Source organism: Orcinus orca, chromosome 6, assembly GCF_937001465.1.
Source record: "Orcinus orca chromosome 6, mOrcOrc1.1, whole genome shotgun sequence".
In the NCBI taxonomy this organism is placed as follows: domain Eukaryota; kingdom Metazoa; phylum Chordata; class Mammalia; order Artiodactyla; family Delphinidae; genus Orcinus; species Orcinus orca.
In genome coordinates, this window is record NC_064564.1 from 98,141,358 (window position 1) to 98,247,737 (window position 106,380).

General features: G+C 38.2%; 1 protein-coding gene across 1 annotated transcript; it reads left to right on the forward strand.

Moving 5' to 3' along the window:
* Positions 1-9,709: 9,709 nt before the first annotated feature.
* MUSK (muscle associated receptor tyrosine kinase) lies at positions 9,710-104,320 on the forward strand. Its single transcript, XM_012532820.3, has 15 exons — positions 9,710-10,086; positions 21,089-21,215; positions 32,815-32,966; positions 37,508-37,635; positions 38,968-39,109; positions 58,243-58,272; positions 65,985-66,109; positions 72,852-73,011; positions 82,843-82,849; positions 88,968-89,231; positions 93,148-93,323; positions 97,637-97,838; positions 98,349-98,540; positions 99,717-99,865; positions 101,062-104,320. Exons 1-15 carry the CDS (start codon positions 10,008-10,010, stop codon positions 101,742-101,744), a joined length of 2,616 nt encoding a protein of 871 aa, XP_012388274.1. The 5' UTR covers positions 9,710-10,007; the 3' UTR covers positions 101,745-104,320.
* The last annotated feature ends 2,060 nt before the right edge of the window (positions 104,321-106,380 follow it).

The following is a 106,380-nucleotide window of genomic DNA, read 5'->3' on the forward strand; positions in this document are numbered from 1 at the left end:
CAAGGACTTAATGTTGGGAAAAAATAATTTTAATTCTACATGGGAAAGAAACGGTTTTATGAGGGTGACCACAAAAAATAACAAGAAAGAGCACATGCAGAAAAGCCAAGTGAAAAAGAACTTCGAGTAAAAACAACTGGCCAATATTGTCATATGCTGAGGAAAATTCAAGTAAGATACATACTGAGGTATCTATTATCTTAGGAAGGTTTTTTTTTCCTTTTTGATAGTTGCCTTTTGGCAATATGTTTTCCAAGGTAGATGTGAAAACTTTATGTAGTCAAATGTATTCATCCTTATATGACTTGTAGGTTTTGTATCATATGACTTTTCCCACAAGAATATACACATGTATTTTTTTCATGCGTTCTTCTACTACTTTCAATTGTTTTAGAATTTTACTTCGGTGTAATACATGAGGAACATACATAATTTTTTACTTTGGTATAATCTATGAGGTACATAGATAATTAATTTTTTAGATGGCTACCCAGTTGATAGAAGTTATCTTTTCCCACTGATTTAAAATGTCATCTATCATTTATTCAATTTCCATCGATCTATTTATAGCCTATTTTAATTATTATAGCTTTTACAATGTGTTTCAACATTTGCTAGGCAAATTACCCCCTTGTTAGTCTATTTTTTCAATAACTTTCCTTGGTCATTTTTGCTTATTTAGTTTCCATATATGCATCCTAAAAATCAGTTCTCCTACTTCCAAAAATACTACTGGAATTTCATTGGGTTTTCCTTAAATGTAGAGGCCACACATTATCTCGGGGGGCAATAGTTCTGCTAAAGCTGTGCCTTGCTCTTTTTCTTCTTCACAAACTGCCATTAGGAGTAAATGAAACACTATTACAAGTAGTTCTCCTTTAGGGTCTAGATCTCTAGCTCTAAGCAAGATTACCTGAACTAAGGGTACATACATAGGACTGATGTAAAACTGAGGTCCCGGTGGAGGAGGAAATACAGGCTTCTATACACTAAGAAGAAAACAAACCCCCCAAACCTCTCCACCGTTTGTATACTTGCCTGACATCTTAGGTGTTAATATCACCGAACCAGGTTCACTCACCGGGGGTGCAGCAAGCCAGACCCTGAGACGCCGAAGTTTGAAGCAGAGAAAGGGTTTATCCACGAGGCAGCCAAACGAGGAAATGGGTGAACGAATCTCAAATCCGCGTTGGCAAGGTTGAAGGGCTCGGGATGTTTATGGGATAAAGCTGGGACGTGGGGAAAGTGGGGAAAGGTGATTGGAGATAATAAACAGCTGAGGCACTCCTAGTTCTGCACAGGAGCAACTACGCTACCGGCTTCTTCACCGGCCGCACCTCCAGAAGAGTGGCACCAGCATGTTCTGAGGGTGGAGCTCCTGGCCCTCTGACGTCAAAAGGTCACTGAGCGGACACTCGCGCATGCCCAGTTGGAGGGTCAGCGGTCCCAACCAGTCTTTTCAGGATTAAGCGCAAACGGGACACAGCTGACTCCAAGTTTCCAAAAAAACAACTTGGGCAAACATCTCGTTGATTAGGCTACGTGACGCTTGGAGGAAATGTGAGTTTTTATAAAAAACCAAGTTAAAGCAAGCTTGATCCAGTGAAGGCAGGTCACAGTTTATTATTTATTAATGGCTAACTAACTGATAATTGCCCTTGGTTTCTTTCAAACACCAAGACAGGTAGACGCACAAGAAATTCATAGTCAATATTGATGACGGTAGGCTAAGTAGTTAAAATCCAATAATTAAGTCTCCCATTCACAATCCTGTGAGTGGCAAAAGCAATGGGTGAACACAAATGACAGTAATTCGGTGGAGAAACTCTAGGTTTCTAGGGCCAGTAATTCCTGATGTTATCATCTCCGGCTCTTACAGGTAAGTCATTACCTCCTACATATATATAGAAAACTGGAATACTTTGCAGGATGAGATTAAGTTTGAAGGCAGTAAGTACTGAGGTTTTGGGGTTTGTTGGTTGGTTGGTTTGGTTTGGTTTGCATAGGCACCAGGAAGTAGAAGGGAAACAGTGACTTGGAGGAAAGCCCTGCATGAACTGTCTAGTCTCCTAGAAGTTCAGGAATATTTAAGTTTTGCCTGCTGAGGAAGTTAGTTTTGGTCCCAGAGGGGAGGAGGCATGTACTTCCCTGCCTCCCAAGTTTATTGGCTAAGTCCCACCAAAAACCTGACTGATCTCATCTGCAGTCATGTATACATCTTGGGTCACCTTCTAAGCCAGCCTGCTTACTATGACTGTTCACACCAATTTGTAAAGAACCCCAGATGACTCACCTTCATACGGCAGGACATGTCCCATGTGATCTTGGGACAGCATGTACCATCCCCATCCTTCTTCCAGAGTCACTGTATAACCATGTTTGCCGTTTCCCTGATTTCTCAGTTTGTATTCATCAGAGAAGATAAAATCACCACTTACCTTGACTAGTTCAACCTCTACGCTTGTTTAGCCATTAAAACACCCACCTGTCATATGAAGCGTATACTGTATCCACATTGTAGATGCAGCGGTTTGGGGGCTGGGATGGGCGGGAATCATATTTAGAAGCCAGACAGACCTGTGTTAGAATTCTGCCTCCACTTCCTAGTTACAAAACTTTGGACACATTTTCAACCTTTCAAAGCTTTAATTTTCTTTTCTGCAAAATAGACATTTATTGTTACAATCAACAACAAATGACTGGTTTATTTAGGAGAAAGGGAACTTGGGGGAAGGATATTGGGTAGCTTGTGGAATCCTGGGGAACACTGAAGAGCTAGGCAGTCAGGTGGCAAAGCGCTTGGACGACGATCTCAGCAGAGGAACAGCCTGGTCAGGATGACACAGCTCTGCAGCTGAATGCTGGGCACTGGCACTGCCATCGCTAGACACTGGATACTGCTAAGGCACTGCCATGGCCGCATGCTGCCCTTGGCACCACTGCCACTGAACACTTGATGCCACACCACTGGCGTGAATTCTAACTACCTCTTTCTTTGTGACACTTGCTCCAGATTCACAGTCCCAGCAAAGGCGTCTGATTGTCTGAGCTTAGGTCACTTACCATACCCAGCTAGCAGGTTCACAAGAGTAAGTATTCACTTTTCTTAGCTTTTGTAGGGACAGCATAGACTTTCCTCCTACCAAAACTCACAGAAACATGGGAAGAATTTCAAATACTGAATTAAAACAAAACAAAACAACTTCACTATAGAGTATAATGCCTTCCTTGCAAAGATGTTTTTAGGACTAGTTCTTGGTCATAAAAGGACATCTGTAGTTGTCATAATTTTTCAATATTTATAATAAAACTTTTATAAAAACATGAATACTATCATTGTATTGACTTTACATAAACTGTTTTTAAAACAAGACTTTATATTTTTAGAGCAGTTTTAGGTTTACAACAAAATTGAGAAGGAGGTACAGAGATTTCCCATATACCCCCTGCCCCACACATGCATACCTGTCTCAATATCAACATCACTCACCAGAATGGTATGTATTTTAGCAAGGGTGCTTACATTGACACATCATAATGATCATAGTTCATAGTTTACCTTAGGGTTCAATCTTGGTGTCATACATTATATGGGCTTGGACAGATGTATAATGACATATATCCATCATGATTCTATCATACAGAGTATTTTCACTGCCCTGAAATTCCTCTGTGCTCTGCCTACTCATCTTTTCCCTTCTTTCCCTGCCCCTCAAAACCACTGATCTTTTTACCATCTCTATAGCTGGGCCTTTTCTAGAATGTCATATAGTTGGATCATACAGTAGGTAGCCTTTTCAGATTGACTTCTTTCTCTTAGTAATATGCATTTATGTTTCCTCCATGTCTTTTCATGGCTTGATAGCTCATTTCTTTTTAGCACTGAATAATATTTCATTGTTTGGATGTACCACGGTTTATTTATCCACTCACCTACTGAAGAACAACTTGGTTGCTTCCAAGTTTTGACAATTATGAATAGAGCTGCTATAAACATCTGTGTGCAAATTTTTGTGTGGACATAAGTTTTCAACTCCTTTGGGTAAATACCAAGGAGTGCAATTGCTGGATCAGATGGTAATCTGTTATGAGTATATTTAGTTTTTTTTTTTTTTTTTTTTGCGGTACGCGGGCCTCTCACTGTCGTGGCCCCTCCCGCTGTGGAGCACAGGCTCCGGACGCGCAGGTTCAGCAGCCATGGCTCACGGGCCCAGCTGCTCCACGGCATGTGGGATCTTCCCGGACCGGGGCACGAACCATCTATTTTGGACTGGGGCCATCTATTTTGTTTTGGGACCCAAACAGCATCCTGAGATATATAAGATATACATTTACCTGTTGGAAATTCCTGCTAGCATACAATAGTCCATTTTCTATATTCACTCAATTTTTCCAGTTGGAAATCTGTCTTTATGAACAAATCCTTCTGATTCACCTTTCCATACTTGTCTAAATCTATCCTTTTCTCTCCATCTACACTGTTACAACCTCATTGCCCCTCGTGTGAATGGCAACAGCTACAGAGCTGGTCTCCACTCTGAGAAATGAGCTTAACTACACATAAGCAAAATGGCCCCGGGTCGTGGGCTGTGTTCCCAATATGAACTCCTAAACTGGCTTAAACCTACCCCCATCCCTGAATCCACGCTTTTCATTGCTTCCTCCCATTGTCCATTTCCTACCTTCTTTGTCCTGCCAGTATCATCACTGGTTTATTGACTATCTCTAACGCAATACATCCACTTTGCTTCCTATCATTACACTTCATTGTCTCTTCTGGAATGCTGCTTCCTTGGGTTAATATATCACTGACAAATACCCTTTCCTTCCCTCCTCCCCCAAATAAACCTAACAATTCAACATCTGTTATGTGGAAAGCTGAGAATTGGTAGAGAAAAAAATTACACCAGGGTATATGAGAATCAGTATGACTCTATACTGAACAATCTCAGCAGTGTGTTCTCTTCTTCTCCAGAGTAACTGTTTTAAATCTTCTCCGACCTCATCTTCTACTTGATAGAGATGATAGAAGTCATCAGATGAGGGCTCAGTAAACTCTTTGCCGTTCCTGCCAAAAATTCCCCTACTTATCCTCATCATCTTCTATTACAAGATCCTCTCCACCTGGTTTCCTTGAGACCGTGAAGTGTCTATTATCTCTTTTTTCTCCTGTGTCTTTAACCTCTTTTCTTTCTACAGGATCCTTCACAGCACACCTTCAAAATAAATGAAAAATCAATTCTGTCTTCCTCCAGCCTCTCCCTCCAGCTGCTTAACTTTCTCTATCCCTTCAAAGTCACTCTTCTTGAGAGAATCATATTTCCATACTGTCTCCATTTTCACACCTCTTATTCACTCTTCCATCTCTCTATACCACTCTGATTTCTCACCTCATTCTCCACTGTTTCCTGAGACTGCCCTTTATCAACGTCATTAATTACTTCTATGTTGCTAAATTCAATGGAAACCTTTCCGTTCCTTCTTACTTGACCTCTCAGTAGCATTCAGAACAGTCCTGGAAAGTAGACTCTCCTTCTGGAAACGCTCTCTTCCCTTCCCTTCCCCTTTGTGACACTCTATCAGTTTTTTTCTATCTCGCTAGCTGTTCCTTATCAATCTCTTTCTCTAGCTCTTTATGTTCTACTGAATTTTAAAGGGTGGGATGTTTCATGGCTCAGTTCTAGGGCTTCCTGTCCTTCTACACTCTCCCCTTAGCATAGCTGATTCACTTTTATAGCTTTATTTGTGATCTACATTCCCATGAGTTATTCCTGCTCTTAGAATGAAGTTCTTACTGAAATAATCAAGATCCTGAATGACCTCCTCTACCTGCCTCTGTAGGTTTTACCCTCACTTTCTATACTCCAAGCACACTGACCCTTTTTCTTTCCATCACATCACATCCTTCATGTTCTGGGTCATTTCCACATTCTTCTCCCACTACCTGTTATGGTCCACTCCCAGACGTCCCTAGTTTAGTTGTCTGACTTTTACTTATCCTGCAGGGTTTAAGCCTCACTAGCATCTTCTCAGAGAAGCATTTCTTGAGCCCTCAGACTAGGTCAGGCTCAGTTCTTATATAATTTCACAGTACAATGTATCTCTCCAGATTATAACTTAATTATTAATGTTATTGTATAATATTCACTCTATCACCAGACATTGTTTTCCTGCTCCATTGATTCCTGCTGAATGTTCAGCATACAGTAGGTAGTTAATATAATTCATTCACTCATTGAATAAACATTTTAAGAGTCCCTCCCAATTTTACAAGGTATATGTTCCCAGAATATTGATGTATCTCTAATTGCCATCCTAATATTTAATCAGACATTAAATCCATTTGTAAAAAATAGAACTCTAGAATATCCCTTTGACTTCCCAGGAATTTTCTGGAGAGGGCAATCCATGTGGCATTTCTGAACCACTGTCTGCCGACCAGTGAGGCAGAGAACCAGGTCATTGCCCTTTGTGATAATTAGAAGGGGCTCCCTGCCAAGCCCCAGCAGATGTATGAGAGCAGGGTGCAGACCAGCGGCACTAACTGGGGGATGTGCTGACTCCAGCAGGAATGGGGCCGGTCTCATCAGCCGCTGTATGGTTGAATTCTAGCATATAGTTCAAGATATGGCTCGGCATGGTGCTGCTTGCTCTCGTGGCCAGCTCTTGAGATGAAGAAGCAGAGATACCAGAGGTGGCAAGACAAGCTTACCTGGTGACTGAGTGCATTTTACTGAAGGGAAGACTGGCCGTCAGCCCCATTTACTCCCCACGTGCGCAAGAAAGAAGCCAAATAACTGGCTGGCACCCAGCCTCCACTCTCTGTGGCTGAATGAGCCTGCTTTACAAGGAATAGGTTTGCTTGTATTATAGGATGGAAGGCCATTTTCTATCCAGGTTCCAAGAAACTGCTGCAAGGACCATGATTGGCTGACGACCTCCAGCTGCTACACTTTGGGAGCTGCTGCAGCGTCCATGCCTAAGCCACACTCTCCAGGGGCTTCTCTTAGCCAACAGTTGATTCATTTTATTTATTTATTTCAATTGAAGTATAATTGATTTACAATGTTGTGTTAGTTTCAGATATACAGAAAAGTGATTCAGTTATACATACATACATATATATTTTTTTCAGATTCTTTTTCCTTATAGGTTATTTCAAAATATTGAGTATATTTCCCTGTGCTATACAGTAGGTCCTTGTTGTTTATCCATTGTATATATAATAGTTTGCATCTGTTAATCCCAAACTCCTATATTTATTCCTCCCCCACTTCCCCTTTGGTAACCATAAGTTTGTTTTCTGTGTCTGTTGGTCTATTTCTGTTTTGCATGTAAGTTCATGTGTATCATTTTTTAAATGTGGTTTATTTATACAATGGAATATTACTCAGCCGTCAAAAAGAATGAAATCATGCCATTTGCAGCAACATGGATGGACCTAGAGATGATCATACTAAGTAAGGCAGACAAAGAAAAATATCGTAGGATATCGCTTATATGTGGAATCTAAAAAAAATGATACAAATGAACTTATATGCAAAACAGAAATAGAGTGATTCATTTTAAACCAGCCCTCAGCCACACATTCTGGATTTCCCTCAACAGAGTTTTGTTTCCCCTTAGCTTCGCACAGTACCGTTGCCACCTTCAGGCTCAGGTTGTGGTAGAATTTGAAGTAGGGGATAATTTCCAGGGGTCACTGGTCTAGAGGGTACAATTCCTATTGGATTCAAAATGGGCACCATCAGTGCTTGTTCTATACTTTAGGGGAAAGGGGAAGAGGATGGAGAGTGGTCACTCCCAAATCCTCCTCCTGGACATTTGAATAGAGGCCCCTTGAAGCACTCACCTTGGACTTCCCTTTATTAACAGCTGGTGGTGATCCTGAGCTTAACTTTAGCTCATAAATCTATAGTCACCCAAATCTCTGAAACCCTGTGCTTTCCCTAGTGTTGCTTATGGGAACCACAGCCGCTCTGTTCATCCTGCTGATTCCTAAATTTCACATAAAAAAAAAAAGTGCTCATCCTGCTAATGTCAAAGTTTCCCACGAAGTACGTTGCATCCGCAGGGTATTCTCACAGCAGAAACCACACCAAATTTATATCTCTTCTATTAAAATTACATCAGGACTATTTGGATTGAAATTTAAGGAATCAAATTCATATTAGCCAAGCAAAAAAAATAAAAAGGAATTTATTAATTTCAAAAACAAGGAAATCCAATGGATCGTTCTGGCTTTGCACACTATTTCTTGTTAATGAAGCATGAAACCTCCAACAACCTTGGCTTTCCTGGTCCTCACAGGCGGTGATCTAAGAAAGAGGAGCTTATTTTGTATTAGGTCCAGTAAAATACCATGGAGACCTTGAGCCGTAAACCAGCTTGAGCCCTAAGCCCATTTCTGAAGCAATCACTATGGCTAGGTAGTAGAGCTGTTCTACACAGAAAATATTTGCAAAATATACAATGGACCAATGATATAAATTATTTACAACCAGAGTAGTTTTTAAAACTCCTATAAATTAATAAGAAAAAGAAAAATGACCTAAGAGGAAAATAGACAAAAGCCACAGAAGAGGAAAATGAATAAGAAACACCTGAAAAATTCTCATTACCAATAGTAAGAGTGGAATACATGTAACTTAAAACAACGACATACCCTTTTTATTCTACTTAAATGTAAACATTCAAAGGTAAGTGTCGACGAGAGTATGGGGAAATGGATTCTCTCATACATTGTTGGGGCATGGTTAAATATACCATCATACCTCCACGATTTAGAAATCGATGTAGCCAATAGAAATAATGAGGTAGTGCTGTACATTAACATGGAAAAGTCTCCAAGACACATTGCTGCAGTGGGAAAAGGCAATTCGCGTAAGAGAACACTTTGGAAGAATCTGCTGCAATTGACAGTCCATGGCTGCTGACCCTGTGGACTCATGAAGCCAAAGAATGAGGGAGACACCAACACAAGCGGAAAAAAATCTTAAAACCATGTGGTAAGTGCAATGACAGAGAATCCCAGAGGAGGTAAACCTAATGCAACTTTGGGAAGATGTGGGAGTTTTGGTCCAGGATGGCTCCCAGGAGGAGATGATGATCAAGCTGAGATAGGTATTAACTGGGTGGAGAGGAGGGGAAAGCATTCCAAGAAGGGAGAACAGTAGGAACAATTCATGGAGGCAGGAAGGCTGTATACAGGGAACCAGGTTGCTAAATACTAAACTAGAGGCATGGATTGTAGCAGATGGGGCTAAACAGGTAGGCAGAGTCCAGCGAGCCTTCCTACGTCATACTAGGTTTGAATATTTTTTTCTATGATGAAGAGCCACTGAAGACTTTTGAGTAGGGCAGGCGATCTGAAAAGAGATTAGAGGACAGTAGGACACAAGGCAGAGAGAACAGACAGGAGGTTACCACTGTCATTCCAAGAAGATGAATGTCTGAAAGGGAGGTTGGGATAGGGTGAGACTAGCTGGAATCAAAGGAGGGGAGGAAATCAAGGAATATCGAGTTGGTGCAATCTGTAGGAATTGTTAACGGGATGGATGTGGGAGGGGGAAGTGAGAAATGGGGAGGAGTCATGATTAGATATGCCCAGGGCTCTGGGGTGAGTGCGGGAGGGATGGTGAGCTGACTCAGAAGACCAGGAAAACTATACCTCGGGGAATCCAGTGATGGTTGCGAAAGGCATCTGGTATTGTCCTTCTACCACTGTCTTAAAAGGGATTCTAAAGGGATTTTCTTTCCCTTGTTCCTCCAGCCCTACACTTGCATTACTGGCCTAAGTGGATACTCACCAGCTGGCCGTGTCCATCATTACAGCCAAGTCTGAGAATTCCTGATTATACTTAGAGTCAGTGGAGCTGCTGACACAAACAGTCATTAGCAGACGACCCTTTTGGAACAAACTATGCTTTAAAATGTAAACTGGGGGGGGGGGCATTTTCCTTGTGTTGTCCAGAAAGAACTTTCTGCTGCCTGAGCCTGGATTAATCATGAGAGAGCTTGTCAACATTCCACTGGTACATATTCTTACTTTGGTTGCCTTCAGCGGGACTGAGAAACTTCCAAAAGGTTGGTTTGAGCAATCTTGTCTTCTCTTGCCTTATCATAGTTCTGAGGTGCATGCGTGTGTTCCGATCATGACTGATTCATATTATGGCATGCTTGGGTTTTACTTGGTGAAGTAGGGGTGCAGTATATGCAGAGGGAGAAAACTGTATAAATAAGCAATTGATTGATGGTCTCCATTCTACTGCTATCCCTCCTCTGCTTAGGTTCTGCAATAAAAAGTTCAGCCATTCAGTGAATGTGGAGCCCTCACTTATAGGGGAAACATTAGTAGGTAGACTGCAAGTTATCGAGGTCGGTTTGTTTATGTGTATGTCAAACTTCAGGGTGGTCTAAATGGATGATGAAAACCTTTTCACATCAGGTTTGCCGGGAATATAATCAACCGCACTCCCAGACATCCAGAGTGTTTGCTTCTGGACAAAAATCATTTCCATTTTCAGTTTCAGCTTTGCAAAACTCTTAATCAATATTTTAGTTCCTCCCACATTGGAATTAGAGAAAGATGCACACAAGTGCCTATAAGATAAAAGCCTGAAGAACAATGGGTTCTCAATAACTTAGAGGCTGGAGCCATGATTTGGTTTGGCAAGAGACTGTGAAAGGTTTTTTTCAGAGCCTTTGGAATGTACCGGAAATAACACCACCTCAGGGGAAAGGAAAGCAACTTAAGAAACTGACAAACACCTGTTGCAGTAACAAGAATGTCCACAGTTTCTGGCCAGCGTATTATGAAACTGAGACTAGGGTATTTCAAATCAGGAAGAAAGATAGGAAAATAGGTGACTTGTGAAGTGACTGGGGGCTTCATTGAAATCTTTTTACAAAGACACGAGAAAGCAGATTGAATGATACTACAGAGTTTTCAAATTAAATGTATTACAGTAGAGTAAAAAAGGTTCTGTGATTTATGACACACTCAAATGCATTATTTTCCCTTCATATTACTTTACCAAAGAACTGAAAAGGTTTGTATTGTATAGATAAGTGAAGGTACTAAAATATATTGTATGTAGATGGGAAACATAGCTTAGATTTTGTGGTTCATTAGAATTTCTGGAACCACAAGGTCAAAATTCACATGCTAACAAGATAACAGCTTTCTTCACAAACAGTCGGATTTCATAGACTTATGTTGTTTTGTTGCTTTCTTTTTCTATTTTACATGAGTAGAACAGTATCTTCAAATGTATTTAAATGTCTAATTGTCAACTAATACTTTAAGGTAGCTCCAGATAAAAGAGAATCTAGATCTTTCCAAATAGCTAATAATAGCCAGAAAGACTTAACATTGGCTTCAGATTATTTTAATACTTCCTGATCATACAACGGATGTCCGGAAAGGCAGCACCTGGACGTCTGGACTTATGGATTGTTATAAATTTATTTGTGCTATTCTAAACCATAAAGTTACATTAAAATGACATGGTTAAATACTAAAATTTACTGAAATCCAGTCTTACAAGGAGCAGGACAATTGATTTTCTGGTCCAAATTAGAATCTCGTGCACAAAGAAAAACCAAACCCAACCTCCTAATTTACATTCTAGAAAGAGAAGATTTGTAGCTTCCAAACTTTACAGATGAAGCACACTGTTTATTTTGAAAACTTCAAAAATGGTGGCATAAATGTCACAAAGCCAAGACCCTGACTTCTAAATAAAATAGCCAGATTGTTACCCCAACCTTGTTTATTTGTTCATAATTTATTTACTGCTTTAATTAGACTGTAAAATCAAAAAAATATTTTTGCCTACCTACTCAAAGAGAGTATTTGAGTATTATTAAAAAATGTAAATTAATATGGGTTTAACATCAGCCTTAGCCAAAACACCAGGCCTGGAAGAGCAAACATTCATTAACTACACTTACCAGTTCTGAGAATAAACATTATCATGAAAACACAATCCTTAAAATTTTAAATGTTGAAGTACATGGGATATATTGGTACAAAAAAACACATTAATATGTGATTATTTTAATACTATTGAAAGTAATGAAATTGTTCTACACAAAATATCTCTAGTTGTTTTCTCTATTCTTGGCAGAAGGCAACAATGGGAAGAGGCTTTTTAGATGGTATACCTTTTTCCTAAGTCCTTTAGCATGAATGAATCAAGGCGTCTGCAGCATAATATATCACAAAATAAACCGACACAATTAAAATACTGCAAGAGTATTCCATGGGTTCTTTTCCAACCATCGGCATAGGATTTCCTCCATAAAATTAATAACCAACTTTGTAAAATTAATAGTGTATCGTTATAGTTTTAATTTAATTGATATTCCTAATGTTCAAAGACAAAGGGAAAAGTCACTATCTTTCTGAATCATTTCAACTAGTAATACTTTCAATCATGAGCTCAGTATCAAACCATAAGGAGGAAAGTTTTATAAACTGTCATGTATGAAAATAGTCACCATTTCACTGAACATTCGCCTTAACCACATTCTTCAATAATATTTAACGCTTTATCAGGGAGTATGAAGTGTATAGTGGGATTTTCTGTAGGAGTATAGTAGTTCATGTAAGCAGCCCTGAATTTGTTAACATGCTATGCACAAAGAACTCCTGTCCAAATTCCAGCTTTAAAATTACCCCATAACTACCATACCTAGAAGCTCTTGAGTCGCAAGTGATTTAACCTGAGGTATATTTTAGTAACTTCTTCTTCTAAATCGTATGTCTACAGGGATAGAATTCACAAATTCGACACATGACTAAGTCAGATAGGCACAGCTGTCACTGAAATCTAGGATACCAAGTCCTGGATGAATGTTTTATACTAACGTATATTGAAAGAGTAACTCATTCCACATTTGCGGAAACACAGTTGCTTTAAATATTATTGACCTTAAAGAACAGAAAAAGAGAAGAAATGGCAAGATTTCTACCATATTTCAAAAGGTGAAGTAGGCAACTTCTCAGTGAAATAGGACGTGAGATTATTGGGGGAAAGTGACAAGTAAGGGATGCCTAGAGGACCTCAAGGAAATGGTCCCATTCAGGAAGATGAGAGAAGTGTATCCGATAATGTAGAAGGACCATATGTCCATGCTGAGGACCCGCTGGGACTGGAGACTGCATGCCCATCATGGTCCTGATCTGCACTGTTGTTTCACTTTATCCAACAATACTTTATGAACATATGAGCAGTGAAGACAGCTGGTTGGATTAGTTCAAGATTGGTACTTTCCAGGGTCAGTGCAGCTAAAGGACTAGAGAGTAAGGGAGCTGAGATTATCTGGCAACATACCATGTCGTCTAGGTCAAATAATGAAGAAAGTGAAACAAGGATATTGCAGGTCTGAAAGAGAATGTTACAATCGAGTTCCTTTTCTAGTCCCCAATGCCTTTCTGTGTGTCTTTAGGGAAAGCATGTAGTCACTGTAAGCCTCAGTTTTCTCCTAAAATGAAGGACCTACCAGTGCTCAATTTACAATGTTATGTACTATGCTAAGGATTGTCAATGATTGGTGGCGTGATCACTTCTGGGGAACAAGCACATTTTAGATGAGTCCCTATGAAATCATCTCTTAATCCCAAAGGAATGCCCCCCAGGAGAGGTCATTTCAGAAATTCTAACAGGCTGACCCAGAATTCCTACCTGCCTGTCCCCAGTGTCATTCCTGAAGGCAAGGACCAACAGTGTGTTCTGTGACAAAGAATTAATGATACGGTATTAATAAGTGAGATAACAATAATTATTGAGATGATCAATGAACCTTACAAGTTCCAAAGACATCATAATAAAAAATAACTTATGTTTAATTACATCACCAGCAGAATAAATGTGTCAGTTTCTAAGATATGCCAAATGATGAGCAATACTGAACATCCTCTTTCTTTGGGGGATTTGAAAAATTTCCGACACCAAAGTGTTTTGTCATACCGAAAAAACAATACTGTATTCATGATGTTAGAAAAGCATGAATATGTTCCAAGTCTGAGCCCTAATTATACCAGAACAGAAAGGAGCAAATACACCTGACTTCTTTGTTTATTCAGTCATTTGGTTATGTCAGTCAGCAGCTGGTCAATCAGAAGTTGGTATGTCAATGGCCATGTGCTACAGCCCATAAAAGGGTAATATCATATCCTTCTCAGCAGCTAGTATCCAAGTTAAGTTACTCTTTGGGTACAGAAAAGCATTGTGTTTATTTTCATGTATTTGTTGTTCATGTGGTCCTTGGATTGAGGGAAGAAATAGTGTCCTAGTTTAAACAGGCCCTGGCTGAGATGAAAGCTGGATAGTAGAATGAAAGCAAACAGGAGACGGTCTGCTGAGTCAACAAATGTCATTAAATACAACTATGTGATTGTGCCAGTAAAAATCTGAAAGCAGATTTGTTTGGGTAATTTTGGAATATGGGCAAAGTGGACTTAACTGACTATACTCTGCCTATAGGTATTGATATTGATATTGGTGTCAATCATGTTTTTCCCCTTTCTGTAACTAGTACCACACTGAAGACATGGTATAGCTTAGAGTTAAAAGATAGGTACTTTAAATCAAACTTAACTTTGAAGTTCAGTTCTATCACTTCCTGCTTTTGTTTTGTTTAGACAAGTTGTTGAACAATTCGTCGCCCTCATTCCTCATCTGCCAATGGGAATAATAAAAGTATCTGCCTTTACGTTTGTTGTGATACATAAATGAGAGCATGAATGAAAAGTATAATGCATGGCTGATAGCAGGTTTTTAATCAGTTTTAGATGCTAAAATTATTAAAAACAGAATCAAATCTCACATGAAACTGTCATGCCACTGAACATAAGGGAAGCTGTTCTTAGTAAGAGCTCATGTATTTCTCCATGTCTAAGTTTATCAAGACATTCTAAGATTTACTTCTTTGATCTTAACTGATCTCAACAGAGTTTGTGTTGCCTCGTTGGAAAGATAATATGTCTGTTAACTCTGTCACTTCTGCATCTGCATGTTGAATGAGAAGAAACTAATGAATAAAGTTTGGAGCTTTGGGTAAAAATAATTCACGGCCATTAAGAATGATATTAAAAACACAAAATATACAAAAGTTTAAAAGAGAAAATCACCTACACTTCCAGGACTGTAAAGATATTGATATATTTTCTTCCATTTTTTTCTACATATCCTAAAAAAAGATATCATAATAAGATTGTTTATGCAATTCTGCTCCCTGCCACTAAAGCATGAGCATATTTTATATCATCAATATCTCCAAAGTACCATTTACAGTGACTGTGTAAATAGTATCCTGTTTAGATAACAGTTGCTAATGTATGTTGAACATTTGCCTCTCTGAGGAAAAAAAGGCCCTGATATGTTACATTTGTTGACTGCTGTATAAATGCTCCAGTCACAGCCAATTTCCAGGTACCAACAAACACTGAGTTGGGAGGAGATGTATAGTAGCACACCTACAATTTCTACAGACATTAGATGTAAATAACCACAAGAACATAGATAATAGTAAAATATAGAAAAATAATTAGAAAGTGATAAATGTTGAGTATTATTACTTTGTTTTTAACACAATTTAATCAAATTTATATAATTCAGTTTCTAATAATGGCTCTATTCCATTATCTTGTTAAATTTCTGAGAAATTAACACGTGACTCTTGCAAGCCAGTACAAGCCAGCTCCAGCAGACCACAGCTAGAAGACAAAGCTGTGTGCCTAACTCTTCTTCCACTTTCACACAATTAGTACAATTTAGTACAATTAATCTATTTTTGTGCAGTGAAATTCATCTATATGCCTTTCCATTTGGGGATTATTTCCTTGGGATAGACTCCTAGAAGTATTATTGGTAATTTGCAGGTAATACAGCAACCAGGAGAACAACTGAATAGTTCAGGTTTCTGTCTCTAAATTATAGGAATCAAATAACACAGAGTGTTCCATATGGACCAAGGACAATGTTAAATGCATTATGTATATTCACTTACTTAATCCTCATGACAAGCCTATGCGGTGGTTTTATTATCTCCGTCTACAGCTGAAGATGCCAAGGCAACTAGTTAAGTGAGTGGGAAGTAAGTGACGGAGCAGGGACTTGAATTCAAGTCCTGTGCTAGAACCTCTTACCGTCTAGTTCCTCAACAGGCTCTCTTTTTAAACAATGAAAGCATTCAATACTATCAGTTAACCATCATTACTTGCATCCCATGACCTTACTATAATATTTTTTGTTTTTTAATCTCTCAATATCTATGTGATTATGCAATTGATTGCTTATTTCATTCATTAGTTGTTTAGAAAAATCTGCTTTCTTTCTTAAGAGACTGACTTTCTCAAACTGTGTTATCCATTACAAATTTGCTTCCACTGCATTGGAAAATTAACATTTCTGTGGCCTTCTGATTTATGTCCTATAATTTTTTATTACAAAGATAATATATATTAATTTTATATATTTTTAAATATTATATAGTATTTTCCTGTAATACTTTGCTGTAAGGTACGGCAAAACAAAATACAAAGTTACACATAATGCCCACAACTAGGAGGTAAATGATTATAACATTTTGCTCCTCATTCATTTTTCCACTCTTGTGTGTGTGTGTGTGTGTGTGTGTAATCTTCTTTAAAAATTTAGTAGCCTATTACTTCATTGTAATATCTTCTGGTAATATTAATTTTAGTTTGGGCTTTGTTTGAGTCTATATTTTTAAATAATTAAGCTTCATGATTGTTGTATCTTCCTGATGGATTGCTCCTTTTATCATTAAGTAGTATTTCTCTTCATTCTTCAAAGGCTTACTTATCACCTCATATTCCATTTTTTCTTATATTAGTACTACTTTATTGCTTTATCACTTTGTTTTGTTTACTTCGTATATATTTTCCATTCTCTTTATATCCAATGTTTCTGTTTTAATTTATTTAGGCATGTCTTTTGTGTTTTTTAATCCTGTATGATAGTGTCTGCCTTTCCATAGATCAGTTTATACCATGGGTGTTTACTGTGATTTCTGATATATTTGGCCATGTTTCTTCCACATTAATTTGTGTCTTCTGTTAACTATACCTTTTCTTGGCTTATTTATCCTTTTCTGCTTCTTCATCATTTTTTTTTAATTGATACAGTTCTAGTCTCTTTTTTCTTCTGCTACTCTGGAAGTTTGGGGTTTTAATCTATTATTTTAGTGGTAAGCATTAATGAAATTTTAACAATATGTCTCTAACCATATATTTTCTCCCCATGTTTAGAGTTATTCAGTGTTTCTGTCATCTTCCTGCTTACGGTAAAGAACTTAGAATGTTTTAACAATCTGCTGAACTTCTTCCCTAAACTTTCATCTTATAATTGTTTGTCTAGAATTCTAGTTCCACTCTTTTTTTAAACACAAAAATTATTGAGTTTAAAAAATATATATTCCACAGTGTCGAAAATTGCAATTATTTTTTACCACCATCTATGCTAACTACAGTTTCTCATCACTGGCCCCTTTCTTTGGGGTACAAGTTATTTCTTATGGAGTTTATATACTTTCAGTAACTGTTTCAGAGAAGGTCTCAGTGGTAAATACTCTCAGCATTTGTCTGTGTATTTACTTTGTCTTCATTTTAAAAAAAAATGATTATCTAAGCTGGCTATAGAATTCCAGACTAACAGTTATTTTTTTCTCAGCCTTTTAAAAATACTGGTCCATTGCCTTTTGGTATCAACTGTTGCCAAGTAATATCAGGTTAGCCTAATTGGCATTCTTCTTAAGGTGACTGATCTTTTCTTTCTAGTAAGGTTTAAGATTTTCTTGATCTTAAATTTTCTACAGTTTTAATCCAGTGTATCTAAGGATGAATTTATTTTTCTTTATCTGGCTTGATGCTTAGTGGAAACTTTCAATGTGAATATTTCTGCTTTTTGTTTCACTTTTGAAAAATGATCAGTGATTTATCCCTTTACATATTACTTCTGTGCCATTTCTTCTATTTTATTTTTTTTGGAACTTCTGTTAGAAGTTTATTAGTGCCTGTCTTTATGTCTCTTAACTATTCTTTAATACTTTTAATTTCTTTATTTCTTTGTACAGCATTCTGTATATTAATGGCCATTTTAGTGCAAAGTTGGGAAAAGGGGGGCCTTGCTGCCTAGATATAAAAGATGTCATTTCACCTAAAAATTCTGCCCTCTTCTTTCACCTACTTTCTCTCAACCTTTTAAAAAATTTATGCCTTTTATAAAGGCCTCAGTAATAGAGTTTAGTTCATTTAAACAATACATTAGTCAGTGTGCTAGCCCTCCAGATAGAGAGAGGTCTGAGACATGGTCCCTGACCCAAAGCTTAAGGTTTTTATAACTGAGTGTGGGACAAAGACATAAATCATTCTAATAGCATCTGTGTGGCAAGTGCTATGAGTGACATATATAGGATGACCCAAGGTTAAAGAAAAGGGCATTTGGTTCTATCTAGGAAGTCAGGGAGATTGGGAGGAGATGATGCTTAAACTGGACCTTAAGAAAAGAATAACACTTACGAAAGAGATATGGGCTAAGTGGACACTCCCAACCACCATTTCCCTTACTCTCAGCCAATGAGTTTGCCTCTGAGTTTACTGAAAAAAATAAGTTTCATTTAGACACTGTAGGCATTTTTTTTAATTTCTTTTTTTTGCGGTGCGCGGGCCTTTCACTGTTGTGGCCTCTCCCGTTGCGGAGCACAGGCTCCGGACGCGCAGGCTCAGTGGCCATGGCTCACGGGCCTAGCCGCTCTGCGGCATGTGGGATCTTCCCGGACCGGGGCACGAACCTGTGTCCCCTGCATCGGCAGGCGGACTCTCAACCACTGTGCCACCAGGGAAGTCCTGGATGCATTTTTAAATGGCCAATGTGCCAGTTTTTTCTTGTTTTATGGGGCTGTCACCCCCTACCCTGCATCTAAAATATTGCTCACACTACTTACTTGGCTTTCCTAGGCACCTTGCATTTTAACTAAAATGACCACATAATTTACTGTCCAAACTCAGGTATTTTTGGAGTATGGGGGTACTATTAATAATTATGCCAGGATAGCAGGCATAACTGATTATTATAGCTGATCATTTTATGTATCTATCCTACCTTATCATCTATATTGTGGACTCTTACCAGGCAGAGATGTGCTTTACACATCTTTTTGCTTCTAGTCAACCCAGTGCCTGCTCCATGAAAAATCGTAAATAAATCTTTGATAAATAATAACAAAGCAGTGATGATAATTATTTTAAATCAGATTATACAATGGGGTAGATTTTCAGACTCACCCAAATACAGGGGCCGGCACTTTCTCACACCATCAAACCCTTGAGGTGACCAGGACCTCACCCCTTTGTTTTGGTGGGATTCACAGATTTGTAAATTGAAGTGGGGTGCATCCCTTTACCAACACATTCTCATCCTTCTTAACTTCTCTTTCCTCCCCAATTCTTCTAAGCCAGGTGACCCTCATTTCATGGAGGTGGGAGGAGAGAGGGACCATGTTTATGGCCTCTCTTCCTTTTGTCTTTTTGTAACACACACACACACACACACACACACACACACACACACACACCCCAAGCAAAAACAAACAAACAAAACCCCCAGCTTTACTGAGATATAATTCACATACCATACCAGTCTCTTTGGGTAAAGTATACGGTTCACAGAGCTGTGCATTCATCATCATAATCGATTTTAGAACATTCTTATTACACCTATTTGAAATCCTGCATCCTTAGCCATAGATTACTCCCTAAGCCCTCCATCCTCTTCCCAATTCCTAGACAATCACTCATGTATTTTCTGTCTCTACAGATAATGACTATTCTGGATATTTTATATAAATGAAATTGTACAGTATGTCGTTCTTGTGACTGGCTTCTTTCACTTAGTTTATTGTTTCCAAGTTTCACCCGTGTTGTAGCATGTATCAATACTTTGTTTCTTCTTATTGTCAAATAAGATTTCGTTGAATGGATATACCACATCTTGTTTATCCATTAATCTGTTGGCAGACACTTGGGTTGCTCCACCTTTTGGCTACTATGAGTAATGTTGCTTTGAACGTGGATGGACAAATATCTGAGTCTCTGCTTTCAGTTCTTTTGGGCATATATCCAGAAGTGGAATTGCTGGATCATATATTAATTCTATGCTTATCTGAGGAACCACCATCCTGTTTTCCACAGTGGCTGTGCCATTTTACATTCCCACCAACAATGCACAAAGGTTCTAATTTTTCCACATCCTTGCCAGTATTTGTTGTTATATTTCTTTTTTATTATAACCATTCCAGTGTGTGTAAACTAGTATCTTACTGAGGTTTTGGTTTGCATTTCCTTAATAGCTAATGATGTTGAGCATCTTTTTACATGCTTGTTGTCCATCTGTACACATTCTTTGGAGACAGGTCAGTTCATATCCTTTGCTCATTTGTTGTTTGGGTTGTCTTTTCATTATTGAGTCTTTTTCTAATCTACTCATAATTCAGATGTGAATTCTTTATAAATCTGATGAACCTTCACCTTCAAAGCCTCTCATTTACAGGAGCCCCCTTCTAAGACCTCTGGTGGTTTCTAGCAATGTGTTCATATAAACATACGTTTTAACAAAATTTGGGAAAAATTGTTTTTAAACAGGAATTGTTAAGATTGCTTTCTCTTTTCACTTTGACTTCCCTTCAGTGACACTTCCCTTCAAGTTGATTGGTGTTAGGGAGGCAACAGACATTTTGTATTAATAATTTTATACATTTTTTCTTAAAAAGAACACCTAAATTATATAACTTTGAACTTCACAAAACCTGGATCTGCCTCTACCCATATATAATAAATCTAAGTCCGACTCTCCTGAAAGCCTTCTCTTTTGATTCTCAAATGCCTACTTTAGAAGTAGCAACAAAATCCTCTGCACAAAATTTTTCCTTCCTTTTGGCAAATTTCTACTATGGGGAAATGTCATTCTCATTCAGGTATGTGGTGGCCTCTGACTACTTACAGAAGAGTTAGTAAGCAGTACTGTAGAATGCTCTCATCTGATTTCTCCTCTCCTTTCAGCCCCTGTCATCACCACTCCTCTTGAAACAGTGGATGCCTTAGTTGAAGAAGTGGCTACTTTCATGTGTGCAGTGGAATCCTATCCTCAGCCTGAAATTTCCTGGACCAGAAATAAAATTCTCATTAAGTAAGTATTCTGCCTTTTTCCAGCAAGAATGCCCAAGGCTGCCTTGAGATTTATCTTTGTTATAAATGTAATCACAGCTCTGGCAGTACTAAAGTTCACCTTCTAGAATACGTAAAATGCAAATTTCCTCATTTTATAAATGTAAGATCTGAACTTCAGTGAGGTTGAGAGAATTGCCCAACATAAAGTGATTTAACTGATATGGGGAAGTCAGGGTTATTTCATGGATCCCAGGTTAGGACCTAGAAGAAGTTTCACAGTAATTAGGAAACACCATGATATCCTAATTCTGGGGGTACATGTTCCAGGACACTCTGGGGAGTTAATAGGGACAAGCCTCATTTCCTGTACTTCTAATATCCCAATCAAGTGATGCATGTGGTCTATGAATCTGACCTCTAGGTGACCATGACTTTTTCTTTTGAAAGTCAGAAAGGACTCCTGATGTATATAGTGAGGTAGCCTCTCAAACAGATAAAATTTCTACTTGGCACATAAAGGTTAGGCTATCCTTTCCCCATTACAATAGCTATCTGATCAAAAATACTCTAAAAATCTGTAACAAATGTAACCACTGGCTTTCTAGCAGGCCACATAGCTTGCCTTAGGACTAGAGCATTTAACTCCTCCACAAACTGGAACTTGAACTCCACATCCATGAACTTGGATGGGGAAAAATTACATCTTTGTTTTCACTAAGCTCCAATTGAAATTTATCATTTCCTTCTACTATATATGTTGTAATGTGGAAAACTACCCTGGGCTGCAGAAGCCTTCAAGTACTCTACCAGGCAAGCTATCCCAGAAGTCCTGGAATACGAAAGCTCACAGACCAAATTAAGATGCCTAAAATACAGTTTATTAAATAAATTTAAAATACATAGATAGAGAAAGGAATGGAAACTACCAGAGGGTTTCTATAGGTGTGCGCTCTGTTCACGATGTTTCTGTTTGGCTGAAGGCTTCCCTAAGCCGTGTGGCTGACAGGGTCTTGGTGCTCTGGCCTGTTGTGCTGAGTTCAGGACACTGGACCACCAGAGACCTCCAGGCCCCATGTAATATCAATTGGTGAGAGGTCTCCCAGAGATCTCTGTCTCAATGCTAAGACCCAGCTCCACCCAACGGCCAGCAAGCTCCAGTCTGGATACCCCATGCCAAACAACTAGCAAGACAGGAACACAAGCACACCCATTAGCAGGGAGGCTGCCTAAAATCACACTAAGTTAACGACACCCCAAAACTCACCACTGGATGCAACCCTGCCCAACAGAAAGACAAGATCGAGCCCCATCCATCAGAACACAGGCACCAGTCCCCTCCACCAGGAAGCCTACACAAGTCACTGAACCAACCTTACCGACTGGGGGCAGACACCAAAAGCAACGGGAGCTACGAAACTGCAGCCTGTGAAAAGGAAACCCCAAACACAGTAAGTTAAGCAAAATGAGAAGACAGAGAAATATGCAGCAGATGAAGGAGCAAGGTAGAAACCCACCAGACCAAACAAATGAAGAGGAAATAGGCAGTCTGCCTGAAAAAGAATTCAGAGTAATGATAGTAAAGATGATCCAAAATCTTGGAAATAGAATGGAGAAAATACAAGAAACGTTTAACAAGGAACTAGAAGTACTAAAGAGCAAACAAACACTGATGAACAACACAATAAATGAAATGAAAAATTCTCTAGAAGGAATCAATAGCAGAATAACTGAGGCAGAAGAACGGATAAGTGACCTGGAAGATAAAATAGTGGAAATAACTACTGCAGAGCAAAATAAAGAAAAAACGAATAAAAAGAACTGAGGATAGTCTCAGAGACCTCTGGGACAACATTAAATGCTCCAACATTCAAATGATAGGGTCCCAGAAGAAGAAGAGAAAAAGAAAGGGTCTGAGAAAATATTTTAAGAGATTATAGTTGAAAACTTCCCTAACATGGGAAAGGAAATAGTCAATCAAGTCCAGGAAGCACAGAGAGTCCCATACAGGGTAAATCCAAGGAGAAACACGCCAAGACACATATTAATCAAACTATCAAAAATTAAATACAAAGAAAACATATTAAAAGCAGCAAGGGAAAAGCAACAAATAACATAAAGGGAATATGCATAACATTAACAGCTGACCTTTCAGCAGAAACTCTGCAAGCCAGAAGGGAGTGGCAGGACGTATTTAAAGTGATGACAGGGAAAAACCTACAACCAAGATTACTCTACCCATCAAGGATCTCATTCAGATTCGATGGAGAAATTAAAACCTTTACAGACAAGTAAAAGCTAAGAGAATTCAGCACCAGCAAACCAGCTTTACAGCACATGCTAAAGGAACTTCTCTAGGCAGGAAACACCAGAGAAGGAAAAGGCCTAGAAAAACAAACCCAAAACAGTTAAGAAAATGGTAATAGGAACATATACATTGATAATTACCTTAAATATAAATGGATTAAATGCTCCAACCAAAAGACAAAGACTGGCTGAATGGATACAGAAACAAGACCCATTATGTGCTATCTACAAGAGACCCACTTCATACCTAGGGGCACATACAGACTGAAAGTGAGGGGATGGAAAAAGATATTCCATGCAAATGCCAATCAAAAGAAAGCTGGAGTAGCAATTCTCATATCAGACAATATAGACTTTAAAACAAAGACTTTTACAAGAGAAAAGAAGGACACTACAGAATGATCAAGGCATCAATCCAAGAAGAAGATATAACAATGGTAAATATTTATGCACCCAACATAGGAGCACCTCAATACATAAGGCTAATGCTAACAGCCATAAAAGGGGAAATCAACAGTAACACAATCATAGTAGGGGACTTTAACACCCCACTTTCACCAATGGACAGATCATCCAAAATGAAAATGAATAAGAAAACACAAGCTTTAAATGACACATTAAATAAGAGAGACTTAATTGATTTTTATAGGACATTCCATCCAAAAACAACAGAAAAGACTTTCTTCTCAAGTGCTCATGGAACATTCTCCAGAATAGACCATATCTTGGGTCACAAATCAAGCCTTGGTAAATTTAAGAAAATTGAAATCGTATCAAGTATCTTTTCTGACCACAATGCTATGAGACTAGATATCATTCACAGGAAAAAAACTGTAAAAAATACAAACACATGGAGGCTAAACAATACACTACTTAATAACGAAGTGATAACTGAAGAAATCAAAGAGGAAATCAAAAAATACCTAGAAACAGATGACAATGAAAACATGACAATCCAAAACCTATGGGATGCAGCAAAAGCAGTTCTAAGAGGGAAGTTTATAGCAATACAATCCTACCTCAAGAAACTAGAAACATATCAAACAAACAACCTCACCTTACACCTAAAGCAATTAGAGAAAGAAGAACAAAAAATCCCCAAAGTTAACAGAAGGAAAGAAATCATAAAGATAAGATCAGAAATAAATGAAAAAGAAATGAAGGAAACAACAGCAAAGATCAATAAAACTAAAAGCTGGTTCTTTGAAAAGATAAACAAAATTGATAAACCACTAGCCAGATTCATCAAGAAAAAAAAGGGAGAAGACTCAAATCAACACAATTAGAAATGAAAAAGGAGAAGTAACAACTGACACTGCAGAAATACAAAGGATCATGAGAGATTACTACAAGCAACTATATGTCAATAAAATGGAAAACCTAGAAGAAATGGACAAATTCTTAGCAAAGCACAACCTTCCAATACTGAACCAGGAAGAAACAGAAAATATAAACAGACCAATCACAAGCACTGAAATTGAAACTGTGATTACAAATCTTCCAACACACAAAAGCCCAGGACCAGATGGCTTCAGAGGCGAATTCTGTCAAACATTTAGAGAAGAGATAACAACTATCCTTCTCAAACTATTCCAAAATATAGCAGAGGGAGGAACACTCCCAAACTCATTCTAAGAGGCCACCCTCACCCTAATACCAAAACCAGACAAAGATGTCACATAAAAAGAAAACTACAGGCCAATATCACTGATGAACATAGATGCAAAAAATCCTCAACAAAATACTAGCAAACAGAATCCAACAGCACATTAAAAGGATCATACACCATGATCAAGTGGGGTTTATCCCAGGAATGCAAGGATTCTTCAATATACGCAAATCAAGCAATGTGATACACCATATTAACAAACTGAAGGATAAAAACCATATGATCATCTCAATAGATGCAGAAGAAGCTTTTGACAAAACTCAACACAAATTTATGATAAAAAACCCTCCAGAACGTAGGCATAGAGGGAACTTACCTCAACCTAATAAAGGCCATATATGACAAGCCCACAGCCAACATTGTTCTCAATGGTGAAAAAGTGAAACCATTTCCTCTAAGATCAGGAACAAGACAAGGTTGCCCACTCTCACCACTGTTATTCAACATAGTTTTGGAAGTTTTAGCCACAGCAATCAGAAGAAAAAGAAATATAAGGAATCCACATCAGAAAAGAAGTAGAGCTGTCACTGTTTACAGATGACATGATACTATACAGAAAGAATCCTAAAGATGCTACCAGAAAACTACTAGAGCTAATCAATGAATTTAGTGAAGTAGCAGGATACAAATTAATGCACAGAAATCCCTTGCATTCCTATACACTAATGATGAAAATATGAAAGAGAATAAACCTAAGGAGACAAAATACCTGTATGCAGAAAACTATAAAACACTGATGAAAGAAATTAAAGATGATACAAACAGATGGAGAGATATACCATGTTCTTGGATTGGAGGAATCAGCATTGTGAAAATGACTATGCTACCCAAAGCAATCTACAGATCCAATGCAATCTGTGTCAAACTACCAATGGCATTTTTCACAGAACTAGAACAAAAACTTTCACAATTTGTATGGAAACAAAAAAGACCCCGAATAGTCAAAGCAATCTTGAGAAAGAAAAATGGAGCTGGAGGAATCAGGCTCCCTGACTTCAGACTATACTACAGAGCTACAGTAATCAAGACAGTATGGTACTGGCACAAAAACAGAAATATAGATCAATGGAACAGGATAGAAAGCCCAGAGATAAACCCACACACATATGGTCACCTTATCTTTGATAAAGGAGGCAAGAATATACAGTGGAGAAAAGACAGCCTCTTCAATAAGTGGTGCTGGGAAAACTGGACAGCTACATGTAAAAGAATGAAATTAGAACACTCCCTAACACCATGCACAAAAATAAACTCAAAATGGATTGAAGACCTAAATGTAAGGCCAGACACTATCAAACTCTTAGAGGAAAACATAGGAAGAACACTCTTTGACATAAATCACAGCAAGAACATTTTTACCCACCTCCTTGAGAAATGGAAATAAAAACAAAAATAAACAAATGGGACCTAATAAACTTAAAAGCTTTTGCACAGCAAAGGAAACCATAAACAAGATGAAAAGACAACCTTCAGAATGGTAGAAAATATTTGCAAACGAAGCAACTGACAAAGGATTAATCTCCAAAATATACAAGTAGCTCATGCAATTCAGTATCAATAAAACAAACAACCCTATCCAAAAATGGGCAGAAGACCTAAATAGACATTTCTCCAAAGATGATATACAGATTTCCAACAAACACATGAAAGGATGCTCAACATCACTAATCATTAGAGAAATGCAAACCAAAACTACAGTGAGGGGCTTCCCTGGTGGCACAGTGGTTGAGAGTCCGCCTGCCGTTGCAGGGTACACGGGTTCGTGCCCCAGTCCGGGAAGATCCCACATGCCGCGGAGCGGCTAGGCCCGTGAGCCATGGCCGCTGAGCCTGCGCGTCCAGAGCCTGTGCTCCGCAAGGGGAGAGGCCACAACAGTGAGAGGCCCGCGTACCGCAAAAAAAACAAAAAAAACAAAAAAAACCACTACAGTGAGGTATCACCTCACACTAGTCAGAATGGCCATCATCAAAAATCTACAAACAATAAATGCTGGAGAGGGTGTGGAGAAAAGGCAACCCTCTTGCACTGTTGGTGGGAATGTAAATTGATACAGACACTATGGAGAACAGTATGGAGGTTCCTTATAAAACTAAAAATAGAACTACCATATGACCCAGCAATCCCACTTCTGGGTATATACCCTGAGAAAACCATAATTCAAAAAGAGTCATGTACCACAATGTTCATTGCAGCACTATTTACAATAGCCAGGACATGGAAGCAACCTAGGTGTCCATCGACAGATGAATGGATAAAGAAGATGTGGCACATATATACAATGGAATATTACTCAGACATAAAAAGAAATGAAATTGAGTTATTTGTAGTGAGGTGGATGGACCTAGCGTCTCTCATACAGAGTGAAGTAAGTCAGAAAGAGAAAAACAAATACCATATGCTAACATATATATATGGAATCTAAGAAAAAAAAAAAGAAAAATGGTTTTTATGAACCTAAGGAAAGGACAGGAATAAAGACACAGATGTAGAGAATGGACATGAGGACATGGGGAGGGGGAAGGGTAAGCTGGGACGAAGTGAGAGAGTAGTATTGACCTATATACACCACCAAATGTTAAATAGGTAGCTAGTGGGAAGCAACTGCATCACACGGGGAGATCAGCTCGCTGCTTTGTGACCACCTAGAGGGGTGGGATAGGGAGGGTGGGAGGGAGATGCAAGAGGGAGGGGATATGGGGATATATGTATACATATAGCTGATTCACTTTGTTATACAGCAGAAACTAACAAAACATTGGAAAGCAATTTTACTCCAATAACAATGTTAATAAAATACATAGATAGAAACAAGGGGAAAGAAATAGGGCAAGTTAATATACTTAGGAATCTTGGTTTACTTAATGTTTATATGTCCAGTCTCTCTTCCCTGTGCCTCAGATGTCCCCACTGTGGTGTTCTTACAAGAAACAGAGTTGAGGTTGAGCAAGGGCCCACAGGTGGAGGGTTCCTGAAGCCAATGATATATATTTGCCCTGTTGGAGGGATGCAGGGATAAATATACCTGGCCAGAGCTTGTCAATTAACCTGCTCAACAGCCATGGATTTTAACTGTGTTTCCTGGATACAGCTCATGGGACCATAATGGGGCCATACTGCATATCACCAGTGGGTGGTTGTTTTCAAGGTGACAAAGTTGTCAGTCTAGAGGTGGCAGAATTATGAACTTGTCTTTCCATCTCTTCCTACCATAAATAATGCTCTTCTTTGTTCCATCATATTTTTAATTTATTCCATCTATGTTTAGTAGGTGGCAATTTTATTTACTACCTATATTCAACACAATTTATCAATTCTGCCTATATTTCATAAGTCAGTAGCTTACTTTTTATCTCTACTTACAAGTCATTTTACCAATATCTCATAAGTTATTAGCCTTACAATTTATATGCTTAACACTTTTTATGAGTTTTATCCATCTTATGTCTTTGTCTTCTATAATAAAATTGACTATTCCTAAACAATACAGGAAAACCTCATTTAATATACATCATGAATAACAGTGGTAATAAAGTACCTGTGACACTATTACAGTAGAAGTTATAAATAGTTTTATATTACAACATGATGTAATATATTACTGTTGCTTATATACTGGGATATTATTTATATTCTTCTCTACTTTGAAATTATAATAGGTGTTAGATAGCAGTCAGTACTCAAAAGTCAATATTCAAAGACTACTCTCCCCATCATCATCTTTTACCTTGTCCAAGAAGGAAGTTTGTTGCCTACATTGTCAAATAACTTTGAAAAATATTGCCCTATAATCCTCTCATGTGTTTATCTTCCAATATTGTAAGTAGATGAAGAAATGGACAACCAATGAGTTTTTTTCAAATCATGCAAAGAAAATCAACATTATAAGTCTGGTTCAGGAAACCATAAATATTCTAACTTGGCTTATAATACTATGAATAAAATTACTTTTAATAAATTTAAACCTTCCCTTTATTGTATGGCAAAAATATGTTACAAATAAATAAGAAATAAACGGAGCAACAGGTTCAGATAGTTGTTAGTCAAAGGATATGTGAAATAGGAAGAAATTACGTTTTGAAAATACAATTGAGTGCTTCTTGAGGAATAATGAATAACTTTACACAGGAGATACTTGACAAGCATTACCTCAGCCAGGTGATAAATGTCAATGTCAATAGTGAGAAATTATATTGATAGTAGTACCCTTGTTATGATGTGATGAAATGGCACTCTACCTGTGGTCTTCCTCCCAAAAGCTATAAACCCAATTTAATCATGATAAAAGCATATGACAAATTCCAATAGAGGAGCATCCTACAAAATATTTGACCAGTACTCTTCAAAACTGTCAAGTCATCCAAAGCAAGGAAAGTCATAGAAAATGTCAAAGCTAGAAGGAGCCTAAGGAAATGAGACAAATAAATTAAATGTAGTAGCCTGGAAGAGATTATGCAACAGAAGAAGACATTAGGTAAAAACAAAACAAATCTGAATAAACTATGACTTTAGTTAATAATGTATCAATGGTGATTCATTACCTGTAACAAATGTACCATACTTACCTAAGATGTGGGAAACTGGATGTAGGGGGTATATGTGAATTCTCTATACTACCTTTCCAATTTTTCTATAAATCTAAAACAGTTCTGAAAAATTTCCCTTTGATGTAAATCATAGCAATATGTTTTTGAATCTGTCTCCTAAGGCAAAAGAAATAAAAGCAAAAATAAACAAATAGGACCTAATTAAACTTGAAAGCTTTTGCACAGCAAGGGAAAACACCAACAAAACAAAAAGACAAGCTACAGAATGGGAGAAAATATTTGCGAATAATATGACCAGTAAGGGGTTAATATCCAAAATATATAAACAGCTCATACAACTCAGTATCAAAAAAAAAAACCAAACAACCCAATCAAAAAATGGGCAAAAGGCCTGAATAGACATCCTTCCAAAGAAGACATACAGATGGCCAACAGGCACACAAAAAGATGCTCAACATCACTAATTATTAGAAAAAACAACAATAAGATATCACCTCTCACCAGTCAGCTATCATAAGTCTACAAATAACAAATGTTGGAGAGGGTGTGCAGAAAATGAAACCCTTGTACAGTACTGATGGGAATGTAAGTGGTGTGGCCTCTATGTAAAACAGTATGGAGGCTCCTCAAAAGGCTAAAAATAAAGTATTATATGATCCAGCAATTCCACTCTGGGGTATATATCCAGAAAAAATGACAACACTAATTTGAAAAGATATATGCACCCCAAATTCATAGCAGTAGTATTTACAATAGCCAAGACATGGAAGCAACCCATGTGTCCGTAACAGATGAATGGGTAAAGAAGATGTGGTATATATTTAGAATGGAATCTTAGCCATAAAAAAGAATGAAATTCTGCCATTTGCAGCAACATGTATGGACTTCGAGAATATTATGCTTAGTGAAGTAAGTCAGATGGGGAACAACGAATACTGTATGATACCACCTACATATGAAATCTAAAAAGTACTACAAACGAATGTATATGCAAAACAGAAACAGATTCACATAGAAAACAAACTAGTGGTTACCAAAGGGGAGAGGGATGGGGGAGAGGGATGGGGGAGGGGCAAATTAGGCATATGGGATCAAGAGATACATACTATTATGTAGAAAATAGATGAGCAACAAGGATATATTGTATAGCACAGGGAATCATAGCCATTATCTTGTAATAACCTTTAATGGAGTATAATCTAAAAATACTGAATCACTGTGCTATGTACACCTGAAACTAATATAATATTGTAAATCAAGTATACTTCAATAAAAAAGAACAATTTATATTTTGAAAATTATAAATACTTGTGTCCCTCACAATCTAAAAGCAATTTATGTACTTGAATTAAGCAGCAGTGATACCACAGATTATAAATCTTGGAAGTTTATATTTCACCGAGTGGCTGGACTCTTGGTCCACAAGCACATCTGTAAGATATTCCAATATTCATATTTTCCATGAAAACTTATACAAAGCAAAAACTACATGAGAGTGAATATCATCAGTTATTTGATGTGATTTAATGAACTACCCAGTGATTATATTATCCTTAGTCACATTAGACCAAAAATTACTCCATCCCTTTTTTCCTCTTTAAGATCAGTGTGTGATGGGAGCCACCCATTGAATTAGAAAAATCAAAATTCCATTCCCTTTACAGTTTTTGTTTTCATGTCGTGTTAGTTTTTCCCATTTCTACCGTAACAAATTACCGCACATTTCATGGCTTGAAACAACACAAATTTACTATCTCCCAGTTTCGGAGTTCAGAAGTCTGAAATAGGGCTCTTTGGGCGAAAATCCAGGTGTTGGCGGGGCTGCATGCTTTCTGGAGGCTCCAGAGGAAAGTCTGATTTCTTGCCTTCCCTAGCTTCTCGGAGCTGCCTGCGCTTCTTGGCCCCTTCCTGCATTTTCAAAGCCAGCAGCTGTGTCACTCCATACTCTGCCTCCACCATCACCGCTCATCCTCTGATCCTCCTGCTTCCCTCTTCCATCTTTTAAGGACCCTAATGATTACATTGGGTCCCTCTGGATAATCCAGGATACTCTATTTTAAGATCCTTGACATCTGCAAAATCCCTTTTGCCCTGTAAGGTAACATATTCACAGGTTCTGGGGATTCAGACATGGATCTTTGCTGGGGGTGGGGTGCTTTACTCTGCCTAATATACGGATTTAGCGTAAAGGATATTTGGTCATAAAACTCACTTTTAGGTTGACGCTTCCTCTCAAATTTCTTTCTTTTGTCCTAATTTCCTTCTCAACATTCACACTGCATGTCATTTAGTGAGATAATATATGTAAAACCTGTATTTTTACAGTTTGGACCTTTTTTGCTTCCTTATATGTCCCAAGGAACTAGCACTGTACCTGGCACTTGTTAGGCACTCAACAAACATTTGATTAATGAATGAACAAATAGTTAAGTGGTAGTTACTTCTATAAATATTTAACTCTTTCTTTTTTTTTCCATTTTTTAAAATTGAGGTATAGTTGATTTACGATGTATTAGTTTCAGGTGTACAGCAAAGAGATTCGGTTCATATATACATACACACACACACATACACACACATGCTCTTTTTCAGATTCTTTTCCCTTATAGGTTATTATAAGATATTGAATATATTTCCCTGTGCTATACAGCAGGTCCTTGCTGTTTATCTGTTTTATATACAGTAGTGAGTATCTGTTTATCCCTTTCTGCTAATCGTACTTATGTGTGTGTGTGTGTGTGTGTTTTCATTATCTAGCTGCTACTTCCCAGTAAATATGGGGCAGAACTCATATCTTGGGTAATGATATATACTTTCCTAAATAAATAACTTTATGTTTGGTCTCATCAACAGACATCACCTTTTGAAGTTATTTTTGAAGGACTCAACACTGCTCTGATTATTGGAGCCTAGGAAAGATTAGAATATAATGTTAGCTTTCAATTCCCAAATAAGCTTATTCTGTTATTCAGAACTCAATCGAATTTCCTCTTACCTTTAGTCTACTTCCTCCATTGGTAAGCCATCTGTGTGATCATTTAATCATAGCCAAAACATCACAGATGGGGCCCTAACCTGCCATAATCCTCTGCGACCCACAGGCTCTTTGACACCCGGTACAGCATTCGGGAGAACGGTCAGCTCTTCACCATCCTGAGCGTGGAAGACAGCGATGATGGCATTTACTGCTGCATAGCCAACAATGGCGTGGGAGGAGCTGCCGAGAGCTGTGGAGCTCTGCAAGTGAAGATGAGTGAGTAGGAAAGAGAATCATCCATTGATTTCAAAGCTGACTTGGTACATTTTGGAGCAGGCAGTAAATAGAGCCTCCCGCATACCTGTATGTTCAGGCAGCCAGACAAGTTCAAGTTCAAATCACAACCTTGAGACAGTCCCACACCTCTTATTCCTGCCATCAACCACCATCCTACAGGCAAGCCTCATTGTTCTCTACCGTCTCCCATTTTCATGCCTTTATATGTCTCTTTATTTGTGCCACCCTGACATCTTTCACCAGGAGCTTCCCTTTAGAATCTTCAAAACAGTTTCATGACAACCAAACACCCTTTTAATCTAAAACCTCTTTGCAGACACTTCTCCTACCCTTTTGCCTTGTTTCAAACTTGATTTTCTTGAGCGACTTTTCAAACTTGAGTGACTTTTCTGCTTAAAGGGAGGCTATTTCTTCCCCACTTCATGTCAACAAGGCTAGCATGTACTGATGTTTCATGGTGGCTTTTAAGCCATTATATTTTGTATTCCTGTGCAAAACCTTTCCTCTCATGAGGACTTTTGCCATTTTGACATTCTCTCTAACTCTATTCATCAAGTCAGCTACTCACTTCTAGGTCCTCTCCCATATTTCTCAAAGATTTTGATTCCAGATTTATTAAATTTCTATCCATTCCTACTCCTGCCATTATCCTAAGCGATTTCAACAGCCATGATTCAGAGCCACTGTCCACTTCATCCTATAGCTCCTTGACCTTCACAAGTCCAGTGATGTTTGCCTTAACTCTTTATCAGTCTACCCAATCTATGACCTTGTCACCCCCAGGAAATGGACTGTATTTCAAATCTTAAACCCCAGTAGGTCACATCCTGAACATGGACATTTCTATTTCCAGCTCTGTCCGATGAGGAAACTAGTTTCCCACACTCATGATTTGCCTCCAAACTGAAGGCACAAACTCCATCTGTCTCCTTCTCAGCTAAGAACAGAGTCTAGCTCTCTCACACCCTTCCTCCCATTCCATACGATCACAATCATGGTCATGTTCTCCTGCCCTTAACTCCATTGGGGGGGTCTCTGTTACATCGACCCCCAATGGGCACTTCATTCAATTCTCTCTTCACTTTGTTCTCTGTCCTACCTAGTGTGGCATCATCTCGCAGCCCTTACCAGCATCCTCAAATCTCATGACGCCCTGTGCTATAGCACCTGCTGCTTGCAAACTCTCAACCTTGTAATGAAGTAACCTTTATTTTCTCCTCTCTGATGTCACAGTACTGATGAGAAAAATCACAGAAACATGCATATTGGCACCATACAAAGCACAGTGGAATCCAGTTCCACCCGGAACGTTTATTATGAGGTTTTGTTGTTGACTTTATCACTATTTCTTACATCTTTTATCTTTCGGTTTTATTGTTATTGTTTTGCTGGAGGAAGTGGTTTGCTGCTTCTTTTCAGTGTGAGCACGTGAGATGCATTTTCTGAATGCTTGTGTGGCTGAAAGTCTTTATTTTGCACTCCAGTTGTTTCACCTCATATTTCCTACATATCTATCTTGATATTCTACTTCCTAGGAGATTTATTTGGCTTTTCCTTCTATATCATGGATTTGGTCTTCAGTATGACCATTCTGCTATTCTGACCTGATATTCTGTACTTTGATCTTAAAAGCCCGTATTTTTAATTTCTAGGTATTATTTTTTCCCTGACTGCTCCTTTTCTTCATAGCCAACTTTATGTGTATGATGCAACATTCACTCATCTAAGGATACTATTAATGCACTTTTTTAAAGCATTTTCTCCTTTCACCTGCTTTATTTCTGTTTTCTTCAGGCGAAATTTTGATTTTATTTTGCTTCTCTTTCTTCGTGTTCATGGTCGTTCTCACATGTCTGTTAATCTTTTATGTTTGGTCACCCCTATAAATGCTGTCCGAGATTAACTATAATAGGTATGTAGTGGGGCTAGTGGGACATCGTGGGGAAGCTGATCTGGGGGTTCTGAGGGTAAAGAGGTTGGGATGTACCCACAAGCAGGCTTTCTTTCAGCATGTGGGGCAGTAAGAACACCAAGTAAGGAAGTTGGGATGTTCTCTTTTGCTGAAGAATGAAGGTGTGATTCCAAAGAGTACATTTAAGTACTTCACTACTTTGTGGTACTACTTTTCCTTTGAATACTGCTTATATTTTTCTGACACTAAATGTTCTTGATTTTGGTTCTATCCTAAATCCTCTTTTTTTCTTCTCTCCTCTTCTTTTCTCCACTCTCTCCTTAGGAAAGCTTACCCATTCAGGTGGCTATACACTGGTGTGGCCGTCCCAACTGTTAAAATTTTGGAATGCTTCCACACTGCTTGCTAAAGAGCTGTTTCCTGAGACCCTCGAGGTCCCCACCCCCATGGCTACTCCAACTACCCTCAGACCTCCTTCGGGAGTTCCCTCCCCCAGATTCCTTATGGTCCAACAACTAAGGGTTCAGTCTTGGCGTAGCAGGACACTTCCAGCATCCCACTTCAGCAAGATGACCAGTTCTGATTAGTCAGTGCTCATGGCTCCCCCTGAATCATGCTCCCTTAGGGTGGGGAATCCATGACTCCACATCAATACTCAGTTCATTCCTAGTTTTCTTAATGTTCAATTGCCCGCAAAGGTTCTCCTGAGCTCTCACCAACAGATGACAAAGACATCTATTTCATTGAGAAGACAGGAGTTATTTGCTTTAAGCAAAGGTTTTCTGCCTAAGACATTATCTGCGACTCAGGTTTGCCATAGGGATCAGTTCAGGGAGCCCAATGGAAGGAATGAATAATACTCTCTTTGACTATATCACAGGTGTATCAACTCCTAAGCTAAGCTTTTGCCAATAGCTGTATGACAACTCAGCTCACAGTTGAGGCGCCTAGTCATTGTCTAAGCATAGGTATTCACTGTCATTGATGAGAATGAGCATTGTATGCTTTAGATCGCAGACAAAGTGACAACGTTGATAGTTTTCTATAACATGTTTAAAGCCTATCTTGTATCTTTGCCACACTTCAGGGTCATACCACCTCTAAATGGCAATAAATAGCTAGATTAAAAATCAATAGACAGGGCTTCCCTGGTGGCGCAGTGGTTGAGAGTCCGCCTGCCGATGTGGGGGACACGGGTTCGTGCCCCGGTCCGGGAAGATCCCACGTGCCGCAGAGCGGCTGGGCCCGTGAGCCATGGCCGCTGAGCCTGCGTGTCCGGAGCCTGTGCTCCGCAATGGGAGAGGCCGCAGTGGTGAGAGGCCCGCGTACCGCAAAAAAAAAAAAAAAAAAAAATCAATAAACCATGCGGTCTTTGCAAATATCACTTATAACCACCACCAAACCATGTCCCTCCAACACACACACACACACACACACACACACACACACAATTGAAGTAGAAGGGCAAAAATCCTTATTTCCTGCTCTTCTATGTCAAAGTAACAAATTGATTATGGCACATGACCTGAAAAAAATAAAATGCATCTATTTCTCAGTAGTCTCTCCTGCAAAGATAGTCTTCTGCTTTGTAACTGTAACATAAGATTCCTTAGGAAATAAATGTAGTTTTCATTATTTTATGAGTGTTTCAAATAGTAAAATCACTGGCATCCTGAACTTGTCAGTACTTCTATGCAATAGATTTAATAACGTCTTCCTCTGAAAGCTCCATGTTGGAGAATAAAAATTAACTGACATAAACTATTTCTTCTGAACAAATGAATTTAGGAGTGTTTCACAGAACAGTATACACAAGTTGGCTTTGCAGAGTGGAGTTACTCTGAATTATATTACAGAATTTCTCTGATTACAAGTATAGTAACATTTGATTTATTTTCTAGAGGATAAATGTATCTAATTTTTAATCATCAAACTTAATAGTCAAATTAAGATGGAAACCAAAGGGAAAGTAGACATAACTCAGAATTATACAAATAAAACTTATATCAAAACTTTACTTTCATATGTTTTCATGTCTGTTGCTATGAATTACGTGATGTTGAATTGTTATCAGTTTATTTTTATTTATTTATTTATTTATTTTTTTTGCGATACGCGGGCCTCTCACCGTTGTGGCCTCTCCTGCTGCGGAGCAGAGGCTCCGGACACGCAGGCTCAGCGGCCATGGCTCACGGGCCCAGCCGCTCCGCGGCATGTGGGATTCTCCTGGACCGGGGCATGAACCCGTGTCCCCTGCGTCAGCAGGCGGACTCTCAACCACTGCGCCACCAGGGAAGCCCTTATCAGTTTATTTTAATCAACTTTTTATTAACTATTTTAAAAGTGCAGAATACTATGATAATTATAAACTCCTAACATGTTTTATGAACTGATTTTTCAAATAAGATAAAACAGAGATAACCTAAATTTTCAAAAATGATTTCTGTTTGATAGCCACTAAAAACATGTCTTAGCATTTGGTGAATTCTGGATTATAATAAGCCTAAGAATATTTTTAATGTATATTTATAATTAAACATAAACTTAGAAACTCTAAGTTTAATAAAGCCATATTGCTTTTTAATTTTTAACCTTCATTTCCCTTTAGAACCTAAAATAACTCGTCCTCCCATAAACATAAAAATAATAGAAGGATTAAAGGCAGTTCTACCATGTACTACAATGGGCAATCCCAAACCATCAGTGTCGTGGATCAAGGGGGACAGTGCTCTCAGGGTAAGTGATTGTTATGTTAAAACATGTATATACAACACATTGTCAAATACAACAATCCTTTGCAAGCTCAGTCGCACACTTATAAACTTAGTATAAACTTTTTTCCATGTACAACATTTAACCAAACTTTAATATTTCTGTTCCCATATATGCAAATTGTAAGGCATTCCAGTTGGGGCTGAGTAGGGGAAAAAAGAGATAGGAACCAGTAGTGTTAAGGATGATAAAGGAGGCAAAGCAGAGCAAAGCTACAGTCTTTTTTGTTGGTTGGTATTTGAATCATTTATTTTTCAACATTGAATCTTTGAGACTCATGAGATTTAAAAAATGGAACTAAGCTCCAAGCTTTAGACCTGACAAATCGTTTCTGGGAGGAGAGAGAGAAATAAGGTTTGGAAGAAAAGGAATGAGAACATTCTGGAGTGAAGTTAGAGCATAAAGACTGGTGAACAAACCACCTTGACAACAACCTCAATCACATACAGTAGTCAAACTTGAAATGCAGTATTCACACGCTTATTTTGTACTGCTTTGTATCTTATACCTACATTTATTGATAAATTACTATACTGCATCACCATCGTCTCTTTCCATCCTTGTATAACCTACCAACTGTGAACTCAGTGAGGTCAAAGACATTATGTTTTTCATATTACTGTACTCAGAGTATTCCATGGGGAATACATAGGTGTTGATATATGTCAATTAATTGAAATAAAACATAATATCAATTAGCTTTGTTTTATTTAAAATAAAACAAATAATTTTCATTTTTTATGGTAATCTATATAATTCTCTGGCTTTCCTTTTGTTATATTTTCTACAATAAAAGCAGGGGGTGGCTCTATATGAATTTAGAGTCCCCAGAGAGAAGATAGATGTAACATTTTAACTATAAAGACCAATTTTTGTATTATCTGTAGAATTTTCGAACTTTTCAAAGGACATATATTCCCCTAAGGATACCATATAGGCAGTAAGCATGGCTGTTAAAAGCAATGCTTTTAATCAAACAGACCTGGATGTGACATTTTTAGATATCAAAGAAACTCCTAAAATAAGGCTTGTTGATGTAGGACATCCAATAAGCCTTGGGGTCCTCATATAATGAAAGAAAATAAAAATAACTATATCTTATGGCATTGTTATTAAAATTAATTTTGGTAATCTTATACTATCTCATTTATTATTGTACGTTACCCATAATAAATGCCAAATAAATGTTAAAATAATATTTTTGATAAGAATGATAGTGATGACTAGATGAAATATAGCAAATGTGTCCTTGACAGACCTATGGCCATTTTTAATTCATGTCCCTGTCCCTGGCAGGAAAACTCCCGCACTGCGGTTCTTGAATCCGGGAGTTTAAGGATTCATAATGTGCAAAAGGAAGATGCAGGACATTATCGATGTGTGGCAAAAAACAGCCTCGGGACGGCATATTCCAAGTTGGCGAAGCTGGAAGTTGAGGGTAAGGAGCTGCGTTCCTTCCCATTACAGTGCTAGCTGAGGGCCTCACGCTCTACTGTGAATCATTTCAGCTTGCAAAACAGAGAGGCAGTAGGTAGTTCATTTCCCTCATTTATTCCAGATATTAGACCGTTAGGTCAACACTCAAAAATCTGAAACGAGAAAAAAATCGTTCCTTTGTATAACAGGTCATATTCCATCTATAGCCCATCAATTAACCAAAACCGACTAAAGTCACTATAATACTAAAACAATAGGATATCATTTTAGAACGTCTTCTTGGCTTGGACAATTCTCCCTTGTTTATAAATTTGAAGATATTCATTTTATCTTTTTTCAGCATAAAAGACGTGTCTTAAAAATGTATCAAAAAGAAAAGAAAAAAAGTAACTTCTTTCCAATTGTATTGTCACAAAGGGTTGAGAAAAATATAATACTGGCTCAAAATGTATAACCCCCAATGGTCCTACTTCTATGAGTTACATTGTCAAAATATTTTCCGTTTTTTAAAGTGTTCCTTTAAAGTCAATTAATCCAACAACTGGTTGTGAAATATCTTCACTGAGAAATCAGAATCCAGGTCGAGCTAGGGATTCTATCCATTTGGTCCTCAGCTCCTTCTCGACCTAAAATTATAACATATTTTGCTTAAAAATAGAAACTACCAGCATGCCTATACGAGGTGAGTAAACTGAGTACAAAACTCTTCCCAGCTCCTCCTGTTACAGGCCTTAGAATTAACCTCTCTGGCTCTCAGTTTTCTTATCTGCAAAGTGGGGTTTGTTGTGAGTATTCAATGAGATAAGTTACTGGTAGTATTTAGCAGAGTGTCTGACGCTTTGTAAAACTCAGTAAATGTTGACTATCAGAGTTATCACTTCCTTTTCTGTTATCTGATTGATAAAGTGATTATCACACACTGGCACAAATTATAGTTCAGCTGGGGAAGACTTCACAGCTTCCCCATAGCTTACTTTGATGTCACCCTTCTCTTAGGCCAAAATCGAGCCTTTCCTACATTTCTTCCTTCTCAATCATACAGTTTTCTATTAGCTTCTTTAAGATTATCTTTATTTCCTAGCTAGACCTTCTTCTCACAGCTTTGATGATCTCATTTCAATTAACTGTTCATGGAAAGGAATGAGGTTGGAGGGAATAGTGGTTGTCAGATGTAAAAAGAATATATTTTTCCCACAGCTGCTAGAATTTAATATCTTTTAAATTATCAGTGCTATTTAAAGCTCAGAATGCAAAAACCAGCTGATGTAACTTATGGAGTGAAAATTAAATAAACATACAAACACACTCAGTCCCACTTTCAGACACAGTGAATGTCTGCCTAGATCCAGTGTTTCCTTGAACTATATGTGGAGGGATACAGAACCAATGTTATCCATTTGTGTACAATATCATAAATATTTCCCTCTTCAAGGTATGAAATATGAGCCCACTGCATTATAACATCAAATACTGATTGTTTAGGTTACTGTCTTCAAAGATATTGAAACCATTTGGTTTAGCTTTGGCCTAGAGAAAATTATCACAGATCTCATTAGTTGGAGTTCAATTACACAGTTTGGTCTTGCCTTGCCATTTAGTTTTGTATCATGCCTATCAGTAAAACTGAACACTCTCCTTTCTTCCAAACACTGAAACGATCATGTTCATTGTGTTAGTAATTAATATATGCTAGAGATTTTATTAAACTTGCTAGTACTGAGAGCTCATAATATCATTTAAAATTACTCTACCAGTAGGTTAAGATGCTCATTTTAGCACACATGCCTATTTCTACTCCATTTTAATCCTTATTAGTCAATAGACACGAAAATATGTGACATGCTTAGCACAGCTGCCGGTATATAATATGCATTTAGTAAATGGTATCAACTATAATTATTACTATTAGAAGATAAATTTTGCAGAAAATCTGCTTTGGCTATTGAAGCTCTGAAAAATTGGCTTCCACCTAAAGAAATAGTGGAGGCATGTCCACAAGATATAATGCAAACATGACCTATTTTAAAGGAAGGGCCAATTCAACCAACAACTCAGAGCATGTGAAAAAGCAACTAAGAAGTCACTGGAAGAATCCCAACGTGCCTTCAAATGCCTGCTGTCTTGGCAATGGTGAGGGCTAAAGATGAAGCTGGCCATGGTCAGTTAGGACAGATGAGCATTTGCTATGTATTATATCGGTAACTCTGCAAATTAGTTTGAGCATATCAGAATGAGAGCCCTGTAAGTGCTAGTTGATGTGGGGCTACATTGAGGGCAAATAGATATGTCAGGGAAAGATATGGTTTGTCTGCCATTGTGAGCTTCTAATGAGGTTAAGCATGCCAGGTTATGGATTTAGTACAGTGTGTTTGCTAAATCCTAGCAGCCATAACAAACATGAAAGAAACACCCTTGGACACAGAAGTAAAGCTAGCTCCCTTTCTAGATTGCCATCCTCAGGCCGCCGGGTCTCTGGAATGGCAATGTAAAGATATTCTACCCTGACGCCTTGCCTTAAAAGATTCAAACAGTGGCATGCAAAATTACTGATGGGACCGTCTAACTCAACCATGACCAAACATGGATGTTTTTCGAAAAGGACGAGCAACGGGATGGCTAACATTTTAAAATCCTAAATGCTTTACATGTATTATTTTATTTTAATTTTCACGAACAGTCACTGAGGAACGGCCTATAATTGTACCATTTTAGGAAACCGAGGAACACAGAGGATAACTAATTCACTCAAGGCTGCACAGATGGAGGCACCTAAGAAATGGGGTAACACTGAATACTGTCTGTTCTATTAAAAAATGAGAGAATCATGTGTGACATTGTCAAGAGTGATGTCAGAATGGGGATGGGGAAGAAGCCAGAATTCTGTGAATGAAGGAGAACAGGAACTGAAAAAAAGAGAGACAGTGTATGCTGACAATTTTTTTCAATAAATTTGGCAGAGAAAAGGGATGAGTCAAAAAAGTTAGCAGTAGTTGGAGGCATCTTTGGCACATAGGAAGCGTGGTTTTGCATGATTTCTCTTTTTAAAAGATTGAAATGTTTAAGAAAAAACATGGACAGTGTTAAAATATTAACGAGAAGGAACCCAGAGAGAAGGAAAATTTGAATATACAGGAGAGAGGTGGAATGTTCAAGGGACTGTGGTGCTTGGGAAGGCAAAACAGATGTATTCAGCAATAAACTTTATATAGGGGGTGACCGCATGTCCCAGTTTGCCCAGGACAGTTCTGGTTTACACCTGTTGTCCTGGAATAATTATTAATAGAGTCCTTCTTTTACTTTCAAAAATATCTCAGCTTCAGTGGTCAATTATATGATTACTCAGACAGGAAGAAGAAACTTCCTTCCTCATAATAGGAAGAAGGAGAAAAGAGGTGTATGCCAGTGTGAATGAGTTCATAAGTTGGGCAGATGGAATTTGAGAAAGCTCTGTTCTGATGGGCTCTATTTCCTCTCGGAAGTAGGAAGTAAGGTTATCTTCTGAAAATACTTCTGTAAAGGGGGGCAGCGGGATGAGGAGAGTGGAAAGGTTTTAAAATAGCTGTGGGGAATGGGGGAGATGACTCACAGGGCAACTAGGCTTGCTGGGGAACATTCAGATTTTAGCAGAGAACAGGACTATGAATACAGAGTGGCATCAATTTGCTTCATTGCAGGTTTTCCTGCAGGGTTGCTCAGCAGTACAGGTGTAAGTTGGAATAAGTAGAAAGCCAAATCCAAAGGCCAGATATAAGCATTGGAGTTTTGCCAGGAAAGAAAAGAGGGCAAAGGATTTGTGAATATTGGAAGAGAATGCTTGAAATGATGACTCATGGAATCTTTAGGTACTAAATACACAAACCCGGGATTACACACTTAGAACTCCAGCAACACGGCCAACACGATAATATGAAAATCTTCCTACTACAAACAGCCAGAAATGCCGGGTTAGTTGTACAACTCATACGGAAAAAATGGAAATATTCAGAAGTCAGGAATGAATAGGAATTGGAAAAGCAGAGCGGTGAGATCATGAGCTGGTTGGGCACTGTCCTCCATGTAATGAGACAAGTGCCCACTTCTATAATGTAGAAGATTGGTTTTAAGGCTCTTAAAGGGAAAAAGTCAAGGTCTTGGGTCCCTGTGAAGTGGAAGTTAGCGCTGATACCCTTGTATAAAGCTGAGAACCACTGAAGTGAAAAGATAGGCCAGAAAAATGCTACCCGTTGGCATAGAAACACAGAGGCTTGTCTTTCTCTTCATAAGAATAGCCAATATTCATTCTTCATATGAATGAATAGCCAACACTCAGGACAGTATCTCAATTAGATTTGCTTTTGAATTCATGCTGCCAGCCGGCCAGTCTGGGAATCCCCAGTTGGAGAAATTAACATAAAAGTTAGTCCCAGGTCTTCCAAAAAAGAAATAGAGATGGCCAACAGGCACATGAAAAGATGCTCAATATTGCTAATTAATAGAGAAATGCAAATCAAAACCAAAATGAGGTATCACTTCATACTGGTCAGAATGTATATTATCAGAAAGTCTACAAATAATAAATTAGAGAGGGTGTGGAGAAAAGGGAGCCCTCCTACACTGTTGGTGGGAATGTAAATTGATACAGCCACTATGGAAGACAGTATGAAGGTTCCTTAAAAAACTAAAAATAGAGCTACCATATGATCCAGCAATCCCATTCCTGGGCATATATCCAGAAAAAATGAAAACTCGAATTCAAAAAGATGCATGCACCCCAATGCAGCACTATTTACAATAGCCAAGACATGGAAACAACCCAAGTGCCCACAAACAAATGACTGGCTTAAGAAGATGTGGTATATATAAAACGGAACATTACCTGGCTGTAAAAAAAGTGAAATATTGTCATTTGCAGCAACATGCATGGGCCTGGATGATATTATACTTAGTGAAGTAAATCATTCAGAGAAAGACAAATATGTGGAAAGACATATGTGGAATCTAAAAAATAATACAAATCAATTTACATACACAACAGAAACAGATTCACAGACACAGAAAACAAACTTATGGTTACCAAAAAGGAGAGGGAGAGAGGGAGGGACAAATTAGGAATATGGGATTAACAGATACAAAAAAATACCTAAAATAGATAAGCAACAAGGATTCACTGTATAGCACAGGGAATTATATTCAATATCTTGTAATAACCTGTAATGAAATATAATCTGAAAAAAACCTGAATCACTTTGCTGTACACCTGAAACTGATACAATATTGTAAATAAACCATACTTTAAAAGAAAAATTTTAAAAATTAGTCCCTGGTCAAAAATTTAACAACAAAAACGCTGAAAAAAGAAACACCTTACACAGGTTACATAGGGTTTTCATAGGTAAAGCCACACTGAGGATGAGTTCACAATACAAAATTATCGCATCCACAGGAAACAACCCGCCTTGAGTGAGAATTAGCTGACACAATATACAAAGTGATTTAAACCCCAGGAAATTCGATTAACAACACAATATAATAGATACTCTAAAATAAATATGTTTAAACTAAAGACACAAAAGGAGGAACAACAAAAAAGTAAGATACATTAGGAAGAAGAAAAACAGTTCCGATAAAGAATTAAATATAATTTTAACAAATGAAAAAGATAATGGTTAAACTTAAAATTCAGTGGTTGAGTAATGGCATATTAGAGATAAAGAGATAATTCACACATTAGAAGTCAGCTCTTCAGAATTAAGAATTCAGTGCAGAGAGATGGGAAAGATGAAATTGAATTTAAGAAATAATTAAGGATAAAAAAAGAAACAATTAAGGATATAAATTATAGAAAGAGAGAATAGAGAAATATAAGAGAAGCTATACTCAAAAGCATGATGCCTGAGAACTTGCCAAAATTGATGAAAACTTAAATCATCAAGTACGAGATGTACACCAAGTCCCAATAGTAAAAATAAAGAGCAGATACAGAAATATTTGCACACCCAGACACATTATAATGAACCAAACACATAATGAACCAAAGACAAAAAGGTGATGTTAATTATTAAAGAAAAGACAGATTGCTTACAAAGAACATCAATTAGAATAACAACAATTGACAGGGTGTAGGAAACCAGCACTTGCAATTATTCTTATAATTTGGTGTAGCCTAGTAGATATGTTTTTTGTTTTTAATAACCATCAAACTTTAAAATGTGTATAGATTTGTCTCAATAATTTAACTTCTAAAAATTTATCTAAGGGAATTCTTTACAGAAGTATATACTCAAGATTATCACAAAGTTGTTTATAATAGTAAAGTTTTTTAAATAATTTAAATTTGCATCAATAGGAGACTGACATAATATGTGATGAAATTCTGTGTGACCATTAAAAAGGATGAGATCGATCTATATGTATTAATTTCTAAGACTTTCCACCATATATGTGACTTGGGTCTGTTTCCTGTCTCTGAATCTCATTTTCCTCATCTCTAAAACAGGGGTAAAAATAGGACCTACCTCTTAGGTTTCTGCAATGATTACATGAATTAATACTGGCACACAGTAAGCATGATATATTTGCTGTTTTTATTAGTAGTGATTTAATTAATACTTACATAGTTCTTACCATGTGCAAGGCAATATCCTATTTCTTTAGAAATATTAACCCATTAGAAATATTAATGTGTTCATAAGTGAAAAAGTAAGTTAAAGAACAGTATGTTATATATTATACACTGGAGTATAAATGCCAAATTGTTAATAGTCATCATCTCTGCATATAGAATTACATGGGGGGGTTGGTAACCTTCCATCATATACTTTATATAGCTTTATACTTTCTGAACTTTTATAAAGAGACCTTTATAATGAGGAAGAATTAATGCTTGTATTTATGCTTTGGAAAAAATGACTTCTTCCAAATATTATACTATTTTAATCAAGTGACATCAACCTTTCTGTTCATTGGTTTTACATATTATTTTTGTAGCTCTGTTGCTCCATTCTGCTCTAGAACAAACTCAGGGATGGGAAAAGTTTTGTCAAAGGCAATCGATCCCTACGTTGATTAGATATTCACAACTCTTGCCTATTGGCTGAAGAACGTCTGCAGTGGGATCATGATAAACAGAACACGGAAGCTGCCATTTCCTTAGGGAGGGAATTAACCCGTAAATACAGTAAGTTGAGGAAGTAAGGGAGTGGGAAGTGAAAAGGTTCAGAGAGTGGCAGCTACTGGTGAATTCTCTCCTCGTTTGACTCTTCTTTCTTGATTATGGGCAGAAACCTGGAATTTATGATTCTGTAGTAGCTTGGAGGATCCAAAGTAAAATTCCATACGGGTTCTGATTTCTCAATGAATATTTTCTACACTTGGTTAGGTGTTATTGACTCATAAAGTAAATTAACAGAAAGTTCACATAGAAAAGTGAAGCACTCCGGGGTGAGAACTATATAGCTATACTGATTTGCCATTGGCAGGGAAGTCTCTGGTTGCCCAAATTCCATAGTCACCTGGGATGCAGAAAAGAGCTGTCAGTCTCACAACGATGGAGGCTCTCCCTCTGGAAATGTTAACCCCCCTCTCGGGTACCTCTGCGACAGTGGGCTTTAGGATAGCCCTCATGGCAGGATAAATGAGGGCCAGAGAAATCTGTACGTCATGTTGCATAGAAAATTTCATTTTCTAAATGTTCGTTTTAAAATATTTTACCATATTTGGAGTGAATCTCACAGTCATTGGTTTCTTACAACAAGCATTGGCTAACTTTTTGTTTCTTTATTATGCATTTTCATATATCTGAAATTGAGATTTGTCTTACCCAGCTTAATGGCAATCATACCTTGTTTGTGGCTTCTGCCCCCTAGCTAAGATGGTTCTTAGCTGTCTCCAGATATGAGAATGAATATACAGTTATAAAACAAAGATAAATCAATCATATTGGCTCAGAAAGATTTCCTTATATTTAACTAGAAATGTTCCTTCTGTTTGAGATCATTTCTTTTAATTAGTTCCTCACAGAGGTAAAAACATCATTTTCAGCAGCATAATTCTATGTAGTCTCCCCTCCCCCCGCCGGCCCTGACCAATGATACTTGCTGCATTAGTTTTGGTTGAAAAGAGACAAAGTGACTTCTCAGGGACCTATGGAAAGAATTCTCTTCTAAGTCAAGGGACAGCGTTGTCTCTTTCTCCAATCTACTTCATGTTCTACCTTAGGCATGTGCGCATCCAAAGAATGATCCCTACTGTTTCTCTTATGTGTCTTTAATTGAAAAAGTTTTCTCCTGAGTACTCCGAAGTACTCAGTACTCCAGAGTACTCAGTGGCAGGGCGATACCACCATGGAGTGTGATGATCTGACTGGTAGAGCTGAAGTTTTCAAGGAGAGGCTGCCGTCAGGGGAGGCTTTGAATGACCTCTGAAGTACCAGATTCTTATTTTACTTTTCCAATTTTGACGAGAGGGATATTCTCCCTTAAAAAGTGTTTCATAAACACTACACCACAGAAATTAAACACTTCTAATACGATAATGTAATTATTCTTTTTATAGCCAGAAAGAACATGGTTCTGAGTTTTTTAATCATTGGAAAGGATCCATTAAAAAAAACTACAAATCTCTAATTTTCTTATATTTCTCTTCTATTCTTACATATCCTTTGCCTTAATTATTAATGAAATGATTTATTTATTTGGAGCTGAGGGCGGATCTTATACATTCTGTGAATATCACATTCAGACGAATCCTGCTTTGTGTATAGAAACTGGTGGAGTGTAGAATACTTGAGACCCAAATTAAAACAGATGGATGTTGGAATGGATCGGGCTCCCTGCTAATTGCATTTTCTATTATTGCCTTGTTTCCTCTTGGAGCTTTAAGCCATTAAGGAAAAGGTTAGGCAGAAGGGAAGCTAGAACCAAGGGTTCTCAGTCAGTGATCACCAGTGGAAAGAGGTGGCTGGGCATAGTATAAAGTTGCAAACGAGAGCCCTAGAAGCAGACCAAGAAGAGAACAGAACCCTTCTACACAGAGGGCTATAGAGGGTTACATAGAGGCTCCTCTAACGTTTAAACAACTCCTTATTTGCAGGGGGCCTCAAACAGAGACCCATGTCTCCACACTTGGGAGAGGCATTTTGGGGAGTGAGGAGGAGGGAAGGTGAGCCATTTGGCAAACTTGATCGGCTCCAGGGCAAGAGTTTCCCAACACTGAACAGGGCACTTTATTGCTGTCAGCCCCTTTCTCTGCAATCTGAAAAGCTTCACCATGTATCCTTAGGGATGACCTGGTCTATTGGAGGCTTTTGTTGTTGTTGTTGAAGACTTTTGGCAAACATACGCAGTATATAAGATAAGTAGAACTCTAAAAGACCCAAACAAATACACACATAGGATGTCCCGGAGGCAAATGGCAAGAGATCTAACTCTAAGAGATCGGGACTGTTTTCAAAAATGTTAGACCCCTGGCTGTCTTCTTTCCTAGAGATCGGACTTCCTTACTGCATCTAGAAATGTTTACATACATTTGATTTGCTTTTTCCTTTGTTTATGCTGCAGCTCTTAATATGACAAATGCCACAGAGAGAGGTATTTAAACCCCCAACGTGTGCTGTGCTCTCAGTGATTGCAGTCTTAATAAAATTTGCAGTGGCCCTGTTCCCGGCATCAATTCTACCTGCCTGATGCCACTAACAGCTTTGATTTGCTGTCATGAGTACACTGTGCATTTAAAAACCAAAGAAAAGAAACAGGCATAAACCTTCGATAACCCGGGGGGCTATCATGGGGAAAATTAAATCTGCATGATCAACAGGGTGCATGCTCTAAAAGAAGGGTTTGACCCATTGATTTCAACTTTAGGGGAGATTATGCTGCATTCTCATCTAGAAAGTTCTGTAGTGCTTTTGAGAAACAATGGTAAAGTGGTCCTTTAGTTGAAGAGTTGTCAGTAAAGTTCTCTAAGGACAAAAAAGTGTTATATAATGATTATGCACTGAACATATAATACTTCAAGGTGAAGAACAGTTAGGCCCTCTTTAATCGCTTTTAAGAAAAGAAAATGTGGGCTTCCCTGGTGGCGCAGTGGTTGAGAGTCCGCCTGCCGATGCAGGGGACACGGGTTCATGCCCCAGTCCGGGAGGATCCCACATGCCGCAGGAGCGGCTGGGCCCGTGAGCCATGGCCGCTGAGCCTGCGCGTCCGGAGCCTGTGCTCCGCAATGGGAGAGGCCACAGCAGTGAGATGCCCGCGTACCGCAAAAAAAAAAAAAAAGAAAAAAAGAAAGAAAATGTGCTTCAAAGATTTGTCTTCAATTATTTAAGATAATCAAATTGATACAATGTTGACATTATATCGTTTGAAATGAAAAGTTCTTGGGACCTAAAATATGCATCCTCTAATTGGAGTAAGCTTTTATTTTCATTGTTTAGGTATTAAAATGAGATGTACAAGTTCAAACATACATTCACCAAAAAAAAGGAAAACTTCTTTCTCTTTAATGCATTAATTCGTCCAACAAAGACTCCTTGAGCAATACACCAGGTGCTGTATGAGACAGAGAAGACCATGCCATCAGTGGGCTTAATTTCAAAATGTAGCTATTTTGAATTATGCAAAGGTATCACAGAAAGCTGTCAGGACTCTATGGCAATATGGAATTCAAATAATACGTTCACCTGTTTCCTTCAGAGATCCAATATGTGACTTTCAAATTTTAATTAGTATATTTATTTCCACCAATGATAAACTATACAAGGCATGATTTTTGGAAGGAACTTAATGTACTGGCTAATAACATGGGCTCTAGATTTTTGAGAAAACTGCCTGGGCTGCAGAGACTAGAGTCAACCGCTTAAGTTCAAACCGTGGCTCCACCACTTACTACTTATGTTAACTTCAGGTGGGTTACTTCGTTTCTTAGTGCCTCAGTTTCCCTACCTGTAAAATAAGGTGAATAATACTTCCTATCTCATAAGTTGAAAAGAATAAACCACAATACCATGTTTAAAGCTCTTAGAAGAGTGCTTGGAACAGAGAAATCACTCAAATAATAGTTATCAATATTAGTTCTAGAACTAAAGTAACTTCAGTACAACGAAAGCAACGACTTAAGCGACTGGAAAGACGTTTACAGCTCTTTACTCCACGTGTCATCTTTATCCTTGAGGTAGAAGCAATAAAGTTCAATGCAAAAACTAAATTTTTATTTAGAATAGAGTTGATGTTTTATTAACTTTGGTTCTATCAGAAGAGTAACCATCGACTTTAAAATCTGAAATGAGCCCTAGAAGTTATAGCTCAATCCCTTAGTCTTCAGATAAGGAAACTTGAGACCAGAAAAATGATTACTTTGCCTAAGTTATCCAAGAGCTTGGATGTCTTAACCCCTAGACCAGGACATCTTTCATTACCCCATTCTTGAGTCTTTTCTTTTTCTATGTTTATGTTACATAGATCAGTACTCTGCCACTTACTAGTTACGTGAGATTGGATAATTTACTTAACCTCTGCAAGTCTATTTCCCCTTTGTAAAATGGGGGCAATATGACTTGGAACATAAAGTTCTTAAAAGGGGCTGAGATAGCATATATACAGTGTCTACATGGTAGCTCTTCGATTAATACTGGCTGTTGTTGGTATTGCTGTCTGTTTTTTACATTGTTACGAAGCTGGATGACTTATATCCAGAGAATATTGCTGGTTAGGCTTCTCAAATTTCATAAATAGAATGTCAACATTACCAACTGCTTCTCTTGCTTCCAAAGAACATAGATCTACCCTCAACCAGCAATGCTTTGTCCCTGCATTCTTGGTACTTGTTAGAGATTATAACTTTGGTTTGGCCCCATTGTGACAAGTGATATAAGGATGCCTATCTAAGGAGCTGTATGAAGATGTGACTTTACCAGCAAACTAGAAATGGGCTGTTTAGAATCAAACTGTCCCCCACAAAAAAGTATAAAATCAGGAAAGTCGAGGCAACCTTAGTGCGTACCCCAAGCTTACATCATATTTTATTCACTACAGAAATAGCTGTTTGCCAAAAATCTTGTTGAAAATATTGATCATTCCATCACTCACTGCTCTGCAAAACATCTTAAGTGAGAAATTGCTTTAAAAATTTAGTGCCGGGCTTTCCTGGTGGCGCAGTGGTTGAGAGTCTGCCTGCCGATGCAGGGGACACGGGTTCGTGTCCCGGTCCGGGAAGATCCCACATGCCGCGGAGCAGCTGGGCCCGTGAGCCATGGCCGCTGAGCCCGCGCGTCCGGAGCCTGTGCTCCGCAACGGCAGAGGCCACGACAGTGAGAGGCCCGCGTACCGCAAAAAAAAAAAAAAAAAAAAAAAAATTAGTGCGTGGGAAGAAAACAATGGTCTCTCTTGAGACCATTTTGCACTCCTTCCTGTAGCGAGAGCTATGCACTTTATTTTCTTTTTTGCTCTAGCTTGCATGTATCTCAGAATTCAGTTTGAAGCTTTGTCATAGTATCCGTTACACTAAACCAACAAGAGGTCTCCTTTTCTTGAAACGAATGTGTTGTTATTTCATTTAATTTACTGTCACACCATTGATTAGACTCACTTCAAAATTCTCTATGAAAAGAGATGGAAATAACAAAGCTGATGGACTAATGGAACTCTTCCTCCAAGGTAGTGGTTTCCAAGCATCAGTGCACATCAGATCTTATTTAAAGGCATAGCTCTAGGTTGCATTCCCCAGGGATTCAGATCTGCTGCGTCTCTGTTAAGGCCTTTTAACAATCTCCCAAATGATCCTTACATAGGTAGTCTATGAACTACACTTTGAGAAACACTGATTTAAAGATTTCTACCTGGAATGTCTTCATTCCAGATGAAGCTTAAAAATTTAAGAAGAAACTTAGCTTATTCACCATTAGTATTAGGATAACTTCAAATTTATTCATTTGTTGAGTGCCTACTATATACCATGTAGTGAGGTAAATCCAAGGTTACAGAGATAAATAAGACATGGTTCATTTCTTGAAAAGTTTTCAAATTTAGTGAGGAAGGTGAACATGCAAGCAAGTAATTAAAGTTCAATATATTTGCAATGATAGAAGTTTGGGCAGGATACATACACAGGACAGGGGAGACAGTGAAAGGTCAGGGAAAGCTTCAGAGAGGTGAGGTCTCACAGGGCTTTGAAGGGTGAACGGCAGCTCACGGTACAGATCACATCTCAGTGAGGAAGGGGAAAAGGCAGACTTATCATGCTAGCACAGGCACACTGACCCCTAACCAGGGAGTCAAAGATGGACTAAAGAGTTTGGGATAGTATCTATTGGAGGCGCTATGAAGACCGGAAGGAGCTGCAATTTGACTCACAAGCTATTTGAGTTTATAGTCTATGCTCTCTTTCTTGGACATCATTTTAAAATGGGTGTATATCTACCATCTCATCAGCATGGGACCCTACAGTTTGGAGGCCTATATATAGTCCTACTGGAACATCCAGAATCCCATCTCAAAGGCTACAGACATGTTCCCAAGCCAAGCCACTTTAGACAACCGGGATATTACCGTGTCACTTAAGATTAAGGTTGTGACTCCTGTTTCTTTTCCCAGATAAAATTTCTGGTCAGCTAAAAAATAAATAAATAATTTGAAAATGCTGGTTCTTATTAAACTTCAGTTTCTTTGACTACTGTCAGAGCTCAGGTATCTTCCTTTTCATGCGATTAGGTCAAAATGTCATTTAAAAGTAAACGAAGATTTTGATAAATATACTGTAGTTATATACAGTGTTAACATTGGAGGAAACTGAGTGAAGAGTACCTGGGAACTTTCGTATGCTTCCTTTACAGCTCTTCTGTAAATCTAAAATTAGTCCCAAATAAAAACCTTTTGAAAGGGTAAACTAATAACGACTTCTGTCCTCCTCATCAAGCTGTTTAGCATCTCCTCCCATTAAAACCAGCAGATAATTTTTTTTTAGAATGAAAAAAGTGAATCAGAACCGAAATTCAACTTTTGACTTACAGTTAAACTTGTAATGTACTTTCAGAACCATTTTAACAAAAATATTCCTAATAGTTGCTCTAGCTACGTGGAGGACTGAAATCAAAACAAGTTAACTCTGTGTGGCTCTTGTCTGATTTCCTTGGTAAACATGTCTTACTCACAGTCATTATTCACCATCCATATTTACAAGCTAGGAAAATGTTATTATCTCCAAGGCCACAGAAATGTTCCCAGCCCAAGCCACTTTAGAGAATTGAAATGTCACAGAGGCAGGCCAGCCTGACTTGGAGGAGAGAGTCACAGTTTGTGAGGGTACCATGTATGTTTTTCTAAAGGAACTTGCGCTCCCATCCCTTCAGAGGTGGAGCCACAGTGGATAAACCTCTTTATGCATTGCTCTGCTTCAAAGGGGACAGAAATGTAAACAGTGGCAGCACACCAGGATCGGGTTTCTTTGCTTTAGCCACCAAGAAGTCAGGAAAGGAAAACCAGGTATTTACTTAGGTTTATCATTACTATTGTCAGGTTTTCTTTTAATGATTGGAAAACAAAAGAAGGATCTGTTCAGAAACAAAGTACCACAGAGCCTCACTGTGATTTCTTTTCAACCACCCCTGAGCCATTTTTTTAAAGTATAAAATTAAAAATTAAAATGACCTTTTTTGTTCTTTGTGATGGTTGTCTACTAACAGGCATCTCTGACTCAATAATTCTTAAAATACAGTGCTGTATGAGACAAATGTAGCCTATTTAAGAATGGATTCAAATAATCTAATATTGATTAGCATCTATGTTTTGATAATAGGGCCTGAAGAATGGATTTCTCTTTCTAGAGTGATTCTTCTCGGATAATTGAGGAATGGATTTAAGCACAGGCTTTTAACACCTACAGAAAGGCTGTTCAACATGATCAATATCTGGGATGCAGCCAGCTAAGGCAGACTGAAATTTAAAGACAAGATAAAATAAAATAACCTTCTACCTCTGAAGTCAGTTGGAAGAACAGCTTTCATCAGTCAGGAAGATACCATAGAGATAGAAATAGCAAGCAAGAAAGAGCTAGAAGACATGGCTTCAAAATTAGCCCTCAGTACCTTAGTTGCATTTAAATGTTAAGCACCTCTTAAACGTTGAAGGCGAAGGCCTTATCGCACTGATCTTTGCAACAGTGTCTTAGTTGCTGTATTAACTTGTTTGTACAAATCATTTCACTTAATCTTCTTCATAATTCTATGAGTTGGGAGTCGATACCTACATTTTCTGCATGAAGAAGCTGAAGTTCAAAGAAGTTGAGCAATATCACAGTTCAAACAGCTAATAAGCAGTAGAATGAGGACTCAAACCCAGAGCCACTTGCCTGGTTTGTTTTAAGGGTATTATATATAACTGTAAGGAAACAATTCTAGTAATACGATTTTGATTTCCCAATTTCTGAGTATGTCCTTAGAAAAAGCCCTAGAATGGTATTCTTAGAGTACCAGAGATTTCCTCAAGATATTGCCTAAGAAGAAAATTATAAATGATGCCATCCTACAAAGAGCAAAGAATGTGCTATTTCAGCCTCCATTGAGACTTCAACTCTAGATAGCCAAATTCCTATTATCTTCTTGGCTTTCCTCACTCTTACAGTCAAAAGAATGGAAACCGTCTCACAGGTCTGCCTGTTTTCTCTTCTGGTTTCATTTCTTTCTTTCTACAAGATCTACATGATCTACCTGTATTATTTAACCAAATATATTCCTTTTATTTCCGCCAGAGAACCTTGATGACTTTCCCTCCTTCTGTATAACAATACATTTCCCCTCCAAACTTCTTCTCCCATCAACTAATACGGTGAACTGAGTAGGAAAAAGTTAATTGACCTTAGAATCAAGTCATATTTACTCACTCTCTCACACACACACATATTCAAAATTGGGGAGATAGACCTTAATAAAAGCAAATATAGAAATGAGTATTGGGTATTCAGGACTTTCAGTGGAACCAATGACCTGTTTTATTATATGAACGCAAATAAAAACTTACACAAGTTTAGATTCATAGAGGTAGAGTATTTAGAAAGAGTCTTGCTATTCTTTGAACTTGTGAGACTCTAGGTGTATGTTAGTTTTAGTTCCTGGTACCACAAGATAAGAGGATAAATTATGAAAAGAGGGAAAGATAAGAGGTGGTTCAAAAGTGAGCAGTCAGGATGGTAAACTGGGGCTAGCAAGCTTGGAAAAATGATAATATTTGATGGATTTTTTTTTTTTCATTTTTGTCCAGTGGATAGAAGTAGGAACTAGGTCTTGGCGGGGGGGCGGTGATTATAAGGAGACTGATTTTAGTTTGATTTAGAATATATATGTATATATTTTTAAAACACAGTTGTTCAAAATGGGTTGATATGACAATGCTGAGTTCCTCATAAACCAAAGTATTCAAGAAAATGATGGCTATCCTCTTTAACTTGGATGTTGATTTTATCTCAGATTATTCCAATATGAGAAGTCTCAGATTCTCTGTTCTAAATGTCCTACTGAACAATCCCAAGAAAGCAGAGACGGAAAATGAATCACTATCCAACTCTTTTTTAAAGAATTTCCTTTCTCTACAAGAGACTGTGCTGGACTTTAGGGGAAAAAAAAAAAAGGCAAAAGCAAAGTATGCTATTCTGCTCCCTCCTCCACCCCCTACTCCCCACCCCCAAAGAAGATTACAAATCACATTGGAAGACAAGACCGATGCAGTACACATAAGGCAATTAAACGAAAATTTAACAATCAAGTGAGAATAAACACCATGAAACAGAATATGTAAAAATTGATAAGAGGTAAAGCAATCAGTTTAGAAGACAAGAGGGATCGTGGTAGGCTAGGCAAGCAGGATACACGGAAAAACTAGGGCTACAGTTTGACCTTGAAATAACAATCTCATACACTGAATGCTCGTACTCAACCTTAAATAGTTTGCGGGTATTCTTGCATATTTGCCTCTAATGTAAAGTAACCTCAATTGTGTGCGCATGTGTGTGAATGTGAATGTGTATATTAATACCTAGGCATATGTAAATACGTATCTATAAAGATGTATATTTGCATTTGTGTGTAGAAAAAAACTTTGAGAGTCTATATACGAAAGTATAATTTCTGGTGGAACTTCCAGACCTCCTCCTAGGAAAATGGCAAATCTTAGACATTCTTCCATCTTCCGAGTTGGTTCTACGTGTCTGGAGTGGAAGAAATGGGTGCATTAGTTCAAAACTGCTTCCGATTCCAAACAGATCAAGTAAAATGAACAATAATAACAATAGTAACAACAAGGTGAAAGATGGCAAAGGAAAATCAGCATTGCCCTCGGAGTCTACTTTAAAATACAGCCCAGTAGAAGATCACGGTGTCAAATTAAAAGGAGACTGAGGATTTACCTGTACTTGCTCTAGAATCCTAGTGAGAGTAGTGTAAGAGATGCGTAAATAAAGTTCTCAAAACTTACTTAAGGCCCTTCAACTTTAGTGGAACAAAATTTTGGAGATATAGCAGCCAGATAATAAAGACACTTAATATTCCCAGAGAAGTCCCTTGCCCATCTCAGGCACTCATAAATAGTTATTTGGCTGGTGGAAAAAAAAAAAAAAAAAAAAGGGTTTTTTCTAAGCTTAGAAATAAGCACAATTGTGCTGACGAACTAGAAAGATATGCGCAGCCCAAAGGCATTCAAATATAATTTTTCAGGTCCAATCTGGTCCAACTATGGACCTTTATTTATTTATTCTGATTAAGATCTGTGTGGCAAACAGGGAATCTCTGCAGTTTTCAAGTGTCCAGATGACCAGTTTTTAGCATGGAAAAAAACTCATTTTTAGCCAACATGACCTTGATACTTAAAAACATAAAATAAGAATGTGCCACGGACTTGATTGGTGGAGGGAGGGAAAGCTCAGAGTAAAATCTAACTGGGAAATTATAAGTTCACTTAAATTTAAGAGTATTGGGTATTAAGTACCAAAATGAGGCCTTCTCACTGCGATGCTAGGTTAGAACAGAAGATTTGGTGTCTGAAAGTTGGAGTGGCATTTCTGGGTCTGCATCTGCAGCAAATCTGTGAGTCTCAGATTCCTTGTCTGGAAAATGGGCTGAATAATATCCATCGTGTACAATCACAGAGATATGGTGAGGATTAAGTGAGATAATGTACAATGTGTGTGAAAGTCTCCATAATCTGAAAAGAATTATACCAATGTATTCTTATCATTAAAAGTAGTTAACAATAGCATTGCCATTTTATACTAAAAACAAACATTGTACTTGGCTTCTCACTAATTCAAAGAAAGGTCTATTCTAACTATACTCCAATAAAATTAAAATATTTTTAAACCACAAAGAAAGGTCTAAATTGACATGAAAAAATAAATCTTCATGATAGAATAATAGAGCTTCATGTGGGCTCTACATCTGATATGGTTGTATTAAACATTTTGGAACAATTAATTTGGTGATTGTCTCTTTTCTAGGATTTTTAAAATTCTAAAATTTTTTAAATTTTTAAAATTCTCAATTCCGTATACCCAATTTAGATATTTTGATATTTTTCGTTGTAGCTTGCTTTACTGCTTTTTTCCTGAAAGAGAATGACTTGCTCCTCTCTGCTCTCTGAGCAGCCTCTGGGAACTGATACAGAGGAGAGAATCTCTGTTGGTTGTAGGCTCCGTTCTGCAGACACCCCCTAATCTTCTGTTTACCACAACATGAGTCTATTACCATAGAAATGATAGCTGAGATCCCAGATTCAACATCACTGACTTCACAGCAGGGCCTCGTAAGTGGAGAAGCCACGCTGACGAGGAGAAGCACAATCACTACTACTATTATCGAAAGAGTAGACAGTCTGTGGCCTTGAAAGAAAGGGTAATTGTCAACATCGCAATAAAAACGCATGAATGAGCTGCGTTGCTGGGATATGTTGTTCATTTTCTGTGTAATACTGCCTGACTAAAAGTAATGATTTGAAATTTTATGTCATTTAATAGTTTGCTTTTAAAAGGCCAGCAGTTTCACTTGATTGCATTTGTCTCTCATTAAGAAACAAGCAGATTCTAATTCATCTTTACAGCGCTGTTTCAGTGCTCAAAGGTTTCCCTTTTCATGATGCGTTGTTTTTGTTTGTGTTTGTTTGTGTGTCTTGTTTCTATTAATAGAAGAGAGTGAACCTGAGCAAGATACTAAAGGTATTTTTTTTTGCTTTCTGCACTGCTTCTTTTTAAATGTATGGTTCGATTCAACTGTTTATTTCTCTGACTTTGTAAACTCTGAGTGCCACGATTTTGTAAGGAAATAACAAACGATGTACGGGGAATATTAATTCAGCATTTAACAGTGTTATTAGATGGGCTGCCTTATTACATAATATAGTTATTGAGCACTTACTTTTATTAAGAAAAGTTTGAATCAACAGAAATGTTTAAACTTTGTACCCCAAACTCTGAAAATGCAAACAAAATGAAATGACGTCAATCAGCATGAGAATATAAATCTCACACAGATTGGAATAGAAAGATCCTCTGACCAAAAGCCTTGGGGGAACAGGAGGTGAGGGTGTTACAATCTTCGGAGACTTGTAAAAATGTCAAGGTGCCAGCTTAGGTTTTTACTGTCATTACTTGAAGTGGACAAGTATTATGCAAGTGCTCCAAACCAAACCAAATCAATCATACTGTTCTAATCTAACTTTTGTGTATTTTGGATGAAATTCACAAGTTCTCATATAATACAGTTTGGCTCTAGGAATAAACCCTAGGGTGGTATTCGTTGAAATAGCACCTCCTTATCTTAGTATTTCAAATAAGGTATCCGCGATGTTTTCCTATTTCTAAATATCACGCTGCTTATAACTAAATTTAGATAAAATTATTTCACCTGCTCCTGTGTGGTTTTGGGGGGTTTTGTTTGTATTTTAGTTTTTGTTTTGCTTGTTTTCAATTTACTCCTGTCAGTGCTGGTTTGACTCAAGTAGCCTCAAAGACCTCTTTAAGAGAAGCTAGAAAATTAGAAAGAAGGAAGAGAATGAAAGAAAAAATTCATGCAAACTTATTGTGTCCTTTGAAATAATTGCTCAGAAATAGAACTTATAAGGGACTTCAGTATTCTTCTGGTCCTACTCGCTTACCAAGAAAAGAGAGGCAATTCATCTCAAGCCAAACTGCTTATTAATTTCAGGATTTAACTTGGGTCCCCCACCTGTTAGGCTTTCCATTACCCCACCAGGCAAATTTCAGAGTGTATAATGGCCCTACTTCCTTATTACAAATTCAGATTACCCCTTAAAATGGCAACCAATAATAAACTTTATTATATATCTGAAAGTGCTTTGAAAAATGGAATGAGAAAGATGCGGCGGGGTGGGGGGAAGAAGGGAGGGAAGGAAGGAAAAGGAAAGAAACAGAGAGAGAAAGGAAATGGGAATACAATACGGTTATATTATACAGAACTTTGGAATCACTGGCTGCTTAAGCCCAATTTTGAATACAGGATTCTCAACCTGCAGTTAGTATTGTAAACTTACCCCAGAGAAAGTAGAGGCCCAAACTCAGAACTAGATACCATGAGAGAAAACCCAGGGATAAACAGATTGCCCGTGTCTGCTTTACATGTTGCAGATGAAGAATAACGTGCTTGGCCATAGGAAAGCAAGTCAGAAACAGCTCACAGTGAATTGGAGAATGATGGATAAAACTATTTGTAGAAAGCAGAGCTGGATAATTTTTTTTCTTTAAAAATCCACATCGAAACAATTGTAAACATTTTCCAAATTACTCAGTAATGTCATGCCCCTTCTATCAAACAGCTCGTTTATGCAACAAAAACACTTCTATATTGTCTTTCATGCAAATATAGGTAAAATAGGGATATTCAAGGGACATTTATTTGATATGAAACCTATCACATTACTTTTAAAATGGATGACTCAGAACGAATTTTCAGTTTGTGGCTGCCGCTAAAACAATGGGGGTTTATTACTGAACTATGTTTAAGTTTATTATTACAGGTATACTGTTATCCATGGAGCAGTCTGGCATTTATTTTTAATGGCAACTGGCTTTATTGTTTTGAATGTTTGATAAATGTGGTGAAATTTCCTTCTCCATCCCTTCACCTTTTATGCTTGGAACTGGTAACAAATACTGATGGGTATAAGAATATTAGCTTCATTGCTGATAAAGCTGAATTGAAAAATAAAGCTTTCTCTTCCTTCATCCAAGAATTGGAGTCAAGTGATCTACTGATTCCTCCCCACAACTCCACCTTTCACCTGGAGTCATAGGATGACGAAGTCCTGACCTGGAGAACTTACCTACTGCATATTAACCCATACCCTTCTTGTTTGCTGGGTAGCTGGCAGAAAGATGGCCCAGAGAGGATTGAGATACTCATCATATATACAAGCACTTTCCCCCAATCTCACCAATCAGAGGAGTCACTAATTCACTCATTCAACAAATATCTATTGAGTGCCTACCATGTATCATGCAGGGTTCTGGATCAATTGATCAATGAACCGACCAATGATCTGTCTATCAATCAGCTTGTGTTAATGAACAAAGCAAGCTTTGCCCTTCTGATGCTTACATTCCAGGAGAAGAGACAGCCAAAACACAAACAAATCAATACTTATGACATGCTGTGAGGGGGATGTGTCGAGAAAGCATTATGAGAAGACATCTGAGTCAAAACCTAAAAGACATTTGCAACCTTCTTTGAGGGAGGGAAACTGGCAGGAAAGGTGTAAGCTATCTTTCAATACTGAAAGAGTCAAGTTTCTATTTTATCTTTTGGCAAGAATGTGGGAGGGCAGGAGAGACCAGCTTCCCTTTATTTCCTGGCCTTTTTTTTTTTTCTCTTAACCCATCAGACTTAACAATGAAACCCATGATCAGCCAAGGGCATATCTGCCCCCTCGGAGCAGGAGACCAGGTTGTCAGCACAACCCTACATCCATGAAGCCACCTGCAATGCCAATGGTGCTCCTTTCTGTACCCTCCTGTGCCCCACTGGACCTCCCAGAAGGTTCTGATATGGGACAGAGCAGCACATTAATTAAATTAACCCCAAGGCTACGTTGACCTCTAGAACGATGATGGACTCTGTTTTAGTTACCATCGCACGTAATTCTTAACTGTGTTGTGCAATATGGATCATCAGAGGTTTTGCAATGAGCCCAAATGATATTCCAAATAATGTCACGCCAGCCAGAAGAAGAGAAAAATCCATAAATTACAGAATAAATAAATAAATAAACCCTCCCTTATTATTAAATTTCCAGGAAGAATCTAAAGTCCCCAAATGAAAATTCTTGCCTTTGTAAATTAAAGCAGAAAAAAAACAATCTAGATTTCATAGTTCTCCAGTTTCTTACGCTTCTCATCTTCAGCCAGAAGGCTCTCATTCAGTTTTAAGGGCACACTGACTATTGTCATCTTCAGCAGCTGCTGTCTACACTTTTCCAGCATTTATGGAATTGAATTAAACCCACTCTCAATCTTTCAAGGATCCTGCTTTTTTTCCCAGATTCTCAAAGGCAGTGGGACCCATAAAATGATCATTGCAGTAGACTCAAACTCAAAAACTTCTGGACATACAAGTATAGCCCCAACCCCCTACAAGAGTTATTTCACCCAAATGATGAATATGGACTCAATTATGTTGTGCAATCTAGGTCTCCATTATTGTTGCCAGAAAACATCAGAAGGAAAAGAATCCCTGGGTGTACCCTCGCTCAGATGCCAGTCACTCTGTGTTAGCTGTCCAGGGTCCACAATCTGTGAACTTAGACTGAGTTGGGAGAAATCTCCTATCAGGTGTTCAGATGGGGTACCATGTTTGTCGCTCTGGAAGAAATGTACACTGCCTCCTAGCTGGCTTGTCTTCTTGAGAAATTTAGACTTTCCAATGCGGACAGCCTCTGTCTTCTAGTCTTTCTTGACACTTCCTTCTGACCCATCCAGCATTTTGCAACTTTTTAATTTTCCATTTCACCTTGGAGCCTTGTTTTTCTGGAACTCCAACAGAGGTGCAGCCTTCACCCTATTTTAAGAAGGCAGTTTTAGCTCTCACCGCCAGGCTCTCAGGACTGGCTCCATAATTTGTGGACCAGGTGCAAATGACACTGAGGGCCCCTAGTTCAAAAATCACTTATAATTTCAAGACACAGGCAGCAGAAAAATAAACGAAGCATGGGCCCCTCTAAGCATGGTGCTCTGGGGGACTACACAGGTCACTCGCTCTTGGAGCCGACCCTGCTGACCACCATAATGACTGCTATTCCTCTTGCTATGGAATTTTTCAGGTTATAACTATTGCCTGCTAGGGAAAATTTTCCCTGAGTCCCACATTTTGTTTCAGTTTGGAATCATCCCCCACAGAGCTCTGATCTAAAACTGTTGTGGTTATTTCTGAGCTCTTAGGACTGACACCTCTGACAAACGTTTTTCCTCAGAACCTTACCCTTCTTCAGGTTTTAGGTTTTCTAGTACCTTATGCTATTTCAATGGCAAAAGAGGTATGTGTCCCATTGTATGTTTCTCTGGAGCTGTAGAGTAAGCTCTACTGCAATTTTTAAACTTTTTAATGTTAAAACATTTCAATCTTACAAAAAAGTAGATACAGTAATATATTAATAGTAAACTCCCATGTTCCCATCACCCAACAGCAACAGTGATCAATAGTCTACCATTTTTGTTTTATCTAACCCAGTACCAGTTTATTGCTGCTGGCTTATTTTAAAGCAAATCCCAGACATGGATTCAATCAGTCCGTATGTACTTTAAGGCTTTTTAACGCAGTCACATTACCATTTTCATTACCCCATCCATCCCAGCTAGCACTAATTTCTTAATACCATTTACTACCAGGACAGTGCAATTTTTATTTGATTGTCTCAAAAAACTTCTTTTTACATCTGATTTGTTGCATGAGAATTCACACATTACATTTAGGGCTATGCCTCTTAAGCCCTTCTCAATCTATAATAGTTTCCTCTTTTTCTTTTTTTCCCCAATGTTATTTATTTGGTGAGGAAACAACATAACTTGCCCTGTTCAGTTGTCTATATTTGGGATATGATAGAATTGTATCCTTATAATGTTGTTTAACATGTTCCTCAATCCTCTATTCTTTCGTATATTGGTAATTCGACCCCAGGACTTACTTAAAATCCGGCTCAATTTTGTGTTTATTTGGGGCAAGGGGGAAAATTCAGCTTCCTTTTAAACACTAAATCCACTTTTTTTTTTTCTTTAACATTTTTGCCTTGAAGTTGGCATCTTCCTTCCTTTCTCTTTCTCCTGGCTTTAGGGTCCAACATGTGTATTTCTAGCATGCTCTAGATTCCACCTCTTAGGGTCCTCAATATCAAAAGATAGAAAGGTGAGTTCAGTGATGTTGAGCATTCTTTCATGTGTTTGTTGGCAATCTGTGTATCTTTGGAGAAGTGTCTATTTAGGTCAGAAATGCAAAGGAAAACCACAATGAGGTATCACCTCACACTGGTCAGAATGGCCATCATCAAAAAACCTACAAACAATAAATGCTGGAGAGGGTGTGGAGAAAAGGGAACCCTCTTGCACTGTTGGTGGGAATGTAAATTAATACAGCCACTATGGAGAACAGTATGGAGATTCCTTAAAAAACTAAAAATAGAACTACCATATGACCCAGCAATACCACTACTGGGCCTATACCCTGAGAAAACCATAATTCAAAAAGACACATGCACCCCAATGTTCACTGCAGCTCTATTTACAATAGCCAGGACATGGAAGCTGCCTAAGCGTCCATCGACAGATGAATGGATAAAGAAGATGTGGCACATGTATACAATGGAATATTACTCAGCCATAAAAAGAAACGAAATTGAGTTATTTGTAGTGAGGTGGATGGACCTAGAATCTGTCGTACAGAGTGAAGTAAGTCAGGAAGAGAAAAACAAATACCGTATGCTAACACATAATATGGAATCTAAAAAAACAAATGATTCTGATGAACCTAGGGGCAGGACAGGAATAAAGACACAGATGTAGAAAATGGACTTGAGGACGGGGGAGGGGAAAGAGTAAGCTGGGACAAAGTGAGAGAGTGCCATGGACATATATACACTACCAAATGTCAAATAGATAGCTATTGGGAAGCAGCTGCATAGCACGGGGAGATCAGCTTGGTGCTCTGTGACCACCTAGAGGGGTGGGATAGGGAGGGTGGGAGGGAGGCTCAAGAGGGAGGAGATATTGGGATATATGTATACATATAGCTGATTCACTTTGTTATACAGCAGAAACTAACACAACAGTGTAAAGCAATTATACTCCAATAAAGATGTTTAAAAAAAAGAAGATGATCAGTAGATTGTGGGTGTTCGATTCTTGTGGTTAAGGACAAAATTTATATTTTCCTCAAATTTATTATGTTCTAAAATATGATCAGAAAATACAAGGTCCAATTGCCATCTCTCTCTAAAAAAAAAAAGAAAGGTGAGTTCATCTGAACCTGCAAATCTGGAGTTAGAACTTGCAAAAAGCATACAACTGTCAAACAAATCATATCCTCCTATATCTCCTTGAATTATGTAACCCTTTTAAACAGGTATTCAAAAATCAGAGTAACTTCTAATACAGCTGAATTTGATCTAGCCCTGGCCTGTACATCTCCTATCTAGTATATACTATCTCTTCTGTACTTTCCTTTCAAATACAGACTCCACAAATTTCGCAGTCTTAGAAGAACTAAGCATCAAAGCCTGGTGTTAATTGGAATTTCATAGTCTAATATTATGTTCTGTCTTTAAGTCCCAGAAAACAAAAGGCAAGAGCAAAAAAAAAAAAAAATCATGTTTGCAGTAAATGGGCAATTAAAAGGATTCCATAATGGTTTAAAGAACACTGGATTTGAAGTCAGAGGAGTTGAACTCAGGTTTCTCACCCATCAGTTTTATTACTTTGGGGAAGAAACTTAAATGACCCGGGATTTGGTTTCTACATCTATTTAATAAGAGGAGAAATCTAGTTGATCTCTGAAGTCTCTTCCAAGATTAGTGATTCTGTGATTCTAAGTACCCTTCAATTTATTGTACATTCTAAACCTCATCTCCACTCTTCAATTAAAGGTAAAATTTCTTTTCACACCAAAAGAACTTCCTCTTACCTAGTTAGTGGGGATTCAGCCTCAGAAAAGATTATAAATCACCCATTCTCCTGCCCACTTTTGTCTAAAATATTCCTTTTCTTTTTGACTCTGTATGCTCATCTCACTCTCTGAAAAGTTTGACAGGTTTTATCTGTCCTCCCACTATGATACAGTTGAAGATGTAAAGCATTAATTAATTATTTCATTAATTCAATTAAATATTATTACTTTGGTAGGCACTCTCCTAGGTACTGAGCAAAACAGGCAAGGGTTTTCGTTGCTGAGGACTCTCGGTCTACTGCGGGGATACAGACAATAGACAAAAAAATAAATAACTTCAGATAGGGGTAAGGTCTATAAAGACAATGAAACAGGATGATGAAAAAGCAAATGGGGGGAAGGTTAGACTTTACGTTGGGTGGTCAAGGAGGCCCTTTCTGAGAAAGTGTCACTTAAACAGAGACTTAGATGATACAAGGAAACCACGACATGAAGATCTATGGGATGAGTGCTCTAGGCTGAAGGATGGCATGGACATCTCTTAAGTTGGGAACAAGCTTGGTGTATTCCGGAGTGGTGAAAAGCATAGGGTCATAGCATAAATGGCTTAGAAGCCAGGGCACAGTATTTGATATTACCCTTAAGACAGAGGGAACATGGAAGATCCTTCACAGGAGAACATGATCTGATTTGCATTTCTTAAAGACCACTCCAGCTTGACTATTCCCTGTAGGAGAGTCACTCACCACTTCTGTTTTCCTAACAGTTTTTGCCAGAATCCTGCGGCCTCCTGAATCCCACAATGTCACCTTTGGTTCCTTTGTGACCCTGCGCTGTACAGCAACAGGCATCCCTGTCCCCACCATCACCTGGATTGAAAATGGAAACGCTGTGAGTGCCAACTGTATGGAAACTTGTCTCGGGAAGACGCACTGGTGGTGAATTTCAGGGCAGAACACTTATTTGTAGAGTTACCTTGACCTCTGTCATTGGTCCCACCTGCACCTCCATTTTTCAAAGCCTTCCAATATTTTCATCCTAGAAGTCACTGACTTAGAGACTGAACTCCATAGGTTTACTTCTTTCCTTGTATCATGGGGATAGTAGAAAGTCAAATTCATTCTTTATGCTTTTGTGTAAAAGGGAAGTGGTATTAATTCCTTCCCACACAAAACTCATCAATTTAAGAATTAGTCCACTGTTGGAGCCTACTTTGATGAAAAGTAATCCAGAATTAGAACCCATGTCTGTTAGTGCAACAGAATTTTCTTTTCATTTCTAATACTGGTAATAATAACTAACATATAGTATGTGGTTGCTATGACCAGGCCCTGTTCTAAGCACTTTACATAGAAACATTCATTTATTCATTCTACAAATATTATTGAGCGTCTCCTGGGCATCAGGCATTATTCTAGACATTGTGGATACAGGCACAACCAAAACAGGTAAAGTTTCCTGCCCTCAACTTGCTTACTTGTGATGGGGAAAAACAACTTGTGATGGGGAAAAACAAACAATAAAATAAGCAGATGGGAGAATCTATAGTCTATGTGCACAGTGTCAGATGCCATGGAGAAAAATAAAGCAGGAAAGTGAGAAAATACAATCTCAGGAGAAAGATTCCATTTTCAATAAAGTGGTCAGAGAAGCCTTATTAAGATGGAGATATTTGAGCAAAGATCTGAAAGAGCTGAAGGAGGAGGCTATGTAGATAATGCGGGGATGATAACCGGGCAAAGTCACTGAGATAAAGGTGCACCTGGTATGTCAGAGGAACAGCAAGTAGGTCAGTGTGGCTAGAGGTGAGTGAGCAAAGAGGAAAGAGGTAAGGGGTGTGCATAGGGGTTGTAGATCCTACAGGCTTATATAGGTCAATTGATACAATTTGGCTTTATTTGAGTGAGACGGGATGCCATTGTAGGTCTGTCTCTGTCGTCTGTTTTCCTGCTGACTCTTTCATTGTGTTTTGTTTCCTTGTGTGCCTAGTTATCTTTGACTACCTGCTGTTCATTGTTTTGAGAAAAAAAAATGTCAGAGATTAATTTGAGGTCTAGACAAAGGTTCTTTTCTCCAGAGAATTTTTGTTTGTTTCTGCTAGGGACCAGGGGCTACTACTAATCTTAGACTGCCTTAAACTTGTTATAGTAAAGTAACTTGTAGTCTTGTTCTTCTTCAGCTCTCGAATTAAATTTTAGATGCCATTTAAAATTCACATCTTATTTGGCAGTATGTTTTGTGGCTTTTCTGTGAAGCTGTAGGAGTTGTCTTAAGCCTCTCCAAGTAGTGTAAAGAGATGCCCTAAGAAAACTGTGTAACTGACAATATGACTTTATTAATTTGTCTTAAACTCTGTGAAAACAGTTAATACAGAAAATGGAAAGACATAGGCTTTTAAAAAAGTCAGTGTTTTCAAAAGGCTCCTTTGAGTTTGGAACTGGAACATGTATGATTATTCTCTGTTGGAGTTGAGGAGTAATTAAAAAAAGCCAATGGTTAGAGTTAGTTTTGATCTTATTGAGACTCCAACTTCATCTTTCAAGATGTGATTCACAAAAAACAGAAAGCAAAATGGATTCTTCGGCAGAGATTCTAAAACAGGAATAAAATAAATGAATGGTAACTTTCTTCCAGGAAGAAAGCAAAAGGACATCTGCAGTTCTCATGGTCAGAGAGTGTTATTCTTACAGCCAAGTTTTTTTTTTTTTTACATCTTTATTAGAGTATAATTGCTTTACAATGGTGTGTTAGTTTCTGCTTTATAACAAAGTGAATCAGTTATACATATACATATGTTCCCTTATCTCTTCCCTCTTGCGTCTCCCTCCCTCCCACCCTCCCTATCCCACCCCTCTAGGTGGACACAAAGCACCGAGCTGTTCTCCCTGTGCTATGTGGCTGCTTCCCACTAGCTATCTACCTTACATTTGGTAGTGTATATATGTCCATGCCTCTCTCTCGCTTTGTCACAGCCAAGTTTTGTTCTTGGTGCTACTATCCAAGTCCAAATAGAAATCGAGATGACTGCCCCGTGCTGATGCAAATCACAGGAACTGGAGGCAACTGCAGGCATTTAATAAATGTTGGACAAGTAGCCAACCAGAAAAGTCTATTGAGGAGAACAGGGAAGGGCCACAGACCTGGTATCATTCTGGGTGGGCAGGATTAAGACAAATGCAGAGTTGGGAGATATTTGACACAGAATAAAACAGAATTTGAACTGTGGCTTTTCACTAACTATAAACCAGTGAACTAACTTCATAACGCACTACCAAGTACAAACGAGTACTTTAAAAGATGTGAACGCTCCTTTTCTCCCCCTCCATGAACATGCCAAAAACGAAAACCCTGAATGATTACAGCCAAAGAACAAGAGAAAAGCAAGCAACTTACCCCAAAGCCATCAAGAATTCTTTTGCTTTCTTCCTATGGAAATATCATTCATTTTTCATGAAAATGTGTAGTCTTAGACGAACTCAGAGTGAGCAGTAATATCACGTTTGTTTTACAACGTTGGAAATAATAGTTTGGTAGGGCTACAGCAGAGTTTACTTTTCTAAAAGAAAATATCCTTATATTTTGATAAACAGATTTATTTAAAGTTATACCCATCTATTTATTATTTTGGCATTCAAATAAAAAACGTAGAAAATTTGCACATCTCTCTTGCTTTGTCCAATCCATATAGTTCCTAAAATATGTTAAAAGCTGAATCATTTTAACTTATTAGAAGAATTTTATAAAATAAATAGCCAAATCATCTGTGTTGAAGATTGTGGTTTTTGAGTTTCCTTAAAGGGAGACTCACCTATATATTATATGTATTTTTTAAAATTTATATGTTTATTTATTTTTGGCTGCGTTGGGTCTTCCTTGCTGCGTGCAGGCTTTCTCTAGTTGCGGCGAGCAGGGGCTACTCTTCGTTGTGGTGCGCAGGCTGCTCATTGCAGTGGCTTCTCTTGTTGCAGAGCAGGGGCTCTAGGCGCGTGGGCTTCAGTAGTTGTGGCACGAGGGCTCAGTAGTTGTGGCTCATGGGCTCTAGAGAGCAGGATCAGTAGTTGTGGCACACGGGCTTAGCTGCTCCACGGCACGTGGGATCTTCCCAGACCAGGGCTCGAACCCATGTCCCCTGCATTGGCAGGCAGACTCCCAACCACCGCACTACCAGGGATGTCCCTATACATATTTTTAAGAGGCAGTTTTTTGGTTTAAAGGACATGAGCTTTGGAAACATCTCTCACTAACTGGGTAAACCAAGATAATTACATATATCAAGTGGAATATATTAAGTTGAATATTTCAGCAGCTAGATCGAAAGAGGTCAATATTCATAGCTATGTTGATGAAAAACAGCATGGGAAATTTTCTCAATTGTTCCTTTTTCTATGATGCATAGACAGACGTTATTACAACTCCCTAAACATGGACCGTATTGGGCCACATCCTAAAGGTCCCTGAGACAATCCTAGCCAGCTGGGACTATTTGCAAGACAAGGTCACAGAAGCCAGAATGCCATTCAGAGGTTTCTCTATGTTGAGGTCAAATCATGATGAAGTTGTGGGATTATCCATAACTCGGGATAGATTCTCTCCAAACAGCATTATTAATATATTAACGATATGTAGAAAATATTCCACCTATATTGCCTCGCTCAGAAGCCTTTTACATACGTTCAATCAGGTGGGAACTAATATGCCTATTTAATAGAGTTCCTGTTCGATGCCCTCATTTGAGGTCACTGTCTCAATACCACACACAGAGCAGAGAGCTGTTTATCCAGCTCCTTCAGATCAGTATGCCTGGGTGACTTGGAGAAATACCATATTTACTGTAATACCAGATAGAGTCACCTCAATTAAGTCCTCAGCTTCGCCTCAGCATACCTTGGTCAAAGCTCCCAGGAATAAGCTGAACTCATCATTTTGAGCTTTTAAACCTGAAGAACAAAACGATCAAAACGCAGGGCAAAGGGCTGTTTTGAATTTTAGGTCATCAAAAATACTAAACTGTTGGTCAGGCTGCTCCATGAAGAAAGAAAAACAAATTCAAACGATGACTAACAAGGCCTGCTGTGCGTGAGTCACAAACTGAATCAAGCCAGGCCTCTGGAAACAGGAGGAAAAGCTCTTAGGAATCACATCATAATCAGGCAATGAGCCTCAGGACTTGCTGGTCTACTCGTTGAACTATGTCAGCACCTGGATGATGTCCAGGAGAAGAGAGGTCAGGCGGTTTAAAACTCACTTCTCTTTCCTCCCAAGACTGTTTTCAGTGACCTTGAGGAGTGACTTTCTTAGGTGTGAACATGAAAATTGTGGGAGTTTAGTCAGCATTTGGGGGATTACTCGTTTCTGAGTTGTCTCCCAGGCACTGACGGTACAGACCTACTTCTTGAAAGAGGGAATGAACTTTGCAAAGGAGGAAGGTTCTACGGATTTCACATATATAAACTGGAAAGGGATTATATTTATAAACAAAATATCCTGAGAGCATAAGGCATACTGACTGACAGAGGTTGGAGGTCTTTAGCTTTTTTTCTCATTGTTGCTTTGTATTAAAATTCAGGGAGAGTCCAAAATTGTATTTCACCAACAAGCACCTACCATATAGCACAGGGAACTCTAATCAATATTCTGTAATAATATGGGAAAAGAATCTGAAAAAGAATGAATATATGTATATGTATAACTGAATCACTTTACTATACACCGGAAACTAACAGAACATTGTAAATCAACTATACTGCAATAAATTTTTTTAAAAATTACATTTCAAACTGTTCAATCCTTTCCATCTAACTTGGACACTCAAATCCATAAGAACGTGCACCTCTGATAAATATGATAATGATGAATTCGGTTTGAATTCCCAACTGCATGTATGTCTCTTAAAGATATTTTTCTCTCTGCCTTGTCAATTTCTCATAGCGTCCAGGCTGCTTATCTGGGGAAAATGCCACAATACTTGATCTGACCTGGGACGTTTCCCCAGTTAAGGTAAATTGATGCTCACGTAAACCAGTGTTTCTCATAAGGAGACTAATAGTGCAGGTAAAGAATAAAAAGACAAAGAAGCTAAGTGAACAAACTTTCACTGCCTAGTCGCTACAGAGAGTGCTGGGTTCTGGGGCCAGCCAGCCACCTGGCAGCAGAAGGATGGAAAGTTGGTCTCACCTCAGGGCTTCCCTCCCCCTTGCTGGTCTAACTGTGAAATCTTCTCTCATGTGAAACAGTAAAATAACTGGCTCCAAGTTTTTCATTATTTCCTAGACAGAAAGATCTCTTTCAAGGCCACCATGGTACTCATCCCTACTCCTCCAAGATAAGGTTAAGGTAAAACCATCAGCTAATTCCTTGATTGTCATTCCATTCACACTTCCCTCAAACCAGCATTTTCCCCTCATATAAGCAACGATAATTAAACAATAATTATTGGAAAGATGGTAGAGTGCTTAAGAAAACAGTGAAGAAAGAACCACCAGGTTAACAAGTGCCACCACTTTAACAATGACATTTAAGTCAGACATTTGTTTTGCTCATGGTTGATTTGAGGTTGTTACTACTGTTCTTGTTTTCTAGTAAGTCTATTCTGTTTTCTAGGACTAGGGAAGGCCCTAAAGCATAATGATGAAAAGCACAGGCTTTGGGATCAGACAAACTAGGGTGTCAATTGGAACTCTGCAACCCAGTAGAATGTGCTAGACAGCTGTCTTTCTCACAGAGTTGAATGCTGACAGCTAATAAGCATTTACATAAATTAACCTGTCAATTATGTGCTAATATGGCATTGATAGCCCGGCTCTTTGAGGACATTTGACTTTCTGATTTAAGTAATGAGGCAGAAACAGAATTGGCTTTACAACCATTTTCTCCTGATAACCATTCACTATTTGATGTGCATTTATGGGGAACTGAACAGGAATTATGAAAATAAGCCCCAAACTCTATAACCTCTCATAATTGACTCTATCTTCAAGACAGAGAGACATATCTTGGAGGATCCACACAGTATATCCTTTCCTACTTTGCATTAGTTATCTATTGTTGTATCACAGACATCCCAAAGCCTAATGGCTTAAAACAATAACCATTTGTTAATGATCAAGTCTGTGGGTCAACCAGATGGTTTTGCTGATTTGGGCTAGGATTGCCTGCTCTTGCTGATCTAGCTCCTGTGATTGGCAGGTTGACTGGGAGCTGATTGGTCTAGAATGGCCTTACTCGTATATCTGGGTGATATTATTGGCTCCCAGCTGGATCAGTGAGGATGACTGGGCTATATGTGCCTCATCCTCCAGCAGGCTAGCTTTGGCTTGTTCACAGGAGGTCTAAGAGCAACAAGAAAGCAAGCCACAATGTGCAAGAACTTTGTAAGTCTCTGTGTCTTTCTAAAACATGTCACAAGCCAATCAAGATTCAAAGCATGGAGAAAGATGCCACCTCTTGAGGGAAGAGCAACAAAGTCACATTGCAAGGTCATGGGCATACGGAGAGAAAAGTTGTTGGCAAGTTTTGCAATCTACCGCATGCCTTTTGATCGTAATCCTTATCCTTTTTCTTTCCAGGCAACTGATACAGCATATTAGAAATCCTTGACCTAATTCTATCTTCTTTTTCCCCCTGACTCCACCAGGTTTCTTCTGGATCCATTCAAGAAAGTGTGAAAGACCGAGTAATTGACTCAAGACTGCAGCTGTTTATCACCAAGCCAGGACTCTACACATGCATAGCTACTAATAAGCATGGAGAGAAATTCAGTACTGCAAAGGCTGCGGCCACCATCAGTATAGCAGGTAGGATGGATTTTCACAATTGCATTGCTCCAGGAGAGGAGAGAGTTGGCACTATTCCACAATATCTTTCACTGGGGAAAATCTTTTTTTTTTTTTAATCTCTTACTCCAGTCCCATTTGGGATATTTCTTCCTCCATAGGGACACTCCAGAGGTTGACCTAGATAATTGATTTTGGCTAATTTGTTGCTTCAAAAACTAGATCCACAAATACCTGCCCAAGTGATGGGTAACAGCTTCCAGGAGTTCATTTCTTTTTCTTTCATTTTCTTTTCTTCCCTTTCTTCTTCTTTTATTCTTCCCTTCCTCCCTCCTTCCTTCCTTCCCTCCTTTCATCCTTTGTTCCTTTCTTCCTCCCTCCCTCCCTCCCTCCCTCCCATTCTTTTTCATTCCTTTTCCTCCCCTCTTTTTTCCCTTCCTCTTCTTTGTTTCTTGGGGTTGATCAAACTTTCCAAGGCTCTAAAGAGGAAGTTGGCAGATATTTAACATGGTTGTGCCAGTTTCTGCATGGCTACATTTTGAGGGTATTTTTACTTATGAATATGTGATCTACCTTATGGTCTTTCCCCTTCCTGTTTCATGCAAGTGATAGCAGGACCTACAGGTATTTTCAAGGAAAAGGGCTGACACATGGATTTCTAGGATACTTGTGTTGAGTTATGCAGGTTTATTTTTAAAACTTAAATGTCCCAAAGGCTTCTGAGAACATTTGTGGAATTCCTAGAGATGGAAATAATCCCTGTATCAGGAAATGCCTGGCATGATAATATTCATAGCATGTCTACTGTCCAAGGGTCAGCAGAGAGATGCTTGGCCTCACATGTAAGGCAAGCACTGGTAGAACCTGTGCCCAGGGCCGGCTCCCCAGAGCCTACTATTTCTTATTACAGTGCCACTTCTTAGATCTTCCCTGATGGGGAAATTTCCAGTAATGTTTGCGATTTTTTAGCATGAGGTGAATAAAGACACAGAGAGATACAAAGGGAGCACTGGACAAGGCTGGCCCTCTGAGGCATGCCCATGAAGGAAAGAGATTTCAAAACCAAGGATCCCTTCTGCCTTCTCCTCCAAGGATACATCTGCCTACAGTATCTTGAGACATCATATCAGTTATTTGAGAATTTCCACTGATGGGAAGTCATTTTCCCAGAGAAGAGTGAGATTCTTAAAAGTAAATTCAACTCAGTTTAACAAATAATAATAAAATGATTACTATTCACATAGCACTTTGTTGTTTGCGAAGCACCCTTACATGCATTTATTAAATACACTGGGCTCAGTCCATTGCGTTAGGTAGAGGATGCAAACTTAATTAACGAATGGGATCATTAGCAATGGAGTCCCAGTTTTCTAGGGACTCTCAACCTAAAAAGGAAGTCCATTGGTCACAGACATATGGCACAGACTATGTTCTATGCAGCAGCACAAAGTACAACAGCAGACACAAGACAGAGTTTAAGGGAATCCTTGGGAAAGAGATGCCATTTGAGTTAGAGATGACAAGGTCGAAATGAGTTCAGAAAATAGCAAGTCATGATGGAGACTGAGAATGAGGTGGAGGATGGGAAGAAAGGTTTGAAATGTGAGCTCTAGCTGGGTTATGAAGAGCCTGAGTAGGTTGACTATTCTTCAATCAATGGGAAGTCATTTAATTTTTTTAGAGAAGGCAAGCAATATGATCAGATATATTCTTTATCAAATCGACAGATGTCGGGTGTCAAAAGATGGGGAGGCATGGCATGCAGATAGGAGACTATTCCAGGAGTCTGGGAAAGTCATGAAGGTCTGAACAACAACAGTAACAATTGGTAAAGAGAGAACAGGGGAGATGTGTGAAACCTATCAGGAGAGAAACAATAGGATTTGAAAGTGTTTGAATGCGGTAGAAGGAGTTCAGATGTGTCTGAGATTTTGAGGAAAGCGTCTAGGACAAATAATAACAGATAAAAGAACATGAGGAGGTTCAAGAGATAATAAAACAATTAAATTTTTGATGCTTTTTAATTACTTGGAATGATTCTCACTATCTTATGTTTTATTTGATATTTGATCAAGACTCAGTGTTAAATACATAAATATATATTTATATAACCTATATCTATATATTTACAAAGTGTGTGTATGTGTGTTTGTGTGTGCAGAGAGAAGGAGAAACATTTACGTATGAATTCTCAAATCCAAGAAAATAGACTGATCTAATCTAGCTTAGATTAGAATCACCTCCACTGGCTAGAAGAGAAAAATTAATGTTGCTAATCTGAAGAGAGTCTCATTTCAGGTAATTATTCAGTCATTCAAAGATCAATTTCCTGCCACGTTTCTTCCTCCCCTTTCTCCTTGTATCTCTTCCCTACATGGAAAGAGAGAAGGAGTCTTGGATTTATGCAGTGGTGTCCTCTGGACCCGCCCTGGTATTTGGTAAAGTCTACAGCTAGAGAACTAGTGATCTCATCTCTTGGCTTGGTTGGGACCCAGAGGACCTCCCTGTCTGGCTCAGCCCCACTGAGGCTCTTCCTGTAGCAGCACAACCCTCTACATCTCAGTCAAATCCTTCATCGAGCCCCTCTCTAGAGTCTACTCTGCAACGTCTGCACATAGGTCACCCTGGCTCTCCCTACAATACCAGATATACTAAAAATCCAAGTCAGCTCCTTCCTTATCCCTCATGCAGCCTGAAGCAACTTCTGGATCACTTTCATGTTACACAAAATCCAAAAAAGATTCACACCTACCAACTCAGTTCCGCTGTCTACCCAACCATGTCATGCTACCATTTTTACACTAATATGGCCATCCTATGTCAGGGTAAGAGGTCCCTAAAAGGTTCTCTGCTTTTAGAGTCCCAAATAAGAAGTAGGAAAAACTCCCTCTGCTTTGGCTTTTTCCTTAATTTATCAATATACCTCTCTTCTAGGATTTTGGTCCAGAGAAAGGAATCTATAAAATGTGTATCTGAATTCTTAATTCCCTTACCTTCCACCTTTCTGCAACATACCAAGCTGAAGGAACTGGTCAGGGACTCCCTCTTTAGTGCGGTAACCTTCAGAGCCCACCCATCATAAGTACAAAGACAGGTGTGAAGGCAGTGCTATGATCAATAAAAAGAAGAACCTGATAAAATGGGCTTATCTCCCCCCACACACAAAGACAGATCCATCACATGACATGATCTCCAAGATGCTGAAAGGACTATAGAGCATAATTACCACCATAGTGTATATGGCAACATCACCCCTTTCATCCCAGTCCTAGTCCAAATGAGAACCTGATCCAACACCGTTAAGAAACAGAATATACCAACAGAGGAAGCTGTAATCCTAAAGAAAATGATGGTATCTTCTGGTGGTAAAAAGAGCCTTAAAGTGTGGACAGGCAGCATAGAAAGGTAATGTCCCAGAATGCAGGGAGAAGTCATTAATGTTGAGAATAGATCAGAGTGAGAATGAGGGCAAAGAGCAAAGGCAGCCAGGGGGAAAATAGCAGGAGAATTTGCATGGGGAAAGGAATGGTGGGAGCAATGCGTGAGTTGGCACATAGCAGCAGAGAGGACTGGAAGCTTGCCGCAGCAGAGGTGAACGCAGATAGGGAGCAGTGACCCCAGTAGGGGCAATAGTCATGTAGACTGAAACCAGTAATGACTTGACTTTAGCTAATGGGCCTGTAGGTAATGTATTTGAATAATGAATGTGAATCCATCTGCACATAGAAACAAAGTTACTAAAATGAGTAGAGGGACTCCCTCACGTAGCTAATTCATAAAAAGCTGCAAGGCCCTTTTGTTCATCCCCTGATCTGTTTTTCCTGTTGGATCCCATTTACTATGAGACCTGAAGCTCCCCTACTTTTCCTAAAATTTCCTCAGGCAGATTTAATGAGGGTGTCTCATGAGTGCATTGGAATAAGACCTCTGAACCCCATGAGACACCTGCCATTTTTCTTCCTCTCCTTAAGCCGTTCTTTTCAGTCAAAGCTGCTAGATGCCTCATAAAAGTCTCCCTGCCATCACTGAGGAAACTGTCGTACTTCCCAACTCTGGGGTGCTCCCTGAACCAATATTCCATGGAAGTGAGGCCACTCTGGTGAAAAAGGGATTCATGGAACCACTTTAATTCAGAATCATTTCAAAGCACGGTCTTATGCTCTCCAGATCTCTCAGAGCTTGGTTGTGACATTCGCTCTCTCCACTTCTGCTTTAGGCATCTCTCTCCATTGGCCTCTGATGGGGCTGGCCAGAGGTCCAGAGCCCGGTGCCTCCCCTGGACATTTTGGCAATGCTTCCTTACCCCAAATTCTCCTTTCTCTCATTTCAGCCATCCCCATCCTCCCCTAGTGTTCTGTAGTCAACAGTCCCCTTTGTCACATTCTCTGTGTTTCACTTTGAAGATTTCACTCCATCTGTTTATTTACTCAACCCAGCAGGAAAACTGGAAATAGAAAAATCTGGTCTAGTGCTTAGGATTATGTCTATTGATATTGCTAGTGTCTGAAAGACAACAACAACAAAAAATAAAGATCAGCCTTCATTTTCCCAAAACTTTTCCATGTGGATGCCCAGATTCATATGTATTATTTGAGAAATGTGATATACTTCTTTCTGACTCATTTACATTTGCTGTTAGTCATCAAAAGGAGCCAGAAAAACTTTTGGAACCTCTCCCTATGAACCAGGAAGTTCCATTTCCCCTCCAGTCACAACCTCAAAAGGCTCAAGTTGCAATTTAAACTCAGCAGGATGCTGGGTTATTGGCAAGATGCCTTCTCTTTGTCATCAGCCTTGTGACAGAGACCAGCAAGACACCTCATGATCCCTGTAACGAGCATAGTCCTGCAAGAGCCAAAGGCCATCAAAATAGACACAGGTATTAAATCTACCAAACATTTAAAGAAGAATTAACACCAATTTTTATTACCCTGATACCAATGCCAGGTAAGGGCACTACAAGAAAACTAAAGGCCAATTTCCCTGATGAACATAAATGCAAAAATTCTCAACAAAATTCTAGCAAACCAAATTCAATAGCACATTAAAAGAATCACACACCATGATCAAGTGGGATTTATCTCTGAGATGTAAGGATGGTTCAACATATACAAATCAATTAGTGTCATACACCACATTAATAGAATGAAGGATAAAAATTACATGATCCTCTCAATAGATGCAGAAAAAGCATTTGACAAAATTCAACATACATTCATAATAAAAACTCTCAGCAAATTGGATATAAGGAACATACCTCATAATAAGGGCCACATATGACAAACCCACAGCCAACATCATACTCAATGGCAAGAGGTTAAACACTTTTCCTCTAAGATCAGGCAAATGACAAGAGTGCCCATTCTCACCATTTCTATTCAACATAGTACTGGAAGTCCTGGCCCAAGCAATCAGGCAATAAAAAGAAATAAAAGGTATCCAAATTGGAAAGGAAGAAGTAAAATTCTCCTTGTTTGCAGATGATACAATCTTATATATAGAAAATCCTAAAGACTCCACCAAAATCTGTTAGAACTAATCAATGAATTAAGTTCCACATACAAAATTGACATACAGAAATCAGTTTTTTTTAAATACACTAACAACAAAACATCTGAAAAAGAAGAAAACTATCCCATTTACAATAGCACCAAAAACAACAAAATACTTAGGAATAGGTTTAACCTAGGAAGAGAAAGATCTGTATGCTGAAAATTACAAGACATTGATAAGAGAAATTGAAGACACAGATAAATGGAAGATATCCTGTGTTCATGGATCAGAAGAATTAATATTGTTAAAATGTCCACAGCACCCAAAGCTATTTGTGGATTTCATATACTCCTATTAAAACTCCTATGGCATTTTTCACAGAAATAGAACAAACAATTCAAAAACTTGTATGGAAGCACAAAAGAGTCCCGATAGCCAAGCAACCCTGAGAAAGAAGAACAAAGCTGGAGGCATCACACGTCCTGATTTCAAGCTATATTACAAAGCTATAGTAATCAAATCAGTATGGGACTGGCATAAAAACAGATGCCTAGACAAATGGAACTGAATCAAGAGCCCAGAAGTAAACCCACACATATATGGTCAGTTAATTTATGACAAGGGAGCCAAGAATATACAACGGGGAAAAGACAGTCTTTTCCATAAATGGTGTTGGGAAAACTGGATAACCACATGCAAAAGAATGAAACTGGACCTCTATCTTACAACACTCACAAAAATTAACCTGAAATGAATTAAAGACTTAAACACATGACCTGAAACCATAAAACTCCTAGAAGAAAAAATAGACAGTAAGTTCCTTGACATCAGTCTTGGTGATGATTTTTTTGGATATGATACCAAAAGCATAAGCAACAAAAGTAAAAATAAACAAGTGGGACTACGCCAAACTAAAAAGCTTCTGTACAGCAAAGGAAACCATCAACAAAACTAAAAAGCAACTTATAGAATGGGAGAAAATATTTGCTAATTATATATAAGGGGTTAATATCCAAAATATATAAAGAGCACATACAACAGCAAAAAAACCAAACAATCTAATTTAAAAATGGACAAAGTATATGAATAGACATTTTTCCAAAGAGGACATACAGATGGCAAACAGGTACATGAAAAGGTGTTCAACATCACTATTCATCAGGGAAGTGCAAATCAAAACCACAATGAACTATCACTTCATACCTACTAAGATGGTTATCATCAACAAAGTAAGAGTTAGCAAGTATTGGCGAGAAAGGAACCCTGACCCACTGTTGGTGGAATTGTAAATTGGTTCAGCCACTATAGAAAACAGTATGGAGCTTCTGAAAAAAATTAAAAATAGAACTACCATATGATCCAGCAAACCCACTTCTGGATATATATCCAAAGGAAATGAAAACAGGATATCAAAGAGGTATCTGCACTTTCATGTTCATTGCAGCATTATTCACAGTAGCCAAGATACGGAAACAACTTAAGTGTCTGTCAACAGAAAAATAGATAAAGAAGATGTGGTATATACATATAATGGAATATTATTCAGCCATGATAAAGAAAGAGATTTGGTCATTTGTGACAACATGGATGAAACTTGAGGGCATTGTGCTAAGTGAAATAAGTCAGTCAGAGAAAGACAAATACTGTATGATATCACTTATATGTGGGATCTGAAAAAGTCTAACTCATAGAAACAGAGTACAGTAGTGGATACCAGGGGCAGTGGGGTCGGGGAAAAGGGGAGACATTGGTCAAACAGTACAAACTTCCAGTTATAAGATGAATAAGTTCTGGAAATCTAATGTGCATCATTGGTGATTATAGTTAATACTGTATTATATACTTGAAAGTTGCTAAGAGAGTTGCATTATGTAACTGTAGCAAATCAACACCTTGTCCACCTTAAAGTTACACAATGTTGAATGTCACTTATGTCTTCATAAAGCTAGGAAAAATAGACACAGGGATCCAGTAGAGGAAAATCCATGTTTGTATTTCTCATTCTCAATGGCATTAATAGGTCCTTCACGAAATACTGAGGTCCAGAGTTCTTTTCTGCTTACTCAGTCTGAGGGTACAGGAATGAGTCTGTGGTCACATCCCTCCTCTAACATAAGCCACTCCTCATTTTACCAACACCCCCACTGTCTGCAATGCCCCTTCTTTGGATTGACCTCTGAGTCTGGGGATTCTGGTCACTAAATTTAAAGCTCAAATGAAAATATGTAGCATAACCAAAGCTGGGCAGTAGGGAGAAATCCGATATGTTAGTATTGGAGTTCCCCACCCTCCCAAAATTGGCCACGTATTTTTATTTTTTTAATTTTTATTGAAATATCATTGATTTACACTGTTGTATTAGCTTCCACTGTATAGCAAAGTGATTCAGTTATATATATTCTTTTTCATATTCTTTTCTATTATAGGTTATTACAAGATATTGAGTATTGTTCCCTGTGCTATACAGTAGGTCCTTGTTGGCCATCTATTTTATATATAGTAGTGTGTATATTTTAATCCCAAACTCCTAAATTATCCCTCCCCCCCTTTCCCCTTTGGTAACCATAAGTTTGTTTTCTATGTCTGTGAGTCTATTTCTGCTTTGTAAGTAAGTTCATTGGCATCATAGTTTAGATTCCACCTATAAGTGATATCATATGATACTTGTCTTTGTCTGACTTACTTCACTTAGTATGATAATCTCTAGGTCCATCCATGTTGCTGCAAAATGGCATTATTTCATTTTTTTAATGGCTGAGTAATATTCCATTGTGTATACATACCACATCTTTATTCATTCATCTCATATTTTTATTTTCTATATTTTGTGTTGATGTTTCACATTATTACAGAAAAAAATTAGAACTTTGGACTCTTATTTTGTAATCGATATAGCTGATTGAACGTACTACCATGTTTCACACTCTCTCTCATGTCTCATAGTCACACTCCCGTGTCCCCCGCAATGTTCCCCCCAGTTGTGAGACATGGGGTGATGTAGCAGGGGCACACGACTCCCTCTATCACCCAGTGTTTCAGCCATGATAGGCAGAAGTGTTCTTACCAACAAAACAGGCCCCGTCCCTTGGCATTTCATGGTGGCTTCATCTGGTTTCCAATGGATTAAAGGTGTTTGTTTTTGTTTTTAATAAAAGGGAAAGGAATAAATGACTAACAGCCAGTAGCCACACTAAATTGCTACCAGCTGTTCTGCAGCTAGGCTCAAGAGGTAAGCATTCTTTCTACAATCAGGCAGCTTTTTTATATTAGATTGGCTGCCTGTTTTAGAAGAGAGACAACATTTTATTGGCTTTTCCAGATAATGGAAAAGATACTACAAATATTGATGGCTGTTGGAAGCTTTTGAAATTTTTAAAAATCTAGTTTTGAGATAAAAGCACTTGTTTATAATCGGAGGCTCTTGGACCCCTTCCCTGCTCCCCATCTCCCCGCCCCCGCAAAAATGAAAATGTGACTGGAGAAATTTCTGTACGAAACACATGGAAGCCTAGTGAATCATCCTTTGATTCTCTTAATATTCTTGAAAAGACTGAGCACCCTTAAACGACCTTGATTTTTTTTTTCCTCACTTGTCCTTGAAATCGAAGCCTAGCTAAGCTGAGTATGTCTTCCCAAGTTCTACGGCTGGATTCTTTGGCTCTGGTTGACCTCCACGGTATTGAATCCTCTCTTTTACATCTTAAATTGAGGGCTCTTTCATATACATAACCTTGGACTTTTCACGTTTCAACAGGTTTCCCTGCTCAGCTGCTGTTAGATTCTGCCTTTACCCATTCCAAATTATATACCTCTTTCTCTGTAAGAATTTCCTCCTGTTTCTTCCATCTGTTCTCTCCAGAAAATGTGGGGCCCCTTGTTAAAAAATTATTAAGTGTTTCAAGATGATAACCGCAGAACATTAAATTAAGCATGGGGCCCTTCTGAGTGTGGGACGCTGTGTGACCACGTGAAGCCAGTGGGTCTGTAAGAATCACAGCTCCGCCACCCTCTTCCTGTTCAACCTCCACTTCTTGCTTTCTTGATGCAAAGTCCTTGGGTGGCCAACAGAGGGAAATTCTGACCTATGATACTGCCTGGGCGAACGAGGCCACGGTTGACTCAGCTTGAAAGGAAGAATTCAGTTCCTGGAGACATTTAATATTTTCTTACTCTCCTTCTCCAAATCTGCCTGTTAATGCAGGATCTGGCCTCCTAGCAGAAGCAGGGAACTTTTCAGAAACTTAGAGATTAGAAGAATGAAAATTATCTGTTACAAACCTTGAGATGAAAATGTACTAACTTTTGTTTCTTTTCCCCTTTAATTTGATTTCCTGTGGAAACTTCCTTTCCTGTTACTAGAATGGAGGTGAGATATTATTGTTACACCAATGTTTTGTTTCGCTTTGTTTGACATGCCATTTATTGAGTATCTATTATTCGTTGAGGACTGTAATCTTTCAGAAAACTTTCTAATTTCTAATCCTTTTAATACTCTCACAAAATGATGATGAAGATGAAGATAGGCAACATCTGTTGAATACTTACTATGTATCAGGCACTGTGCTAAGAGCTTTACATGCATTTTAAAAATTTATCCTCAGGACATGAAATAGATGCTAGTGTTATCCCTATTGTACAGAAAAGAAACAAAGAGACATACTTTGAACTGGAGAGTACACATGACTTACACAGTTAGTATATGATAGGCTTGGAAAAGAGACACAGAACTGACTCCCAAACCCTCCCTCATAGCTTTATCCTGCAGATAAGAAAGTAACACCATGTAATATAACACTGTGAAACCTACAGCATTTTATTTGCATAAAATTGCCTTTCATAAAAACTCTATGATGTGTAAGATTTCATCTAATTTTACAAATGATGAAACTGAGATTTAGAATGGTTCATTACTACTAATAACAGCAGTTAAGTTTTGCAGGACATTTTTGAGTACCACTGTTCTCATATTAATGTTTCAGCAACTTTATGGGGCAAAAGCTATCATCCCTCTTTCTTTATATGAGGAACCTGAGGCACAAGAGTTGTCCAGACCACATAGCTAACTACAAAGCCTCAATCTGTGCTCAGACAGACAGACTCAAGAACACAGATTCATACCTATGTTGCTAATCCAGGTAGCACAGCAACTGAGCAGGACCTGCAACTCAAGCCATTGATTCTAATTCCATGGAATGAAATAATTCATTGCATAAGAACATTTAGTTTGTTCTCAATCTTTTCCCAATTCATATAGCTTTGATGCATTTGTTTACCTAATAAATAGGTATTGAGAAAGAGTCCTGACCTGAAGGATTCTACAGAGAAGCTGAATAGCTACTGAAGGGATATACAACATAAACACGGGAAAAGGTAAATTAAAATGCAGGCCAACCACAGAAGAGATGCCATCTTTCATTCATACACCTCTTTCATTCAGCACACCTGTCTTCCCTGTGCATCTTTAAAACACTCTATTCCTGGCACTACATTGGAAAGTGATAAAACAAAACAAATTGTACATATTCCCTGCACCCAAGGAATTTACATTTTATTAGGGGACCGACACACACACACACACACACACACACACACACACACACACACTAGTTCCAAGGTAACATAATAATGGAATCATGCACAAATTCTAAGGGCTCAAGAACAGAAATAAATCATTCACATGCAACTAAATGCAAATGAAAATAATTTAAACTGATTATAGTCAAATAAATGCTAACTAATGAAAATTCCATACCATCTTTCACTTGTGATAACACAAGCACTCTTGGTTTTCTGCAAAGCGCTAGATAGCAAGTATATGGCTTTCTGGGCCGTACGGTCTCTGTTGCAACTGCTCAGCTCTGCTATTGCAGCACAAAAGGAGCCACAGACAGTTTGTAAGTGGATGAACTTGGCTCTGTTCCAATAAAATTGTACTTCTAGCCACTGAAATTTGAATTTCATATCATTTTCACTTCTCCTTTTGGATTTTTTCAACCATCTAAAAATGTAAACACCATTCTTAGCTCACAGGTGGTATAAAAATAGGCAGTAGGCCAAATTTGACTTGTGGGTTCTATTTGCCGATCCCTGTCATAGAGATTGAATCATATACAAAGACACTAGGCATGAAAGGATAAAAAGAATTCCAGTTTGCTTTGGAAGTTTAGAGTGGCGTAGGGCCCTGGCCATCACATTTGTTGGGAAAGTACAATGGGAACCTGGCAGTTGCTGTATAAGGAAGAAGATGTGCCGCTATCAGGGGAGAGGTCCCGTTCTCATGTGTGCCAGCCCTAGGGAGGGCAGGAAAAGAAGGTGTGGAGTTTCCGCTGGGGTAGTGGGGTTGTCCCAACCAACCATGCCATGGCTGGTCATCTGGATGTGCCCTTGGACAACGTGTTCAAAGGGAAGAGATGTTGCCCTCATAGAAACTGGAAGATCACATTTTAAAACAGTGGACCCTTGAACAATTCAGGGGTTAGGGGCACCAACCAGCACGCCCTATAACTTTAGAGTTGGCTCTCTGTCTATGTGGTTCCTCCATATCCATGTTCTGCATCCTTGGATTCAACCAACTACGGATGGGATGGTGTAGGACTGTAGTATTTATTGAAAAAAAAACTGGGCATAAGTGGACCCGTACAATTCAAACCCACGTTGTTCAAGGGTCAACTGTATTCTACTGAACGTGATTCATACATGTTAAAGCAAAGAGAAAATAAAAGCAAAAGGTGTAGTGAGAATCCTTTAAATATTCCATCTGACCAAGGAGAGCTGTCTGCTATAAAATAAGTTAGAAGGGGGACGTGGGATCAGATATCAGTTGTTGCCTCCAAAAAGAGAAACTGTTCAGAAAGAGAGGTCAGCCAGGTTCAGTCTGTCAGGAGACAAGAGAGGGACTGGCTCCATGTGCAATATTAACTAGAATTTTTGGAGGTAGTCCAGCAGATCATTCCAAAACAACCAGCATTCTGTGAACAGATCCCTGTGACCTCTGCCCCACTGTTCAAACGAGGAACAGGACCAGCTGCCTCTGCTGTTGCTCCATCCACAGTCCCAAGATCTGCATGTGGAGAAATACGACTTCAGCTGGACAGAAAGGGCACTCATCACTTGCAAAAGACAGAAGACACCAATGGAAATTTTTTGCATTCATCTTGTTCCCTGGGTTTTGCTGTGACCTCCTTAAATTTTTTAAGTGATAGGGTTAGAAGGATGAGGGAAAAAATGGCCCCATTGGCCTCCATATCTTGCCTCTGAAATTTGATCACTGCATAAAATTTGAGGTTTATAAGTCAGCAAAACAGGGGAGGAAATTGTTCCAACTCTGACTGAAACGGTGACTGGGCAGTCTCTTTATATATGTATTATGTATGTGTGTGTAGGGAAATTAAAATACAGGCCACCCGCAGGAGACATGCCATCTTTCATTCGCACACTGTTCAGCACATGTGTCCTCCCTATGTATTTTAAAACACTCACTCTATTCCTGTATATATATATTTGGTACTATATATCCCTTACCTTGTGGGGCTAATCCGAGCAAAGATATACTACCAAAGCTAAGTCTTTAATGCTCCCAGAACATCACAGAGACAGAGAAAATTAATAAGAACCATATACTTTGTATCTGTATGGTTTTTCTCAGCATGCAAAGGGTTTTCACAGGCTAGTTATCTTCAAGCTGGTAGGAAGACAAATCAAAATTAAAACCAAGATCTTCTCATTTCTATTCAAAACCTATTCTGCTTTTTCTTTTCTTTTGCATTATATAGCTAATGTTCAAAAATCAGTGAGGACTCCGTACTATTAATTCACATTGAGGTTGTTCTAAAGATTTTCCCAAGGGCTTTTTAAAAGAGAAGCAGCAGAAACTCAGAAAAAAAGAATTTTTTTTTTTAAGAATTGGTTCTTAATTATTAATAATCCTTATCTCTGAGGCTATTTTCATTTTTTCTTTTGTGTAATTTTTCTTAGTTTCCAATGTTTTCTTTTAAATGTTTTTTGCTTATGTAATTAAAGAAAAAAACATGAGTTTTTTAAATTAAAAATATTCATGGAGGGCTTCCCTGGTGGCGCAGTGGTTAAGAATCCGCCTGCCAATGCAGGGGACAGGGGTTCGAGCCCTGGTCCGGGAAGATCCCACATGCCGCGGAGCAACTAAGCCCGTGTGCCACAACTACTGAGCCTGTGCTCTAGAGCCTGCGTGCCACAACTACTGAAGCCTGTGTGCCTGGAGCCCGTGCTCCGCAACAAGAGAAGCCACCGCCATGAGAAGCCCGCGCACCACGACGAAGAGTAGCCCCGCTCGCTGCAACCAGAGGAGGACAGTGCGCAGCAACGAAGACCCAATGCAGCCAAAAATAAATAAATAAATTTATATAAAAATATATATATATTCATGGAAAAATAAAGAAGTGTCATTCAATAGTTAGCACGTGACCGTGCAACATGGATGAATCATTCTCAGCTCAGAGACACTAGGAGAAATATTCAACTTTTACATGATATAGTTTTTTATAAATTTATGTATTTATTATTTATATTTGGCTGTGTTGGGTCTTCGTCGCTGCGCGGGCTTTCTCTAGTTGCGGCGAGCGGGGGCTACTCTTCGTTGCGGTACGCGGGCTTCTCATTGCCGCGGCTTCTCTCGTTGCAGAGCATGGGCTCTAGGCACACGGGCTTCAGTAGTTGTGGCTCACGGGTTCTAGAGCACAGGCTCAGTAATTGTGGTGCACGGGCTTAGATGCTCCGCGGCATGTGGGATCTTCCCGGACCAGGGCTTGAACCCGTGTCCCCTGCACTGGCAGGTGGATTCTCAACCACTGCGCCACCAGGGAAGTCCCCATAGTTTTTTTCTAAGTGAAAAGAGTCACACCTGCTCTTATCCATCCTATCTTTTTATGGAAGGATTATCAATATGTGTGACCATTTTGTGAGCCAGTTTGGGGTATTTCTAATTGTTAGGTATTATTATTCAGTTTCTTAAAGCATAGTATCCTTGCTTCTCTAGAACTTTCTTAGTGTCAGCATACCCTGAGTGTCCTCAGAGGTTGAGTCATGAGCTATTTCTCTGGGTGTTTTCTCAACCCTATAGGGCCCAAGTTTTCATGGGAGTTTTGCGTTTTCTTATTCAAGGCGTTCATTAAAAAAATCCCCAATGAATTACAGGTAATGCAATAAAATTCATGTTGACTAATTAGTAGAATGCTAGTATGAATTAGAGAATGATTCTATGTTACAAAACATCATTTTAAAATACAGTATTTCACGGAAGTTCATTGTTTTACCTGAATGAGTTGTATCTCATTTAATAGATTTGCTTCAAAGACCAGTCAATGATGTTTCTAATCACCTTTTCAAATTCAAATGGGGTCTGTTAGCAACTTAAACAATCCCCACAAATTCCAATTTGTTTAATTTTCTTTCCTTGAAATCCTTTATATAAAGATAATAAAATGCTAAATTCCAACAGATGTACAAATCTAAATGAGAGTGCAACTTGAATTTGCTGTCATTGTTAATGAGATATCTGATGGAAGGCATAAGGATATATTGAGACCATTACAGTGCCTGCACATAATAAGTGCTCAATAAACATCTGTCAGGTGAGTATAGGAGTTATTATAATTCCCAGCATTGCATTAAGGAAGCAGTGGATATGTGGAGGGAGTACCAGCTGCGTTTTCCATTTTTCTTATTGTCCTCTTCAATTGTTATAGCAGATTAGCTTTTAATCTTATTGCTGTGCTAACACTTATATTACCCATGAACACACAATAACCTGGGTTCAGGATAATTACTTACATCACTTTACAGATTAGAACACTGTCAGAGGCCAGATGACTCTCCCCAAGACATGTGGTAAGAAAATAGCAAAAGTGAAGATGCTACTTAGCTCCTCTGAGAGCCATAACCAATGCTTTCTCCTTCCCGTGTGGCTTTCTTCTTATTCTTTAATGGAATGCTGGGAAGATGTGTGAGTGAGAGGATCTGATGTTTGGAAGATGTGCCACAAAATTCAAATCATTAATTATCATAACGTTTAAATAAACTATGTTCATCAAGCTGCAAGCTCTTTGGATCAGAGCAATTACTACGTTCAGTCACTTATTAATCATGATGATGAATATATTTTTTAGATGTATTTACTTGCTATGTACGCTTATATGTAACAAATGTGGAGTTAAATTTTATTTATGATGGAAACAATAAAAATTCTCCCATCCATTCTGGCCTTGAGCGTTTCCAAAGCTTTCCACATCCGTTATCACATTTGATCCTCTTCATAGCCCTCTGGAGTAGCTAGAGGTAATATAATTGCTGCTGGAAATGAAGACAATATTCAGATGGAACGTTTCAACCAATTTGCTGGTGCAATCTTCTATTTCTGTGATGCAGATGTGGAAATGGAAAACAAACAAAAAGGCAGCTGGAATGCTAAGAAATAGCATGTGATCAGGAATGTTTTTCACTGCTTCTTTCAGTAAACCACAGAAAGATGACAAAGGCTACTGCGCCGAGTACAGAGGGGAGGTGTGTAATGCTGTCCTGGCAAAAGATGCTCTTGTTTTCTTCAACAACTCCTACGCAGACCCTGAGGAGACCCAAGAACTACTGGTCCACACTGCCTGGATTGAACTGAAAGCAGTGAGCCCATTCTGCCGGCCGGCTGCTGAAGCTTTACTGTGTAACCACATCTTCCAAGAATGTAACCCTGGGGTGGCACCTACTCCTACACCCATTTGCAGGTAAACTTTACAAAATAAATAAATGGGGAAATTCTGTTTGTCTGTCTGCCAACAGGAAAAGTTTTCAAAAGAGGAAGTTGTTAGGTGTAAGAGTAAAGGCAAAAGCTGGCTTTTGTCCAAAATATAAGGTAATTAATTGGACAAAATTCCTACCATGTGAATCACTGGTGATACCCTATTATACAAGGGCTCTAAGTTAGAAAATGTCATAAAAGGTATAATATTCTATTACATTTGTTATTGTTCACATTATTATCATATTCATAAACATCCCTGCTTTCTAGGAAGTGAAAAACAAAATCCCAAACTAATATGGACCTCATTAGTAAGCCAAGATAGAGAAAATAAAGACTACATATCCAGTATTTCAGCATTATTAGCCAATAAATATGAGATCTTGGTGAGCATGTCAGAACATTAAAATACATTCCACCCAATATTCTAATTTACGTACTGACACTCTTGTGTCATGGGGGGTGGAAGGAGTAGAAACAGTTATAAAACAGATATTTCTTGAAAACCCCCTACTCTTTAAACACTGAAATTTATAAACCCACTTTCAATAGAATTATCTTTGCCTTTATTTACTTCTTGTGTAGAAAAGACAGGAATCAATGTAGCTTTTGAGCTAAATGGAACAAAGTTCAAATACTGTTTTGTACTGCTTTCTAGATGCACTGACATATGACCTCAGCTAAACTTCAGTTTCCTCGTCTGCAATAGAGCTGAGAGGATTAAAGGATAAATTGTACCCAGGGTATATATTAGAAACTGGATGGATACTGTTTGCTTTTCAAGAAAACACATGAAGACTACCAACACAGCACATTTCCAACTGTTTTGATAAAACCAGGAACTATTTAAATATTGAAATAGTTTTAAGGCATTCTATTTAGTATAAAAGGACTACAGAGGTCATTAAAATAGAGTGCTCCATTCTTCAACTTACTGCAAATTTTGAGGGTTTGGAGACATTTTAAGACTAATATAGGGACTTCCCTGGCGGTCCAGTGGTTAAGACTTCACCTTCCAATGCAGGGGGTGCGGGTTCGATCCCTGGTCAGAGAGCTAAGATCCCACATGCCTTGCAGCCCAAAAACCAAAACATAAAACACAAGCAACATTGTAACAAATCCAATAAAAACTTAAAAAATGGTCCACATCAAAAAAAATCTTAAAAAAAAATTACTTAAGACATAATTTGTTGTTTCTTCACTTAAGATTATATTTTCATCAGACATGACATCTAAGTATCTTTTGAGGAACAATGAGAATTAAAATTGAATTGTATCTTCATATGCTAGCACAAAATAAATTTATTGAGTAATTTCCCAACATTTATGCCCTAGACCAGTTTAAATGCATAGGCCACAGATGTTCTTTCTCAAGATTGAAAATAATTTAACTTTTTTGTTTTTTTAGAAAAAAATCCCATTCACTGAGATTTCAAATTTATTAGAATAGCATAGTTAATTAACTCTTAAATCTGTGAGCCATTTGTAGTGTACTTAAATTTTTTTCTTAATTCCAGCTGTTATTTAAACAAGTATTTTTTAAAATTTATTTCTTTCTTTATTTTTGGCTGCATTGGGTCTTCGTTGCTGTGCGCAGGCTTTCTCTAGTTGTGGCAAGAGGGGGCTACTCTTTGTTGTGGTGCGTGGGCTTCTCATTGCGGTGGCTTCTCTTGTTGTGGAGCATGGGCTCTAGGCATGCAGGCTTCAGTAGTTGTGGCATGCAGGCTCAGTAGTTGTGGCGGGCTTAGTTGCTCCGCAGCATGTGGGATCTTGCTCGACCAGGGCTCGAACCTGTGTCCCCTGCATTTGCAGACAGATTCTTCACCACTGTGCCACCAGGGAAGTCCCTGAGTATTTTTTTTAATCTGAAAATTGTTTCTATTTCTTTAATCCTTGTAAACAATTTATTCACATTGGGGTTGAAAAATATAGTCTAGAAATTTTCACATTTTTATACTTCATTAAGGTTTTCTTTTCTCTTATATAATCAATAATTGTTTAAAAAATTAGACATTTAGAAAGACTTGGGAGTAGATTTCTTTTCATTATTTTCTTTCCTATAAGTAATATAAAAAGAATGGATAATATGATTTCATCATCAGACTTATGTCCTTTTTATTTTAAGAATTTTTCTTATAGTATATCTCTGAGTATTTTTCTATTTTTTTATGTGCTCTAGTTTCTTGTTGGGAAACACTGTTATTTGTACTTTGAATTTCTTGCTTGCTTCTCCCTCTCAGTTATCTCCTTACTCACTATTTTCATCTTTCTTTCTGCATTCAGTTAGAACTTCTAAAGTTTTCCCCTATTATTTGTTCAATATCTTGCTGTGCCGTTTCTTTCTCAATGAAGATTTCACTTGTTTCAGTGAAACAGTTGTTTTCACTTCTTTGTGGTCTTTATTTTCTTCAGTCACTACCATGTTTAACTTAACCTAGTTTTCACTCTATTTTCCATTTCATCTTGATTTTTTTTCCCCGTGAAAAACGCTTCTGTAGAGGCCATGCTTCAGTGCATGCAATGAAAACAAAACAATTTTTTAAATTCTCTAACGTGTCTTTTCCATGTATAATAAAAAATAATTTTCCCAGGTATTTGCTTTCTCCACATAATGTGGGCTAAAAAGTTCTTTCATATGTCCCATATTGCTTTTGCACAGTTTAACTATAACATCTGAATGCAGAAAGATTTGCTTATATGACCCAAGGATGGGACCAGGCATAAGAAGAAGCAAGCCAAACGATGTTTCTCCAGTTCTTCAGAGTCTCAGAAGCCTGAAAGCCCCATTGTTCCCTCTTCCTTTGCAGACATATTAAGAATCTACATCCCATCATTGTACTCATGACTCCCATTATATCCCATCATATTAGTATGCACAGCCCTTTCATTCTGCACATGCTCAGTTGGTCCATATTGGCAAGTGGTTGCCTGGGAAGGCAGGAGTGTAGGCATGAGTAGTAAAAAATATATATACATGTATATATAACTACACATACACACGAATGTACACACGCACACAAAATTTCCTCCTCTTTTATACTTCATATATTGAATGAATGACATTACTATTATTGTCCTTAATTTCTTTAATTATCTTTAATTTCCTCTTATTATGAATCCCAAATATCTTAATTTGGAACTAACTGGATTTTTCCTATGTAGTCTATCCTATTTCCTATAAGATAAGCTTGAACAATTATTAATCCACAAAATTCTAATTAGTCCAACTAGTCTACCTAATCTTTCTTCAGCCTTTTCACTCAGTACAACACAGAGATGAACATTGCAGCTTCATACTCACACAGACCTTACTCTAGCTTTCTCAGATGAAAGCACACACAGCAATGAGATAGGACTCAGCTTCTCCAAGGGTAGGGCTGGGTAAGGACTCCCAAGCCCTCCTATAACCTTTCAGGAAGGTGATACTATTCTGTTTTAGGGAACAAAGCACACAGAGACACGGACTGTGTTCCTCAGGCCCTGCCCATTAGCCCTGAGATTACAGAAAAACCTCCCAGGCTGGAAACTGCTTGACAATGATCTTTTAAAGCTCTGCGTACCTTGTTTCTGTACCTTTGTAGTTACTTTAATATGAAGTTAAGAGAAAACATATCTGGGATTCCTAATCCATTACCTTTGGAACTTGAACGTTCTTTTCCCCAGTAGCATTAGTGATGTTTTTAAAACAAAACAAGACAGCATTTCATCTCCTGGGATAATATACTATATATTTCATAGCTTCTCACATTATTTACAATAAAAGGATCTTTACAAAAACACTTTTGCAAGAACAAACAGTGTACTGTGATGATGTTTTGAAAATATGGGATTTAGGCTCCACCACCAATTTGGCTTCAACGTGCTATGATTCATCAAATTTTGTTCTCCCTAAATTATTTTAGAGAATACTGCCTGGCAGTAAAGGAGCTCTTCTGTGCAAAAGAATGGCTAGCGGTGGAAGAAAAGACCCACAGGGGACTCTACAGATCTGGGATACATCTGCTCTCCATGCCGGACTGCAACAAACTCCCCAGCATGCACTGGGACCCCATGGCCTGTACCAGACTGCCATATTTAGGTAACAGAGTTCTCTCGAGACTTTGGAGGTTCAGAGAAATTTACTATTTTGAGGAAACTAAGGTGTGAATTTAAATCTCCTAATATTTCTAGGCATTTCCAATATTTTTTGAGTTCTGCCTTCCTTCCATACCCAATAACAGAATCCTATTGCTATCCTAATTGCACCGGTTAACATAAGGATTTATTCCATTTGTTCTAAAAGAAATTAAAGAGCACTTTTCGCTGCTGCTTGAGATCTTACCTTACTTCATAAGCAGATCTTATGAGAGCTCATAACATTTTATTGAATGTGCAGAGAAATGGCTAAGAAACAGTTCATATTTTGTCAGAGGAGTGGAATAAAAGCATAAAAGTCCTCTTTCTTACCCAAGGAAGCAGATTTTTCAGCATGCAAAAATAAGCCATATGTTTGCAAATGCTGATCTCACAAAACAAAGCTGAATGGCTGCATGTTGCTTTAATGAACTTCATCTGTAAGGAACTACGTGGTGAGCCCTAACAGCTGTTTTAATTTCAAAGATGCAATCCTTTCGCATTCGAATGCGAAGAATGTTTTCCCATTGTATATTAAAAAGCTGAAAGAGAACTTGCATTTCTTAGCACTCTCTCACAGAACACAGGAGCTATCTGGATGTTCACTTAAAACAAATTTTTATCCTTTCCCCTTCAGATTATAAAAAAGAAAACGTAACAAGTAAGTAATTTTGTTTGTGCCCTTGAAACGTTATGTGTATGTAACTGGATTCATGCATGCGTATTTACACCCGTATTTCATGATGTCCAGAACGGGATGTACGGTCCCTCTCAAAGTCTTTTCACTATACTCACCCAGGGTAGAATATGAAGGAAGATCATCAGAGATCCCAGTTTATAGCTTCTAATTAGGCCATGGAGAGCACCAGATTTAGTGAATGATGCAAATCCCATCTCCTACCTCAAGGTTACTAAGTTGCTTTATCCCTTCCATGGCTATAAAGTAAGCCAATTTAAAATATCACCTTTTGATTTTGCATTCATGATTTTTGTATCATCCAATAGTATAAAGTTTACAGGGTCAAATCAAATGGTTTTAAAAGGGTGATCTCAAAATCTCTAGGAAAGAATTCAAGAAGGTTGCTTGAAAAGGGGTGTCCTAGAAACTAACGTGTATCAGATGGTACGTTAAGCCTATCAGAATGCAGAAATCTTCAGAATGAAATTAGAAATTTTTTTCATGTCGACTAACTTCCTCTGATTTTCATGTTCAAGGCTCAAATCATATTCATTTCTTGGGCTAGATATTCCAGGCCTAATTGTTTCTGCACTTGGCTAAGTGCTAGGACTTGATTTTACCAGCTTACTTAAAGGACTAAGACTTAGAATATTGAAAGAATGCTACTGGTCACAACTGAATCACTCAGAGCTAGGAAACGAGAACAGCTTTGGAAAACCCTAAAAACCTATTATTCTGGAAGCCTGTCAAATTGTCATTCCCAACTTGAAAGAATGAAAAAGAAATGTTTCAATTCTTTGTCACAGAAGCAACCAAAGTTAACTTTGATTGGACTCTTAATTGATGACTGTGATGTTTGTTATCCTTTGATTGTTTACTCATTCATCCATTCACGCATTCATTGAGGGTTTACTGTATGAAAGGTGCTGACCTTCAATCCTAGATTAGACAGAAATAAGACACACAAAAGCATCCAGATTTCTGCCTTCTACACTGATTATAAGAAATTGCGAGCAGCATAGATTAGCTAAATCATTTTATGAAATCTTTGCTATATGTAAGAAAATGAACTCCAGATGTCATAAACTGATCATTTCATCTGACCATACGGTGAGGAATGTCTAAAAATATGTTCCCTGAGTTAAATACAATTATCAAAGAAATTGGCTTTAGCTCTTCAGGTAGGTCGATCGTTGAACAGAGAAGTCAACCTTATTAGGTAGACTGTCTCATATTCTGTGGGAGTGTGTAAAGCCCTCAAATATTTCTTGGAGAGTCTCTTGAATTCTGAGTAAACTCTAAAGGATATTACCAGTTCACTTTGAAGGGTGATGGAAGATTTCTTTTAATCATTAGTTTATCTTTTGGGTATTTCCTTCTTGCTTCCCTTCTCCCTGTCTTTTAATGATTGCTCCTACTTTCATATTAGCATTAAGTTTAGCTCTCCAATTTAAGCCCCCCTCCCCACTCATCTTGGATTGATTTTTTTAAATCTTCGAATGACTCAGTCCACAGAAAGTCAGAGCAGCTTTCAAACCATCACAGCGGAGCCCGGGAAGTCTGTTACATCCACCACTGCTGTGATGCTTGATGAGAAATGCTGTCATTGGTCCTGCACAAATGTTTTACTGCTGTGCTAATATTCTTCTAGTTCCAGGTGCCTGCTTGAGTCACAGGGGTAACCAAACTTGGTCTCCACAGGCTTCAAAACCACTTGCTTAGCCACTGGTGCTCAGGGCATAATCACTGCTTCCATGCCTAGACTAAGAAGTCATACGTAGGCACACCTTATAATCTCTGCTTTTACGTGTCCTATTTCAAATGGCTTCAGGTATCCCTGCAATGAAAGTTTTCCTTTGACTCTGTGACGTGTTATAATAATATAGTTCCTTCTATGAAATCTTTGACTATATTGCAGTCAATTTCTAATATTTCATTTAGCATCTTCTAAATCTATGCTCTATAATCTGCACTTTTGTGCTAACACTGTCAGGTTGTGATATTAGTATTATAATAGCTTGCTAAAACAATCTGAAAGATTTTTCTCTTACTGGAATATATTATAAAACTGTGAAAATTGTATCTCTTCCAATACTGAAAGAATATAACCATAATTCTATAATGACTTAAACTTCCTGGTTATGGCTAGTTGCAGACTTTCTGATTCTTCAAATTTGGTAATTAACGTGCTCCTACCATTTCCCTTAAGATTTTAAAAATGTAACTCCATAGTTATATATCATTTCATTTTTATTGACCTTTGAGTCTATTGTTAAAATGACTCTATCATTCCTAATTTTGTATGTTTGTGCCTTTCTTTTCATTTTAAAATTAAAATGTCACTGATTAGACTACCTTGTAAATATTTATCAGAAAAACTATTGACCTATTTTTAAATTCTATCATTTGTGTTATGTGTATTCTAACGTATTAATTTCTGCTTGTACATGGCTCTTACTATATCACCTGTTTTCCTTTGTTTTCTGTAGATTTTGTTTCTTTTCCAAAGTCTTGAATTAAATATCTAGTTCATTCACTTCATTCATTTTATCTAATGGAAGAAGATAATGCTATGAGTTTATCACTGAACACATCTTTGGCCAAATCTCATCAACACTGCTAGGAAGTTACTTTGTCATCTGTAACTATGGCTACTTTCTACTCTTTGATTGAAAGGTTATTAAAATGTTTCTTTTTTGAATGTCTTATTGGATTTTATTTAATCTATTATTAATTGCATTTTGATCAAAGAATAGATCTGCATCATTTCTTCTTTTGAAAATTACTGAGATTCATCTTTGTGACCTGACACAAAAGACCGTGTCTGTCAGTATCCCACAAATATTTGAAAATAAGGTTTATTCTGTCTTTTTAGGGTACAAAGTTCATTCTTCACTATTAAGACATTCTTGTTGATTATATTATTAAAACATTCTGTATCCATGTTTTTGTCTTTACTCAGTCAACTAAAAGGATTTAAAATATAATTCATAATGTTGTTTTAATAGATATACAATGGACGTTGCACCCTACAAACAGAGGGACATTAGTATGACATCTTTTGGTTTCCAGCGGTAATACAGATTTTAACTTATTTGTATATTGCATTGACCTTTTTAATAGGAATTTGACAGGAGTTCAATTGTTAGATGAACTAACTTCCTCATTTCTGTCCTACTATTTCCATTTTCCATGTTCTTCCATTTAATTCTGTTTGTAAATCAACAGACCTCAGCTTTAGATAATCCTGACTTCAATTTCATAAAAATATTTTATTTAGTAACTTAACAACGTCCATGATTGTTGTCAGGTCATAAAAACTATGATGAGTGTAAAGACACTAGCCCAGGATTTGCATTTGTCTTGGAAAAAGTATTTCCTTTCTCTGAGTCTCATCTTTAAAGTTCTATGATTCTGTAAGCTGGATTTACTTACAACTAGACTTCACTGGATTCTTACAATTGCGCTTTATAGATATATAACCAGGGAGAACCTGATACATTAGAACATAATCTTAAATTTAGTTTCCTGATTGCCTGAATACGAAAGTTGCTGCTTAAAAGTTTAAGAATGAGTGAAAATCTGTTGTTGACTTACAGCATTCCCACCAATGACGTCCTCAAAGCCGAGTGTGGACATTCCAAACGTGCCTCCCTCTTCCCTGTCTTCCTCCTCTGTCTCACCTACATACTCCATGACTGTAATAATCTCCATCATGTCCAGCTTTGCCATATTCGTGCTTCTTACCGTAACCACTCTTTATTGCTGCCGAAGACGAAAACAATGGAAAAATAAGAAAAGGTGAGATTCTAGTTTAAGTGAACCACGTGTAGTAACATTTTTAAAACCTTTACGTATTTGGTATTGAAGCTGGAGACGGGAGGAGGGGTATATATAACACTGCCACTTCCTTTATGACAGCCATTGCCTTGCTTTAACGGTAAGCAGCCCCACCATGATCTTTAAAAATGTCAGTGACTTGTTGCATAGGATCACATGTCCTAAGGTTAGTTTTTCACAGCAGATGGAATCTAAACCACGGTTTGGAAGAATATGGCCGTTCCTGCTCGCTGTCAGCCCCCTCAGCCCCACTGCCACTATCAGATTGGATAGTGACACAATTCCTGAAAAAAAGAATGTAACTTTAGGCTCCAAACCAAATTCTTCGTGGCTCTAAAATGGAAGGATCTTTGGTGAACTTAGCATAATTTGTTTCCTCCTAAACACCATGTCTCTTTAGAACCTAAGTCTGAGTACAAAGCTCTCACCTGGTCCTCAGCTCATTATTGATCTTACCTGTCTTACCTGCAGAGAATCAGCGGCTGTAACCCTCACTACTCTTCCTTCTGAGCTCCTGCTAGACAGACTTCATCCCAACCCCATGTACCAGAGGATGCCACTTCTTTTGAATCCCAAATTGCTCAGCCTGGAGTATCCCAGGAATAACATTGAATATGTGAGAGATATTGGAGAGGGAGCATTTGGAAGGGTCTTTCAAGCAAGGTAAAGTTGCCCACGTTAAAAAAAAAAAAACAAAAAACTACCAACTGAAATATGTTGTGTCTGAAAAATTACCAGATATTAACTTGATTCTATGTAATATGTATAACAGTTATTATCAAATTAGTTCATTCTTCACATCATTCACCTTATTTTTATTGAGTACTGTACTTTGAATCTTGATACTTTTCCCCCTCTGCTGGAAAATAGGGCTGTGTATATGGAGAGAATCTTTATAAAGTGTTCCGATGATAAGCAATTAGCAAAGTTTAATCATATTTTCTTTTCGGAAGAGAATTTCGTTGTACATTTTAAATAACCATTTCTCACATTGCTTTTAGTAAATCCTTCTAAAATCTCTTCCATTTTCCATTGCTATAGTCTCCACTTCACTTAATGTTTACTTTGAAATAGTGTTTCAGTTTAAGAACTCAAAGCCTGACATGTATGGATATTAAATAGATGTTCACAGAATGGCAAGACAGAAAAAGGAAAAAAAAAATTACGCAAAAATGTCAGCCAACAATGAGCTCAAAAAAACGAGTATGTATTAGGGCCAATGCTAGCCCAGTTAATGTCTTTGTGTGAGTTGGAATAAAATATCCTCTCTGCATGGATGTAGCTCCACAGACACACAGCTGGGCCACAGAGTGTGGACTTGGTTTTAATCACCAACTGTTACTTTGGTCTGTTGCTCTTGGGCAGGATACAACCTTACTTCTACTCATAGTGGCCCTGGTATGGAGGTTACATGATTAATGAAAATCTCACACAAATACTTATTGGGAACCAAAAAATCTGCAAGGCACCCTTTTAGGCTCTTTGGGGATATAAAGATGAATAAGTCACGGTCCCTGCCTTCCAGGAATTTATATTCTGGCCAGAGATTAAGGGGTTAGGATGGTAATGACAATCCCACTGGATTTGGGCACTTTGGGTTTTCTGTTATTAATAAATAATGCATTTTTCAAACAATCTATGTTGAAAATAACCCCAGTGATTTTTATTCACTGAAGTCAAGGAGCTTTAAGCGTGACCTGCCATTGGCATCTTACTTTGGTTCTGTGGCTCTGGGAAAGGCTGCATGGGTGTGGGGATGTGTATACATGGGTAGTTATCATGTGACTCTGTGTAATCTTCCTGATCTTTGACTTCTTGCTAAATAAATGTATCTCTCAGGGCTCCAGGCTTACTTCCTTATGAACCTTTCACAATGGTGGCAGTGAAGATGCTCAAAGAAGAAGCCTCAGCAGATATGCAAGCAGACTTTCAGAGGGAAGCAGCCCTCATGGCAGAATTTGATAATCCTAACATTGTGAAACTCTTAGGTATGAAAATATAAGTGAAGAAATGTATTGCATCAGAAAACAGAGGCTTGCCAAGTTTTTTCTCCTTCATACTTCACTTACGTTTTTTCTTTCATTCCTTGATCAGAGAGATGTCTCTGTTCCTCCCCATAGAATATATTCTGTACTAGGGAGTAGACTATTTCATTAAATCACCTAAATTCAAAAAATTGAAGTTTTAAAAAACTTCTCAGAGAAATATTTTATCATTTCATTAATTCTTTTACCAATTTTGTATTTAAATTTTTAATTTAATTTATATAGTACATATAAATATACAGATTGCTAAAGTCCCTGGAATTAAAAACTAACACCAAAATAAACAAGCCAAGACAATAGTATTCTCATTTCTCTTCCTTTTTGAACAGACTTCTAACTTTTGCCTGAAAAAAAAATAGTTAATGATCTATTTTTATGCTGATATGAAATTGTGACCATCTGATCTAATATTTCAAGTTGTCCATTTCCCTCTCAAATACAGCAAGATTTTAAAATTAACAAATGTCTTCCTGGCGCTAAATCTAAGACTCTTTATGTTAACATTTTGTTTCTTTCTGGAATGAACACTGTAAATTTACCTACATGTTTTACTGCAGTAACCTGAATACTTCATCTAAGATCCTGGATTGTTTCTGTGCTCCTTTCCAAATTTCATACAACAGCTTCCTTATCATCCTTCTTCAGAAAGGAAGCAGAAAGACAGAGCAATTGCATTACATATTCAAAGCAAACATCCACTCATAAATTCATTCACCCAATATTTATGGAGTACTTGCTCGCCAGACACACGGTAGGTGTGTGGAATTTAAAGAAGACTTAAGCTATAATCTCTAGTTTAAAGGGCTAAAATGTTGGGAAGAAACCTCAGCTAAATGGATGATCATAACAGGCAGGTAGATAGGATGCAGGATTAAGGATAAAAAATGACGGAAGGAAAATCTGATCCTGGAAAGGTCAGGAGCTGAAGCACCCCATGAGGAGTGATAAATCAGTTGAATCTTAAAAGATAAATAGGAGATGTTTACACAAAGAAAGGGGGTCAGAGTTCGACTATGATGCCCTCAACAGAAAACCAAGCCACCACATTTTCTGATCTGGTCATTTGCTTTCGTACAATTTTTTCCCACGTGTCACTTTAGAAACGCAACCTCTAACAGGAGGCCTTGTTTTGGTTCTAGGCGTGTGTGCGGTGGGGAAGCCCATGTGCCTGCTCTTTGAATACATGGCCTACGGGGACCTCAATGAGTTCCTCCGCAGCATGTCCCCTCACCCCGGACGCAGCCTCAGTCCCAGCGACCTGACCCGCGGGGCGCAGGCCTCCAGCCCCGGCCCGCCGCCCCTTTCCTGTGCCGAGCAGCTGTGCATCGCCAGGCAGGTGGCCGCCGGCATGGCTTACCTCTCCGAACGCAAGTTTGTCCACCGGGATTTGGCCACCAGGAACTGCCTTGTGGGTGAGAATATGGTGGTGAAAATCGCCGACTTTGGCCTCTCTAGAAACATCTACTCGGCTGACTACTACAAAGCCAACGAAAACGACGCCATCCCCATCCGTTGGATGCCCCCGGAGTCCATCTTCTACAACCGCTATACCACGGAGTCTGATGTGTGGGCCTACGGGGTGCTCCTGTGGGAGATCTTCTCCTACGGCCTGCAGCCCTACTACGGAATGGCCCACGAGGAGGTCATCTGCTACGTGCGGGACGGCAACATCCTCTCCTGCCCAGAGAACTGCCCCCTGGAACTGTACAATCTGATGCGTCTGTGTTGGAGCGAGCTGCCCGCAGACAGGCCCAGTTTCACCAGCATCCACCGAATCCTGGAACGCATGTGCGAGCGCGCAGAGGGGAGTGTGGGTGTCTGAGGTCGAAGATGGGCAGGTAGAACTCTCCAGTCTCCTCTCGGACTCTAGGAGCCTGCGGAGTCCAACACCAGAGGCCCAAGGAGACCCAGATAGGAAATAATAGTAGCAGGCATGGGTACCATGCTGTTTGTTTCTCAGAAAAAAAAAAAAAAAGACAGGGCAGAACTCCTGGGGTGGGTGGAAAGTGGGTGATGGGAAAGGCAGGGGAGGAAAAATGTCAGATAATTGGAGATAACTACTCTTCCTCATGGGGAAAGTTTGTATTATAGACTGTACAGGAAAGCATGTCATCCTGTTCAGTTCCTGAATTAGCTGGCAGCAGAGTAAGACTCTGCTGTATTAAATTTTGATACAAAACGCAGCTGAGAACTCCATTTTTAATGGAGTTCATTCTCGTCCATTAGGAAGGTAGCGTATCTTCCTGTAAGAAGTTTAGCTCAAGCACAGAAAACTACAAAGGGAAAACCATTTATCATCTCCTCACCCAAAGACGGGTGTTGGTTTTTTATTCAATATTTCTTGAGTTTAACGCACACTTTTATATTTGTTCGTATTCTACAGAGTTGTGGCTTACTTTATTGATAGAAGGTTTCCAAGGAATAAAATGATAAATCAGCAAGGCTATATTCTTATTGTGATAAGAAATAAGTTCCCTTTTTCTGTCTTTGTGTTTCTTCTTTAGAAGTTTCTCCTTTGTGTGCACTTGTCATGAATTTACTCTGCTTATTTTATTCCTACATTTTCTTTTCTGAAAAAAATCTTTTGTGGCTGATTAATTTACCTTTTTCTTTGAAAGTTTTTTTGGTACTTTTTCTTTGCTCTTATCTTTATTTCTTCCTTTTTTCAGAACTCGGTTCTTTTTTGGTTATTTTTTCTTTTTATTTCATCCATACGACGAACACCCTGGCAGAAATAATAACCTTCTAAATAACATTGTGGACTATTACGTATGTACCTTTTGCAAAGTATTACCATTTTCTTCTGCACTTGCTTTTGAAGCTACACATTTTAAAGTTGTCATCCATTACTTCTATTGCCACAGTCTATTAAATCTCTTTATAAAGCATAGTTTATAATATGGGATTCTGCAAGATGCTCTTGTGGCTCTGAGTTATTTCAAACCTGATGTTTGTGCATTCTGACATTTTTTTCCTTCTAGAAACCAATTTGATAGGCAGTGGCATTAACGCAGGGCTGCTTATCAACTTTCTGCATGACTGTTCACCTATCTTGTTACATCTTATGATTCTTACAAAGAAAAAAAAAACCCCTCAGGAAGTCAGGTTCTTGGTGCACAAGATTTCTCAGTGGTGCCCACACAATATAGCTTTATCTGACGCCAACACGGATGATGTGAGTCTCTCCTGATATAGTATGAACCCAAATTCTCCCGAAAAGTAAATAAACAGGGAAGAGAAAATAGCAGTCTACCCTGTATCAGCTTACTTTCATTCAACCTAATTGGTAGTTAGGGCAATGGAGAAATGGTCTGAATTCTTGAAAGTAGATTTTCAACTGCTTCTGGAAGACGCTACCTAAAATCTCCAAAGGCACCTGCATGCAAAACCTTTTTCACCTTTGCTGGAAAACCTGCCATTTTCTTGTTCATAGTCATTCCAGGCAACCAAGACAAAAACACAGACTTGTCCCTCTCCTTCACCCATGAAAACTCATGTGTGTGTCATATATGCTCTGCAAACGTCAAAGACGTCTTCAGTTTTCCTCAGCTGACAGAGTTTTATTATAAAAGAAAGACATGGAAGTCAGGCCAATCAGAAAAACTACTCCATAGAAAAGCAGGGTCAGGACAGTTAGAGTTACTTGGAGGACCTGCCATGGGGCTAGTGCTGCTGGGAACGTGTTGCCCCTCAGACCGGTTTCCATTGCCCTGTTCTGCTGTCTGCTGCTTTGAGCTGTGCTCTGTTTCCCTCCCCATTGCTGGATAACTGCCCTTACTTTCCTGTCTCTTCCACATGCCTTCCACAGCCTCATAGATTCTCTGTGTGTCTTTTAGGCTCTGCTATTTAAGATTTCAAAGCAAAAAAGTCAGAGAGACATAGGTAACTACAGTCAGTGAATGAGTACGTGAGCAAGCAAGGAACTGTTATATAGACCATCCAATTTTACTAAATATTTAAAGGAACTGAAAACTAAAATAACAACTAGAAATCCATTATAGTAACAATAGTAATACCATCAACTAGCATTTACGGAATGCTTACTCTAAGGCCTATATATATATATATATATATATATATATATTTTTTTTTTTTTTTAAGCTGGTAGGAATATTTAATTGGCATTTTGATGAACTGGCAGAGTCTGCTGGCTGTGGACTAGCATACGAGTGAAAAAATCCTGGAGGGTACAGATTTAAGGAAATCCCATAACTTTTGTGAGATTTACCTCCAAGAACTTAACCAGGTATCATGTAACAAAGTCCTACATTCCATGGGAAAGAATTTGACAGTGTTGTCTCAGCTAGTGGAAGATAATTACTGCTTAGTCCAGATTCTTCCAGCTTTTATGTCTCACCTAAGGAGAAACATTTCAGTTAAAAAGGGTGAGGACTTCAAGGACAGAGATTGGGGATGATATAGCTAGGGAAGCAAGTAAGTGGCAGTGGGGAGAAAGCTATATACAGGAGAAACACTTCTGAAGGTTAAAGGCGCTGATGAAAAAAAAAAGTAGACAACATGTAAGAACAGATGGGTAATATAAGCAGAGATATTGAAAGTCTAAAAAAAAACAAAAAGAAATGCTAGAAATAAAAATACTGTAACGAAAATGAAGGATATTTTTCATGGGCTCATCAGTAGAATGGACATAGCTGAGAAAAGAATCAGGGAGCTTGAAGATACGTCAGTGGAAATGCCCACAACTGAAATGTAACAAGAAAAAGAAAGAGCCCTGAACATCCAACAACTGTGGGACAATTTCAAAAGGTGTAACATGCACAATTGGAATACCAGAAGGAAAAGAATAAGATAGAACAAAAGAAATATTTGAAGTAATATTTGCAAAGAATATTTCAAAATTTGACGAACACAAAACCACAAATGCAGGAAGTTCATGCAGAACAAACACCAAAATTTCTGTACCTAGGCATATCATATTAAACTGAAGAATACTGAAGACAAAGATAGAATTTTGAAAGTAGCCTGAAGGGGGCCAGGAGGGAATGAGACAACCTACGAGTATAAGAATTACATCGAACTTCTCTATAAAGCACACAAGTGAGAGAGTTGTATATTTTTAAATTGAAGTAAATATATTAACTTAAAATATACAATATCCCTGTGATGTCAGTACTATCATTATGCCCATTTTTTAGGTGAGGAAACAGGCACAGAGAGATTGTGTAACTGGCCTTAAGCACACAGAGCAGCAGAGCCTAGGTTGTGACCAAAAGACGCTGAACTCTCAATCATCATGCTGAGGTGCTTCCGATGATTACAGAGGGAACAACTGAATCACAATGACTCTGTGGAGGTGAGTTATAATTTGCATGTAGTTTCAAAGCATACACCATACCCCTTATACTCCTGACTTCCTATCCCAGTCTTTTCATTGAATAGCAAAAAAGTATATTTTAGCATTGTCAATTTAATCAAAAAATCCAATTAATGGCATGTGTATTTTTTTTTGTTAGCTCTAAATGCACTTTCAAGTTTTGTCAAGATCACTGTCGTATTGCCTTAGTGGTCATCCCAAGGTTCTGTATCTCAGGGACATGGGCCCAGTATTTACCAGTATTGTTTTCCTTTTTAAATACAGATTTTTTTTTTCCCATTGTAAAATCATTGTATAAGTTCAAAAAGATCAGGAGAGAGACTCACAGGGTCATTGTTACCAAGTGTCAGGACAGGCACTGGTGAAGCACCCACAAGTGACGTTAAATGGTTGAATATCAAACAAGACAAGAGTTCCAGGGCACCAAAAGAACACATTCCCTGGTATCGTGATAGAGCAGAAAAGGAGCACTCCTTCCACTTTGCAGGATATTATAAACCTGTTCTATATCATTAACTATTTTTCTAAAAGTTCAGTTTAATTTCTGAATAATATTCCATTTTATGAATATACCATAATTTAATTAATTTATTTTTAAAATATTTGAATATTTTAAAATATTTCTTATTTTTAAAATATTTGAGTTTTTTAAGTGAAACGTTTGAGTTTTTTCCAGTTTTCACTATTATTATTTTTCCAGTTTTCACTATTATTTCACAAACAATACTCTATTGGTCATCCTCATTTGCACAAGCCCATAAATATCTCCTATGGAAATTCTGAAAAAAGGGAACATCCAAGCCAAATGGCATGAACAAAATTAAGGCTTTTGTTCGTCATATTCTCTAGAAACACTGTTCCCATCTCTGAGTTGTACAACAGATCTCATAGCCCTAAACAGTTGCTGTCATACATAGAGAATTAGAAGGCTTTTTTCTACTTGGTTATAGAAAAAGATGATCTCATTTTGATTTTATTTTTAAATTACTAGTGAGGTTGAATTTTTCTTGTTCCCAGGTCATTTATAGTTCTCGTGTGGGGAATTATCTATAACTCATTTTTCTATTGCAGAGTTCATTTTCTAATTGATTTGTAAGTCATTTTATTTAATAAAGAGGAAACC

Coding starts and splice junctions, on each gene's coding strand:
- MUSK (XM_012532820.3), top strand. CDS start 10,008: ATGAGAGAGCTTGTCAACATTCCACTGGTACATATTCTTACTTTGGTT. Junction 89,232..93,147: donor ACTCCTACACCCATTTGCAG/GTAAACTTTACA, acceptor AAATTATTTTAG/AGAATACTGCCTGGCAGTAA. Junction 99,866..101,061: donor TAACATTGTGAAACTCTTAG/GTATGAAAATAT, acceptor TTTTGGTTCTAG/GCGTGTGTGCGGTGGGGAAG.